The 144,179-nt window shown below is 38.1% G+C and overlaps 1 protein-coding gene, 1 long non-coding RNA gene and 1 pseudogene across 7 annotated transcripts; 2 read left to right on the top strand and 1 right to left on the bottom strand.

Annotated features, from left to right (window-relative positions):
• Positions 1-12,658: 12,658 nt before the first annotated feature.
• On the top strand, positions 12,659-13,143 carry LOC137766718 (calmodulin-1-like; annotated as a pseudogene).
• Positions 13,144-82,446: 69,303 nt separating this feature from the next.
• LOC137766719 (uncharacterized) lies at positions 82,447-97,472 on the bottom strand. The gene is made up of 3 exons (XR_011074361.1): positions 97,405-97,472; positions 92,255-92,286; positions 82,447-82,681 (listed from the first exon to the last, which is right to left on the bottom strand). It is a non-coding gene; the product is annotated as an uncharacterized lncRNA (long non-coding RNA).
• A 215-nt stretch (positions 97,473-97,687) lies between these two features.
• On the top strand, positions 97,688-140,080 carry NPHP3 (nephrocystin 3). Of its 6 annotated transcripts, none has more exons than XM_068545919.1 (28): positions 97,688-98,117; positions 100,221-100,346; positions 100,923-101,073; positions 102,838-102,990; positions 104,388-104,521; positions 105,927-106,087; positions 108,117-108,273; positions 110,837-110,911; positions 112,232-112,405; positions 114,349-114,452; positions 115,430-115,544; positions 115,800-115,943; positions 116,426-116,523; positions 117,586-117,688; positions 118,117-118,199; positions 119,615-119,753; positions 121,824-121,988; positions 128,600-128,694; positions 129,275-129,397; positions 130,788-130,977; positions 131,130-131,371; positions 132,377-132,452; positions 133,666-133,793; positions 134,678-134,918; positions 137,738-137,863; positions 138,447-138,562; positions 139,146-139,322; positions 139,727-140,080. In XM_068545919.1, the coding sequence occupies exons 1-28, from the start codon at positions 97,725-97,727 to the stop codon at positions 139,770-139,772; spliced, it is 4,035 nt and encodes a 1,344-aa protein (XP_068402020.1). In that variant the 5' UTR covers positions 97,688-97,724; the 3' UTR covers positions 139,773-140,080. The 6 variants fall into 6 exon arrangements, with proteins under 6 accessions (XP_068402020.1, XP_068402019.1, XP_068402022.1 ...); XM_068545918.1 differs by having other exon boundaries at positions 139,724-140,080; XM_068545921.1 differs by lacking the exon at positions 110,837-110,911 and having other exon boundaries at positions 139,724-140,080.
• Positions 140,081-144,179: the final 4,099 nt, after the last annotated feature.

Here is a 144,179-nt window from a genome sequence, read left to right as displayed (position 1 = left end):
ATTGCTACTCCAGCTTTCTATTGATTTCCATTTGCATGGAATATCTTTTTCCATCCCCTCACTTTCAGTCTGTATGTGTCTCTAGGTCTGAAGTGGGTCTCTTGTAGACAGCATATATATGGGTCTTGTTTTTGTATCCATTCAGCCAGCCTGTGTCTTTTGGTGGGAGCATTTAATCCATTTACATACAAGGTAATTATCGATATGTATGTTCCTATTCCCATTTTCTTAAATGTTTTGGGTTTGTTATTGTAGGTGTTTTCCTTCTCTCGTGTTTCTTGCCTAGAGAAGTTCCTTTAGCATTTGTTGTAAAGCTGGTTTGGTGGTGCTGAACTCTCTCAGCTTTTGCTTGTCTCTAAAGGTTTTAATTTCTCCATCACATCTGAATGAGATCCTTGCTGGGTAGAGTAATCTTGGTTGTAGGTTTTTCTCCTTCATCACTTTAAGTATATCCTGCCACTCCCTTCTGGCTTTCAGAGTTTCTGCTGAAAGTTCAACTGTTAATCTTATGGGGATTCCCTTGTGTGTTATTTGTTGTTTTTCCCTTGCTGCCTTTAATATGTTTTCCTTATATTTAATTTTTGACAGTTTGATTAATATGTGTCTTGGCGTGTTTCTCCTTGGGTTTATCCTGTATAGGACTCTCTGTGCTTCCAGGACTTGATTAACTATTTCCTTTCCCATATTAGGGAAGTTTTCAACTATAATCTCTTCAAATATTTTCTCAGTCCCTTTCTTTTTCTCTTCTTCTTCTGGGACCCCTATAATTCGAATGTTGGTGCGTTTAATGTTGTCCCAGAGGTCTCTGAGACTGTCCTCAGTTCCTTTCATTCTTTTTTCTTTATCCTGCTCTGCAGTAGTTATTTCCACCATTTTATCTTCCAGGTCACTTATCCTTTCTTCTGCCTCAGTTATTCTGCTATTGATCCCATCCAGAGTATTTTTAATTTCATTTATTGTGTTTTTCATCATTGCTTGGTTCCTCTTTAGTTCTTCTACGTCCTTGTTAAATGTTTCTTGCATTTTGTCTATTCTGTTTCCAAGATTTTGGATCATCCTTACTATCATTATTCTGAATTCTTTTTCATGTAGACTGCCTATTTCCTCTTCATTTGTTATGTCTGGTGGGTTTTGACACTGATCCTTCATCTGCTGTGTGTTTTTCTGTCATCTCATTTTGCTTATCTTACTGTGTTTGGGGTCTCCTTTTCACAGGCTGCAGGTTCGTAGTTCCCGTTGTTATTGGTATCTGTCCCCAGTGGCTAAGGTTGGTTCAGTGGGCTGTGTAGGCTTCCTGGTGGAGGGAACTAGTGCCTGAGTTCTGGTGGATGAGGCTGGATCTTGTCTTTCTGGTGGGCAGGTCCACGTCTGGTGGTGTGTTTTGGGGTGTCTGTGGCCTTATTATGATTTTTGGCAGCCTCTCTGCTAATGGATGGGGCTGTGTTCCTGTCTTGCTAGTTGTTTTGCATAGGGTGTTCAGCACTGTAGCTTGCTGGTCATTGAGTGAAGCTGGGTCTTGATGTTGAGATGGAGATCTCTGAGAGATTTTTACCGTTTGGTATTACGTGGAGCTGGGAGGTCTCTTGTGGACCAGTGTCCTGAAGTTGGCTCTCCCACCTCAGAGGTACGGCCCTGATGCCTGGCTGGAGCACCAAGAGCCTTTCGTCCACACGGCTCAGAGTAAAAGGGAGAAAATATAGAAAGAAAGAAAGAGGCTATAATATAGTGAAGTAAAATAAAGCTATTATAAAGCAAAGCTATACAGACAAAATCTCACCCAGAAGCATATACATATACACTCACAAAAAAAGGAAAACGGGAAAAATTAATATATCCTGCTCCGAAAGTCCACCTCCTGAATTTGGGATGATTCGTTGTCTATTCAGGTATTCAACAGATGCAGGCACATCAAGTTGTTTGTGGAGTTTTAATCCACTGCTTCTGAGGCTGCTGGGAGAGATTTCCCCTTCTCTTCTCTGTTCGCACAGCTCCTGGGGATCAGCTTTGGATTTGGACCCGCCTCTGCGTGTAGGTCGCCTGAGGGTGTCTGTTCCCCGCCCAGACAGGACGGGGTTAAAGGAGCAGCTGCTTCGGGGGCTCTGGCTCACCCAGGCCGCGGGGAGGGAGGGGTACAGAGGAGGCGGGGCAAGCCTGCAGCGTCAGAGGCCGGTGTGACGTTGCACCAGCCTGAGGTGCGCAGTGCGTTCTCCCGGGGAAGTTGTCCCTGGATCACAGGACCCTGGCAGTGGCGGGCTGCACAGGCTCCCGGGAGGGGGGGTGTGGAGAGTGACCTGTGCTCGCACACAGGATTTTTGGAGGCAGCAGCAGCAGCCCCAGCGTCTCACGCCCGTCTCTGGGGTCCGCACTGATAGCCGCGGTTCGCGCCAGTCTCTGGAGTTCGTTTAGGCGGCGCTCTGAATCCCCTCTCCTTGCGCGCCATGAAACAAAGAGGCAAGAAAAAGTCTCTTGCCTCTTCGGCAGCTGCAGACATTTTCCCGGTCTCTCCCCCAGCCAGCTGTGGTGTGCTAACCCCTTCAGGCTGTGTTCACGCCGCCAACCCCTGTCCTCTCCCTGCGATCCGACCAAAGTCCGAGCCTCAGCTACCAGCCCCGCCCGCCCCGGCAGGTGAGCAGACAAGCCTCTCAGGCTGGTGAGTGCTGCTCGGCACCAAGCCTCCATGCGGGAGTCTCTCCGCTTTGCCCTCTGCACCCCTGTGGCTCCGTTCTCCTCCGTGGCTCCGAAGCTTCCCCCTCTGCCACCCGCAGTCTCCGCCCACGAAGGGGCTTCCTAGTGCGTGGAAATCTTTCCTCCTTCACAGCTCCCTCCCACTGGTGCAGGTGCCGTCCCTATTCTTTTGTCTCTGTTATTTCTTTTTTCTTTCGCCCTACCCAAGTACAGGGGGAGTTTCTTGCCTTTTGGGAGGTCTGACGTTTTCTGCCAGCGTTCAGTGGGTGTTCTGTAGGAGCAGTTCCACGTGTAGATGTATTTCTACTGTATCTGTGGGAAGCAAGGTGATCTCCGCGTCTTACTCTTCCGCCATCTTACATATCTCCAATATTGTTTTTTAACAGTGTGGAGCAAGAAAAAAAATACAAGTGCTAACATTTTTTTTTTCACTCAACTCTTCCCCTTGAATAATTAGAAAGTAAAATAGTAACTTCTTAGGAATAAATTGAAACTATTAATAATTTAGGATTAAGTAGAAATGATAGAAGCTGTGAAGAAACATCTTTTTCAGCCATGTTGAATTTAGGACTAGGAAATCACAGTTTTTTGAGAAGTCTAACTGGATACAGTATACCAAGAGAAATTTACTGCCTTAACCCCAAGAAAAATAGTCGTGCATATAATATGTACCGTTGCTTATGTGCCCAACACGAAGATAAGATATTCAAGTACATTTCAGCCTGGCAGCCCATTCTGCTAGGTCATGCTCCATGATGAAATGTCATTGCCATTTCCCTGGATTAGAAAAAAGCCTTCTGTATGGAGACTTCCCTAATATTCTTCTGTGATTTGCCATTACAATCACTCTCCATGTCATGCTTCTTTTTGCTATTTTCTTTGAAGTTTTAGCCAGGCAGTTTGCAGCTAGTGCATATTCCTTAGAGCAGTAAACACGCTTCAAACAAATAGGTAGCATCAAGGAATTTTGGAGGTTTATAAAGGGGACCTTACAGATGATGATCTTACAGAGAGGCAGAGAGAGTGCAAGGCTTAAGAGCAAGGGCTATAGAGTTTGGCAAACTCTGAGTTCAAATCCTGCTCTACCATTTGAACTCTGAGTTCAAATCCTGCTCTACCATTTAACTAGGAAGGATTTCTAGAGCAGTTTCTTCAACCATTTAAGGTCTCAGTTTTCTCACATGTAAGAGGAGAAAATCTCTTGTGAAAATTAAATGGGACAATATGTAGAAAGTACTCAGCCCCTTGCTTGAGCCTAGTGTGAGTAACTATTGTAAGTATAATTGGGATAGTATCTTAAACCATATAAATGTGCATTTCTCCTTTGTATTTCCATATGAAGCATCTCCTTAGCCAGTATAAAGCATTAATCTGGAGAAGGGGATGGCCAGGGAGTATGGAGTAGAAAGGGAAGGAAAAGACAATTAGGAGATTTACTGCAGAAACATAAAGAAAATAGTTAATATTCAGATTCTAGCAGGCAACAAAAATGTTTTTGAGCACACACTGAGAGAGAGAGAGAGAGAAGAAAACTGAGGTGCTGAGCATTTTATCTGAGAGACTGAGTGTTGACCTAAAGGGGCCACATGGTAGGTTTCTTGCCAAACTGATTGCTGCCATGCCTCTCTTTGTATCCAAGCCCTTTGCACCATGACTTTGCATGCCTCCATCAGGTGAATGGTCCAGCAGACTAAACAACAAGTGCAAAGACACTGAGGCAAGAAGGAGCTTGACAGTATTCAAGAAACACAGAGAAGTCCGGTGTGGTTGGAGTGCAGGGAGAGGGACTGGGGAATGATAGAAAGTGAAGTCAGAGAGAGGACAACACCAGATCATACATAGCCTTTGAGACTAGAAATCTCTGGCAACAGTAGAAGGAAAAGCCCAAACCACTGTGGCCTGCTTATACATGAGTACAGAAAGACCTATGGTTAAAATAGCAAAATGCTTTCATTCCAGTTGGTAAATAGCCACTGTGCTGATCCCCCCTAAAAGTCCCCACAGCTCTGGCCAGCCAGGCCTCTCCTTGAGGGCCACAAACCTTCCAGGATCCTGTAATTTAAGAATTCAGGGTAACTAGAAGCCTCTAACCCTGATCTAGTGCCATGACTACAGATGCATAACATTATCCCCAGGCAAAAGGAAGAGCATTTCTTTATATACATCTTTATGAAGTTCAAAATAAACATGTATTCATTCAATTAGTAAATATTTATTAAGTACCAACTATAGGCCAGGAGGTATTAGAGGTGTCGGGGATGAGTGAGAGTAAACAGGCCAGTTTCTGCCTTCACAAAGCTTAGAGTTTGGACTTTAGGCAAATTATTGCCTACAGGGAGCAATTTTTAGGCAGTGGTTCTCAACCTAAACTACACAGCAGAATCACCAGAGGGTTTTTAAAAGTACTGATACCTAGGTCCCACCCCAAGAGGGTCTGATTTAATTCCTCTGAGTAGTGGCCAGGGCATTGGAAATTTCTAAAAGTCCGCCAGCTGATTCAATGTGCTACCAGGGCTGAGAACTTCTCTCCTAGAGATATGAGCCAACGTGGATGACAGAGTGGAACTGTGACATTTTAGTAAAATTTATGGTCGCAGACATAGACAGTTAAGTCTTCACTGCATTTTAACGCATAAAGATAAATCAAGATGGAAACATGATTCTTTCAAAGGTGTTTTTCAGAAAGTTCTGGAGGCCGTCTTTGCAGAATGGTGTTCTGACTAATGCTGCCTGGCAGTCTGACCCAATGTTAGGCAGGTCAACTCCACGTATTCTGCCAATACTCAGCAAAACTCTCGGCTTTGTGAAATAGAATTCCTGAGGAGAAGGACCTCTAAATGTGAACACTCCTACCCTTCCCTTCCCCCACCCATAACCTGTCTGCACGTCCCAACCAAAGCCAGCAGTCAGCCTGAGGAATGGGTGAACGCCCAGGACTCCATGCCACAGGTAAGGAATCCAGCCCTCGGGGTCAACAACCAAAACTTGAAGTTGCTTTGCACACGGATTTATTACCTCTCCAAACCACTTTCCAGTTGCTTCCTTCAGCTGTCCATCAAGTGACAAATGTTTAGGATGAAACAGAATCAGAAACTCCTTGAAAATATTTGACCCAAAGGAGAGTCAAGAGGAGCTATGGAAAGGGAAACATGCACCAAATGGTGGGCTGCAGCATAAAGATTTTTCTAGATTCATTGGGTCACAGAGAAGCATCAAAGCACATTCTAGGACAATGAATGTGCTCAGGGCTAGCTCTTGATTATTCCGTCCTAATGAAGGGGTACAATGATGTGAGTTTTCTGAAACAGCAGCTGATTTTAATGAGCGGTTTGGTTTTGACTCTGGAAATAACTACTAGGTAAATAAAAACGTACCCAGCATGTCTGACCATTTTTCAGCTGGGCAGCTTGGAATGTGGCCAAGAATGTAGAAAGAAAATGGCTAGCATTTCAAACTTCATCTGAGAAAACCCACAAAACAGAAACATCTTAGTGGAAACAGCAGAGCTCTGAATTATGATTTAGAAGGCAAGAATTCTTGTCTCTGGTCTATCGTGACCAGGTGTGTGACATGGGTAAGTAACTTCTCTTCTCTCTGTGCCTCAATTTCCTCACTTTTAAAATGAGGGGACTAGACTTAAGTGATCTCCAGTAGGACAGATGGGTAAAATGGAATTTAATATCTGAGAGAGAGAGAGAAAAAATACTGATATGTGGAGAATGAAAACCACTGTCAGGGAGTAACCAAATTTGTATTTGGAGCCCAAGACACTCCTAGGGGATGAGGGCAGGAGGGGATCAAGATGCTTACACTTTTTCTCAAAAATTAAAACTAGTCAGGGTGAACTGGGGATTGCCCTGAGCTATTCCTAGAGTCAGAGAAGGGCCACGACTCTAGGTAAACTCACCACCAAGGAGAAAAGATAGGACCACCAGCCCAGCTTCTGCACCGACTTAGGAGTTCAAAAGTGTAGAGCACACTGGGACCAGACCCAACCCAGGATCAGGGAGCAGGTTTGAGTCCTGGGGAAGTGGCCATGTGAGTGAGGAGCTATAATGATGGGAGTCCAAGCCAAGTTTGCCTGAAGCCCACCACTGGCTGAACTTACTCCTGAGGGCTGGGACCTTCTCTTTGGCTGCTTAAAGAAGAGCAGTGGCCCAAGCAAGCTACACTAGTGGCTTCTCCTAGAGCCACCAACCTCTGTGGAACGGCAGAGTCCCCAGTCTCAGTTGGGACTCCAGAAGTTGAAACAGAAATGACCAGGACAGCCCTGGCCTATTAGAGGAAGGGGCTCTCAGCAAAGGTCGCTGTGTTTCCTGTTCACTGGGCATGCGAGAGCTCCCACATTCAACTTTGGGCCCCCACCTGAGTGGTGCCTTATTTGCATCCCAAACTATGAATTGGGGCACTCCAGTTACAGAACTATAAGATCCCTTACAGCTCTAATATGATGTGGTTTTAGTGTACCCACACTAAAGTCACAAAGACTGACTTTATTTCAGAGTTTAGCATATAACTATACCCTTAAGCTTGTAGACATTGGGACTCTTGTCTAAAAAAAGGGAGAAACGGGTAAATTAGGGATCCATCTGTGACCATTACATAGTCTAAAATAAACACAAAAGGCGTATCACTGCTAACGATCCATGAATTCACTCCATATGCATGCATTAGAGATCATTAAAGTGAAAGCTGGGAATGCAAAAGATAATTATATAGTTTGAATATCTAAAAATTTTTCCTCATAGAGGGCAGATTTGTATGTATGTGTAAAATATAAGTGTATTACCCCCAAATGGAAACTGAAACACATGCTTGCTTTAGTGGAAGGTGATCATTATATTAATTTCCTGTTTCAAATGGCCTTAGACAATAACCATCAGCTTTGTAAACATGCGGACCTCTTGATCCAGCAATTTCACATGTAGAAATTTAACCTGATGAAATTTTTCACCAGTATACAAAAACAAATATATATGAATGTTCATTGTCACAACATTGTTAACAAAGAAAAAACTGAAAAGAATTGAAATATTCATTAATAAGGGATTAGTTAGATAAATTAGCAGGCATCCATATGCCAGGATACTCTGAAATTATTAAAAATAGTCAAATGTACTTTTATAGCAGAGAAATAATTTTATGTCAACTGAGGGAGCTGACATTTACAGTTTGTATGTTTACCCCACATCCATTCCCTGCTTCAAATCAAATTTACACTGAGGCTGAGGCCTTCCTTGTGTCAGGGAAGTTTGGTTACAAAGAGTGCTGATCACAAAAAGATAATTCCTCACACAGGTCAGAATGGCCATCATCAAAAATTCTACAAACAGGAAATGCTGGGGAGGGTGTGGAGAAAGGGAACCCTCCTGCACTGTTGGTGGGAATGTAAATTGGTGCAGCCACTATGGAGAACAGTATGAAGGTTCTTTAAAAAACTAAAAATAAAGCTACCATATGACCAAGCAATCCCACTCCTGGGCATATATCCAAAAAGATAGATGCACCCCAATGTTCACTGAAGCACTATCTACAATAGCCAAGACATGGAAACAACCTAAATGTCCATCGAAAATGAATAGATAAAAAAGATGTAGTATATTTATACAATGGAATATTACTCTGCCATAAAAAAGAATGAAATAATGCCATTTTCAGCAACATGAATGGACATAGAGATTATCATACTAAGTGAAGTAAGCCAGACAGAGAAAGACAAATATCATATGGTATCACTTACATGTGGAATCTAAGAAAAAAAAAAAAGATACAAATGAACTTATATACAAAACAGAAATAGACTCACAGACATAACAAACTTATGGTTACTAAAGGGGAAAGGGGGGGAGGGAAAAATTAGGAGTTTGGGATTAACATAAGCACACTGTTATACATAAAATAGATAAGCAACAAGGACCTACTGTATAGCACAGGGAACTATACTCAATATTTTGTAATAACCTATAAGGGAAAAGAATATATATATATTTATATATACATATATGAATTTGAATCACTTTGCTGTCCACCTGAAACTAACATTGTAAAGCAACTGTACTTCAATAAAAAAAAAAAACCACAAAAAGATAATTCTTAGTGCTTAGCACCAATGACAAGAGACCAGAGAAAGGTATTCTCACCATCCCACTGGCACTTTTGAGAATGAAAGGGAGTGCTATTAATAATGACATGGAAATAACCTGGACTGTTCTGAGGAAACAGGGACACACTACCTGAACCTTTCTCTGAAGGTTAATTCATTTTCTTAGAAACCAAAGACAAATGTCATCTTTTAGTAGATAAGGCCCTTGCTCTCATGGAGACTTAGGTGAGGGGAGATGGCAAATAATAAAGAAAACAAAATAATGAACAAGATAATCAGAGACTAATAAAGCTTTGAAGAAAAAAATTTGAATAGGTGAAGTGATGCAGAGTGGGGAGGTAGAGTGGTCAGGAAGACCTGCTTAAGAAGAAAATATGTGGTGGGAGACCTTAATGTCCAGACAGGGTTGGTTATGCCAAGATGTGTGTGGAGCACTCCTGATGGATGACCAATGACCAATGATGCCTGAGGTCTCTGATGTGTTGAAGGAATGCACCCCATGAAAGCAGAATTTGTTGGAGGGTTAATCAAGGGGATGACATGATCTGTATCACGGTCTAGGGGAAGGAATGAAAAAGAAGGAAACAGAGCCAAAGACACCCTGATGGAGGGGGATGGATGATGTGTCTGGGGAGAAAATTAGTAAAGGCAGGAAAAGGGGGGTGGGAGCATGAGAAAGAACCATCCTGGCACCTGCTCCAGACTAGAGGTGGTATAGCTGGTGCTGACACTGGACAGTGCCAGGACTGGCTCGCCTGAGGGGCTAAGGAGTTTTTCAAAAACTCCAGGGAGATCAGAGGGGGATAGCAAGAAAACCTCAAATTGGAGACGTGTAGCCTAGCCAAGAAAAGGCTAGTGCAGAGTTTACTCTTAATCTACAAACAGCAAATGCTGGAAAGGGTGTGGAGAAAAGCGAACCCTCCTGCACTGTTGGTGGGAATGTAAATTATACAGCCACTATGGAGAACAGTATGGAGGTTCCTTAAAAAACTAAAAATAGAACTACCATATGATCCAGCAATTCCACTACTGGGCATATACCCAGAGAAAACCATAATTCAAAAAGACACATGCACCCCAATATTCATGCAGCACTATTTACAATAGACAGGACATGGAAGCAACCAAAATGTCCATCGACAGATCAATGGATAAAAAAGATGTGGCACATATATACAATGCAATATTACTCAGCCAGAAAAAGGAACAAAACTGGATCATTTGTAGAGACATAGATGGACCTAGAGACAGTCATACAAAGTGAAGTAAGTCAGAAAGAGAAAAACAAATACCGTATATTAACACATATATGTGGAATCTAGAAAAATGGTACAGATGAGCCAGTTTGCAAGGCAGAAATAGAGACACAGATGTAGAGAACAAATGTATGGACACCAAGGGGGAAAGTAGAGGGGGTGGTGTTGGTGGTGGTGGGATGAATTGGGAGATTGGGATTGACATATATACACTAATATGTATAAAATGGATAACTAACAAGAACCTGCTATATAAAAAAAGGAAGAAAAAAGAAGAAAAGGAAGAGGGAGGGCTAAATTAGGAGTATGGGATTAACAGACACAAACTACTATACATAAAATAGATGAGCAACAAGGATTTACTGTATAACACAAGAAAAAATATTTGATATCTTCTAATATGCAATAATGGAAAATAATGTTATATATATATATATATATATATATATATATGACTGAATCACTTTGCTGTACACCTGAAACTACACAATATTATATGTCAACTATATTTCAACTAAAAACATCTGTAACAAAGGATATATTAAAAAATTTTAAAACTCACACAACTGTACACCAAAAAGAGAGAATCATACCAAATGTAAATTTAAAATTAAATTTTAAAAAGCTTTGGGGAAGAACCATTTCTCACTAGGAATTCTGGTCTGAAGCATCAGTGCAAGGCCTCTGCCCACAGCAACCTATAAGCAAATGAAACTAGACAGAGCACAAAGGAAAACAAAAGGTACTACAGACCCGCCTCTTTGCCCTGGAAGTGCTTGCGGCAGGTTTCTCCAGGCCTTCAGACTTGGGTCTTGGACTGGAACTACACCACCAGCTTTCCTGGACCTCCACTTGCAGAGGTATTTCTCGGCCTCCAAAATCAACTGTGTGGCTGAAGGGTCTTGTTGCTCCAGTCAGGTGTCAGGCCTGAGCCTCTGAGATGGGAGAGCCAAGATCAGGACGTTGGACCATCAGAGACCTCCTGGTCCCACATATCAGTTGGCAAGAGCTCTCCCAGAGATCTCTGTCTCAACGCTAAGACCCAGCTCCACTCAATGACCAGCAAGCTCCAGTGTTGGACACCCTATGCCAAACAACTAGCAAGACAGGAACACAACCCCACCCATTAGCAGAGAGGCTGCTTAAAATCATAATAAGTTCACAGAGACCCCAAATCACACCACCGGACATGGTCCTGCCCACCAGAAAGACAATATCAAGCCTCACCCACCAGAACACAGGCACCAGTCTCCTCCACCAGGAAGCCTAAACAACGCACTGAACCAACCTTACCCACTGGAGGCAGACACCAAAAACAACAGGAACAATGAACCTGTAGCCTGTGAAAAGGAGACCCCAAACACAGTAAGTTAAGCAAAATGAGAAGACAGAGAAATACACAGCAGATGAATGAGCAAAGTAAAAACCCACCAGATCAAACAAATGAAGAAGAAATAGGCAGTCTACCTGAAAAAGAATTCAGAGGAATGATAGTAAAAATGATCCAAAATATTGGAAATAGAATGGAGAAAATACAGGCAACGTTTAACAAGGACCTAGAAGAACTAAAGAGCAAACAAACGATGAACAACACAATAAATGAAATTAAAAATTCTCTAGAAGGAATCAATAGCAGAATAACTGAGGCAGAAGAACGGATAACTCACCTGGAAGATAAAATAGTGGAAATAACTACCGCAGAGCAGAATAAAGAAAAAAGAATGAAAAGAATTGAGGACAGTCTCAGAGACCTCTGGGACATTAAATGCACCAACATTTGAATTATAGGGGTCCCACAAGAAGAGAAAAAGAAAGGGACTGAGAAAATATCTGAAGAGATTATAGTTGAAAACTTCCCTAATATGGGAAAGGAAATAGTCAATCAAGTCCAGGAAGTGCAGAGAGTCCCATACAGGATAAATCCAAGGAGAAACACGCCAAGACACATATTAATCAAACTATCAAAAACTAAATATAAAGAAAACATATTAAAAGCAGCAAGGGAAAAACAACAAATAACACACAAGGGAATCCCCATAAGGTTAACAGCTGATCTTTCAGTAGAAACTCAGCAAGACAGAAGGGAGTGGCAGGACATGTTTAAAGTGATGAAAGCGAAAGACCTACAACCAAGATTACTCTACCCAGCAAGGATCTCATTCAGATTCAACAGAGAAATTAAAACCCTTATAGACAAGCAAAAAGTAAGATAATTCAGCACCACCAAACCAGCTTTACAACAAATGCTAAAGGAAATTCTCTAGGCAGGAAACACAAGAGAAGGAAAAGACCTACAATAACAAACCCAAAACAATTAAGAAAATGGTAATGGGACCTACATATTGATAATTACCTTAAACGTAAATGGATTAAATGCTCTAACCAAAAGACATAGACTTGCTGAATGGATATAAAAACAAGACCCGTATATATGCTGTGTACAAGAGACCCACTTCAGACCTAGGGACACATAACAGACTGAAAGTGAGGGGATGGAAAAAGATATTCCATGCAAATGGAAATCAAAAGAAAGCTGGAGTCCAAGTAGAGCGAGTGAGCTGAGTGTTTGTGTAGTCGTGTCCCGGAGACTGGTAGCCCTTGCAGCATGGCTGATTGAAGAGCAGATTGCAGAATTCAAAGAAGCTTTTTCACTATTTGACAAGGATGGTTATGGAACTATAGCAACAAAGGAATTGGGAACTGTAATGAGGTCTCATGGGTAGAATCTCACAGAAGCAGAGTTATAGGACATGCTTAATGAAGTGGATGCTGATGGTAATGGCACAATTGACTTCCCGGAATTTCTGACAATGATGGCAAGAAAAATGAAAGACACAGACAGTTAAGAAGAAATTAGGGAAGCATTCCGTGTGTCTGATAAGGATGGTAATGTCTATATTAGTGCAGCAGAGCTCTGCCATGTGATGACAAACCTTGGAGAGAAGTTAACAGATGAAGAGACTGATGAAATGATCAGGGAAGCAGATATTGATGGTGATGGTCAAGTAAACTATGAAGAGTTTGTACAAATGATGACAACAAAGTGAAGACATTGTACAGAGTGTGTTAAATTTCTTGTACAAAATTGTTTATTTGCCTTTTCTTTGTTTGTAACTTATCTGTAAAAGGTTTCACCCTACTTTCAAAAAATAAATATGCATGTATTAGGACTTCATTCCTCCATGTTTTCTTCTCTTATCTTACTGTCATTGTCCTGAAACCTTATTTTAGAAAAATTGATCAAGTACCATGCTGCATGTGGCTTACTCTGGATATATCTAAGCCCTTCTGCACTTCTAAACTTAGAAGGAGTTGGTCAAATGAGGGAACATGTGGGTTATGCTTTCTTTTTAAGTTGTTTTCTTTAGGAACTGTCAGCATGTGGTGTTTGAAGTGTGGAGTTGTAACTCTGTGTGGACTATGGACAGTCAATAATATATACTTAAAAGTGGCACTATTGAAAAATGGGTGTTTTATCCAGGTACTCATACACTATCTTTTTGTACTGCGGGTCCTGTACCAGAAACAATTTCTTTTATTGTTACTTGCTTGTTGTTTTAGCCACTTAAAGAAAATCTGCTTATGGCACAATTTGCCTCAAATCCACTCCAAGTTGTATATTTGTTTTCCAATAAAAAATTACAACTTACCTAACTAAAAAAAAAAAAGAAAAAAGAAAGAGAGCTGGAGTCACAATTCTCATATCAGACAAAATAGACTTTAAAATAAAGACTATAACAAGAGACAAAGAAGGACACTACATAATGATCAAGGAATCAATCCAAGAAGAAGATATAACAATTGCAAATATTTATGCACCCAACATAGGAGCACCTCAATACATAAGGCAAATACTAACAGCCATCAAAGGGGAAATCGACAATAACACAATCATACTAGGGGACTTTAACACCCCACTTTCACCAATGGAAAGATCATGCAAAATGAAAATAAATAAGGAAACACGAGCTTTAAATGACATATTAAACAAGATGGGCTTAATTGATATTTATAGGACATTCCATCCAAAACCAGCATATTACACTTTCTTCTTAAGTGCTTATGGAGCATTCTCCAGGATAGATCATATCAAGCCTTGTTAAATTTAAGAAAATTGAAATTGTATCAAGTATCTTTTCTGACCACAATACTATGAGACTAGATATTGATTACAGGGAAAAAACTATAAAAGATACAAACACATGCAGGCTAAATAATACACTACTAAATAACCAAGAGACCACTGAAGAAGTCAAAGAGGAAATCAAAAAATACCTAGAAACAAATGACAATGAAAACACGATGACCCAAAACCTATGGGATGCAACAAAAGCAGTTCAAAGAGGGAAGTTTATAGCAATACAATCCTACGTCAAGAAACATGAAAAATTTCAAATAAACCTTACACCTAAAGCAATTAGAGAAAGAAGCACAAAAAAACCCCAAAGTTAACAGAAGGAAAGAAATCATAAAGATCAGATCAGAAATAAATGACAAAGAAATAAATGACACAATACCAAAGATCAATAAAACTAAAAGCTGGTTCTTTGAGAAGATAAACAGTATTGACAAATCATTAGCCAGACTCATCAAGACAAAAAGGGAGAAGACTCAAATCAATAGATTAGAAATGAAAAAGGAGAAGTAACAACGGACACTGCAGAAATACAAAGGATCATGAGGATAAACTATATGCCAATAAAATGGACAACCTGGAAGAAACGGACAAATTCTTAGAAATGCACAACCTTCCGAGACTGAGCCAGGAAGAAATAGAAAATATAAACAGACCAATCACAAGCACTGAAATTGAAACTGTAATTAAAAATCTTGCAACAAACAAAAGCCCAGGACCAGATGGCTTCACAGGCGAATTCTATCAAACATTTAGAGAAAAGCTAACACTTATCCTTCTCAAACACTTCCAAAATATAGCAGAATGAGGAACAGTCCCAAACTCATTCTACGAGGCCACCATCACCCTGATATCAAAACCAGACACAGATGTCACAAAGAAAGAAAACTACAGGCCAATATCACTGATGAACATAGATGCAAAAATCCTCAACAAATACTAGCAAGCATGGGACGAAGTGAGACAGTGGCATGGACATATATACACTACCAAATGCAAAATAAGATAGCCATTGAGAAGCAGCCGCATAGCACAGGGAGATCAGCTTGGTGCTTTGTGTCCAACTAGAGGGGTGGGATAGGGAGGGTGTGAGGGAGACACAAGAGGGAGGAGATATGGGGATATATGTATACATATAGCTGAGTCACTTTGTTATACAGCAGAAACTAACACACCATTGTAAAGCAATTATACTCAAATAAAGATATTAAAAAAAATAATACTAGGAAACAGACTCCAACAGCACATTAAAAGTATCATACACCATGATCAAGTGGGGTTTATCCCAGAAATGCAAGGATTCTTCAATATATGCAAATCAATCAATGTGATAAACCATATTAAAAAACTGAAGGATAAAAACCATATGATCATCTCAATAGATGCAGAAAAAGCTTTTGACAAAATTCAACACACATTTATGATAAAAACCCTCCAGAATGTAGGCATAGAGGGAACTTTCCTCAACATAATAAAGGCCATATATGACAAACTCACAGCCAACATCGTCCTCAAAAGTGAAAAACTGAAACCATTTCCACTAAGATCAGGAACAAGACAAGGTTGCCCACTCTCACCACTATTATTCAAGATAGTTTTGGAAGTTTTAGCCACAGCAGTCAGAGAAGGAAAAGAAATAAAAGGAATCAAAATCAGAAAAGAAGTAAAGCTGTCACTGTTTGCAGATGACATGATACTATACATAGAGAATCCTAAAGATGCTACCAGAAAACTACTAGAGCTAATCAATGAATTTGGTAAAGTAGCAGGATACAAAATTAATGCACAGAAATCTCTTGCATTCCTATACACTAATGATGAAAAATCTGAAAGAGAAATTAAGGAAACACCTAGTTACCATTGCAACAAAATGAATAAAATACCTAGGAATAAAGCTACCTAAGGAGACAAAAGACCTGTAGGCAGAAAACTATAAGACACTGATGAAAGAAATTAAAGATGATACAAACAGATGGAGAGATATACCATGTTCTTGGATTGGAAGAATCAACATTGTGAAATGACTATACTACCCAAAGCAATCTACAGCTTCAGTGCATTCCCTATCAAACTAAGGCATTTTTCACAGAACTAGGACAAAACTTCACAATTTGTATGGAAACACAAAAGACCCCGAATAGCCAAAGCAATCTTGAGAAAGAAAAATGGAACTGGAGGAATCAGGCTCCCTGACTTCAGCCTCTACTACAAAGCTACAGTAATCGAGACAGTATGGTACTGGCACAAAAACAGAAATATAGATCAATGGGACAGGATAGAAAGCCCAGAGATAAACCCATGCATATGACCACATATTGTCACCTTGTCTTTGATAAAAGAGGCAAGACTACATAATGGAGAAAAGACAGCCTCTTCAATAAGTGGTGCTGGGAAAACTGGATACCTACATGTAAAAGAATGAAATTAGAACACTCCCTTACACCATGAACAAAAATAAACTCAAAATGGATTAAAGACCTAAATGTAAGGCCAGACACTATAAAACTCTTAGAGGAAAACATAGACAGAACACTCTATGACATAAATCACAGCAAGATCCTTTTTGACCCACCTCCTACAGAAATGGAATAAAACCCAAAAATTAACAAATGGGACCTAATGAAACTTAAAAGCTTTTGCACAGTAAAGGAAACCATAAACAAGACGAAAAGACAACCCTCAGAATGGGAGAAAATATTTGCAAATGAAGCAACTGACAAAGGATTAATCTCCAAAATATACAAGCAGCTCACGCAGCTCAATATCAAAAAAAACAAAAAACCCAATCCAAAAATGGGCAGAAGACCTAAACAGACATTTCTCCAAAGAAGATATACAGATTGCCAAGAAACACATGAAAGGATGCTCGACATCACTAATCATTATAGAAATGCAAATGAAAGCTACAATAAGGTATCACCTCACACCGGTCAGAATGGCCATCATCAAAAAATCTGCAAACAATAAATCCTGGAGAGGGTGTAGAGGAAAGGGAACCCTCTTGCACTGTTGGTGGGATGTAAATTGATACAGCCACTATGGAGAATAGTATGGTGGTTCCTTAAAAAACTAAAAATAGAACTACCATTTGACCCATCAATCCCCCTACTGGGCATATACTCTGAGAAAACCATAATTCAAAAAGAGTCATGTACCACAATGTTCATTGCAGCTGTATTTACAGTAGTCAAGACATGGAAGCAACCTAAGTGTCCATTGATAGATGAATGGATAAAGGCGTGGCTCATATATACAATGGAATACTACTCAGGCAGAAAAAGGAACGAAATTGCGTTATTTGTAGTGAGAGGTGGATGGACCGAGAATCTGTCACACACAGTGAAGTAAGTCTGAAAGAGAAAAACAAATACCGTATGCTAACACATATATATGGAATTAAAAAAAAAAAAGTTCTGAAGAACCTAGGGGCAGGACAGGAATAAAGATGCAGATGTAGAGAATGGACTTGAGAACATGGGGAGTGGGAAGGGCAAGCTGGGACGAAGTGAAAGAGTGGCACTGACATATACACTACCAAATGTAAAATAGATAGCTAGTGGGAAGCAGTCACATAGCACAGGGAGATCAGCTCAGTGCTTTGTGACCACCTAGAGGGGTGGGATAGGGAGGGTGGGAGGGAGATGCAAGAGGGAGGAGATATGGGGATATATGTGTATGTATAGCTGCTTCACTTTGTTGTACAGTAGAAACTAACACAACATTGTAAAGCAATTATACTCCAATAAAGATATTTTAAAAATAAAATAAAATAAAATAAATAAAAGACCATTCTCCTCCCCTAAAAAAAAAGGTACTACAAACAAAAGTGAGCTTTTTGAAAATAGGGCTTATATCACATATTTACATTTGGATTTCTCTGACTACTCTTCAAGATTTAAATAGTCGTGAAGATGGACTAGAAAAAGTCTTCCACTTCTGTATTTTTCTGCTACTTCCTTGTATTTCCTGCTATTATTTTTCAGGTAAATGATGACAAGTTATTAAGGTAATAAAGTTTCTTTACTATAAAAAAAGAAAACTTTGGAAGAAAAAAAACATTTACTTTTAATCATATTCATTACAATCACAATTTATCTCAGGCTTAGTCACTGGGAATTGAGCTGACTTGAAGCTCTAGGCAGAAGAGGTAATTTAGGTTGTTGGATTTTTCCTCTGTATGGAAATGCTCCACAGTGATGAATATTTTACAATTCGATCTTTTCTGGACTATGTGTCATGTTCCATTGGTCCATTTTGCCAATAACACACTGTCTTGATTTATAAAGACTTGATAAAAACTTAGTTTTAGAATAAGTCTTAAAGTCAGGCAGTGTGAGTTCTCCAACTTTGTTCTTTTTCAAAATTGTTTCACCTATTGTGCAATTTCATATTTTAAAATCTTATTTTAATATTTTGTGGAAACGTTTTTATATTTATTCAATATAGCTGCTTTGTTTACTTTTATCTGGAAAAAAAGGAAAATAAAAGAAAGGAGCGCTGTCAGTAAGGGATACTTTGGGCTGAAAGTGAATCTGTCATTTCTGTGCCTTAAACAAAGAGGGGGTTTATTTTTCCCCTTACATAAGAGAAGTCTGAAGATAGGTGTCTGCTAGCATTGGTTCAGTGGCTCAACAGTGTCAGGGCCAACGTCTCTGTGGTTCTCTTGACCTCTCCCTCATGGTCACAAGATGGCAGCTACACCTACTGCCATCTTGTCCATTCACGGTAGAAAAAAGTAACTTACGTCTCCCTGTCCAGAATTGTGTCAAATGCCTCCTTTGGCCTCAAGAGAGGTTGGGTATGGTATTTTTGTCTTTCAGCCTGTGAAATAGACATAGACCAGAAAGAAGGGGTTTGATATGAGAGTCACGATTACTAACCTGAGGTGTTGGCCACCAAAGATTGAGGAGAGGTTTTAAAAAAGCTTTTCATTGAATTCTGCACCCACGAAAAATATTAGCAAATAAAGCAGTGATTTAGAATCCAAATGAAGCCACCTCACTTTCTTTCTCAATGTTGCATGGGAACCACCTCAGAGCCTCCTGATCCTGCCTCTCATGAGCATTAACTCTCCCCCAGCACTCACAGAGGTCTTGAGAGTCGGAGACACCAGCTAGAAAAACAAACCTAGTCTATTGCTGAAGGACAAGAGTGACATTGTGACCAGACTACAGCATAGCTCTCTTTAATAAACTTTCAACGAAAGAATGTTGGAATTCAATGCATGTCCATGAATTGCCTGTTTCAGTCCCTGAATGGGGAAAACTTGGCATTTCTTCTTTTCTCTCATTCAGTAAATATCTATAGGGCTCCTATGTGCCAGGCACTGGGTGTTTTTTATTCTTCTTCCTTTTATTATTGTTCCCTGTCCTGTTTTCGTGGATTATTATTCTCTTCAAGTGTCTATGGGGATACGTGTAAAAGTATACGACAATATGTCAAACCTGCAGAGTGCAGAGCACCGTCAGGGCCGTCAGAGCACTGCTCACACCCCTGAGAAGGAAAGCCTGAGAAGGCGTGAAAGAATCAGGTTGCAAGAGAATACCTGTGAGGAATGGTGTTTCTTACAATACTCGTGTGCTTATTCACGCATTTATTTGTTCACTAAATACTTACTGAGTCCATTTGCTAGATTCTGGAGATATTCTGGTGAATATACAGATAAGGTCTCTATCTTCATTAAGCTTAAACTTGTCGTGGACAATATTTTTGAAATATGAACTAATGTTATTTCTCCCAATAGTTCACTTTTTCTTTCCCTGCTCCCAATCAAGTAGCTAGGCTATGCTCATTGCCTCAGGGGAGAGATGGAATAAGCAGAAAGCAGAGAAAAAAAGGAGACTTCCTATACTTTAGGAGAATAGAAATGACATTAAGCATAAACAGTATGTTAGCATGAACGGACCACACCCACACAGACAGCTCACTAGATGGCAAAGATTCATCTGAGCTGAAAGGGGGAAGAGAGATGGAGGGCAAGGGAATTGCCACAGAGGCCAGCGGGGAAAGGAAGGAGTGCTCCAGACCTGAAAGGGCTGTGGATGAGCACAAGCTGTATCTCAGCCCAGGGCCAGAGTGAGGAGAATTTGTAGGCACCAAGGAATCAGATGGCAACCAGGCTGCATTTACCCAACACATAGGGAGCACCCACCACCCACACTGGGTCTATACCAACTATCCTTTCCCCAGGCATCCAAACTCCGTGCCCGCCTCTTCTTCCTGGGCACACAGTTACGCTCTATTTCCCAGCCTCCCTTGCAAAAAGATGAAGTCATATCATGAAGCAGGGAGTTCTGGCCAATGGTCTGTGGGAAGAGGTGATATACACCATTTCCTATCTTGTCCATAAATACTTCCAATGCAATCCCCATGCTCCTTCTTTCCTGTTCTGCCAGGTATAAATGACAGGTTACAAGGCCATAGGAAATGGCAGAGCCAAAAGATGGAAGGAGCCTGGGTCCCCAAGTCCCTTCTTGGAAAAGTCCCTGGGTTTCTGGTCCCACTCTGACCAGAAACATCTGTGTTACGTGAACCGAAGTTAATTTCTCTTGTTAAGCCACTAAAATGTTGAAGTTCATTACAGAAATTTTAGCCTACTCTGACAAATATTCCAAGCAACACCCCCAGCTCAAGTAACACTTTCCTGTCCCTGGACTTAGTTCACTCCTTACCCAAGTTAGTCCATGAGGACAGGCACCTCACTGCAAAATACCAGGACACGGTAAGCACCCTCCCCCAAAAGAAGGTGGGCCCCTCACAATCTACCATGTGGTACGATGATGAGAAAGGGAAAGGTCCTGCTCTTTTACTTGTGAAGCTAAACAGAACCTGCTTAAGATTTTCCCTGAGCTAGGAGATTAAGCACACAAGCATCACAGTATAGAAGGGGAAAGAAATATGCAACAAGCAAGTGTAGAGTTATATGCTGAGCTCTATGGAAGAAAAATACAAATAATCTGGAGAGAATAATAGGTGAGGATATAACTTATGTTAGGGAGTGGGAATGAGTGAAGACTTCTCTGAAGAAGGAACAGTTGAACCAAAACCTAAAGGGGGAATCACAGCCAAGCAGGTTAAGAGCCAAGGGAATAGCATTCCAGGCAAAAGGAACAGAATGTGCAAAGGCCCTGAGAAAGGAAAGAGGTTGGCTTATGTGAGGATCTGAAATATGCCAGTATAGCTGTGACACAGAGAAGAGGAAAAGAGTATGATATGGGGATGGAGAAATAGGCAGAGGCAAATTCATACTGCCCCACGTAGACTTGGCTCTTGATTTTGCATTTTATTACAAGAGCCTGGGAAGGTGTTGAAAAATTTTAAGGAGGGATCATGTTCAGGGCTGCATTTTTAAAATATCAAACTGGCCAAGATGGAGACTGCTTGGGAGGGAAGCAAAAGAGGAAGGAAAGAGCCAATGTAGGAGGCTATTTCAGCAATCCAGGCAAGAGATTAATGGTGTGTTGAATTAGAGGGGTGGCAGCATGTATGTGGAGAGAATTGGATGAGTTTAAGATATGCTTGGGAAGCTGAATGGAGTGCAGCTCTTGCATTCAATATCTTTAAACTCTAGTGAGAGATGGGAGCAGGAATAAGTGGTACGAGACAGTTCTCACCTGGGCCCTCTAAGGGTTGAGAGGATGTGGAAAATGACAGTAACAGCAGCTTCTCCTGTCTGAACCACCATAATTTGAGCAGGGTGGTTTGGAGGAGGTTGAGGCTGCAGGGAGCGCTGGGCTTGGAATCAGAAGGTTGTAGCCCAGTTGGGTAGGTGACTGTGTGCTCACTCAGTTGTGCTGTGCTGTCGTGCCAGAGGGATAGAGCCCAATTAGGTAAGCAACTTAGAAACCTAACAAATAAGGCCTCTGCCCGGACATGATCTAAACACTATGGAGGAGGGTGGCACTCAAATAATTTCACCCTTTGCCCATTCTTGTTAGCTAATGATAATAATAATAAGAGGAAGAATAGCTAATATTATGGAGCTCTTTGTGCCAGGCCCTGTGCTAAGGAATGTGTTACATTCTCTCATTTCAGCTCACTAGAACTTTAGTAAGATAGCTATAATCATTACCACTGTTTACTAACACTAGTGCTTAGAGATTAGTACCTTGTCCAAGGCCATGTCTTTAGTAACTACAGTAGCATATATTCAAACACAGTTCTGTCTTGACTCCAGAGCCAGGCTTCTACCTGTATCATCTAACATGTTGAGAAGGATTCTGAAGATGCATTTGGGTTCAATGGGGCAAAGTCAGGTAGATGCAGTCTGGTCAGTCATGTATTTGCCACCTCTGTACCAGTACTGAATGCCTCCAAAATATATCAATCCTATTTAAATAAAAGTATAATAGATGCTAGGATTAAACCTCTCTCCCCTAGCTGTCTTACTATAAAGTGAGTGCCTTATAACCATGCTGCCTTATTCTAAAAGATAAATCGATATGGATTGCATCCAACTTAGAGTAACAAAAGAAAATTGTAATTATACTTTCTAACCTTATAGAATATCATATTCTAATATGTCTAATATGTCATTCTAATATGTCTAATGTCTGGTTATATTTTTCAGCCCAACTAACTAGAAAGAATATTATTTGAAGAATCCAATACACAGGGGCCTCTAGACACTTTAACACAACAATTCTAAAAACATTATGAAAGATTAAAAACCTGCTTTGAGATCCTCTTCTCTTTAGAGCTCAACTGGGGAGTCACATCAGGCTAGAAAATGGTTCTGGGGCAAAGCCAAGCTTTGAGCTGTCAGGGAAACGCTGCATTGAAACAGAACTGCATCATCTCTAGGAACTCAATGTTAACTGGTAAAAACCAACATTGTTGTTCCTGAATGCTCTCATGAGAAAAGAGCATTTTAAACTACTAATGTGGTTTTCTTCTCCTTACCCCCTTTCCTACCCCCAGGGGAGAAAATGTTTATTCTTCTAATATAATTTCTTTCTTCTTTATGCCACCAACTGCCTCGTGATAGTATTACACTTGACAGATCTCTTATTGAGAAGTTGCCAACAACCAAAAGATAATTAGCTTAGTTTTTCAGACATATAAAAATGCCAGAGAGCAGACCATGCACAATTAATTGTAAATAGTGTCTGACTGCTCATATCTCAATGAAATTTGCTGGGGTTGTAAACAATTTTGTATCTTAAAGAATGCTTTGTGCAATAGAATGTTTTGCTGAAAGGAGCTTGGTCCCTAACTTTTAGGGAATAGGATAGGGCAGGGAATCAGCAGACATTCATGAAATGTCTACTTAGTCGGGCACATTGCTAAACTCTGAGGATACACAGAAGAGAATTAACGGTGTAATAAAGAAGGGAGAGAAGATCTGTACAACACCTCTTAGAGTGAGCAAAAGAGATTAGTATAGATATTAGAGTAGTTCTCGAAGTTGTGATCCCCAGACAAATAGCATCAGCGAGGAGCTTGTTAGAAATGCAAATTCTCGGACCCTACATGAACCCTACCGTGAGGGTGGGCCTAGAAATCACCCTCCAGGTGATTTTAATGCACACTAATGTCTGGTAGCCACTGGTTTAGCAAAAGAGATGACAATAAAGTGTAATTGCTTAGATCTTGTATGGGTTACTAGTATCTAACCAATAAATAATGAACTTAGATGCTGGGGCCTTTCGGAGTGATGTAACTCAGCCCTTATGAGGCAGGTTTGAGGTTTCAGTCATGCCAACATCTAAGGCCATTGGGTGTCCCTCCAGCTTTGATTCTTGATACATTTCTGTATTAGTTTCCTATTGCTGATGTAATAGATTACTACAAATTTAGTGACATAAAACAACAAAATTTATTATCTTTCAGTTCTGGGGGTCAGAAGTCCAAATTCAGTCTCATTGGCCTGAAGTCAAGGTGTAGGCAAATCTGCTTCCTTCTGGAAACTGGGGGAAAATCCAGTTCCTTGTCTTTTCCAGCTTCAAGAGGCCACTTGCATTCCTTGCCTAATGGCCCTGCATCACCTTGACCACTGCTTCCCTCATCACATCTCCTCTGACTCTGTTCTTCCCACCGTCTTCTTTATAAGGACCCTTGTGATTATACTGGGCCACCCACATAATCCAGGATAGTCTCCCCATCTCAAGATGCTTACTTTAACCACATCTGCGACGACCCTTTGGCCACGTGGGTGGCATACTCACAGTTTCCTGGGATTAGGACATGGACATCTTTGAGGGGCATTATTCAGCCTCCCTCAACTTCCCCTTCAGTGTTGTTGGGAGAACAGGGAAGAGGGATGGGGCAGGAGGTATTGAGTTACAAAGTTTATAGGAGGATAGGATTAATAAGTTAGTTCATGTTAAATAAATAAATAAATAAAGTCTGTGGGTTCTGGAAAAAAAATAAGTTATTTCAGTTGTTAGGTTGTTTCACTGTGTTGGGTAGCCATTTCTCCAATAAAATCTCAGTCAAGCATGCGTGGCTTGGGGTACCCAAAAAAAGCAGAGTCAATATGGTCAGCAAGGCCCAGCCCTCCTGAGCAGGCCTGCTTATCCCTGTGTTCACCTGTCTACTGGACATCACTTGAGCAGACCCAGAACTAAACTCTTCATTCCTTGTCCCTATCCTGCCACCCCCACCCCAACCTGTTTTTCCTCCATGAGTCCCCAACCCAGAAATCTACACCATATCTTAGGTTCCTCTTTCTCTTTCACTCCCAAACACCCCACCACCACCACAGCCGCCCACATCAAATCAGCCACTGAGTTCTATCAATCCCACCTCCCAGATATCTCTCTTCATCTTCCACCACCCTAACCAGGCTTGTCTCAAGGGGCTCACCATTCCTTACCCTGAGTTTTTGCAAGGGCCTCCTAACTGGTTCCTCTGGCTCTGGTAGTGCCACCTTTATCACCACTACTGGGAGAGTATTTCCAAAACATAAATCTGTCACCCTTTTTCTATGCTGCTTAAAACTCCCTAATGTCATCTTAGAATAAAGACCAACCCCTTAACAAGGTGGTTAAGGCTCTTCAAGAGCACCCTTAACTTACCTGGTCAGCTTCATGTTAGCCATTCCCTCAACAAATTATTTACAGATCCCAGAATGTACCTTGATCCCTCACACCTCCTACCTTTTGGACAGACTCTTTTCTTTGCTGGAACATCCTCATTCAATTCTGTACCTGGCTGGAGTGATAAATCTTTAAGCCTTCCTCTAGGCATATTGCCCTGGCCTCTTACATCTAACTTAGCACCCACTACTCACCCTGGAAACAATTATTACCCTAAATTATAGTTAATGATTTAATTGTAATCATCTCTCAGACCATTAGACTGTGAGCTCCTTAAGTGTAAGGATTATTCCCAGGGCCCAGCACAGTGCAGGGCATAGTAATTGTTCAATACATTTCTTAGTTGAATTGAGATATTACACTGGGAAATGCTAGCTAAGAAAACAAAAAGGAGTGGGAGTTAGGAGGAGAGTTAGGGTAGAGTCCTAAGTGCCTAATAACTGGAGCAGATCAGAAAATTTTAGGGGACACCCATTGGGACATACACCCATGAGGACATAAAGAATAAAAAGAAAGGATTTTCAATAATGTCAGCTGTTCCTGAGGATCAAAGCCAGAGAATAGACAAGTAAGAAAGCCACCCATGCCATTCAAGACAGCAGCTTCAAGTGGAATATAGAAGGTACAGAAGAAGGTGAGGGAAGATGGTCCAGCTTACAGGGTGTCAAGCACTCTACTGTGCTTGAACTTTACTGTGCATCACAATCTGGGGAGACCTTATTCAAAATGCATATTCTGGTTCAATCAGTCTGGAGGTGGGGGTCCTCAGAATCTGCATTTTTAACAAGCGTTCTGACCAGTCACTTTGAGAAACACTTGAATATGTTGCAGTAAGATACTGACTATAAACTACATTCTAGAGAATGTTGAGATAAAAAAGGAAGAATGTGGGCAGTATATAATTTGAGGGTGTTAGGTAAAAATGTCAAGAGGTGTGTATCAGTAACAGCCAACCACTAGGAGATGTGTGTGCACAAACACACACACACAGGGATTTTTTATGGGGATTTGACCTTATGGAATTATGGGAGCTGGACAAGCAGTCTCTGTGAGGCTGTCTTTGCGTCTGGAGCTGGAGTATGAAGTCCACAGGGTAAATAGAAGGGAAGATGGATGGAAAGTGGAGGAGATCAAGAGCAGTCCAGAACCCACAAACATGAGCTGGAGCCCCACAAAGATGGACTGAGACCCATGTCGTTTCTCGCTGCCTCTGAGTGGGGTGGTGTGGTTCCAACTTCACAACTTCAGAAGTTGGAACCTTCCTAATGGAGCTAAATTCATACAGGCTAAATACCTAGGCCTGGCCTAGAAATGGGAGCACGGAAGGAGGGTCCAGGGGAAGGTAGGGCAGTTGCAGACCAGGCTGCTGCCTCACGGCAACCACGGCAACCGATAAGTGGCAACGTGTGCAAGCTACAAAATGGCTGCTACTTCACTTCCACCCACCCAATCTCCCACAAGAATCTCACTTTGGCCCAGATAACTAAAAATATACAGGGAGAAGAATTCTGGGAAATGCAGTTCAGCTTAGCCAAGTTAACACATTACAAACCCACCACAAGGGGGTGTGTGTGAAGAAAGGACAGGGATCACCAGATGGAAAGGCTGGGGAGTCAATTAAGAGGGATAACTGATGGAGCAATAGCCCAGCAAAATAAGGAGGGCAAGAGGTCTGGGCTTTGATGTTTGAAAGGAGGGACATCCTTCCTCTATCATAAATAGAAAGAAGCAGGGTAACAGGAAAAGGGAGGGCAGAGCTGGAGTGGGGAGGGAGTGGGGTATCTTGCACCAAAGCACACTTGTTAGAAGAAAAGGAAAGGAGGCAGACAACTTGAGACCCCATGTGGGGAGCACGGCCGTTCTCAAAGATAAAGAACAACTTGTGTCACTTTCATTCTGACGGTCCTCACATAAGAAAACTTTCAAGAGCAACCAACTCAAAGACAATCTGCAGTCTTCTGGTTGTGGATACAGGATGAACTGATGTTCTTCCAAAACCCAAACTGTGACATAATTTTGAAATATGGTTATTAAGCACATCACTATGAAGTTAAGGACGTTTACAGAGCTCACATCTTAGCATATGGTCTGCTTCTTCCTCGTTGAAGTTGTTGGCAGCATAGCTGCTCACAGCTTGGTGTGCTGTGCTAGCACCAGCATGAGAATTTAAGGAATGCCACGCCATGTCAGCCAGTCCAAGATTTCTGGCAGAGAGAGGCCCCAAGGGGAACTTCATGGGGAAGGCAGAGCTCTTCTTTAAAACTTAAACCTACAAGTTAAGGATGTACCCAAACACCAACAAAACTTCCCTAATCTGAGTCTATTGTGAATGAATGGCCTAATTCACCTTCAGCCAATTTATTCTTTGTCTTCACTTCTTCTTGGGGTAGTGATTTGTCTTAGTTGACTTTCTATGCAAAATGGAACAGTTCCTCTTTTTATTAACTTTAACTCTCTGGTTTCAGGCTTCAAAGAAGCCCCCCAGCTCTAATAGACAAGATTTGATGAACAAGACCCATTCAAACTCTCCTTACTTGATTTTATGAACTTTTGTCATGTCTCCTTGACCTTTTACTTTCTGGACTAGAAAATGTTTTGTTTTGTTTTCCCCTGAAAAGAATCCATTTGGAGAAAAGAATTAGACTTGAATATAGGTTATCTGGACTTCACTTGCAGTTTTCCTACTTGCTTGGGCAAATTAATCTCTGAATCAGTTTCTTCATCTTTAAATGGGGATATCAACAGATACCTCACATGTTAATTATAAGGATTAAATGAGAAAATACATGTATTAGGGCATAAGCTAAAAAGAATCTAAAATATAGAGGCTTAAGTAAGACAGAAATCTGTTTCTTATGTAGTATTCGGAATTAGTGGCTGGTAGTTGTCTCTACATTCTCAATATACAGCTCTCATTTGTGGATGGGTCATCTCCCAGCCAGCGGTGTGGAGGACAGAGATAGTGGTGGCAAAGAGCTTCCTTTTTAAGGTGTGACCCAGAGACCACACACATCACGGTTGTTTATACCTCACTGGCCAGAATGTAGTCATGTGGTCACATCTAACAGCTAGGGGGGCTGGGAAATGTAGTCTCTATCTGGATGGACATATGCCCAGTTAAAATTGTAGGGAAGTGGTTTGTTATTAAAAGGAAGGATAGAATGGATATTGGGGGATAATGAGCAATTTATATTAGCTACCCTGTCACTATTACATAGATTTCTATTATGGTTTAAAAAAACATGACCTTCTATTTCTCATTCCCCTTCCTACTGACAAAGAATCCTATATAGCCAGCAACTTGAAGGAATAGAAGATGAGTTTTTTTAAGGCAGAGAACCATGTCTTACTCGTCTCTACATCTTCAGAACCTAACACAGAATTTTTCTTAATAAATGTTTATCAAAGTGAACAATCATAATCATTCCTAGAGCCCTCATCTGGGTTAAACCCTTTTTGTAACATGTGGATTGTAGACTTTCCAGCTGTAATGAGCTGTATATATGCCATATATATAACACTATTGGCTTCACCTACCATATGATCCAGTAGTTTGCATAGTAAAGCACTTAATATGTTCTTGGTGTGTTGTATTTTTGAGGAGAAAAGAGTAAAATCTAAAAAAAAAACAAAAAAAAAACCTAGCTCCCAAAGCAAGGTCATGTTCTCTCAAGGTGACTATTTAAATCAAACATGAGGCCATTAACTTTAAAAATGTTTACTATTCATTTTCTTGGCAATCAGAGGAAACCTAACACAGGAACAGCCACTGGGAGCCATAATCTGGTGTACTTAGCTATGTGATAATATCCTGTAGACCCCCTTTCTTCATAACTAGTCCCAGAATGGAATTGTTTTGCCTGAGGTTGGGGAAACCAACTGTAAGTTTTCACAGAATCTCAAATCTTAGATTCTGCCAGTTATGTGTAGTTGCATAAGGTGAGTAGTCTGGGGAAAAACTGACTTAGCTACAAACAGGAAGGAAATATACCAGGAAAATAGAAAAGAATTTAACATTATTGGGCGTCTATCCCGTATCTGACATTGTGCTAGAACGTTATTTAATTTAGTTCAGATAACAAGTTTAAATGAGATAGGCTTTGTTACAGGAAATTTAAGGTTAAATAAGTTAAATAACTTATAAAAGATCACTGTTGCACATTGGGTTTCTAGGAAGCAGACACTGAGACAGAGATTTGTGTTCAGAAAATTTATAGAGCGTATCCTCATGATTAATACCTAGAGAAGAAGGGAAGGAAGCAGGGTTGGACAGAGGGAGGATGCAGTCTCAGTGAGGCCTCAGCTGATCCCATGGGGAGCCCTAGAGCTGTGATGGCCCTTAAGAGTTGTTCCAAGTTGGGGTGAGGGGGCCAGGATTTTATACTCCATGACAACAAGTTGGATGCAATCTATAGCACTTGCAGCAGCAGGAGAAAATAAATTCTTCAGTCCAGAATAGGGATCCGAGCAACACAACTCAAATTCCGCTATAGTTAAACAGCTTGGAAGTAAGTAACAAAGTCAGAATACAAACACAGCTCTGACACCAAAGCCCATACACTTTTCTACTGTGCTTGCTCCGGTAGGCAATCAGCTAGTTGGTTACTTATACATTCTACCATTTTAGAAAATGGTAAACAGGAAAATAATTTGCATCTGGTTCTGGAAATATGGACTTGGTGTCTTACATCATGAGATTTTCCCAAGTTTTATTTAAATAATTCAACCTTGGATCCACTGTTTTTTATGATTAACACCTTAACTAAGGTTATACACAAAAATTTCCTTACTTCTTAAACTAGATCCAACCAAAACAATAAGTATGCTAAAGACTTAAAACATACTCTATCTAGGCTGATTCGTTTGATAACTTCCAAATGCTTCATCTTAGAATTCTCTTAGAAATCGGGAATCATTGAGTAGCATAATTTGTGTCAGATGTGTGGCATTTGTTTCTAAATATACTTGATCACCTAAGGCCTAATGTTTAAGTTCAGATATTGGTTCAGAACTCCCAGGAGAAAAAGATGTACAAGGATTCAGAAAGACAATAAAATGCATATGCCTCTCACCTTGATGTGGAAGCCTGAAAAGTATAGCTAAAATTTATCAGCCATGTTCTTCAACTTGAAAGTTATCATGACTGAGCCAAAGTAAAACCCATGGTAGATAAAGCATTCATCCATTCAACAACATAGGTTCTCTATTTACAGAGAACCTATGGTATACAAGGATCAGTGTTAAGTACTCTAAGCACCCTGGCCATGACTTAGCTCTTTCAGAGAAAGCTGATCAGCTTTCCAGCTGCAACATAACAATATCTTCTTGCTGTCTTGTTTTAGAACAAACATTCTATGTAACAAGTGAAGCCAAATATCCTTGTCAAATGTTTTCATGTATATATAATTATATATAATGTTTCATATACATATTTTATATATGTAATTATATCTAATGTTTAGATGGTATAAAGTTCTGCAATTTGTGATTATGGAAATCAAAAGAACTGGCATGTTTGTTACAATCTCCCTTTCAAGCTAGCATAAGAAAAAGCAAGTCATGTATTTCAAAGTATACACTGAAAAAGGTTAAAATTAAGAACATCTGGAAAATTTTTCACTTGTATATGGCATTGTATTATAATTTGGTCCTGCCCTCCTCCACAGTATCCCTGCCCCAGACACTGAAATGTTTTCTTTCCTCTAGTACAGTGGTTCTCATAGTGAGGTCCCTGGACCTACAGGCATCAGCATCACCTGGGAACTTGTTAGAAATGCAAATTATTGGGTCCCTCCACACTCTCCTAAATCTGCAACTTGGGAGGTGGGGCTGAGCAATATGTGTGTTAATAAGCCCTCCAGGTGATTCTGGTACATGCTCATTTCAGAACCATGGTTTTAAGATTACACATTAAACTATGTTTTTCAATTTCCACTCAATAAATGTTTATTTGGAGTCATGTAATAAGTGCTATACATTATTCAACCTTTGTCACTGGCACTTGTGCATCATGTCTCATTATTTTAAATACATATTTACATAATACTGCATATTATGTATGTTGGACACAATTGTGTTTTCACAAGCTCTCCAGGCAATTCTGATGCATGCTCAAGTCTGAGAGGCACTGCTCTAACTCATTATCCTTTAGTCCTGCCCTAAACAGAAACCTGGCATGATCCACAGCAATAAATATAAACGGTGTACTCATCTTTAAAGAACAAGAGGCAAGCAAAGATCTAAGAATTCTTGGCAGCACAGAGCATAATTTTGCATTTCCAAGCAATGAAATGCATCAGCTAGAGTGGCAAATTCTGCATAAACATTTGGGTTTGAATCTCCATTCTTTAATCTCCTGTCTGTTGCTTCTCAGGAAATCATTTAATCTTTACAATAGTTTGTTTCCTTGGAGGGCTTTGCCTTGGGCATCTTTATGGTGCCCTCCAGCTCTTATGTTATGGGATTCGAAGCACCTCAATCAATATGTATATTATTATCATTTTTCAGAGATACCCATATTTTTCCATTTCATGTTGTTACTCAAAAGCATATCAAAACTCTTAGAACCCATAATAAGAATACAACCCAGTTAAAAAGTGAGCAAAGAATCTGAATAGATATTTCTCCAAAGAAGATACACAAATGGCCAATAAGCACATGAAAAGATGCTCGACATTATTAGCCATCAGGGAAATGCAACTCAAAACCACAATGAGATACCACTTCACACATGGCTGTTGGGAATGTAAAATGGTGTAGCAGCTTTGGAAAACAGTTTAGCAGGTTCTCAAAAGACTAACATAGACTTCCCATATGACCCAGCAATTCTACTCCTAGGTACATACCAAGAGAATTGAAAACATGTCTATGCAAAAAGTTGTATGCAAATGTTTATAGCAGCATTATTCAGAATAGCCAAAAAGTGGAAACAATACAAACATCCATTGATGAATGGATAAATAAAATGTGATGTATCTATACAATGGAATATCCTCCAACAATAAAAAGGAATGAAGTAAGGATACATGTTACAGTATGGATGAAACTCAAAAATATTATATTAATTAAAAGAAGACAGTCACAAAAGACTACATATTGTATGATTTCATGCATATGACATTCCAGAATAGGCAAAACCATAAAAATCCGTAGATACAGAAAGTAGAGTCGTGGCTACCTAGGGCTGGCAATGCTGAGGCGAAATGGGGGAGGGAGGTGACTGTTAATGAAAAAAAAAAGTTCTGAAATTGATTGTAGTGTTGGTTGCACAGCCCTGTGAATATACTGAAAACCATTGAATTGTACTCTTTAAATGGGCGAGCTGTATGGTAGGTGAATTATATCTCAATAAATCTGTTACCAAAAAATAAAAGAATATCAGAATATTCTCTCCTGCTCAATTTCTCCCCTTGTCATATCAAATGGCCATCAGTGAGACTAAACTAATATCTTTATGAGTATAATAGTCTGGAATGAAGTACCATCCTACTGTTATTTAAGTCACTATTTGAATACTCAAGCAATGTATTAGATGCAATGTAGATTGGTCAACTCATGATAATTCTATGTTACTTTTAGTCAAACCTAAACTCCTAACAAAAGGCATTTACAAAGATAAATGCTAGAAGCCATCTCTTTTATTATTATACTGTAAATGACCATTGCAAATTAATGGCATGCTTTGAACTGGGCATAAACAGGACATCTACAGAATGAGCAAACATTTCTCAACTCTTTCTTTAATCCTTGAATTCATTCAGTGTGAATTCTAAAAGTGGATGTGAGGGGGTTGCAAAAAGGAAACTTTATCTCTTCTGAAGCTCACTGCCTTTTTAAGTTACACACACACAAATGGTGCTTTGAAAACTTCAGCTAAATTATGCACATGAAAATAAACAACAATCTAGAAAGTAAATTCCTAAAAGACTACATTGATGAGGCTAATCACAATAACAAATTGGGCTTACAGAGCATGCTGAATGTCTGTGGCAATTATCCCTACCTGTTTTATTTGCTCAAGTTTCAGGTAGACCAAAAGACATTCCTTGTGAAAGTCTCCATGACTAATTCTTCCTTAATCAAATCAGGAATGCAAATTTCCTTTCCTAATAAGTAGCACAGAGCCAGAGGACATAATTTTCATGATCGAAAGGACTTTGGATACATGAGGACATTTCAGAAATCTGGGCCAAATGGTATTTTAAGACTTTAAGAGCTAATAAGAATCTGTGTTATGTTTAACTGCACATTACAGTGAAACAAAATCCTTAAGCTGTGAGAACATAAATAGTTGATTGCTGCTGGTTAATTATGGCCTAGCCTATCAGACTGACAAAAAATCACATCTTCAGAGACTACTGTTTGTATAATTGTTAACATTTGAGGGAATGAGGAGCTGCTTTAAAAAGCTGAAATTTATACAGATTCTATCCTTATGAAAATGTAAGCAGGCATACATTTTTGCATATAACTTCATGAACATACCCCAAGAGGGTTCCACGAAACCCCCTTTCATGAGTTTAAGAACCCACGAAAACTTGAAAAAAGAACCAGAGATAGCATAACACACCCATGGCTATAATAAAAAAAACGTTGGCAACACCAAATGTTAGCAAGGAAATGGAAAAACTGGAATTCTCACATACTTTGGGAAACCATTTGGCAGTTTCTTAAAAAGTTAAACATGCAACTACACTGTGATTCCACTCTTAAGTATTTACCCCAAAGAAATGAAAACATGTGTCTATACAAAGTCTTATATGAGACTGTCCTTAGTCCATTCTTGATAGCTAAAAACTAGAAACAACCCAATGGCCATTGACAGGAGCATGGATAAATAAATTATGTTATATTCATACAATGGAATCCTATACAGAAAAATATAAAAGAATGTGCTACTTATATCCACAACAATGTGGCTAAATTTCAAAAACATTATCCTGAATGAAAGAAGCCAAGCACAAGAAAGTATGAAGTTCTAGAACAGGCAAAACTAACACACTGCAATAGAAATCAGAACAATGGTTGTTTCTTAAGGGTGTGATGGACTAGAAGGGGGTACATAGGATCTTTATGGGTGTTGGAAATGTTCTATATCTTGATGGAAGTATGGGTTACATAGGTGTATGAATTTGTCAAAATTGATTGAACTGTATATTTAAGATCTATGTGTTTCAATTCATGGAAAGTATACTTTAATAAAATATTTTTTAGAAACAGAGATGAATCAGGGATCTGTAAGTATAAGTAAGAGAATTCAGACTTTTTTACTACATACTTAGGCCAGTATTACTAAAAGCACTGGAAGAGATAGTACTGGAGAAGCACTGGAGAGAGAGTATTGCTTCTTTAAGTTGATTGCTCTAGTAGAAATATGACTGTATTTTGTAGAGTTTATTTAGCATTTTCCTACATCTTTCATTTGATTCTCATGGCAGCTCCATGGGGGAGGTAGTATGATAACCCTCCCCATTGTGCAGATGATAAAACTGAGTTTCAGAGAGGTTGAGGGTTCTATCCAAGGTCACACAGTCCATTTGCAGCAGAGTTAGGGCCAGAACCCCTATTTTCTAAAGGAGGTTTAGTGCTCATTTTACCTCTACACTTTTAGAGAGAAGAAAGTTATGATAGCCAGAGAAATATCTGAGTTAGATTCTAGAATATGGATATTACTTAGTGAATTAAAAATCCAATGAATTTGACACACGTCATTAAGAGGTTCTAGCCCCTTGTTTTTAGGGTTTAATAATACTTAGTTCACTGAAAAAGCATGGCTGGACCATGCCAACAACTCTCTGGGTTAGTGTGAGTTTCTCTGTTACTCACTATCAACTTTCACTAATCATTTTAAGGATACATGCAATTAAGAGGCACAGGTGAAGCAGGGAGGAGTCCAGGATCTGGAGTGTGGTTCCCAGGTCCTCTCTTCCTGCATCAGACATGTACTCTTTAGCCCATGGCAAAGAGATGTGTGGGTCACCTTACACAATAGGGAGACTTTAGGTTATGAATCATCTCCATTTTTACCCAGATCATTATGACTTAAATGGAATCCTCCAGGGAGCCATGATTCATAACTCAAAGACTCTAAATTAGTCTTCCATAAGCAATCCTAATCCAGGGTCGGTTTTGCTAAAAGTGTTCCATAAATGGTATGTCTCTTGCTAGTCAGTCTCATTAGTTTATTTACCAGGAGGCCGATTATCAGCATATTCATAAAGAGATTACATTGGGTCACTTGCTTTCTTTACCTCCCAGGAGTGTCCTCCTGGTTACACAAGATAAAGGATGGTAGGTTAGCTGCTTAACTTCTTCCCCCAGGACTGAAATCCAAGTGATACACCACAGACCACAGTCCACTGCTGCCACCACTTACTTCTCGAAATCTCGTATCATAAGGAGGTTTTCATGAGGGGACTGGAGGGCACAGAGCTGGTGAGGCATATCTGAGCACAGCCATCCCAAGGACCAGGTAACTAGGCCATGACGCTGGCAGTGATTTAGAGGAGTGAGTGATGGGGGGACTAGTGCTATATAAATAAAAAAATTAAATGTTGGAGTCCACTTTTATTTTTTAACATCTTTATTGGAGTATAATTGCCTTACAATGGTGTGTTAGTTTCTGCTTTATAACAAAGTGAATCAGTTATACATACACATATGTTCCCATATCTCTTCCCTCTTACATCTCCCTCCCTCCCACCCTCCCTATCCCCTCCCCTCTAGGTGGTCACAAAGCACCGAGCTGACCTCCCTGTGCTATGCGGCTGCTTCCCACCACCTATCTATTTTACGTTTGGTAGTGTATATATGTCCATGCCACTCTCTCACTTTGTCACAGCTTACCCTTCCCCCTCCCTATATCCTCAAGTCCATTCTCTAGTAGGTCTGTGTCTTTATTCCCATCTTGCCCCTAGGTTCTTCATGACCATTTTTTTCCCTTAGATTCCATACATATGTGTTAGCATACGGTATTTGTTTTTCTCTTTCTGACATACTTCATTCTGTATGACAGACTGTAGGTCCATTTATCTCCCTACAAATAACTCAATTTCATTTCTTTTTATGGCTGAGTAATATTCCACTATATATATGTGCCACATCTTTATCTATTCATCTGCTGATGGACACGTAGGTTGCTTCCAAATCTTGGCTATTGTAAATAAAGCTGCAATGAACATTTTGGTACATAACTCTTTTTCAATTATGGTTTTCTCAGGTTATATGCCCAGTAGTGGGATTGCTGGGTCCTATGGTAGTTTTATTTTTAGTTTTCTAAGGAACCTCCATACTGTTCTCCATAGTGGCTGTATCAATTTACATTCCCACCAACAGTGCAAGAGGGTTCCCTTTTCTCCACACCCTCTCCAGCACTGTTTGTAGATTTTTTGATGATGTCCATTCTGCCCGGTGTGAGATGATATCTCATTGTAGTTTTGATTTGCATTTCTCTAATGATTAATGATGTTGAGCATTCTTTCATGTGTCTGTTGGCAATCTGTATATCTTCATTGGAGAAATGTCTTTTTAGGTCTCCTGCCCATTTTTGAATTGGGTTGTTTGTTTTTTTGATATTGAGCTGCATGAGCTGCTTGTAAATTTTGGAGATTAATCCTTTGTCACTTGTTTCATTAGCAAATATTTTCTCCCATTCTGAGGGTTGTCTTTTCGTCTTGTTTATGGTTTCCTTTGCTGTGCGAAAGCGCTGAAGTTTCATTAGGTCCCATTTGGTGATTTTTGTTTTTATTTCCATTTCTCTAGGAGCTGGGTCAAAAAGGATCTTGCGGGAGGAGGGGCAAGATGGCAGAAGAGTAAGACGCGGAGATCACCTTCCTTCCCACAGATACAGTAGAAATACATCTACACGTGGAACTGCTCCTACAGAACACCCACTGAACGCTGGCAGAAGACGTCAGACCTCCCAAAAGGCAAGAAAATCCCCACGTACTTGGGTAGGGCAAAAGAAAAAAGAAATAACAGAGACAAAAGAATAGGGACGGGACCTGCACCAGTGGGAGGGAGCTGTGAAGGAGGAAAGGTTTCCACGCACTAGGAAGTCCCTTCGTGGGCAGAGACTGCGGGTGGCAGAGGGGGGAAGCTTCGGAGCCATGGAGGAGAGCGCAGCCACAGAGGTGCGGAGGGCAAAGCGGAGAGATTCCCGCACAGAGGCTCGGCGCCGAGCAGCACTCACCAGCCCGAGAGGCTTGTCTGCTCAGCCACCAGGGCGGGCGGGGGCTGGCAGCTGAGGCTCGGGCTTCGGTGCGAGCCGGGAGGGAGTCCGGGGAAAAAGTCTGCAGCTGCCGAAGAGGCAAGAGACTTTTTCTTGCCTCTTTGTTTCACGGCGCGCAAGGAGAGGGGATTCAGAGCGCCGCCTAAACGAACTCCAGAGACGGGCGCGAGCTGCGGCTAACAACGCGGACCCCAGAGACAGGCGCGAGCCGCGGTTATCAGCGCGGACCCCAGAGACGGGCAGGAGATGCTAAGGCTGCTGCTGCTGCCACCAAGAAGCCTGTGTGCAAGCACAGGTAACTCTCCACACCGCCCGTCCCGGGAGCCTGTGCAGCCCGCCACGGCCAGGGTCCCGTGATCCGGGGACAACTTCCCCGGGAGAACGCACGGCGCGCCTCAGGCTGCTGCAACGTCACGCTGGCCTCTGCCGCTGCAGGCTCGCTCCGCATCCGTACCCCTCCCTCCCCCCGGCCTCAGTGAGCCAGAGCCCCCGAAGCAGCTGCTCCTTTAACCCGGTTCTGTCTGGGTGGGGAACACACGCCCTCAGGCGACCTACATGCAGAGGCGGGTCCAAATCCAAAGCTGAACACCGGGAGCTGTACGAACAAAGAAGAGAAAGGGAAATCTCTCCCAGCAGCCTCAGAAACAGCGGATTAAAGCTCCAAAAACAACTTGATGTGCCTGCATCTGTTGAATACCTGAATAGAAAACGAATCATCCCAAATTCAAGAGGTGGACTTTGGGAGCAGGATATATTAATTTTTCCCCTTTTCCTTTTTTTGTGAGTGTATATCTGTATGCTTCTGGGTGAGATTTTGTCTATATAGCTTTGCTTTCACCATTAGTCCTAGGGTTAGGTCCGTCCGTGTTTTTTGTTTGTTTGTTTTTACTTAAAAAATGTTTTTCCTAATAAATGTTTCCTTAATGATTTTTTCCTTATTTTCTATTTTTAGAAATTAAAAACAAATTTGTAATAAGTTTTTTAATATTTTTTATTTTGAAAAGTTAAAAAAAATTTTTTCTTAATAATTTTTTTTCTTAATAATTTTTATCGTATTTTTTACTATAAAAAATTAATAAATCTAGTTTTAAAAATTAAAAAAAATTTTTTTCTGAATACATTTATTCTTAATAATTTTTTTTCTTATTTTTTATTATAATAGCTTTATTTTATTTTATTTTATCCTCTTTCTTTCTTTCTTTCTATTTTTTTCTCCCCTTTATTCTGAGCCATGTGGATGAAAGGCTCTTGGTGCTCCAGCCAGGCATCAGGGCTGTGCCTCTGAGGTGGGAGAGCCAACTTCAGGACACTTGTCCACAAGAAACCTCCCAGCTCCACGTAATACCAAACAGGGAAAATCTCTCAGAGATCTCCATCTCAACATCAAGACCAAGCTTCACTCAACGACCAGCAAGCTACAGTGCTGGACACCCTATGCCAAACAACTAGCAAGACAGGAACACAGCCCCATCCATTAGTAGAGAGGCTGCCTAAAATCATAAAAAGGCCACAGACACCCCAAAACACACCACCAGACGTGGACGTGCCCACCAGAAAGACAATATCCAAACTCATCCACCAGAACACAGGCACTAGTCCCCTCCACCAGGAAGCCTACACAACCCACTGAACCAACCTTAGCCACTGGGGACAGATACCAAAAACAACGGGAACTACGAACCTGCAGCCTGTGAAAAGGAGACCCCAAACACAGTAAGATAAGCAAAATGAGAAGACAAAAAACCACACAGCAGGTGAAGGAGGAGGGTCAAAACACACCAGAACTAACAAATGAAGAGGAAATAGGCAGTCTACCTGAAAAAGAATTCAGAATAATGATAGTAAAGATGATCTAAAATCTTGGAAATAGAATGGAGAAAATACAAGAAACGCTTAACAAGGATCTAGAAGAACTAAATTGCAAACAAACAGTGACGAACAACACAATAAATGAAATTAAAAATTCTCTGGAAGGGATCAATAGCAGAATACTGAGGCAGAAGAACGGAAGAGTGACCTGGAAGATAAAATAGTGGAAATAACTACTGCAGAGCAGAATAAAGAAAAAAGAATGAAAAGAACTGAGGACAGTCTCAGAGACCTCTGGGACAACATTAAACACACCAACATTCGAATTATAGGGGTCCCAGAAGAAGAAGAGAAAAAGAAAGGGACTGAGAAAATATTTGAAGAGATTATAGTTGAAAACTTCCCTAATATGGGAAAGGAAATAGTTAGTCAAGTCCTGGAAGCACAGAGAGTCCCATACAGGATAAATCCAAGGAGAAACACGCCAAGACACGTATTAATCAAACTATCAAAAATTAAATATAAAGAAAACATATTAAAAGCAGCAAGGGAAAAACAACAAATAACACACAAGGGAATCCCCATAAGATTAACAGCAGATCTTTCAGCAGAAACTCTGCAAGTCAGAAGGGAGTAGCAGGATATACTTAAAGTGATGAAGGAGAAAAACCTACAACCAAGGTTACTCTACCCAGCAAGGATCTCATTCAGATTTGATGAAGAAATTAAAACCTTTACAGACAAGCAAAAGCTGAGAGAGTTCAGCACCACCAAACCAGCCTTACAACAAATGCTAAAGGAACTTCTCTAGGCAAGAAACACAAGAGAAGGAAAACACCTACAATAACAAACCCAAAATATTTAAGAAAATGGGAATAGGAACATACATATCGATAATTACCTTAAATGTAAATGGATTAAATGCTCCCACCAAAAGACACAGACTGGCTGACTGGATACAAAAGCAAGATCCATATATATGCTGTCTACAAGAGACCCACTTCAGACCTAGAGACACATACAGACTGAAAGTGAGGGAATGGAAAAAGATATTCCATGCAAATGGAAATCAAAAGAAAGCTGGAGTAGCAATTCTCATATCAGATAAAATAGACTTAAAAATAAAGACTGTTACAAGAGACAAAGAAGGACACTATATAATGATCAAGGGATCGATCCAAGAGGAAGGTATAACAATTGTAAATATTTATGCACCCAACATAGGAGCACCTCAATATATAAGGCAAATACTAACAGCCATAAAAGGGGAAAACGACAGTAACACAATCATAGTAGGGGTCTTTAACACCCCACTTTCACCAATGGACAGATCATCCAAAATGAAAATAAATAAGGAAACACAAGCTTTAAATGATACATTAAACAAGATGGACTTAATTGATATTTATAGGACATTCCACCCAAAAACAACAGAATACACATTTTTCTCAAGTGCTCATGGAACATTCTCCAGGATAGATCATATCTTGGGTCACAAATCAAGCCTTGGTAAATTTAAGAAAATTAAAATCGTATCAAGTATCTTTTCCGACCACAACGCTATGAGACTAGATATCAATTACAGGAAAAGATCTGTAAAAAATACAAACACATGGAGGCTACACAATACACTACTTAATAACGAAGTGATCACTGAAGCAAATCAAAGGGGAAATCAAAAAATACCTAGAAACAAATGACAATGGAGACACGACGACCCAAAACCTATGGGACGCAGCAAAAGCAGTGCTAAGAGGGAAGTTTATAGCAATACAAGCCTACATCAAGAAACAGGAAACATCTCGAATAAACAACGTAACCTTGCACCTGAAGCAATTAGAGAAAGAAGAACAAAAAAACCCCAAAGCCAGCAGAAGGAAAGAAATAATAAAGATTAGGTCAGAAATAAATGAAAAAGAAATGAAGGAAACAATAGCAAAAATCAATGAAACTAAAAGCTGGTTCTTTGAGAAGATAAAAAAATTGATAAACCATTAGCCAGACTCATCAAGAGAAAAAGGGAGAAGACTCAAATCAATAGAATTAGAAATGAAAAAGGAGAAGTAACCACTGACACTGCAGAAATACAAAAGATCATGAGAGATTACTACAAGCAACTCTATGCCAATAAAATGGACAACCTGGAAGAAATGGACAGATTCTTAGAAATGCAGAAACTGCCGAGACTGAACCAGGAAGAAACTGAAAATATGAACAGACCAATCACAAGCACTGAAATTGAAACTGTGATTAAAAACCTTCCAACAAACAAAAGCCCAGGACCAGTTGGCTTCACAGGCGAATTCTGTCAAACATTTAGAGAAGAGCTAACATCTATCCTTCTCAAACTCTTCCAAAATATTGCAGAGGGAGGAACACTCCCAAACTCATTCTACGAGGCCAACATTACCCTGATACCAAAGCCAAAAAAAATGTCACAGGAAAAGAAAACTACAGACCAGTAACACTGATGAACATAGATGCAAAAATCCTCAACAAAATACTAGCAAACAGAATCCAACAGCACATTAAAAGGATCATACACCATGATCAAGTGGGGTTTATCCCAGGAATGCAAGGATTCTTCAATATATGCAAATCGAACAATGTGATACACCATATTAACAAATTGAAGGAGAAAAACCATATGATCATCTCAATAGATGCAGAGAAAGCTTTCGACAAAATTCAACACCCATTTATGATAAAAGCCCTGCAGAAAGTAGGCATAGAGGGAACTTTCCTCAACATAATAAAGGCCATATATGACAAACCCACAGCCAACATTGTCCTCAGTGGTGAAAAACTGAAACCATTTCCACTAAGATCAGGAACAAGACAAGGTTGCCCACTCTCACCACTATTATTCAACATAGTTTTGGAAGTGTTAGCCACAGCAATCAGAGAAGACAAAGAAATAAAAGGAATCCAAATCGGAAAAGAAGAAGTAAAGCTGTCACTATTTGCAGATGACATGATATTATACATAGAGAATCCTAAAGCTGCTGCCAGAAAACTCCTAGAGCTAATCAATGAATTTGGTAAAGTAGCAGGATACAAAATTAATGCACAGAAATCTCTTGCATTTCTATACACTAATGACGAAAAATCGGAAAGTGAAATTAAGAAAACACTCCCGTTTACCATTGCAACAAAAAGAATAAAATATCTAGGAATAAACCTACCTAAGGAGACAAAAGACCTGTATGCAGAAAATTATAAGACACTGATGAAAGAAATTAAAGATGATACAAATAGATGGAGAGATATACCATGTTCCTGGATTGGAAGAATCAACATTGTGAAAATGACTCTACTACCCAAAGCAATCTACAGATTCAATGCAATCCCTATCAAACTACCACTGGCATTTTTCACAGAACTGGAACAAAAAATTTCACAATTTGTATGGAAACACAAAAGACCCCGAATAGCCAAAGCAATCTTGAGAACGAAAAATGGAGCTGGGGGAATCAGGCTCCCTGACTTCAGACTATATTACAAAGTTTCAGTAATCAAGACAGTTTGGTACTGGCACAAAAACAGAAATATAGATCAATGGAACAGGATAGAAAGCCCAGAGATAAACCCACACACATATGGTCACCTTATCTTTGATAAAGGAGGCAAGCATATACAGTGGAGAAAAGACAGCCTCTTCAATAAGTGGTGCTGGGAAAATTGGACAGGTACATGTAAAAGTATGAAATTAGAACACTCCCTGACACCATGCACAAAAATAAACTCAAAATGGATTAAAGACCTAACTAAGTGTAAGGGCAGACACTATCAAACTCTTAGAGGAAAACATAGGCAGAACACTCTATGACATACATCACAGCAAGACTCTATTTGACCCAGCTCCCAGAGAAATGGAAATAAGAACACAAATAAACAAATGGGACCCAATGAAACTTAAAAGCTTTTGCACAGCAAAGGAAACCATAAACAAGACCAAAAGACAACCCTCCGAATGGGAGAAATTATTTGCAAATGAAACAACTGACAAAGGATTAATCTCCAAGAGTTACAAGCAGCACATGCAGCTCAATAACAAGAAAACGAACAATCCAATCCAAAAATGGGCAGAAAGCCTAAATAGACATTTCTCCAAAGAAGATATACAGTTGGCCTACAGACACATGAAAGAATGCTCAACATCATTAATCATTAGAGAAATGCAAATCAAAACTACAATGAGGTATCATCTCACACAGGTCAGAATGGCCATCATCAAAAAATCTAGAAACAATAAATGCTGGAGAGGGTGTGGAGGAAAGTGAACCCTCTTGCACTGTTGGTGGGAATGTAAATTGATACAGTCACTATGGAGAACAGTATGGAGGTTCCTTAAAAAACTAAAAATAGAACTACCACACGACCCAGCAATCCCACTACTGGGCATATACCCTGAGAAAACCATAGGTCAAAAAGAGTCATGTACCAAAATGTTCATTGCAGCTCTATTTACAATAGCCAGGACATGGAAGCAACCTAAATGTCCATCAACAGATGAATGGATAAAGAAGATGTGGCACATATATACAATGGAATATTACTCAGCCATAAAAAGAAATGAAATGGAGGTATTTGTAATGCGGTGGATGGAGTTAGAGTCTGTCATACAGAGTGAAGTAAGTCAGAAAGAGAAAAACAAATACAGTATGCTAACACATATATACGGAATCTAAGGAAAAAAAAAAAGGCCATGAAGAACCTAGTGGCAAGACGGGAATAAAGACAAAGAACTACTAGAGAATGGACTTGAGGATATGGGGAGGGGGTGGGGTGAGATGTGACAGGGTGAGAGAGTGTCATGGACATATATACACTACCAAATGTAAAATAGATAGCTAGTTGGAAGCAGCCGCATAGCGCTGGGAGATCAGCTCGGTGCTTTGTGGCCACCTAGAGGGGTGGGATGGGGAGGGTGGGAGGGAGGGAGATGCAAGAGGGAAGAGAATTGGGAACATATTGTATATGTATAACTGATTCACTTTGTTATAAAGCAGAAGCTAACACACCATTGTAAGGCAATTATACTTCAATAAAGATGTTTAAAAAAAAATCCTCAACAAAATACTAGCAAACAGAATCGAACAGCACATTAAAAGGATTATACACCATGATCAAGTGGGGTTTATTCCAGGAATGCAAAGATTCTTCAGTATACGCAAATCAATCAACGTGATACATCATATTAACAAATTGAAGGAGAAAAACCATATGATCATCTCAATAGATGCAGAGAAAGCTTTCGACAAAATTCAACACCCATTTATGATAAAAGCTCTGCAGAAAGTAGGCATAGAGGGAACTTTCCTCAACATAATAAAGGCCATATATGACAAACCCACAGCCAACATTGTCCTCAATGGTGAAAAACTGAAACCATTTCTACTAAGATCAGGAACAAGACAAGGTTGCCCACTCTCACCACTATTATTCAACATAGTTTTGGAAATGTTAGCCACAGCAATCAGAGAAGAAAAAGAAACAAAAGGAATCCAAATCGGAAAAGAAGAAGTAAAGCTGTCACTGTTTGCAGATGACATGATACTATACATAGAGAATCCTAAAAGTGGCACCAGAAAACTCCTAGAGCTAATTCATTGGAATTTGGTAAAGTAGCAGGATACAAAATTAATGCACAGAAATCTCTTGCATTCCTATATACTAATGATGAAAAATGTGAAAGTGAAATTAAGAAAACACTCCCGTTTACCATTGCAACAAAAAGAATAAAATATCTAGGAATAAACCTACCTAAGGAGACAAAAGACCTGTATGCAGGAAATTATAGGACACTGATGAAAGAAATTAAAGATGATACAAATAGATGGAGAGATATACCATGTTCTTGGATTGGAAGAATCAACATTGTGAAAATGACTCTACTACCCAAAGCAATCTACAGATTCAATGCAATCCCTATCAAACTACCACTGGCATTTTTCACAGAACTAGAACAAAAAATTTCATAATTTGTATGGAGACACAAAAGACCCCGAATAGCCAAAGCAATCTTGAGAACGAAAAATGGAGCTGGAGGAATCAGGCTCCCTGACTTCAGACTATATTACAAAGCTACAGTAATCAAGACAGTTTGGTACTGGCACAAAAACAGAAATATAGATCAATGGAACAGGATAGAAAGCCCAGAGGTAAACCCACGCACATATGGTCACCTTATCTTTGATAAAGGAGGCAAGCATATACAGTGGAGAAAAGACAGCCTCTCCAATAAGTGGTGCTGGGAAAATTGGACAGGTACATGTAAAAGTATGAAATTAGAACACTCCCTGACACCATACACAAAAATAAACTCAAAATGGATTAAAGACCTAAGTGTAAAGCCAGACACTATCAAACTCTTAGAGGAAAACATAGGCAGAACACTCCATGACATAAATCACAGCAAGATCCTTTTTGACTCAGCTCCTAGAGAAATGGAAATAAAAACACAAATAAACAAATGGGACCAAATGAAACTTAAAAGCTTTTGCACAGCAAAGGAAACCATAAACAAGACCAAAAGACAACCCTCCGAATGAGAGAAAATATTTGCAAATGAAGCAACTGACAAAGGATTAATCTCCAAGAGTTACAAGCAGCTCATGCAGCTCAATAACAAAAAAACAAACAACCCAATCCAAAAATGGGCAGAAGACCTAAATAGACATTTCTCCAAAGAAGATATACAGATTGCCAACAGACACATGAAAGAATGCTCAACATCATTAATCATTATAGAAATGCAAATCAAAACTACAATGAGGTATCATCTCACACAGGTCAGAATGGCCATCATCAAAAAATCTACAAACAATAAATGCTGGAGAGGGTGTGGAGAAAAGGGAACCCTCTTGCACTGTTGGTGGGAATGTAAATTGATACAGCCACTATGGAGAACAGTATGGAGGTTCCTTAAAAAACTAAAAAGAGAACTACCATACGACCCAGCAATCCCACTACTGGGCATATACCCTGAGAAAACCATAGGTCAAAAAGAGTCATGTACCAAAATGTTCATTGCAGCTCTATTTACAATAGCCAGGACATGGAAGCAACCTAAATGTCCATCGACAGATGAATGGATAAAGAAGATGTGGCACATATATACAATGGAATATTACTCAGCCATAAAAAGAAATGAAATGGAGGTATTTGTAGTGAGATGGATGGAGTTAGAGTCTGTCATACAGAGTGAAGTAAGTCAGAAAGAGAAAAACATACAGTATGCTAACACATATATATGGAATCTAAGGGGAAAAAAATGTCATGAAGAACCTAGTGGCAAGATGGGAATAAAGACACGACATACTAAAGAATGGACTTGAGGATATGGGGAGGGGGAGGGGTGAGATGTGACAGGGTGAGAGAGTGTCATGGACATATATACACTACCAAATGTAAAATAGATAGCTAGTGGGAAGCAGCCGCATAGCACAGGGAGATCAGCTCGGTGCTTTGTGACCGCCTGGGGGGGTGGGATGGGGAGGGTGGGAGGGAGGGAGATGCGGGAGGGAGGAGATATGGGAACGTGTGTATATGTGTAGCTGATTCACTTTGTTATAAAGCAGAAACTAACACACCACTGTGAAGCAATTATCCTTCAATAAAGATGTTTAAAAAAAAAAAAGGATCTTGCTGTGATTTATGTCATAGAGTGTTCTGCCTATGTTTTCCTCTAAGAGTTTGATAGTGTCTGGCCTTACATTTAGGTCTTTAATCTATTTTGAGTTTATATTTTTGCATGGTGTCAGGGAGTGTTCTAATTTCATTCTTTTACATGTACCTGTCCAGTTTTCCCAGCACCACATATTGAAGAGGCTGTCTTTTCTCCACTGTATATGCTTGCCTCCTTTATCAAAGATAAGGTGACCATATGTGTGTGGGTTTATCTCTGGGCTTTCTATCCTGTTCCATTGATCTATATTTCTGTTTTTGTGCCAGTACCATACTGTCTTGATTACTGTAGCTTTGTAGTATAGTCTGAAGTCAGGGAGCCTGATTCCTACAGCTCCGTTTTTCTTTCTCAAGATTGCTTTGGCTATTCGGGGTCTTTTGTGTTTCCATACAAATTGTGAAATTTTTTGTTCCAGTTCTGTGAAAAATGCCAGTGGTAGTTTGATAGGGATTGCATTGAATCTGTAGATTGCTTGGGGTAGCAGAGTCATTTTCACAATGTTGATTCTTCCAATCCAAGAACATGGTATATCTCTCCATCTGTTTGTATCATCTTTAATTTCTTTCATCAATGTCTTATAATTTTCTGCATACAGGTCTTTTGTCTCCTTAGGTAGGTTTATTCCTAGATATTTTATTCTTTTTGTTGTAATGGTAAATGGGAGTGTTTTCTTAATTTCACTTTCAGATTTTTCATCATTAGTGTGTAGGAATGCTAGAGATTTCTGTGCATTAATTTTGTATCCTGCTACTTTACCAAATTCATTGATTAGCTCTAGTAGTTTTCCAATAGCATCTTTAGGATTCTCTATGTATAGGGTCTTGTCATCTGCAAACAGTGACAGCTGTACTTCTTCTTTTCTGATTCGGATTCCTTTTATTTCTTTTTCTTCTCTGATTGCTGTGGCTAAAGCTTCCAAAACTATGTTGAATAATAGTGGTGAGAGTGGGCAATCTTGTCTTGTTCCTGATCTTAGTGGAAATGCTTTCATTTTTTCACCATTGAGAACAATGTTGGCTCTGGGTTTGTCACATATGGACTTTATTATGTTGAGGTAAGTTCACTCTATGCCTACTTTCTGGAGGGTTTTTATCATAAATCGGTGTTGAATTTTGTTGAAAAATTTTTCTGCATCTATTGAGATGATCATATGGTTTTGATCCTTCAATCTGTTAATATGGTTTATCACATTGACTTGAGTATATTGAAGAATACTTGCATTCCTGAGACAAACCCCAGTTGATCAGGGTGTATGATCCTTTTAATGTGCTGTTGGATTCTGTTTGCTAGTATTTTGCTGAGGATTTTTGCATCTATGTTCATCAGTGTTACTGGTCTGTAGTTTTCTTTTCCTGTGACATTTTTGTTTGGCTTTGGTATCAGGGTAATGGTGGCCTCGTAGAATGAGTTTGGGAGTGTTCCTCCCTCTGCAATATTTTGCAAGAGTTTGAGAAGGATAGGATTTAGCTCTTCTCTAAATGTTTGATAGAATTCACCTGTGAAGCCATCTGGTCCTGGGCTTTTGTTTGTTGGAAGACTTTTAATCACAGTTTCAGTTTCAGTTCTTGTGATTGGTCTGTTTATATTTTTTATTTCTTCCTGGTTCAGTCTCAGAAGAGTGTGCTTTTCTAAAAATTTGTCCATTTCTTCCAGGTTGTCCATTTTACTGGTATATAGTTGCTTGTAGTAATCTCTGAAGATCCTCTGTATTTCTGAAGTGTCAGTTGTTACTTCTCCTTTTTCATTTCTAATTCTGTTGATTTCAGTCCTCTCTTTTTTTCTTGATGAGTCTGACTAATGGTTTATCAATATTGTTTATCTTCTCAAAGAAGCAGCTTTTAGTTTTATTGATCTTTGCTATTGTTTCCTTCATTTCTTTTTCATTTATTTCTGATCTGATCTTTATGATTATTTTCCTTCTGCTAACTTTGGGTTATTTTTGTTCTTTCTCTAATTGCTTTAGGTGTAAGGTTACGTTGTTTATTTGAGATTTTTCTTGTTTCTTAGGGTAGGATTGTATTGCTATAAATTTTCCTCTTAGAACTGCTTTTACTGCATCCCATAGGTTTTAGTTTGTCGTGTTTTCATTGTCCTTTGTTTCTAGGTATATTTTGACTTCCTCTTTGATTTCTTCAGTGATCTCTTGGATATTAAGTATTGTATTGTTTAGCCTCCATCTGTTCGTATTTTTTACAGTTTTTTCCTGTAATTGATATCTAGTCTCATAGCATTGTGGTTGGAAAAGATACTTGATACAATTTTAATTTTCTTAAGTTTACCAAGGCTTGATTTGTGACGTAAGATATGAGCTATCCTGGAGAATGTTCCAGGAGCACTTGTGAAGAAAGGGTGTTCTGTTTTTTTTGGATGGTATGTCCTATAAATATCAATTAAGTCCATCTTGGCTAATATGTCATTTAAAGCTCGTGTTTCCTTACTTATTTTCATTTTGTATGATCTGTCCATTGGTGAAAGTGGGGTATTAAAGTCCCCTACTATAATTGTGTTACTGTCAATTTCCCCTTTTATGGCTGTTAGCATTTGCCTTATGTATTAAGGTGCTCCTATGTTGGGTGCATAAATATTTACAATTGTTATATCATCTTCTTGGATTGATCCTTTGATCATTATGTAGTGTTCTTCTTTGTCTCTTGTAATAGTCTTTATTTTAAAGTCTATTTTGTCTCATATGAGAATTGCTACTCCAGCTTTCTTTTGATTTCCATTTTCATGGAATATCTTTTTCCATCCCCTCACTTTCAGTCTGTATGTGTCCCTAGGTGTGAAGTGAGTCTCTTGTAGACAGCATATATATGGGTCTTGTTTTTATATCCATTCAGCCAGTCTATGTCTTTTGCTTGGAGCATTTAATCCATTTACATTTAAGGTAATTATCGATATGTATGTTCCTGTTACCATTATCTTAATTGTTTTGGGTTTGTTATTGTAGGCCTTTTCCTTGTCTTGTGTTTCCTGTGTAGAGAAGTTCCTTTAGCATTTGTTGTAAAGCTGGTTTGGTGGTGCTGAATTCTCTTAGCTTTTGCTTGTCTGTAAAGGTTTTAATTTCTCCTTCAAACCTGAATGAGATCCTTGCTGGTTAGAGTGATCTTGGTTGTAGGTTTTTCCCTTTCATCACTTTAAATATGTCCTGCCACTCCCTTCTGTCTTGCTGAGTTTCTGCTGGAAGATCAGCTGTTAACCTTATGGGGATTCCCTTGTATGTTATTTGTTGCTTTTTCCTTGCTGCTTTTAATACTTTTTATTTGTATTTAATTTTTGATAGTTTGATTAATATGTGTTTTGGCATGTTTCTCCTTGGATTTATCCTGTATGGGACTCTCTGAGCTTCCTGGACTTGATTGACTATTTTCTTTCCTATATCAGGGACGTTTTCAACTATAATCTCTTCAAATATTTTCTCAGTCAATTTTGTTTTTCTCTTCTTCTTCTGGGACCCTTATAATTCAAATGTTGGTGCATTTAATGTTGCCCCAGAGGTCTCTGAGACTGTCCTCAATTCTTTTCATTCTTTTTTCTTTATTCTGCTCTGCGGTAGTTATTTCCACTATTTTATCTTCCAGGTGAGTTATCCGTTCTTCTGCCTCAGGTATTCTGCTTCTGATTCCTTCCAGAGAATTTTAAATTTCATTTATTGTGTTGTTCATCATGGTTTGTTTGCTCTTTAGTTCTTCTAGGTCCTTGTTAAATGTTTCTTGTATTTTCTCCATTCTATTTCCAAGATTTTGGGTCATCTTTACTATCATTACTGTGAATTCTTTTTCAGGTAGACTGCCTATTTCCTCTTCATTTGTGTGGTGTGGTGGGTTTTTACCTTGCTCCTTCATCTGCTGTGTGTTTCTGTCTTCTCATTTTGTTTAACTTACTGTGTTTGTGGTCTCCTTTTCACAGGCTACAGGTTCATTGTTCCTGTTGTTTTTGGTGTCTGCCTCCAGTGGGTAAGGTTGGTTCAGTGGGTTGTGTAGGCTTCCTGGTGGAGGGGACCAGTGCCTGTGTTCTGGTGTATGAGGCTGGATCTTGTCTTTCTGGTGGGCAGGACCGAGTCCGGTGGTGTGTTTTGGGGTGTCTGTGAACTTATTATGATTTTAGGCAGCCTATCTGATAATGGGTGGGTTTGTGTTCCTGTCTTGCTAGTTGTTTGGCATAGGGTGTCCAGCACTGGAGCTTGCTGGTCATTGAGTGGAGCTTGGTCTCAGCGTTGAGACAGAGATCTCTGGGAGAGCTTTTGCCATTTGATATTACATGTGGCTGGGAGGTCTCTAGTGGACCAATGTCCTGAACTTGGCTGTCCCACCTCAGAGGCTCAGGCGTGACACTTGGCCGGGGCACCAAGACCCTGTCAGTGACACAGCTCAGAAAGAAAGGGAGAGAAAAAGGAAAGGAAAGGAAAGGAAGAAAGAAAGAAAAAGTTATAAAATATAAAATAAAAAAATTATTATTAAAAGTAAAATAATTAAAAAGTACTGGACTGAATGTCAATATTATGACATAGTATGAGTGTGTTTCATGTTTGGTAATTGCAATCATTGTTGCTTTTGCTGTGGTCATCCATTTACAATGGTTGGTGTCAGTTTATTTAGCTCTTGTAAAAATAAAATACAGTGTGTGTTTGTGAAAAAAAAAAAAGCATATAACTTGTTCTCCTTCCTGTGTTACATGCAAAGTCTAAAATAGAATAGTGTCCGGCTTATACAAATATCCACTTTTAAAGCATTATATGTTAGCCCATTATAAATGGGATAAATGTTCTAACAGCTAATATTTTATATGTATTGCCTTCTGAGAGAAATATATTTTGTATGTTGGAAATAATACATTAGTCCAAAATTTATGTTTTAATCAAACTAAATTATGTATGTGACATATATGTGCTATATATACTATGCCCAGTGTAAATAAAATTTTGAACGTTAAAAAAAAATTAAAAAGTAATTTACAAAAGAAAGTAAGGAAGAAGAGAGCAACCAAACCAAAAAAAAACAATCTACCAATGATAACAAGCGCTAAAAACTATACTAAAAAAAAAAACAAACAAAAAACAGACAGAACCCTAGGACAAATGGTAAAAGCAAAGCTATACAGACAAACTCACACAAAGAAGCATACACATACACATTCACAAAAAGAGAAAAAGGAAAAATATTTATACATTTAAAAAAAGTAAGAGAGCAACCAAATCAATAAACTAATCTACCAATGATAATAAGCTCTAAATATTAAACTAAATAAACATAAAACCAGAAACAAATTAGATGCAGAAAGCAAACCCCAAGTCTACAGTTGTTCCCAAAGTCCACTGCCTCAATTTTGGGATGATTTGTTGTCCATTCAGTTATTCCACAGATGTAGGGTACATCAAGTTAACTGTGGAGATTTAATCCACTGCTCCTGAGGCTGCTGGGAAAAATTTCCCTTTCTCTTCTTTGTTCGCACAGCTTCTGGGGTTCAGCTTTGGATTTGGCCCCACCTCTGCATGTAGGTCGCCTGAGGGCATCTGTTCCCTGCCCAGACAGGATGGAGTTAAATGAGCGGCTGATTAGGGGGTTCTGGCTCACTCAGGCTGGGGGAAGGGAAGGGTACGGAATGTGGGGTGAGCCTGCAGTGGCAGAGGCCAGCGTGACATTGCAACAGCCTGAGGTGCACCGTGTGTTCTCCCAGGGAAGTTGTCCCTGGATCACGGGACCCTGGCAGTGGCGGGCTGCATAGGTTCCCAGGAGGGGAGGTGTGGATAGTGACCTGTGCTTGCACACAGGCTTCTTGGTGGCTGCTGCAGCAGCAACCTTAGCATCTCAATCCCGTCTCTGGGGTCCGTGCTGATAGCCACGGCCCTTGCCCACCTCTGGAGCTTGTTTAGGCAGCACTCTGAATCCCCTCTCCTCGCACACGCCAAAACAATGGTCTCTTGCCTCTTCGGCAGCTCCAGACTTTTTCCTGGACTCCCTCCTGGCTAGCTGTGGCGCACTAGCCCTCTTCAGGCTGTGTTCATGCAGCCAACCTGTCCTCTCCCTGGGATCTGACCTCCGAAGCCCGAGCCTCAGCTCCCAGCCCCCACCCGTCCTGGCAGGTGAGCAGACAAGCCACTCAGGCTGGTGAGTGCTGGTCGGCACCGATCCTCTGTGCGGGAATCTCTCTGCTTTGCCCTCTGCTCCCCTGTTGCTGCGCTCTCCTCCATGGTCTGAAGCTTCCCCCACCACCACCCCCCATCTCTGCCAGTGAAGGGGCTTCCTAGTGTGTGGAAACTTTTCCTCCTTCACAGCTCCTCCCCAGAGGTGCAGGTCCCATCCCTATTCTTTTGTCTCTGTTTTTTTCTTTTTTCTTTTGCCCTACACAGGTATGTGGGGAGTTTCTTGCCTTTTGGGAAGTCTGAGGTCTTCTGTCAGCCTTCAGTAGGTATTCCGTAGGAGTTGTTCCACATGTAGATGTATTTTTGATGTATTTGTGGGGAGGAAGGTGAACTCCACGTCTTACTCCTCTGCCACCTTGAAGGTCCCCAGAGGCTCTTTAAATAAAAGATGATGCTGTTGAAAAGTGGGCATCCATGAAGTGGAGTGGAAAGTAGCACATTTAGATCTTTATCATACCACTTTCCTCTTGAGTCTGTCCTTTGAATCACAGACAACTTCTCAGCCAATCCACATTAACTCTGATCTTCATGAATGGGATGCAATACTTGATAGCCAAGTTCTTTTGGGGAGGAGGCAACACTACCAGCAAAAAGTTCTGCCCCTGTGAAGTGTGACCTGACCCAACTGGAAGAATGCTGCTACCAATAAAACATGCCCAGTCAACGTAACCTGGAGTCCACTTATTGAAGACTCACTACCACAAACTTATAAGGGAATATTACCTTCATTTTACTGATGTGGAGCTGAGGCTCAGAGAGGTTAAATAACTTGCCCAAGTTCACAAAACAAGTGAGAGGAAAAGCCAAGATTTAAATACAAAATTGCTCGAGGCCCAATCTCAACTTCACTGTCCCCCAACCCCTATATTCACCATGGTTTATAAGGCTGGAGCTTGGACTCTGCAAACCAACGTTGCAGTTTTTCCAGCTGCTCACTTTGAGGCAACGCCAGTTGGGGGCACTAGAGGGAGACTGCAAAGTTGGTGGAGGGAGAAGGGATGTGCTTTCTCCTGTTTGCTTCCTGTTACTCTGTCACCCCAGAAATGCCTCCTCACCCCAACATTAGCAGATTCTTCCTGTGGCAATAGCTGAATCTAGTTTGTAGTTTCTTTGACATGTAAAACTAGCCTCAGGAACACCTGTGCCAGCCAGCCTGGGCCACCTCCTCAGAGGTCTGGGTCCCAGCCCCCAGGACCATCCTCTGAGTTTCCAAGTTTTAATAATTCTAACCTCTTCCACCTGTTTCCCCCAAACCTGGGGGGAGGGTGGCTGCATCCTGCAATTACTGTCTCTGATACCTCAGTGTTTTCTTTTTTACTTTTTCAATTATGTAGCTAACAATTCTTTAAATTTCACTCCCCACTCATGTCCTCCATTTGCCTCCATAAGGCAAAGTGAGTGGGACTGTCCCTTCCCCTTACTCAGATCCTACCAGACTAGCTTTCATTTTATTTGGAGTGTGGGGTCCTAGGAAGGAAACTGAAGTTTATTTAGTAGTGTCTGCTGGAACTTTTTGGTCACTGAGTATTCTTAATTTGATATATATTACCTTTCATAAACTCTATTGAAATATAATTTATGGAAAATAAACTGTATTCTTTCAAAGGATACAATCTGACGCATTTTGACATATATATACACATGCGAAACCACTGACACAATCAAAATTCACCCCCAGCCAAGGTTTCCTCATGCCCTTTTTCAGTCCCTCCCTCTACCCGGGACCCCAGACAACCAACCACTGATCTGCTTTCTGTAGCTATAAATTAGCTTGCATTTTCTAGGATTTTATATAAATGGAATCATACTAGTATGCAGGCTTTTGTGTCTGGCTTCTTTCACTCAACGTAATGATTTTGAGATTCATTCATGTTGCTGCATTTATCATTCAGTTCCTTTTATTGCTAAGTAATAATCTATTGCACAGATGTACCATAGTTTGTTTATCTATTCAAGTGTTGATTCACATGTGGGTAATTTCCAGTTTGGGGTTACTATGACTAAAGCCGCTATGGATATTTATGTATAAATCTCTGTATGGTAAATACCTATGCACAAAGATATGTTATTTTTAAATTGAGGTGTAACATACATAAAGTGCACAAATCATAAATATGCAGACTGACAATTTCTTATATTCATGTGCACCAGTGTAACACCACCCAGATTGAGTTAGCACATTTTCAGCATACAGAATGTCCCTCTGTGTCCTTCCCAGTCATCAGACTCCTGCAGAGGTCATCACTATTCTGACTTCTGTCTCCATTGATTGCTTTTTCTTGTTTTGGGACATCATATAAATGGAATTATAGAATATGTATGCACCCTTTGTGTCTGGCTTCTCTTGCTCAGCATGTCTGTGAGATTTAGTCATGATGTTAAGCATAATTGGAGTTTATTCTTTTCTTTGAAGTGTTGTGTTACATTGTATGAATATACACTTATTTATTCCCTTGTTGATGGATATAGGGTTGTTCCCAGTTTTATTTCACTTATGAATATAGCTACTATGAACATCCTTGTACACACCCTTGGTGAACACATAATCTCATTTTTCTTGGCCCAGGAATGGAATTGTTGGATAATGGGGTAGGTTTATGTTTAGCTTTCCAAAGTGTTTTTATCAGTTTACACACCTACCACCAATGTATGACAATTTCAATTACTCCATATCCTCATCAATACTTGGCATTGAAATCTTTTTAATTTTAGTCATTCTAGTAGATGTGTCATGCAATCTCATTGTGACTCTAATTTATATTTCCCTGATGAAAAATTATGTTGGGAACTTTTTCATGTACATATCAGTCATTTGGATATACTCTTTTGTGAAGTGTCTATTCAAGGCTTTTGTCCATTGTAATTGGGCTATTTATCTTTTTATTATTGATTTATAGGAGTTCTTTACATATTCTGAATATAAAGCCTTTGTTAGATTCATGTACAACAAATACATATATCTTAGTCTGTGGCTTACATTTTCATTCTCTTCAGTGTATTTTGATGAACAGAACTTATTTTAAAAGTTTAATGTATCAACTTTTATGAAAAGTGTTATTTGTGTCCTCTTTACAAAATCTTTGCCTATCCTAAGGTCACTTACTATCCATTTAAGATCATTTAGCTACATAAAATTTCAGGGTTTCAAGGGCCAGGGCTCACATACTGTGTGATAAATCTTGGGTCCTACACCCTAGTAGACAGCCCTGACATCATACATGAGGGGTGAGTGGGAGCAAGAAGAGCAGTTTGGGGCAAGAAGATGGAAACAGATCTCAGGAGAGATGGAAAGGTTATGAAGGGAGATGCGGAGATGCGGAAAGACAAGATGGAGAGAAGCAGAGAGAGGAAAAGAGAAAGAGGGTGATGAGGGAAGGTATGTCTTCCCAGCCTGAGCAAAGTGTGCCTCTGTCTCAGGAATCCCAGCACTCTGGCAAAGCAGGGACCCACCAAGTGGGCAGGACTAGAGTCAGGGAAACAGAAACAAGATCAGAAGTTCATTCCCCAGACCTCCCAACCCTCCCTTCTCTCTCTGTGCTCAGGCTAATAAGCACTTACCCTTGAAAAACACTTTTTAAAACATCGGCTGATTTTGTTATAAGAAATCTTCATTTCCCAAGGATGTGCTGAGATATCATTACATTAAGGTGTATCTGAAGCCACATCTAGGTTTCAACCAATATCCAGAAATTAACCCTGACAAAATGTGTAGTAATTATAAATGTGGACTTTGAAGTCATATAAACCTAGGTGCCTTTACTTACCCACTCCTGTCCTTGGGCAATTTCATAAACTTCCGTGAGTCTCAGTTTTCTCATCTATTAAATAAGCATTTATTTATTTATTCATTAGCAAATATTTATTGAGTACCTATTATGTGCTAGAGACTATTACTGTCCCATAAAAATTATTTACTCCCATGAAGCTTGCCTTCTAAGGGGAAGCAGACAATAAACACGATGAAACAGTATAATGTATCGTACGTTATACAGCGATAAGTAGGGAACAACTGGAAGAATGGAGTTGCTGTTACCTAGGATGGGGAAGGCTGCAGGAGGTGCCAGATGAGGGGAAATATCAGGGCCTCACCTTTGGGTACATTATGTTTTAGATGCCTAAGGAGATGTCAAGACAGTTGGATATACAAGTTCAGGGAAGAAGTGCAGATTAGAGATAGAGGTTTGGAAGTCACTAATGAATAAGTAGTATTCAGAGCCATAAAACTGGAGAAGATCATCCAAGGAGTGATTGTAAAGAAAGAATATGAAAATGTTGCTCCACTCACAGGGTTGGTGGTGGTGGTAATGTGTGTGTGTGTGTGTGTGTGTGTATGAGGTTTAGTTGGATTAATACTAAGAGCTTTATTTATTGTGTGCTTAATATGTACCAGATGCTGTGCCAAGAGTTTTATATCCCTTAACTCATTTAATTTTCTAGGAAGTAAGTGATATTATTTTCTCCATTTTAACGATGATGTTACTGAGAAAGTTTATATTTGCCCAAAGTCATGGAATTAGTAAGTGATAAAATAGGGATTTGAACCCAGAACGCATGTTCTTAATCCATATACTTCATCTCACATAATCTAATATAAAAAGCTAATACCCACTGGTCATTCTAATACGTTATAATCACTTAATTAAACGCCCCCTCCACTATATATCAGTTTGTGCCTTGGATGATAACTTGTCTGACTATGGTTTGAGATCCTCAGTTTCAAATGGGCATATTAATAATAATAATGACTCTTCTGCCCAACTAATAGAGCCACTGTGAGGGCCAAATGAGGTAATGTCTAAAGAATTGTATCTCCATACTTGTTACAGAACATCATCACTATCACTGCAAAATAAGCCTGAGTTTTGTAAATATGATAAGAACGGATCAAATTAGTTCTGTTCATAAAATATACACTCCAGGTGCACAGAAGCATTACACTTTAGACAAATGCTATTCTTTGCATGATGTGTTTGACCTTGACTCGGGACTTCAGCAACTGGCAGCTCATAAACTGGAACATACACTGAAATATGTGCAGAAATAAAAACAGAAAATTTCCACAAGGGCAAGAATTTTTTTAAATCAATGTTTTGAATTGTTTTTTTCAGTTACACTATTGGAATGTCTCAACATTAAATTATCTTTTTAAGTTTCTGGACTAATGTAAAAGCATTTTAGTTGGGTAAGAATTATTTGCTTCCCTATTTCTTGATTTTAATGTTAGGAAATATTTCCATACGTAATACACATTCCCATAGCTAGAAGGAATTTGACCTAGGACCTCAAATGCCCGCTTCATGCTTTTTAAGAAGCTAAAAAACAGGTAGACAAAGTATGGAATTTGAAGTCAGAAGACGAGTGTTAAGTTCTTTTTTTAAAATTTATTTATTTTTTGGCTACTTTGGGTCTTCGTTGCTGTGCACGGGCTTTCTCTAGCTGTGGTGAGTGGGGGCTACTCTTCGTTGCAGTGCGTGGACTTCTCATTGCAGTGGCTTCTCTTATTGCGGAGCATGGGCTCTAGGTGCGCGGGCTCAGTAGTTGCGGCTCACAGGCTCTAGAGAGCAGGCTCAGTAGTTGTGGTGCACGGGCTTAGTTCCTCCGCAGCATGTGGGATTTTCCCGGACCAGGGACCGAACCCATGTCCCCTGCATTGGCAGGCAGATTCTTAACCACTGCCCCACCAGGGAAGTCCCGAGCACTAAGTTCTAATATGTTAGCTAAACCTTTACACGACAAGTTTAAAATATTTTTTTCTTCTCTTCACAGTGCCTGCTCACAGATATGGCAGGATGTTAAGACTTGAGCAGGAGATCTCCTTGATCTTGGGTTATTTCACTGACCACCAATAAGCAGAGTTTTGTTAGGAACTTTTCACTCAAAACAATATAAGATGGAAAATACAGAACTACAATTGACGAAACATCCATGTCCCCCCAGTTATATGCTTATCGCTGTACCCCATACACTAAGGAGATAAAAAGAATAAAAGTTGTGGTCCTTGCTCTCTAACAGCCACAATCTGTGATCAAAACCACACATAGATGAAAAATAATTTTAAAGATTTATAAGCCATATTTGAACAAAAATAAACAATATGAGAATGACCATGATTCTTAGTGTATGGAGGAAACTCAAAATGAGGAAAAAGTATTATAAAATCATCAGGAAAGAGTTCATGGAGGTTGATTGGAGATAGCTATATCCATCTGCACCATTTTATTTCCTACCAGACAATTTATTAGTTTCTGCAGCCACAGGCCTTCGGTGATTTTGATTGACATTTCATTGCTCTGTGACTTGGTTTCTTCATTTATCAAACAGAAAATCAAGCTCCTCGATTCTGATAGAAATCTGAGGGTGACAGTTGGAGAACACTGAGAAATACCTCATTTTATTATTGCAGATATATTTGAGATAAAATGCAGATAAATTAAATTATATGTCATAGACACTTATAACTATGATAATTAAGAGATAGCCCAGTGAGTCAACTTACCTCTGCAGCCTAAACTTAAGACAGGTAAAAATAAAGATCTTATGACAAGGTAGATACACAAAGAATTGTGAATGAAGCTTACAAGTTTTTAAACATTTCAATAAGCATTTTTAATGTACCAGGAGTGGGATGTTGAGAAATAAAGCAGTAAAGTGCTTCTAGCAAGGAAATAAGGGCTTTTTTTTTTTTTGAGAATTAAGTTTTTTTTAAAAATCGGGTCAAAATTAATTTATTGATGCCAGAAGCATCTGAACCATTTATTTTTCCTGTGTTAATTGGACAGCAGAGATTTCCCTGGTGAATTCCTTAGTGAAAGGTGTAGAAGAAATTCTTCCGGGGAGAGGAGAAGATGGCGAAGAGTAAGACGTGGAGATCACCTTCCTCCCCACAGATAAATCAGAAATACATCTACACATGGAACTGCTCCTATAGAACACCCACTGAACGCTGACAGAAGACGTCAGACATCCCAAAAGGCAAGAAACTTCCCACGTACATGGGTAGGGCAAAAGAAAAAAGAAATAACAGAGACAAAAGAACAGGGATGGGACCTGCACCAGTGGGGGGGAGCTGTGAAGGAGGAAAGGTTTCCACACATTAGGAAGCCCCTTCGCGGGCGGAGACTGCGGGTGGCGGAGGGGGTAGCTTCGGAGCCACAGAGGAGAGCGCAGCCACACGGGTGCGGAGGGCAAAGCGGAGAGATTCCCGCACAGAGGATCGGTGCTGAGCAGCACTCACCAGCGCGAGAGGCTTGTCTGCTCACCCGCTGGGGCGGGCGGAGCCTGGGAGCTGAGGCTCAGGCTTCGGTCGGATTGCAGGGAGAGGACTGGGGTTGGCGGCGTGAACACAGCCTGAAGGGGTTAGCGCACCACAGCTAGCCAGGAGGGAGTCCGGGAAAAAGGTCTGGAGCTGCCAAATAGGCAAGAGGCTTTTTCTTGCCTCTTTGTTTCCTGGTGCGTGAGGAGAGGGGATTCAGAGCGCTGCCTAAACGAGCCCCCGAGACGGGCGCGAGGCACAGCTATCAGTGCGGACCCCAAAGACAGGCAAGAGACGCTAAGGCTGTTGCTGCCACCACCAAAACGCCTGTGTGTGAGCACAGGTCACTATCCACACCCTCCCTCCTGGGAGGCTGTGCAGCCCGCCACTGCCAGGGTCCCGTGATCCAGGGACAACTTCCCTGGGAGAATGCACAGCACGCCTCAGCCTGCTGCAACGTCACACTGGCCTCTCCTGCTGCAGGCTCGCCCCGCATCCATACCCTTCCCTCCCCCCAGCCTGAGTGAGCCAGAGCCCCCGAGTCAGCTGCTCCTTTAACCCTGTCCTGTCTGAGTGAAGAACAAACGCCCTCAGGTGACCTACACGCAGAGGCGGGTCCAAATCCAAAGCTGAAACCCGGGAGTTGTGCAAAGAAGAGAAAAGGAAATTTCTCCCAGAAACCTCAGAAGGAGCGGATTAAAGCTCCACAAACAACTTGATGTACCTACATCTGTGGAATAACTGAATAGACAACGACTCATCCCAGATTGAGGAGGTGGACTTAGGGAGCAAGATATATTATTTTTTCCCTTTTTCCTCTTTTTGTGAGAGTGTATGTGTATCCTTCTGGGTGAGATTTTGTCTGTATAGCTTTGCTTTCACCATTTGTCCTACAGTTCTGTCCGTCCGTTTTTTTTGTGTTTTTTCTGTTTTTACTTAAAAATTTTTATTCTTAATAATTACTTTTTATTTTTTATTTTAATAACGTTATTTTATTTTATCATACTTTATTTTATCCTCTTTCTTTCCTTCTTTCTATTTTTTGTCCCTTTTATTCTGAGCCATGTGGATGAAAGGCTCTCGGTGCTAGAGACAGGCATCAGGGCTGTGCCTCTGAGGTGGGAGAGTCAACTTCAGGACACTGGTCCACAAGAGACCTCCCAGCTCCACGTAATACCAAACGGGGAAAAACTCCCAGAGATCTCCATCTCAACATCAAGACCCAGCTTCACTCAACGACCAGCAAGCTACAGTGCTGGACACCCTACGCCAAACAACTAGCAAGACAGGAGCACAGCCCCATCCATTAGCAGAGAGGTTGCCTAAAATCATTATAAGGCCACAGACACCCCAAAACACACCACCAGATGTGGACCTGCCCAACAGAAAGACAAGGTCCAGCCTCATCCACCAGAACACAGGCACTAGTCCCCTCCACCAGGAAGCCTACACAACCCACTGAACCAACCTTAGCCACTGGGGACAGACACCAAAAACAACAGGAACTATGAACCTGCAGCCTGCGAAAAGGAGACCCCAAACACAGTAAGACAAGCAAAATGAGAAGACAGAAAAACACACAGCAGATGAAGGAGCAAGGTAAAAACACAGCAGACCTAACAAATGAAGAGGAAATAGGCAGTCTACCTGAAAAAGAATTCAGAATAATGATAGTAAAGATGATCCAAAATCTTGGAAATAGAATAGACAAAATGCAAGAAACATTTAACAAGGACCTAGAAGAACTAAAGAGGAACCAAGCAATGATGAAAAACACAATAAATGAAATTAAAAATAATCTAGAAGGGATCAATAGTGGAATAACTGAGGCACAAGAATGGATAAGTGACCTGGAAGATAAAATAGTGGAAATAACTACTGCAGAGCAGAATAAAGGAAACAAAATGAAAAGAACTGAGGACAGTCACATAGACCTCTGGGACAACATTAAATGCACCAACATTCGAATTATAAGGGTCCCAGAAGAAGAAGAAAAAAAGAAAGGGACTGAGAAAATATTTGAAGAGATTATAGTTGAAAACTTCCCTAATATGGGAAAGGAAATAGTTAATCAATTCCTGAGCACAGAGAGTCCCATACAGGATAAATCCAAGGAAAAACACGCCAAGACACATATTAATCAAACTATCAAACATTAAATATAAAGAAAACATATTAAAAGCAGCAAGGGAAAAACAACAAATAACACACAAAGGAATCCCCATAAGGTTAACAGATGATCTTTCAGCAGAAACTCTGGAAGCCAGAAGGGAGTGGCAGGACATATTTAAAGTGATGAAGGAGAAAAACCTACAACCAAGATTACTCTACCCAGCAAGGATCTCATTCAGATTTGATGGAGAAATTAAAATTTTACAGACAAGGAAAAGCTGAGAGAGTTCAGCGCCACCAAACCAGCTTTACAACAAATGCTAAAGGAACTACTCTAGGCAACAAACACAAGAGAAGGAAAACACGTACAATAAAAAACCCAAAACATTTAAGAAAATGGGAATAGGAACATACATATCGATAATTACCTTAAATGTAAACGGATTAAATGCTCCCACCAGAAGACACAGACTGGCTGAACAGATACAAAAACAAGACCCGTATATATGCTGTCTACAAGAGACCCACTTCAGACCTAGGGGCACTTACAAACTGAAAGTGAGGGGATGGAAGAAGATATTCCATGCAAATGGAAATCAAAAGAAAGCTGGAGTAGCAATTCTCATATCAGACAAAATAGAGTTAAAAATAAAGACTATTACAAGAGACAAAGAAGGACACTACATAATGATCAAGGGATCGATCCAAGAAGAAGATATAACAATTGTAAATATTTATGCACCCAACATAGGAGCACCTCAATACATAAGGCAAATACTAACAGCCATAAAAGGGGAAATCGACAGCAACACAATCATAGTAGGAGACTTTAACACCCCACTTTCACCAATGGACAGATCATCCAAAATGAAAATAAATAAGGAAACACAAGCTTTAAATGATACATTAAACAAGATGGACTTAATTGATATTTATAGGACATTCCACCCAAAAACAACAGAATACACATTTTTCTCAAGTGCTCATGGAACATTCTCCAGGATAGATCATATCTTGGGTCACAAATCAAGCCTTGGTAAATTTAAGAAAATTGAAATCGTATCAAGTATCTTTTCCGACCACAACGCTATGAGACTAGATATCAATTACAGGAAAAGATCTGTAAAAAATACAAACACATGGAGGCTACACAATACACTACTTAATAACGAAGTGATCACTGAAGAAATCAAAGGGAAAATCAAAAAATACCTAGAAACAAATGACAATGGAGACACGACGACCCAAAACCTATGGGATGCAGCAAAAGCAGTTCTAAGAGGGAAGTTTATAGCAATACAAGCCTACCTCAAGGAACAGGAAACATCTCAAATAAACAACCTAACCTTGCACCTAAAGCAACTAGAGAAAGAAAAATTTAAAAAACCCCAAAGTTAGCAGAAGGAAAGAAATCATAAAGAACAGACCAGAAATAAATGAAAAAGAAATGAAGGAAACAATAGCAAAGATCAATAAAACTAAAAGCTGGTTCTTTGAGAAGATAAACAAAATTGATAAACCATTAGCCAGACTCATCAAGAAAAAAAGGGAGAAGACTGAAATCAACAGAATTAGAAATGAAAAAGGAGAAGTAACAACTGACACTGCAGAAATACAGAGGATCTTGAGAGATTACTACAAGGAACTCTATGCCAATAAAATGGACAACCTGGAAGAACTGGACAAATTCTTAGAAATGCACAACCTTCCGGGACTGAACCAGGAAGAAATAGAAAATATGAACAGACCAATCACAAGCACTAAAATTGAAACTGTGATTAAAAATCTTCCAACAAAAGCCCAGGACCAGATGGCTTCACAGGCGAATTCTATCAAACATTTAGAGAAGAGCTAACACCTATCTTTCTCAAACTCTTCCAAAACATTGCAGAAGGAACAACACTCCCCAACTCATTCTATGAGGCCACCATCACCCTGATACCAAAACCAGAAAAAGATGTCACAAAGAAAGAAAACTACAGGCCAATATCACTGATGAACATAGATGCAAAAATCCTCAACAAAATACTAGCAAACAGAATCCAACAGCACATTAAAAGGATCATACACCATGATCAAGTGGGGTTTATTCCAGGAATGCAAGGATTCTTCAATATACGCAAATCAATCAACGTGATACACCATATTAACAAATTGAAGGAGAAAAACCATATGATCATCTCAATAGATGCAGAGAAAGCTATCGACAAAATTCAACACCCATTTATGATAAAGGCCCTGCAGAAAGTAGGCATAGAGGGCCTCAACATAATAAAGGCCATATATGACAAACCCACAGCCAACATTGTCCTCAATGGTGAAAAACTGAAACCATTTCCACTAAGATCAGGAACAAGACAAGGTTGCCCACTCTCACCACTATTATTCAACATAGTTTTGGAAGTTTTAGTCACAGCAATCAGAGAAGAAAAAGAAACAAAAGTAATCAAAATTGGAAAAGAAGAAGTAAAGCTGTCACTGTTTGCAGATGACATGATAGTATACATAGAGAATCCTAAACATGCTACCAGAAAACTACTAGAGCTAATCAATGAATTTGGTAAAGTAGCAGGATACAAAATTAATGCACAGAAATCTCTTGCATTCCTATACACTAATGATGAAAAATCTGAAAGTGAAATTAAGATAACACTCCCGTTTACCACTGCAAGAAAAAGAATAAAATATCTAGGAATAAACCTACCTAAGGAGACAAAAGACCTGTATGCAGATAATTATAAGACACTGATGAAAGAAATTAAAGATGATACAAATGGATGGAGAGGTATACCATGTTCTTGGATTGGAAGAATCAACATTGTGAAAATGACTCTACTACCCAAAGCAATCTACAGATTCAATGCAATCCCTATCAAACTACCACTGGCATTTTTCACAGACCTAGAACAAAAGATTTCACAATTTGCATGGAGACACAAAAGACCCCGAATAGCCAAAGCAATCTTGAGAAAGAAAAATGGAGCTGGAGGAATCAGGCTCCCTGACTTCAGACTATACTATAAAGCTACAGTAATCAAGACAGTATGGTACTGGCACAAAAACAGAAATATAGATCAATGGAACAGAATAGAAAGCCCAGAGATAAACCCATGCACATATGGTTACCTTATCTTTGAGAAAGGAGGCAAGCATATACAGTGGAGAAAAGATAGCCTATTCAATAAGTGGTGCTGGGAAAACTAGACAGCTACATGTAAAAGTATGAAATTAGAACACTCCCTAACACCATACACAAAAATAAACTCAAAATGGATTAAAGACCTAAATGTAATGGCAGACACTATCAAACTCTTAGAGGAAAACATAGGCAGAACACTCTATGACATAAATCACAGCAAGATCCTTTTTGACCCAGCTCCTAGAGAAATGGAAATAAAAACAAAAATAAACAAATGGGACCTAATGAAACTTAAAAGCTTTTGCACAGCAAAGGAAACTGTAAACAAGACCAAAAGACAACCCTCAGAATGGGAGAAAATATTTGCAAATGAAGCAACTGACAGAGGATTAATCTCCAAAATTTACAAGCAGCTCATGCAGCTCAATAACAAAAAAACGAACAACCCAATCCAAAAATGGGCAGAAGACCTAAAAAGACATTTCTCCAAAGAAGATATACAGATTGCCAACAAACACATGAAAGAATGCTCAACATCACTAATCATTCGAGATATGCAAATCAAAACTACAATGAGATATCATCTCACACCTGTCAGAATGGCCATCATCGAAAAACCTGGAAACAATAAATGCTGTAGAGGGTGTGGAGAAAATGGAACACTCTTGCACTGTTGGTGGGAATGTAAATTGATACAGCCACTATGGAGAACAGTATGGAGGTTTCTTAAAAAACTAAAAATAGAACTACCATACGACCCAGCAATCCCACTACTGGGCATATACCCTGAGAAAACCATAATTCAAAAGGAGTCATGTACCAAAATGTTCATTGCAGCTCTATTTACAATAGCCAGGACATGGAAGCAACCTAAGTGTCCATCATCGGATGAATGGATAAAGAAGAAGTGGCACATATATACAATGGAATATTACTCAGACATAAAAAGAAATGAAATTGAGTTACTTGTAGTGAGGTGGATGGAGTTAGAGTCTGTCATACAGAGTGAAGTAAGTCAGAAAGAGAAAAACAAATACAGTATGCTAACCCATATATATGGAATCTAAGGGAAAAAAAAAAAAGGTCATGAAGGGCCCAGTGGCAAGACGGGAATAAAGACACAGACCTACTAGAGAATGGACTTGGGGATATGGGGAGGCGGAAGGGTAAGCTGTGACAGGGGGAGAGAGTGGCATGGACATATGTACACTACCAAGCGTAGGGTAGAGAGCTGGTGGGAAGCGACCACATGGCACAGGGATATCAGCTCTGTGCCTTGTTCCCACCTAGAGAGGTGGGATGGAGAGGGTGGGAGGGAGGGAGATGCAGGAGGGAAGAGATATGTGAACATGTGTATATGTATAGCTGATTTACTTTGTTATAGAGCAGAAAGTAACACACCATTGTGAAGCAATTATACCCCAATAAAGATGTTAAAAAAAAAAAGGAAATTCTTCCATCTAATTCAACCTGTGAGAAATGCCCCAGTAAATATTTGTCAAATAAATAAATCAGTAAGTGAATGAATTAATCAGTCATTAAAAATAGACATTTATTTGCTGAAAATGATCCTGCTCTTTTGAAGGAATGATCTGTACTTAATACTGTTTTTGTCAAGTATTTTTCTGTTCTAAAATTAAAGTCACAGGGAGTGTGGCCAAGATGGCAGAGCAGGAAGACCCTGAGTTCACCTCCTCCCACAAGCACACCAAAAATATAACTACTTAAAGAGCAAATATCTATGAGAATGACCTGACGACTAGCAGAAAAGGTTTTCCACAGTTAAAGGTATAAAGAAGGAACAACCATAAGATTGGTTGGAGAAGTGAAGATGCAGGAGAGTCAAAACACACACTCCCAGGTAGGCAACTCACAAACAGGATAATCACAATTCCAGGGGTTTTCCCAAAGGAGTGAGGGGTCCAAGCCCCACATCTGGCTCCCCAACTCGGGGGTCCTGCATGGGGAAGAAGAGTCCCTTGAATGGCTGGCTTTGAAGGCCAGTGGGGCTTGTATACATGAGAGCCACAGGGTGTAGAAAACAGAGACTCCACTTAGAAAGGGTGCATGCAAAATCTCACATGCTCCAAGACCCATGGCAGAGGCAATGATTTGAAAGGAGCCTGGGGCAGACCCACCTGCTGATCTTGGAGAGCCTCCTGGAGAAGCAGGAGGCAATGAGAACTCCCCCTGGGGACACAGGTGCTGGCAGCAGACATTTTGGGTATCTTGTCTACCATGAAGACACTGGTACTGACAAGCACCATTTGGAGTACTCTTGCTAGCCTAATAGTTCCTGGGGGCTTACCTGCCCACCAGCAGGCCAGCACCAGTCCTGGGACACCCCAGGCTGAGTAGACAGCTGCACAGGGACCTGGCTCCACACACCAGCAGATGGCAGCCACTGCACAAGGCAGGGCCTGGCAGCCAATTAGGCCAAGTCAGTCCCACCTATCAGTTCACCCACAGTAGTCGGCCCCACTACAACAGAAGGGCCCACACCCACACACCTCACAAAGGAAGCACCCCTAGAGCATATAGCTTTGGTGACCAAAGGGGAGTGTGCTGCTGGGCCCCATAGGATGTATCCTACATAAGTTCATTTCTCCAAGATCAAGGAAATGACCTACCTAATACATAGAAATAGGCACAGAGAATTAAGCACAACGAGGACAGAGAGGAACAAGTTCCAAATGAAGGAACAAGACAAAACCTCAGAAGAAGAACTAAGTGAAGTGGTGATAAGCAATATCTGATAAAGAGTTCAAGGTAATGATCATAAAGATGTACAACAAACTAAGAAGAATGGATGAACACAGTGAGAAGTTTAACAAAGAGTTTGAAAATATAAAGAAGAACCAAGCGAAACTAAAGGATACATAACTGAAATTTAAAATACACTAGAATGAATTAACAGTAGTTTAGATAATACAGAGGAATGGATCAGCAGACTACAAGACAGAGAAATGGAAATCACTCAAGCTGAACAGAAAAAAAAAGAAAAAATAATTTTTAAAAATGAGAAGAGTTTAAGAGACCTCTTGGACCGCATGAAGCACACTAACATTGCATTATAAGGATCCCAAAAGGAGAAGGAAAGGCAGAAACCTTATTTGAAGAGAAAATTGATGAAAACTTCCCTAGTGTGGGAAAGGAAACAGACATGCAGGTCCAGGAAACAGAGTCCCAAACAAGATGAACCCAGATAGGTCCACAACAAGATATATTGTAATTAAAGTGGCAAAAATTAGAAATAAAGAGAGAATTTTAAAAGCAGCAAGAGAAAAGCAACTAGTTACATACAAGTGAACTCCCCCCATAGGACTATCAACTAAGTATTCAGCAGAAACTTTGCAGGCCAGAAGGGGATGGCACAATATTTTCAAAGTGATGAAGAGGAAAACCTACAACCAAGAATACCCTACCTGGCAAATTTTATATACATGTAATTTATATATATGTATATAACATATATGTAGTGTGTGTGTGTGTGTGTGTGTGTGTGTGTGTGTGTGTGTGTGTGTATACATACAGGCTGTTATATATGAAACTCATGGTAACCACAAACCAAAAATCTATAATACATACACACAAAAAATAGAGACAGGAATCCAAACATAACACTGAAGATAGGCATGAAATCACAAGAAAAGAGAGCAAAAGAAGAAGAAAGGAACAGAAAGAACTAAAAAACAACCAGAAAACAAAATGGCATTAAGTATATACCTGGCAATAGTTCCTTTAAATGTAATTGGACTAAATATTTCAATCAAAAGACAAACAGTGGAGGAATGAATACAAAAGCAAGACCTATATATATGCTGCCTACAAGAGACTCACTTCAGATCTAAAGACACAGAGACTGAAAGTGAGAGGATAGAAAAATATATTCCATGCAAATGAAAAGAAAGCTAGGGTATCAAACTTATATGAGACAAAATAGCCTTTAAAACAAAGACTGTAATGAGACAAAGAAGGACATTACAAAATGTAAAGGGATCAATCCAAGAAGGAGATATGACAATTGTAAATATATATGCACCAACATAGGAGCACCTAAATACAAAATGCAAATGTTAACAGAAATAAAGGGAGAAATTGACAGTAACACAATAATAGTAGGGGGATTTAACACCCCACTTACATCAATGGATAGATCATCCAGACAGAAAATCAATAAGGAAACAGTGGCCTTAAATGACACATTAGACCAGATGAACTTAATAGATATATACAAAGGCAAAATACACATTCTTTTCAGGTGCACATGGAACATTCTGCAGGATAGATTACATGCTAGTCCACAAAACAGGTCTCAATAAATTTAAGAAGACTGAAATCATATCAAGCATCTTTTCCAATCACAATGGTATGAGACTAGAAATCAACTGCAAGGAAAAAAACTGCAAAAAACACAAACGCATGGAGGCTAAACAATGTGCTACTAAACAACCAATGGGTCACTGAAGAAATAAAAAAATACCTAGAGACAAATGAAAATGGAAATGCAGCAATCCAAAATCTATGGGACGCAGCAAAAGCAGTTCTAAGAGAAAAGTTCACAGCAATTCAAACCTACCTCAGGAAATAAGAAAAAATCTCAAATAAATGATCTAATCTTACACCTAAAGGAAGTAGAAAAAGAAGAACAAACAAAACCCAAAGTTAGTAGAAGGAAAGAGATCATAAAGATCAGAGCAGAAATAAATGAAATAGAGACCAAAAAGAAAAAGAAAAGAAAAGATCAATGAAACTAAGATCTGGTTCTTTGAAAAGAAAAATAAAATTGATAAAACTTTATCCAAACTCATCAAGAAAAAAAAAAGGGCCCAAATAAACAAACATAGAAATGAAAGAGAAGTTACAACCAACATCACAGAAATACAAAGGATCACAAGAGATTACTACAAACAGTTATATGCCAATAAAATGGACTACCTAGAAGAAATGGATAAATTCCTAGCAATGTACAATGTCCCAAGACTGAATCAGGAAGAAATAGAAAATCTGAACAAACTGATTACTCGTAAAGAAATTGAATCAATAATTTTAAAAAATCTCCCAACAAACAAAAGTCCAGGACCAGACAGCTTCACAGGTGAATTAAACCAAACATTTAAGGAAGAGTTAATGACTATACTTTTCAAACTATTCCAAAAAATTGAAGAGGAAGGAATGTTTCCAAACTCATTCTATAAGGCCAACATTCACCCTGATAACAAAACCAGACAAAAACACCACAAAAAAAGAACATTACAGGCCAATATCCCTGATGAACATGGATGTAAAAATCTTCAACAAAATATTAGCAAAAAGGATCAAACACCATAATCAAGTGGGATTTATCCCAGGGATGCAAGGATTGTTCAATATCTGCAAATCAATCAATGTGATAAAGCACATTAACAAACTGAAGAACAAAGATCATATGATCATCTCAATAGATGCAGAAAAAGCTCTTGACAAAATTGCACATCCAATCATGATAAAAGCTCAATAAAGTGAGGATAAAGGGAACATACCTCAACATAATAAAGGCCATATATGACAAGTCTACAGCCAACATCATATTCAGTGGTGAAAAGTTGAAAGCGATCCCTCTAAAATAAGGAACAAGACAAAGATGCCCACTCATGCCACTTTTATTTAACCTAGTATTGGAAATTCTAGCCACAGCAATCAGACAAGAAAAAGAAAATTTAAAAATCCAAACATGGGGACTTCCCTGGTGGAGCAGTGGTTAAGAATCTGCTTGCCAATGCAGGGGACACGGGTTTGAGCCCTGGTCCGGGAAGATCCCACATGCCATGGAGCAATTAAGCCCATGAGCCACAACTACTGAGCCTGCGCTCTAGAGCCCACATGCCACAACTACTGAAGCCCGTGTGCCTAGAGCCCATGCTCTGCAATAAGAAAAGCCACTGCAATGAGAGGCTTGTGCACCGCAATGAAGAGCAGCCCCCACTCGCTGCAACTAGAGAAAGCCTGCGCCCAGCAACAAAGACCCAACACAGCCAAAAAAAAAAAAAAAAAAATCCGAATTGTAAAAGAAGTAAAACTGTCACTGTTTGCAGATGACATAATACTATATATAGAAAATCCTAAATACACCACCAAAAACCTATTAGAACTAATATTATCAAAAAGATAACAAATAACAAGTGTTGGTCAGGATGTGGAAAAAGAGAACTGTCATGCACTGTTGGTGGAGATGTAAATTGGTGCAGCCTCTATGGAGAATAGCATGGAGATTCCTCCAAAATTAAAAATAGAACTACCATATGATCCAGCAATGACTCTTCTGGGTATTTTTCTTAAAAAAAAAAAAAAGCCTAATTCAAAAAGATATATGCACCCTATGTTCATTGCAGCATTATTCACAATAGCCAAGATATGGAAGCAACCAAAGTATTCATCAATAGATGAGTGGACAAAGAAGATGTGTTATATGTATACAATTGAATATTACTCAGCCATAAAAAAGAACGAAATCTTGCCATTTGTGAAAACATGAGTGGATCTAGAGGGTATTATGCTAAGTGAAATAAGTCAGCCAGAGAAAGATAAATTCTGTATAATTTCACTTATATGTGGAATCTAAAAAAACAAAACAAATGAACAATCATAACATACAGCAACAGAGTCATAGATACAGAGAACAAACTGGTGGTTGCTGGTGAGGGGAATGAGTGAAATAGGTGAGGGAGATTAAGAGTTACAAACTTAGAGTTGTAAAATAAGCCACAGGGATGAAATATACAGCATGCAAAATATAGTCAATAATATTGTAATAACTTTGTAACGTGACAGATTTTGTATGGTAACTAGATTTATCATGGTGATCATTTTGTAATGTATAAAATTATGGATCACTATGTTGTACACCTAAAACTAATATAATATTTTTACGTCAGTTATACTTTTAAAAATAATTAATTAATAAAAATAAAATTGAAGTTACAGGATTCTAGAAATTCACTTTGAGGTAGTTACCTGAGGGACAAGTCCTCAAACAGAACTTAGGGTTATAAGCAAGCTCAAAACCTGTCAATATTCTCAGATCTGCCCATAAGCTGAGAACTTCCTGACATGAAACAGAAATTTACCATGAAGTTTACTAAGTAGCTCTAGCTGAAGAAGAATGAAACAAGAAGTCTGTGCTGGCGGCAGCTGAGAAGCAACAGAAAACTGTAAGGGCCCTTGGAATAGGGGGTTACCATTAAAGTCCTCTCAAACAATTAGGCTTACACCCATACATAAGTAGATAAATAGAACAGACCTAGACACATGCTGGTGAATACGGCTCAGACAGGTTGGATACGTTGGAAAGAAATGGACCAGAGGTGAGGATAGGACTTCCAGAAGTCATCTCTCCCTGTAGTAGCTCAAGGAAGAGTAAGGGAGATGATACCCCACCAGTGGGCTAAAGCTCAGGGCAGCTCCATGTGGGGAGGAATAGAGAGTCCTGTTGTAACAAAGGGGCCAGTGGAGCTTCAAGGAGGAATTTAGTGCAGCCCAGTGCCAGGAAATGCAACTCCAGGATCTAAATCCAAGGTAAGTTCCTACTAAAAGTTTGTTAAAGATATTAAGATGTTCCCCAAGAGGCCAGATGCAGTGGTAGCCCAGAGTGGGGGAAGCCCTGGATGGACTCCAATACTCAAAATCTTACTTGACAGCTCCTCTCAGGGCCCTCAAATGACCTTCAAACTCAACATATCAGAAACAAAAAACTTGTTACCTGAAAGCTAGGTCTCAGCCCTGCTGCCCCTTTCCTCACCCTCCATATCCAATTCTTTTTGTCTGACCATTTCTCTCCGTCTCCATCACGATGCTAGTTCAAGCCACTCCCTTTGTTTGTGTGGATTCAGAAGTAGCCTCCTAAAGAAAATCTCCTGAACCACTTTTGTCTCCTATAGTAATCTGTTCTCACCCGCTACCAGAGAGGGCATCTTTTCAAAATGCAGATCTAGTCATGTCATACTGTTGGTCAAAACGCTTTAAAGGCTTCTCACTGCTTTGAAGATAGAGGAGAAACTCCTTATGACAGTCTACAAAGCCCGGAATGCTCTGGCTTCTACCCACCTCTCTATAGCCTTTCTAGCTCCACACTGCCCTCAGCCATCTGTTCTGGCCATTTTGTCCTTCTTTAAGCCCTCTGCACTCACTAGATTCTGTCTAGCCAAAGTGCCTCTCATCTAGGAATTCTACCTTATCCTTTCAGACTTTAGCTCAAACAGCTTCTCTCCAGGAAAGTTTCTTGACCTCCCTGGCCAGGTTAACTCTCTCTTTTCTGGGTGACTCATACTGGGAATTGCTCTACAGTTGCAATTTAACATTGATTCACACAATTTGTTTTTATTACTATTTCTCTGTAGATTCTCTAAGCTCCATGAGTGCAAGGTGAGGGTCTGTTTATTTCTCACCACTAGACCTCAAGCTCTCAGAAAACAGCAAACAGGCCAAGCATTGTTGAAAAACAAAAATGAATGAATGGCACAGAAATGTAAGCCAGAAAGAGCCAGGGACCACCTGAGTGCCTTTCTTCCTGTTTCTGATCTCCCTTATATGTGACCAGTAATGGTTTTAAAACATAGTTTGTCACAAAATGCTCCCCTAGTCCAGGAACTCCTTGGTGAATGTCCTAAGACCTGACTGATGCAGAGTGAGATCCCTGGTTATAACTCCATCAAGGGACAAGGCTTTGGGCACTGTCAAGCCAGCATCTATAAGTCTTGTTGATGAAATTAGGATTTTTCTTCTTGCAATGTAAGTGTAATTTTAATGGCTGGTCATCTTTGAGATGTATAGAGTATAAAAATTGTGAAACCTAGGACAATGGGAAAATATTCTCATAATAGTGTTTAACATGTTATGCTAGAAATGAAAGAGAAAAGTTATTTTTGAAGACCTTATTAATGAGATAATCTAGAAGAATCATTGCTAGAAAAAGAATTTTTAATCAAATGTAACATCTACATGTATTTTCTGTTAGAGAAGAAACTCTCTTTCAAAGGCTTCCATATTAACAACTCATAAAAGATAGAACAAGTGAGGAATCATACCTTCTGGTTGTTTAATTCACTTCTATTCATATGTTTCAGACCAAGACTCTCTACTTCTTCCATCAAAGTTCTCATATTTAGTATATTATTTTCAAATAATCCACAGTAAATATCCATAATATGCTTCCTAGTATGACTTTAGTCATTTAAGAACTTTAGTTCTAAAGTCCACGTGTTTGTTTGTTGAATGAAAAGTCTGCTCTTAAGTGTTTTTAGAAATTCCAAAAGGCTCTGTTTTGAAGCACCAAGCCTACTGAAAAATAAACATGCTTTTACAGGCAAAACACACATACTCATGCACATGTGCACATAGATATACATAACATAAAAGTTTTAGAATATCATCAGTAATACTAACATAACTCATTTACTGAGTGCTTACTATGTGCCAGCACTGGGTTGAACAATTTATAGATATTATCTCCTCCCACCCACTACAACTTTGTGAAGCAGACTATATTTCTCTTCCCATTTTATCATTTTAAAAATTCTGATAAAATACTAAGGCTATACTAAGAGTTAAACAAATTGCTTAAAGTTATATCCGTTAAGGGTAATAACCTTGGTTAAATAAAACAGTCTGAAATGGAACAATTAATACATAAACAAACTAAATTGTTGATTGTTAATCAATTTTTGGCAGGGTTGCTGAGGGTCTGGCTTTCCCATACACACATCAGCATAACCTAAAATACCAAGGACTGAAAGAAGGCAATTACTACAGAACAAACAAGATGCTGATTAATATATCATCCTTTCCATCCCAAATAAAAATTTCATTTATCTCACTCACATAATTCAAAAGCTAAAAAAATAACCATGTAGAAAATACCAATTAATAGTTTGCGGTGAATAAATGTTGACTTTGTCTCTGATTAATGCTCTGGAAATAATTAGAATTGATTCCAATAAAGTAGTCTTTCCTGGTTGCTAAATTTCAAGGAGTGAAAATCAAAAGTTCAACATAAATAGACAAAATCTTCAGGAAATCGGGTGAGAGTCACCATTCTGAATGATTATTGTCATCCTGTGTTTCTCACAGGAGTTTTAGTTAAAATCTTAAACAGTCTCATGCTTGAAAATTTTGTCATTCCTGATTTAACAAGAAGCCCCATGCAGGGGCAAAATTTGCAAAGTAATTACCATGGAGTGGTCACATTATTTCAATATTTGTCAGGGACCATCTTTATCCCTGTAGAACATATGTGTCCTCATTCTACTCTACTGCTCTGTGCCCCCAAGACCCTCGATGCTGTTCTTGATGCAGTCAACATCATTCTTTTCTTTAAGCATTATAAAGCATATTCCTAAAAAATAATTCTGTGGAATCTACTCTACTGAACTGAGACACATGTCAAGTTAATGTCAAAGCTACATTGGCAATGCACTAGAATGTTAGAATAGAGTTCATTTCTTCACTCTAATCATTATTTAAGCAATCATAGCTCTGATTTTATAATTCTCTTTTGGGAGTTGTGATACATATTTCAAAAATCCCCTGAGAATTGGAATATTTCTCTCTTGACCTAGAAAAGGGAAACTATAATAGGTTTCCTGTTGAATTAACTCCCAAAAAAGAACTGTTTGGTAAATTTATTTAACAACATCTCTCTTTCCATTTGCATTAAGAAAAATGTTCTTATTTCCATTTCTCTGGGAGCTGGGTCAAATATGGAGGTTCCTGAAAAAACTACATAGAACTACCATACGACCCAGCAATCCCAATACTGGGCATATACCCTGAGAAAACCATAGGTCAAAAAGAGTCATGTACCAAAATGTTCATTGCAGCTCTATTTACAATAGCCAGGACATGGAAGCAACCTAAATGTCCATCGACAGATGAATGGATAAAGAAGATGTGGCACATATATACAATGGAATATTACTCAGCCATAAAAAGAAATGAAATGGAGGTATTTGTAATGAGGTGGATGGAGTTAGAGTCTGTCATACAGAGTGAAGTAAGTCAGAAAGAGAAAAACAAATACAGTATGCTAACACATATATACGGAATCTAAGGAAAAAAAAAAAAAAAGGCCATGAAGAACCTAGTGGCAAGACGGGAATAAAGACACAGACCTACTAGAGAATGGACTTGAGGATATGGGGAGGGGGTGGGGTGAGATGTGACAGGGTAAGAGAGTGTCATGGACATATATACACTACCAAATGTAAAATAGATAACTAGTGGGAAGCAGCCGCATAGCACAGGGAGATCAGCTCGGTGCTTTGTGACCACCTAGAGGGGTGGGATGGGGAGGGTGGGAGGGAGGGAGATGCAAGAGGGAAGAGAAATGGGAACATATTGTATATGTATAACTGATTCACTTTGTTATAAAGCAGAATTTAACACACCATTGTAAGGCAATTATACTTCAATAAAGATGTTTAAAAAAAAAATAAATAAATAAAAGAGGAAAAAAGAAAAAAAAAAAAGAAAGAAAAATGTGACAAAATGAAAACACCCAGTATTACCTTTGCCTAGTGTGCTACAAAAGGAACTCATTCTTAGCATTCAGTCATTGAGGGAGCTCTGGACCAGGTGTCAGGAATTGAATTCTAGATGCTGAGCACTCCGCCACTCACCTTTTCGACCTGCTAAGGGACTCATAGGTACTCTCCATCCAGAACCAAGCTTATTCATCTCTGAAATGGGCTCACAGTAAAAGGCCTACACCAACTCATTTATATCAGCTGCACAAAGAGTCACTGGTCCAAGTGTTCAAAAAACAAAAAATAGACACTTGATTCAATAAAATGTAAACCATAACTGCCAGTATTGGCACTGTAGTTTATTCTATGAGAATCTAATTAGAATACTTTAATGTTCTGTAGGAAAGTACAACGGGGGAAAATGGGCAATTTTGCTAAGCTAGCCTCACCGAGTTAAATCTATTGACGGTACTTTAATAATCCTGTATTTAATATCTTATTTCCTAATTAATTTTCAGAAAGATTCTCAAAAAACTTCAGACTTCCTTATTTTCCAATATGTCTATATGGATACTTATGTGTGGAAGAAAGATGTTTTCAGGGAAAGTAACTAAATTAATAGCATTTAGTTAGGTCCTTTTTTACTGATAACTAGTAGAACTATATTTTGTCCAAACAACAGTCCATCTACCTTAAAATAAATTTAGATAATAACAAGCTTTCTACACAGCCAACAGAAAGGAGCTTACTCCACAAAGGTCAGTGGATTGGTTCCATTTGTCATGCTCTGCAGTGGTTAACAAGAGTGTAGATAGGATGTTTATCATTGTTAACACTAGAATTTTTTATTTCATCATTTCAACCACTTACTTAGTTTGCCATAACAAAGCACTAGCTTAATATGCAGCAGTGAGCTTTCCTTCTGATTTAAAAGCTGTATGAATCTCTGACAGTTCTGAGCAATGCTTTTTATGGCTTTGTTTGCCTTTTTCTAAAATGAAATGACAATTCATTTTCCATAAATAAGCTGAACAGTCTTTGCAGCAGATATTTTTCCTTTGAAGTAAATTCAAAAGAGATTTTCAGATGTGTATATATATATTTTTCTTAAGTTGCAAATGGAAAACACCTCCAAAAGTTTTGCCTTATGACATCTGGTAGAAAGCCTTGTAAAGCTGGATACACTCTACAGGCAAATGACAAACCCTCTGAAAGTCATAATTTACAATTCTTTTTGAACACATAATTTTCCACATGTTAAGATTTGGTGGTTTCTTTCCTGTTATATTAGAAACACAATAATAAAGCCATTGCTTTAGAACAAGAAAGCCTGTTGGCTCTTGGGCTAACAGATTTTATAAAAAGTACAAATTTTGAAGTGTCCTATTTTTCATTTGGAGGTAGCTGTGCTTTTTAAAATTTACTTACTTACTTCCTATACTCAATGTAGAGCTATGGAAAATCTCCAGAGTAGAAGGCAAGAACTTCAGGTTCTGGTCTGGGCCTAGCATTAGTTTTTAAGAAACACTAGTTTTTGAGAAAAATAGTGAAACTCTTTGGGTCTCAGTTCTCACAACTATAAAACTAGGCAAGATAGTCTTCAAATCTTCCAGGTCTACAACTCTGTGAGTTTATGATTTCATAATCCAAAGGAGGGAATTTGATATAAGTAAGATGGCTTGAGTCCATAAGGAATATTTGTGAATTCTAGTATTAACTACCAAGGGGAGTAGCTGCCCATGTAAGGTTTTAGAAAGCACAGCTGTGTCTGATAGTAAAGGGAGTGTTTAGAATGCATCCTCTCCATTAATTAAGGCTTTTCTTTCTTCCTCAATTTTCCTAGGGTATTGTATACATTGGCAATTGAATCTGCTTTCAATGATATGTCTTTTCTCTTAAGGAGCTGTTTTTATTAAATATAATAAATTTATTTTTATCATAAATATAAAATGATACATGTATTTTATTACATTCTTATCTCCTACAAATGTATAAAAAAGAAAGTGGATCTCTAGACAGCACACAATATGTAAGTTAAAATAGCTTATAGGCATAATATTTTGCATTTAATTATTCTATACTATCATCTAGGAGTTACATAAATTTTTAGCATTTATCCATAGGTATGTGGATTATCTGTATTTTATACATAGGGAAACAGGCAGAGGATAAAGATGGGACCTACTCCTGAATACATAGTAATCTCTGAGCAGGTCAAAGATGAAAGTCCTTACTTTCCCATCCCAGTGGAAGCTATTATGCTTAGCTCACCATTACTACCTTTCCCCTGCCTCTGGAATTTTATAATTCATATATTTCTAAATATCTTTATAGCACTGACAAAAAATTGACTAGAACCACTAACAACATCAAAAATCATAAGCAAAAACTGGCAATAATATGAGTATAAAATGAAACGAGACTAATACCTTTAATATATAAATTCGTGGAACAAACAGGAAATAAAGGTAGGATCCTTATTGATAAATCATGGACATGTGAGCATATTATATGATCTGGCTATTCAAAAATGAGGAAAACAAGTTTAATAAATCTAATTTAAAAGTACAAACTCATTAATAATAAAAGAAATACAAATTGACACTATAAGAAATATCTTCTTTAACATGCCAAAGGAAAAAATATTTACAGAGGGCTAATACTCATTGAGAGGATATGATGAGATCACTATTCTCATATGCTGCCAGAGGGAATTTAAGCTGTCACATTTACTGGAAAGTAATTTGGGGATGTAATGTGTATTAAGTGTCTTAAAGATGTTCCATATTTTGGGCCCAGTGATTCCCCTTCTAGGAATGCACCCAAAAGAAATAATCTAAAATGCACATATATATGCAAAAAACCCACCATTTTCACTGCAAATATTATTTATAACAGAAAACAACCTAAATGTCCCAAGATAAATAGTTAAATAAATTATGGCACATCCATAGCATAGAAAGTTATACAGTCCCTAATAATATTCATGAAGTATTTTCAGTGACATGTGAAAAGGTTGATGAAATAGAGGGGGAACAAATTACAAAGCTATATACATAGTGTATCTCAAGTATGTTAATATTTAAGGTAGATCATAGACCTAAACATAAAAATAAAACCATAAAGCCCTTCAAAGAAAAAATATGAGGATATTTTCATAAACTGAGAGTGGGCAAAGATTTCTTACAATGTAGAAAGTGATAACCATAGAAGAAAAATTTGATAAATTAGATTTCATCAAAATTTAAAACTTGTGCTCATCAAAGGACAACATCAAGAAAAAGAATAGGCAAACCACATACTTACAGAAAATATCCACAAATCATGTCTGACAAAGGACTTATATCCGGAACATATAATGAATCACTATAACAACAACAACAATGACAGCATAATAATAATAATAAATTATTTAAAAATAAGCATACTCACAGCAGACACTTCACAAAGGAAAATATACAAATGGCCAATAAGCACATAAAAAAAGTGTTCCACATCATTCATCATTACGGAAATACAAGCTAAAATCCCACTACACATCCACTAGAATGGCTAAAATACCAAAGACTAAAAATACCAAATGTTGGCAAGGATGCAGAGCAACCAGACTCTTACACATACCTAGCTGGAATGTAAAATTGATACAACCACTTTAGGAAAAGGTTTGGTGGTTTCTTATGAAATTAAACATACACATATCCTTTGACCCAGCAATTCTACTCCTAAGCATTTATCTGAGAGAAATCAAAACTTATGTCCACAAAAAGGCTTGTACAAGAATGTAAATAGAAGCTCTAGTCACAATAGCCAAAAACTGAAGTCAACTCAAGTGTCCATCACTATGGGAACAGATAAATTGTGATGTGTTCATGCAACGGAATCCTACTGAACAATGAAAAGGAATTAACTACTTTTCATACAACAACATCGATGAGTCTCACAGATATAATACTGAGCAAAAGAAAGACAAAGACAACATACTGAGTCATTTCACGTATAGAAATTTCTTAAACAGGCAAAACAAATATAAGGTGTTACCATGTGATACTGCAATCCCAATCCTGGGCGTATATTCAGAGAAAACTCTAATTTGAAAAGATACATGCACCCTAATGTTCATTACAGCACTATTTACAATAGCCAAGACATGGAAGCAAGTAAACTTCCACTAACAGATGAACGGATAAAGAAGGTGTGGTATATATACACAATGGAACATTAATCAGCCATAGAAAAGAGTGAAATAATGCCCTTTGCAGCAACATGGATGGACCTACATATTATCATATTGCGTGAAGTAAGACAGAAAGACAAATATATGATATCACTTATATGTGGAATCTTAAAAACTGATATAAATGAACTTACTTATAAAACAAATAGACTCACAGACATAGAAAACAAACTTATGGTTACCAAAGGGGAGAGCGGGAGCTGGGGGGAGAGATAAATTAGGAGTTTGGGATTAACATATACACACTACTATATATAAAATAGATAAACTACAAGGACCTACTATATAGCATAGGGAACTATATTCAATATCTTACAATGATCTATAATGGAAAAGAATCTGGAAAAGAATATTTTATATATATATAATCACTTTGCTGTACACCTGAAACTAACACAACATTGCAAATTAACTATACTTCAATTTAAAAAAAACAAATGTAAGTTAAAGTAAAAAATGTTGTCTCAAGAATGAGAAGAAGAGCAAATAGGGACAGTCTGGAAAGAGACATGAGGGAATTTTCTGGGTAGGTTAAAATGTTCTCTATCATGGTAAGATATGCGTATTGGTCTGATAGGACTGCCATAAGAAAACACCACAGACTGGGAGGCTTAAACAACAGAAATTTATTTCTCACAATTCTAGGGACCGACAATTCAAGATCAAGGTGCTGGCAGATTTAGTTTCATTCTGAAGCCTCTTCCCTTGGCTTGTAGGTGGCCATTATCTTGCTGTGTGCTCACGTGATCCTCTCTGGGTGCAGAGAGAGATCTCTGGTGTCTCTTCCTCTTCTTATAAGGACAGCAGTCCTATCAGATTAAGGACCCATCCTAATGACCTCACTTAACCTCATTATATGCCCTATCTCCAAATACAGGCACAATGGGGGTTAGGGCCTAAAATTATGAACTTTAGGGGGACATAATTCAGTCCATAACAGAACAGTTACATGAGTAGATCCACATGCCAACATTGCACAGTTATGATTTGTCTTTTCAATGTTCATAAATTCTACCTCAAAAATATTATAAATTGAGGGCTGGAGAGTGGATAAAGGAATAGATGAAACAATAATTACATGAAATAATAATTAGAATGTTGAACAATTTTGAACTTTGTTTATATGTATTCAGTATTCAGTATTCTATCTACTTTGTGTAAATCATTCTATTTACTTTGTATATGTTTTACAGTTTTTATAATAAAAAGTCTAATAAATAAAGGAAAATGACGTGTCAATGGAAGATACTTTGTAGAGATGACAACTCTGTGTGACATTCTCCTGAGTTGAGCTCCATCTTAGGTATATTTGTATTGTGTTTCTTGGGCAGGTCATCTTCTGGGCTTGATTCACTCATCTAGAGAATGCACACATAATATAGACTTATTGAGTGTTCATTAGGTGCAAGACACTAGGCACTATGGTGGGCTTACCTGACATTATCACCAAGGTCCTATTCAGCATTTAAATTCTAAAGTCCTATTCAGCATTTAAATTCTATCACCATTTTATGTCATCAATGCAGATCACCCTCTCTTTTGCTACATATAATTCTCATGACTTTTAAACTTTATATCTTGTGTTTATTTTTCCTTCCTGTAGAGATAAGATTCAATAGGCCAGTGCAGCAGTTATCTTCCAGCAGATTTGTTGTCTACTGAAATCTTTTGGTCTAGTGAGATTTCTGGAAGATACATTCAAGGAAATAGATGACACCCACAGCCAATATAATACTCAATGGTGAAAAGCTCAAAGACTTCCCACTAAAATCTGGAACAAGACAAGGATGCCCACTCTCACCACTTCTATTCAACATAGTACTGGAGTCCTAGCCACAGCAATCAGACAAGACAAAGAAATAAAAGGTGTCCAAATTGGAAGGGAAGAGGTAAATCTGTCATTATGTGCATATGACCTGATACTCTATATAGAAAATCCTAAAGACTCTACACAAAAACTACTAGAACTGATAAACGAATTCAGCAAAGTAGCAGGATACAAGATTAACATACAGAAATTGGTTGCATTTCTTTACACTAACAATGAAATATCACAAAATGAATGTAAAAAAAATCCTTTTTTTAAAATCCTATACCATTTATCATATTTTTAATTAATTTTTATTGGAGTAGAGTTGATTTACAATGTTGTGTTAGTTTCTGCTGTACAGCAAAGTGAATCAGTTATATATATACATATATCCACTCTTTTTAAGAATCTATTCCCATATAGAGTATTGAGTAGAGTTCCCTGTTCTATACAGTAAAACAATCCCTTTAAAAATCATATCCAGAAAAAAAAAATATGTAGGAATAAACCTGACCAAGGAGGTGAAAGATTTATATGCTGAGAACTATAAAACATTAATTAAGGAAACTGAAGGTGATCCAAAGAAATGCAAAGATACCTCATGCTCTTGGATTGGAAGAATTAATATTGTTAAAATGGCCATATTACCCAAAGCAATCTACAGATTGAATGCAATCCCTATCAAATTACCCAGGACATTTTTCACAGAACTAGAACAAATAATTCTAAAATTTATATGGAACCATAAAGACCCAGAATTGTCAAAGCAATCCTGAGGAAAAACAACAAAGCAGGAGGCATAACCCTCCCAGATTCAGACAATACTACAAAGCTACAGTAATCAAAACAGCATGGTATTGGCACAAAAGCAGACATATGGATCAATGGAACAGAATAGAGAGTGCTTAAATAAACCCACACACCTACTGTCAATTAATCTTTGACAAAGGAGGCAAGAATATACAATGGAGAAAAATTCTCTTTAGCAAATGGTATTGGGAAAGTTGGAAAATGCATGTAAATCAGTGAAACTAGAACACATCCTCATGCCATACACAAAAATAAACTCGAAATGGCTTAAAGGGTTAAATATAAGACAGGACACCATAAAACTCCTAGAAGAGAACATAGGCAAAATATTCTCTGACATAAATTGTAGCAATACTTTCTTAGGTCAGTCTTCCAAGGCAATAGAAATAAAAGCAATAATAAACAAATGGGACCTAATCAAACTTAGAAGCTTTTCTACAGTTAAAGGAAACCATAAACAAAATGAAATGACAAATTACAGACTGGGAGAAAACATTTGCAAATGATGAGACCAACAAGGGCTTAATTCCCAAAATATACAAACAGCTCATACAACTCAATAACAAAAAACAACCAACCCAATCAATAAATGGGCAGAAGACTTAGACATTTCTCCATAGAGTCATAGACGTAGAGAATGGACATGTGGACACAGAGGGGGAAGGGGAGGGTGGGACGAATTGGGAGATTTGGTTTGACATAGATACACTACCATCTGTAAAATGGATGGCTAGTGGGAACCTGCTGTATAGCACAGGGAGTTCAGCTCAGTGCTCTGTGACAACCTAGTTGGGTGGGATGCGGGGGTGGGAGGGAGGTCCAAGAGGGAGGGGATATAGGTATACATATAGCTGATTCATTTCATTGTACAGCAGAAACTAACACAACATTGTAGAGCAATTATACTCCAATAAAAAAAAAAAAAGAAGACATACAGATGGCCAAGAGGCACTTGAAAAGATGCTCAAAATTGCGAATTATTATAGAAATGTAAATCAAAACTACAATGAGGTGCCACCTCACACTAGTCAGAATGGCCATCACCAAAAAGTCTATAGGACTTCCCTGGTGGCACAGTGGTTAAGAATCCGCCTGCCAATGCAGGGGGCACGGGTTCAAGCCCTGGTCTGGGAAGATCCCACATGCCACGGAGTAACTAAGCGTGTGCGCCACAACTACTGAGCCTGCACTCTAGAGCCCACGAGCCACAACTACTGAGCCCGTGTGCCACAACTACTGAAGCCCGTGTACCTACAGCCCGTGCTCCACAACAAGAGAAGCCACGACAATGAGAAGTCCGCTCACTGCAACGAAGAGTAGTCCCCGCTCGCTGCAACTAGAGAAAGCCTGCACGCAGCAACGAAGACCCAACACAGCCAAAAATAAATAAAATAAACAAATTAAAAAAAAAAGTCTATAAATAACAAATGCTGGATTGGGTGTGGAGAAAAGGGAACCCTCCTACACTGTTGGTGGGATGTAAGTTGGTGCAGCCACTATGGAAAACAGTATGGAGGTTCCTAAAAAAAAAACAAATAAAAATAGAGTTACCATATGATCCAGCAATCCCACTCTTGGGCATATATCCAGACAAAACTATAATTCAAAGAGATACATGCATCCCTATGTTCATTGCAGCCCTGTTTACAATAGCCAAGACATGGAAACAACCTAAATGTCCACCGACAGATGAATGGAAAAAGAAGATGTGGTACATATACACAATGGAATGTTACTCAGCTATAAAAGAGAGTGAAATAATGCCATTTGCAACAACATGGATGGAACTAGAGATTATCATACTAAGTGAAGTAAGTCAGAAAGAGAAAGACAAACACCATATGATATCACTTATATGTGGAATCTAAAATATGACACAAAAGAACTTATCTATGAAACAGAAACAGACTCACAGACCTAGAGAACAGACTTGTGTTGCCATGGGGGAGGGGAGGTGGGGAAGGGATGGATTGGGAGTTAGGGGTTAGCAGATGCAAACTATTATATATAGAATGGATAAACAACAAGGTCCTATCATATAGCACAGGGAACTATATTCAATATCCTGTGATAAACCATAATGGAAAAGAATATAGAAAAGAATGTATGTGTATGTGTGTGTGTGTGTATAACTGAATCACTCTGCTGTACAGCAGAAATTAACACAACACTGTAAATCAATTATACTTCAATTAAAAATATATTAAAAATAAAAATTAAAAAATAGTAGAATAACCAAAAAAAGAAAATAGATGACAATATGGAGAATTTTATGAAAGAACTGAACTCTTTTCAAGGAATTAAACTAAAATTCTAGTATAAATAAGCAAATATAGCTAAATGAATAAATATGAGAATTAAATAGATGATTCCAAAGGCAGATTAAAGTCAGTATAAGTGAGGATTAGTGAAACTGAAGATAGTTAGTATAAAACATCCAGACTGAAGTATGAGAATAAAATAATAGAAAATGTAGAAAACAGATAAGAGACATATAATGTAAAGTGAAAAAGTCAAACACACATTTAATCAAAGAACCAGAATAGGAAGAGAGAGATTTGGGCAAAAACATTATTTGAGTCAAAGAGATTGGCTAGGATTTGTAAAAATTATCAACCTAAGATATCAAGCCTTCAGCTCAAGAAACTAAAAACCCAACCAGGATGCAAAAATCATAGTCAAACTGCTGAAAATGAAAGATAAAGAGCAGATCAAAAAGCAGGCATGGAAGGCAGGGGTAGGGGGGGACACTATCTTCAAGGTCTCAGTAATAAGACTTATAGCTGAATGTGGAACATAGTAATGAAAGCTAGAAATCAATGGAATGACACATTTAAAATTTTAAAAAGCTGCCAGTCTAGAATTCTATATTCAGCAAAAACATCCTTCAAAAAAGAAAGTGAAATAAAGATGTTTTAACACAAACAGAAACGGAGAGTGTTTGTCACCAGCAGACTTTTCCTAAAAGAAGATTACTAAGGGAATTTTCAAGTGACCCCAGATGGAAGCAGGAGAATGCAGCAAGGAATGAAAAGCAACAGAAAGGGTAAAAAGGGCATAAATATGAATAAGCATCAACTATATAAAAAGAATTGTGTCTTATAGGATTTTAAATATATATATGAATAAAATGCATGACAACAAAAGCACAAAAGTTAAGGAGAGTATATAGAGTTTAAGTTTTTAAATTCTTCCATTATATGAGAAATGCTAAAAGTTCTAATTCATAATAAACTCTAATAAACCACGGATACATGTTGAAATGTTTATAGCAACCATGAAAAGATTAATACATAAATGTATAACTAGCAAGCAAATATGGAGAGATGGAATAATATTTTTAAATACTTGAATCTAAATGAAGGTAAGATATAATTTTTTTCCTTTTAAATGGAAGTAGAACTCCAGAATCTGTTGGATCTAAGTCTTTGATTTATTTTGAGGAAAAAAGTTTTTAAAAGAAGAGGAAAAAATAAAAAATTAAGTCATGAGTATTGACAATAAATATTGTCAATTTATATGTGGCTTCTGTAAGTATTGCATTTAAGTCCACGAAGTTACTAACGAAAAATTACCCAGGACCGGAACTTCGCCACAGAGTTCAATCATATACAGAAATTACTTCTAAGGAAAGAAAAGTAATTTCAAAAACATAGGTAGTTCTGGGAAAGCCAATTTACTCTAAGAAGTTGAAACATTCAAGATAATTTAATGTGGAGGAAAGAGAGACAAAAATTACTTTTTAGGAGATGATGAGATGCCTGATATTTTATTTCTTAAGGTAAAGAAGGATATAATTTACTCAAAGGATGTTTGTTCATAATCCAAGGAAATAGTATTTGATAGATGTGGTTTTATCCTCTGCGACCTCACTGCAGCAATGTTCTGTGAAACCATATTAGAATTAAGAATTTTTATTCTTTTAGTAACTGGGTAAATCTCCCAATGTAGAGTTCAAAGAGGATATTTTTACATGAATATATTATCTTTATAGCAAAATCTTTTAAAAGAATTAATTATATGTGTGTATGTACACACACATGCACACACAGAGGCATGAGTGGAAGTAACTGACATCCACAGTTATCCTATAAACTGAAATTTCAAGATAACTTAAATTTCTTGATGAAGGGCCACCAACATCTTTTTTAAGGAAATATATTAACTACTTACATATTACATATTACCTACTTTTTAAAAAATGGAAATTAAAAAAGTATTACATACTTTCCAATATACTTAAAACAACTAAAAACATAAAATACATACTTTTATTGAAAATTAAGGTATAATTATTATTGGCATAGATTATTATACTATCTTACAATGTTCAAAGGGACAACAGGAATGCTAAACTCCTTTTTTAAAAATTCTACACTACCCACTTTAAAAAAAAATTCTCCTAATTTTTACAGTTTCCCTGCTTCCTCCTTGACTTCAGGCCACAGCTGCTGTTTTCACTACTGCAGTGTTCCTGCCCTGTAATCCACTGTAAATTTGGGAGCCAATATCTAACATAATAGTGCATAGGACCTTCATGGCAACCTCAGATCCTCTCCGGTGAATTAGGTGAATGTTGGCCACAGAAAGTGCAAGGACTTTTACAGACATCACTTTTCTCCTTTTCCATTTGTGGCTTTTGGGTGGAATTTCCCATCGGTGAGGTTTCCCTATAAGTGAACTACAAGGAAGTGACAGCCATATGTTCATTGACTTTTATTAATGATGCATATAATGTCAGACCTACTTCCATCTGAACATCAACCTTTTAACTTATTCAGGAAATTGGTTCTATTTAGTTCCCATATGCAAGTGGGTAGGGTTGGGTGGGAGGTGAGGGAACAAGGAGCTACCATCGACTGAGAAGGGATCATGCGAGATAAAGCTCAGTCACCCTGTGATATCAAATATAATTCTTACAGCCGGTCTATGATGCACCTATTGACAACTCCATTTTACTATTAAGGAAAAAAAAAAAGACTTGCAGAAAAAAGGCAAAGGTAAAGTGACTTGTCAAAAGTCACATTGCTAGAAAATAGCAGAGCTGGGATTAAAACCCTGGTGTGTTTCAGTGCCTCCTTTTTTTCCCTTCCACTACACCAAAGCTTTGGAAAATCTCAGGGATTAACTGGAAAGGACGAATGCTGGAGAATGTTCTATGGTGAAAACATAGCTCCAACGTTCTGAGCAATATTGTTGTGGCTCTAAAACTGCACAGAGATGAAAAAGATGGCATCAAAATCTAAAATCCTCTAAAGAAAAAGTGAACAATACTTTTTAATTTTTTAAGCATAAATTTCCTTTATTAAAATATAGTAGACATTCAGAAAAATGCAAAAATCATAAGTTTAAATCTCAGTTAATTTTTATAAAGTGAACAACTCATGTTACTACCTCCCAGATCAAAGAATAGAACGTATGGCACCCTAGAAGGCCCCAGGCTCTCTCTCATACACAAAGAAACTACTACTCTGACCTCTATCATCATAAATTATTTTTGTCTGCTTTGGAACATGCTATGAATGACATCATGAAACATGAATTCTTTTGTGTCTGCTTATTTCACTCTACATTTGTGAAATGTAATTATGTTGTTGCCTGTTGAAGTAATTTATTCATTTTCATTATTGTGTAGTATTCCTCTGTGATTATACCACCACATATTCATCCACTTTACTGTTGATGAGAACCTGGGTAGTTATGATACTACTTTTCAAATTCTGGTACATGTCTTTTGGCAAACATATGTATGCATCTCTGCAAGGTTTGTGCCTAGGACCAGACTTTAAGAGATACTAGGCGACAATTTTCCAAAGTGCTCGTGTCAATTTACATTCCCTCAGAGTAGAAAAGTTCCAGTTGCTCCAAATCCTTGTCCTTGCAGACACTTAAAATTGTCTGTCTTTTTCATTTTATTTTAGTTATTTGGATGGGTATGTAGTGGAGTCACATTTTTTCCCAGTTTTATTGAGATATGATTGAAAATAGCATTGCGTATTTAAGGTATACAAAGTGACAATTTGATATATATATATTGTGAAGTGATTACCACAATATGGTTAGTTTACACATCCATCAGTTCATATGTTACCATTCTTTTGTGTGTGTGGTGAGAACATTTAAGATCTACTCTCTTAGCAAACTTCAAGTATACAATATTTTAACTACAGTCATCATGCAATACATTAGATCCCCAGAACTTATTCATCTTATAACTGATATTTTGACTGATATCTCTCCATTTTCCCTACCTCCCCCACCTCTGGTAATCACTATTCAACCCTCTGCTTCTACGAATTCAACTTTTTTAGATTCCACATACAAGTGAAATCTAAAAGTGTCTTTCTGTGTCTGGCTTATTTCACTTAGCATAATGCCTTCCAGGTTCATACACATTATTGCAAATGGCAAAATTTCCTTCTTTCTTAGGGCTGAAACACATACTCCATTGTGTATGTGTACCACAGTTTCTTTATGCATTCATCCATCAATGGACATTTAAGTTGTTCCCATGTCGTGGCTATTGTGAATAATGCTGCAGTGAATATAGGGTGCATGTATCTTTTTGAGATAGTGATTTAATTTCCTTTGGATATATACCCAGAAGTGGGATTGCTGGATCATATAATTGTTCCATTTTTAATTTTTTGAGGAAGCTCCAGAGTGTTTTCTATAATGGCTGTATTGATTTACAGTCCCACCAACAGTGGGGCATAATTGTTCCCTTTTCTTCATATTTTCACCAACAACTATCTTTTGTCTTTTTGATAATAGCAATTCTCATAGGTGTGAGGTGGTATCTCATTCAGGTTTTGATTTGCATTTCCCTAATGATTAGTGATGTTGAACACCTTTTCGTGTACCTGTTGGTCATTTGTATGTCTTCTTCAGAAAAATGTCTATTCAGGTCCTTTGCCCATTTTTTAATTGGATTATTTAATTTTTTGCCATTGAGTTGTATGAGTTCTTTATATATTTTGGATATTAACCCTTTATCAGATATATGGTTTAAAAATATTTTCTCCCATTCCACAGTTCACCTTTCATTTTGTTGATTGTTTTTTGCTTGTTGTTGCTATACAGAAGCATTTTAACTTGATGTGATCCACTCATTTATTTTTGCTTCTGCTGCCAAGACCAATGTCAAGGAGCTTTTCCTCTATGTTTTCTTTGAGTCTTCTTTCCTTTTTTCTTAGCCCAACTCCAGTTTTATCAGTTATGTTTATCTTTTCAAAAAAACAACTCAGTTTTGTTGATCTTTTCTATTGTTTTCCTATTCTCTGTTTCATTTACTTCTATGCTACTCTTTATCATTTCCTTCTGTAGGTGTCCTCTTCATAGTGTTTAACAGGCCACAAACATGAACAGGAGTGATATCTAAGATTTCATAACCTGAGGATCGATGTATTCCTAGAAAATCCGAGTTAATATGCTAAAAGCATGGTTCCAGAGAATACAAAATACAATGGTATTTGAGTTGTTTTTATTCTGCACTAAGCATAAATAGTATTCTGTGTGCTGAGCTGAAACAATACCACCTGATCTAACATTGTTTCTTGAGAAAATATGGTTCAAATACTAAATACTATCCATATATTTCTTATGAAGAAATATAGTTCTTTCTTGCAACAACAGATCTCAGCTGACTTCCCAGTGTCTGACTTAAGTCAGAAAAGGCATATCCTTTCTCAATTTTATACAGTAGTGAAGAAGACTACATTTTTTCTCTGTAGGAGCTGGTTAAATCTGGCTCCTTGACTGCTTCCTGCCATGTGGGTCATAAGTGTGGGTAAGAAGTGATGTCACTAATGACAGTCTTAAGTGGACATTGGGTACCAGATTTGGGATGTGTGGTTCCATAAAAGAAATTAAGGTTACATTTAACTGTACAGCTGAATGTGAGTAGGGATGGGAGGAGTGGGGAGAACAGTCCTGAACTTCAGAAACAAAGGGACATGCCTCAGCAAGCAAGCAAGAAATGGCTTCTTGCATCTCAGAGGCTGCTTCTGCCCCAGAAAAATAGACCTATTTTATTTGTTAAACAAATGTCCAAAATGTGCAGTACGCTTTAGAACCACAAGTAAATATCTTTGATAGCATATTCTTAACAAGACCCACTGCAGCTCTTTTCAAAGCATGGCCTTCTATATACCCATACATTTCCTTAGTCCAAGGCAAAACGGCCCAGGACAACCCTATCTTTAGAGAACATACTTCATGAGGAATGGATACTCCATATTTAAAATATTCTTATCCAACTTCCCTTCCACTGCAACTGTGTGTGTTGCCTTTGTTTCACCCTTGTACTCACCTAGGCATTAAACCCCTCGCCTTCACCAATTTCTGCAAAAAAAAAAAAAAAAAAAAAAAATCAAAAAATCAAAAATCCAATCACAGCAAGTTTTTTGTGAGAGTGGAAGTTTATCGAAGATTTGGGACATTTTGGGGAAGTACTATACAACATTCCACCATCTCTCTACATTCTTCCTTCCCCTTTTTCCATGTCTTCAATCTCTTCCCCTTCCCAGTTCAAAGTAATTCAGTATGACCCTCTATCAGTCAGGACAGGCTGGGATGTGCTGTGGTACAAAACAACCCCCAAACCAGTCACTTAATACAAACATTTATATGGGAATGAGACCTTCATTGATGTGCTTTGAAAGTACCCACAGAGATAATCTGAGCCTAAGCTCTACGTTTATATCTTTTGCACCATGGATAGTTACTCGGATATTGAAAATATTACAATATGCCGAGGAGGACCTTATAGTTCCCTAAAAGGGGAACTTTATTTTGGCCTAATGATTGCTAAATAAGAATTTACTTCAGAATGTGGGGACTTTAAAAAATTCAGATGCCTGGGTCCCATCCACAGATATTTTGATTCAGTAGATTTGATGTGTGGTCCAGGACTCAATTTTTAACAAGCTCCCCAAGTACTTCTGAAAATTATCCAGGTTTGAAAACTACCCCTCTAGTACAGGGGTCAGCAAACTACAGCCCTCAAGCTAAAGCAAACCCTGCCATCTGTTTTTGTAAATAAAGTTTAATAGGAATGCAGACATGCCCATTCATTTATGTATTGTGTATGGCTGTTTTGTGCTATAATGGCAGAGTTGAGTAACTGAGACAGAGACCATATGGCCCACAAAATGTAAAATATTTACTATCTGGTCCTTTATAGAAAAAGTTTGCAAACCCTTACTCTTGTCTATTTCATGACTAATTTCCAGAGTCATGTGATTACTTGTGATGGGAACTAAGTAAGGCAATGCAGATGATCACTACTGAAAACAATAATACCTGGACTGAATTCTTTACAATCTTTATCTTCATATGAGAAAAATGATTGTTTTTTATATACAAATTACCAGCCAAATTTTTTCCTGAGTTATACTGTCCCCTAATGGTAGAAATGTTAAATCACAGATGCTTAATCAGATTAGATGTTCCCCATTGTTAATCAATTCCTGAAATCAGTCACTATAGACTTTGTAGCAAGGGACTTTAGGAATCAGTTCAGGTGGTAGAACTGAGTAGGACTAAACGGGCTCAGAGAAGGTTGGCAATTTTAATGAGAATTAGAATCCCTTCCCTCTGCAAAATTCCTTGCTCTTCAAAGTCTATTACTCTTTGCATATCCAATTAGATAGTCATTTATCCCAAGGTGATACATTTCTTGGGGACATTTCGGCCATTTGTAATGCCATGCACATCTCCAAAATTGAAGCACAATACTATCAATATGGTCAAAATCACATGTGCACTCACTATGATGAACTATGATGAAAGGAAAGAAAGCTTAAACAGGAATCTGGACGCATATACATATATGCCAAGATGGTTACCAAGAGGGATTGCACACATGTTGGCAAAATGAGTCAGCAGAGGATGAAACCATTGGTTTTCCCCTTGACTAATGATTAAAATCCTCTGAGTCGCTTTTAAAACATGATGATGGCCAAATCCTGCCCCCCGTCAGAATCACTTGGGACATCTGTTAAGGTGATGCTGGACATTTGTAAGGTGGACCACACTTTGCGTAGGAATGAATTAGATCATCCCTAGCCACTAGCCACAATTTTCATGCAAACTCAGTGGTTCTGAGATCTTAAAGTATGTAAGTATCACTTGGAAGCTAACTAAACATGCAAATTTGCAAGCTCCAGTCTCACAAATTAAAACTCAGTGGATCTCAATTTCTAACAAATGTTCCAAGAGATTTGAGAGTCACAGTCTGAGACCAAACATACACTAACCTACACAAATGATATTTATTCTACAAATTACATTTTTTTAAAAGGCAGCAGCATTGTTTATTAATTTTACAAGCTACCTGACCAAATGTGGGGAAATTTTTCTCATGTTCCAGGTGTGAGAAGAAATTACCATCAAATTCATTGGCTTAAACTAACAATTTTATTACATTTCATGATTTTGTGGGTCAAGATTTGGGCAGAGGTCGGCTGGATGATTCTTCTGTTCTCCTTGTGGTACTGATTCAAGTCACTTAGTGGTACCCAAGGAGCAAATAGTTTGGCCTGAAGAGTCCAAGATGGCTTCACTTCACATGCCTTGGCTGGAAGGCTGGGCCAACTGGGACTGTTGCCTGGAATGCCTACACACACAACATCTCCAGTCTGGCAGCCTTGGCTGGAGTAGTAGGTCTCCTTACATGGCAGCTCAAGGCTCCCAGAGAGAGTGTTCCAAGACACAGAAAGTGGAACAGAGTCATTTCTGCCATAGTCTACTGGTCAAAGCAGTTCCAGAGCTCAACCAGATTCAAGAGGAGGAGTCATAAACAGACTGGAGTCATGGGTGTGTGACCCTTTGAAAAACCTCAAGTGCAGCTGCATAGGAACCTGAACTCAAAAGGACTCCATGCTTGGTTTATTGCTGTCTTGAAATTCTTTATAATTTTTGAACAAAGGGCACTACATTTTCATTTTGCACTGGGTTCCACAAATTATGTAGCCTGTCCTCATCATAAACCTCACCTTTCAATGGATAGAGTATTAAAAAATTTGTAGCCATCTTTAACAGGTCATAAGCTGCCTGCCAGAGACTTCATGCCTCACCATAGTTCTGTATTCAAAATTATCCTTTCAAAATGAAGACTGATGTTTGTGGGTTAAATTCAGCACAAAGAAGGGAAACAAATTATGAGGTTGGAAACAAACAAATTCTGTGATAAGTTTAGGATTAAGAAATATGTTGGAAACCAACAACACTGAGTATCTGCTAGCACCCTGTAACTGGTCACCTCTGGGTTCACTCACTCAGTTATGTCACTTAGGCATTAACCAACAGTTATCCAAGGTCAGTATGTGTGCTGAATTTATACATATTGTCCTTGATGAGAAAGACAGCCAGTAATCACTATATAGAAAGGAGTCTCCATGGTCTCAGCAAACCTGGATTTGTTTTGGGGGGCATCTGCAAAACTATGTGAAGGTTATTAGGGAAGGCAGTGACAACTCTTATGCTTTTTGAGAACCCCAGCCACATCTGACATCTTTTTGGGTCATCAGTCATTTGCACTACATTATGTTCTCAGCAGGAGTTCAATACGATTGCTGGTGATGAATCTAAGCAACAAATGGCATCATAACAATAACAACTACCAAAAACCAAGATGAATAGAATGGGGACACAATTAATGGAGAACAAGGTCAGGAAAAGTTAAGTACAGTATTTTGCACAAAGGCAAAGATTATTAAATTGAAAATATTGATATGATAAACCCTTGAAAGGTATGATTATTCAGGGAAAGTTTCTTAGAGAAAGAAGCTAGACTTTGAAAGAAATGAGGGTTGGCAGAGTACTGAAAGGAAACAGAAACTACGTTGGTATAAGGACAAGAAGAAAATCAGCCCGACTAGGGTGGAAGAACGCGGGTAGAGGGATGTTACTGGATAAATCAGAGGTGAGGAAAGGAGAGTCATTGCTCCAGGGCACTGGTTCTAGGCTGCAGAATCTGAATTTACTCCATAAACTATGGGAAGTTATTGTTTGCTATTGGTTTGGAGGGAATGAGTGATGGCTTTTTATTTTAGTATGCAAGCATAATAGTGGAAGTCTCCAGCTGATGCACATTCCAAAGGAGGTACAAGACTAAGATGCAGAATTTTTCAAAGGAGGTGGTCAGAAACCTAGTGAATGATTTCCTGAACCACTGATCCACATTGAGGGTACAAGTATTAGAAGCTGGAGATCAGAAAGGACTTTAAAAGGGAGGAGTTCTTGAGATACTTGATGGTGGGAATGTTTCCCCTTATCTCAGGAGACTATTTGAAGAAGTTAATATGTATCTCTTGGAGTTTGAAGAACACAGTGGCCTGGTATCTGATTCCCTCCTGAAGAAAATTTAAAGGGTAAAAGAAAGGATGACTAGCTACTTTGATGGAGGGAGTGAGAATTGGCCTGCATTCCCAGAGTTCTTTGAGGTGAAAATGTGTTTCCTGTTGTGGTAGATGTTGTGATGCCTAAAAGACTTGTTCCTCCAGCCACTGGAAGTGATGCCAGCAGACAGTCCTCAACTGTCAGTCTCCCAGGGGATTGCTTTGGCTGAAGAAAGCTGATGACTGGCTGGTATGGGGGTACAAAGTCCCAGCCCCCCACCGCAATTTAGAACAACTCTGCAGAGCTATCCCAGGATCAGAACTCCCTGTAGATTGGCTAAGACCTCTGTTGAGGCTGCAGCAAAGCTCAGCTTCTCCCACTGACCAGTTTTGCTTCTTTCCCTTCCTTTCTACAGGTGTTGATCCCAAGGACACTCCCAAACACACATCTTGCATGGTTATCTCCATTTCAGAATCTGTTTCCCAGGAAACCTGACCTGTAACACCTGTAGATCAGATGTGGACCCCACCAGCAAGTGAACTAGCATGGATTATCTTGGGTCTGTCCAAGTGGGACCCTGTAGGGAGGAATAAACATCAGCAGACAGGATCCTTAAAGTATCACTGAATTCCTTACAGCTGGGGAAGCAGTGAGCACCAGCTGGAATATAGCTGCACCAGCCCAGGTCAAGAAAACCGAAGATTAAAGATTTCCAGTTATGAGGGGGAGGGAGTCTTTGAAGAACTTACAAAACTATCTCTGAGAAGGGCCAGTTTTAACCTTTTGCCAAGTCCAAAGAGCACAAACATCCAGTTCACAGCAGTGTCAATTAAATAAAGTCTTTCCCTCCCCTCTCCTGTCCTCCTTCCCAGGGCTCCAAACCTGGAGAGGTTCGAAACGCGACGGAGGGGCAAGAACACAAGATAGCGTAAGAGAGAAGATGCCAACCCCACGCTTTTCTTGACTTAAAATTAAAACTGTTTTCCCATCTCTCTCCATTTTTCATGATATCCCTCAAATTCTGTCATGGTCTATCCTTTCCTTTACTTGGTGAGATGCCCCATATTCCTCTAAAGTGCTGTCTGCAGTGTCCCTTGTTGCAAAAAGTCGAAACCTCACCTTGTCCGTAGGCCCTGACGTAGCGCAGTGGTGGACCTGCGCGACCGCCACGCTGCTCGCTCCGCCCCGCGCGCTCCGCTGTCATTCCCAGCCCAGCCCTGCTGCCCCGCCCCATCCATTCAGCTCCTCTGGCCCCGCCTAGCCACCCTGCCCCGCCCCGTACTACCCGGCTGCCCCGCCCCGTCCTTCTCGTCCGCCCACTGGCCCTCCCCTTCTCGATGCTCTCGCCCCGCCCCTTCCTGCTGCCCCGCCCCAAATCACTCGTTTGGTCCCGCCCCCTGCTGGTAGCCTGGTGGCAAGGAGCGGCGGCCGCCAGCGCCATGGGGACTGCCTCGTCGCTCGTGAGCCCCGCCGGCGGGGAGGTGATCGAGGACACGTACGGGGCGGGCGGCGGCGAGGCCTGCGAGATCCCGGTGGAGGTGAAGCCCAAGGCTCGCCTGCTGCGCAGCTCGTTCCGCCGGGGCGCGGGGGCGGCGGCGGGGGCCGGGCCGGGTTCGCTGCCCCGCGGGGCGGGCGGCGGCGGGCTGCTGGGGGCCAGCTTCAAGTCCACTGGCTCGTCGGTGCCCGAGCTGGAGTACGCGGCGGCCGAGTACGAGCGGCTGAAGAAGGAGTACGAGATCTTCCGGGTCAGCAAGAACCAGGAGTTGTTATCCATGGGCCGCCGCGAGGCCAAGCTGGACACGGAGAACAAGCGGCTGCGGGCAGAGCTGCAGGTAACGCCGGGCCCGGGCGCTCACCGGGGACGGCCGCGACACCCGGGAAACAGAGCCCCGGGGCCGCCTGCCCACCGCCCCGCAGCCTCTTGGCCGCACTGCCAGCTGGACCCTGGACGCCTGACTGCTCTGCATTTTAATTTGAGGGGACACACTGTCTTGGGGTCTAAACTGATTCCTTAACTAACCGCTCCCCCCTTTTCTATTTCTGGTCCATTCATTCAGATGCCTTGAAGCAGTTAGCCTGGAAGTGTCCTGAAGCAGCAAATGCTAATCTCCAGAGAAGTAGGTCCACACGGAGCACACATATACACAAAAGATTTTGGTGACATCTGTTGAGGCAACTCATCAAACCCTTCCTAGGAGTTTTTAACCACGCCTCGCCCTCCCACCCCCCACTCCCCTACCCCCCACCTCCCTACCCCCCCACAGATTTACATAACTCGGAGGTGGGGCTTCTGTCTCGGTTTCTTTTTAATTTTTTTAAAATTTATTTTTATTCTTTTTTAAAATATATTTTTAAATTTATTTATTCTTGGTTTTTTTTGGCTGCGTTGGGCCTTCCTTGCTGCAGGCGGGCTTTCTCTAGTTGAGGCAAGGGTGGGGGCTACTCTTCATCACCGTGCGCGGGCTTCTCACTGCTGTGGCTTCTTACTGCTGTGGCTGCTCTTGTTGTGAAGCACGGGCTCTAGGCACACGGGCTTCAGTTGTTGTGGCGCACGGGCTTAGTTGTTCCGCAGCAGGTGGGATCTTCCTGGACCAGGGCTTGAACCCATGTCCCCTGCATTGGCAAGTGGATTCTTAACCACTGCGCACCAGGAAGCCCCTGTTTTCGTTTCTTTGTGAAGTTCCATGGCTGTTGGATTTCAGTGACCTTGAAGTGAATTTTTCTGGCAGCCCCTGATTTTCACCACCTTAACTGCTGTGGTTGAAAACGTTCCCTAGGTATAGTCAAATTTCCTTAATCCATTTGATTAAATTACTCAAAAAACAATTATTACATGCCCTCCCTGTAAAAGATCTATTTTAACTGATTATTAGGAAAGCTATTTTTTTGTGAGCAAAGTCGTGAGACTTTGTGTCATCAGTTTGGGGCCCCTCTGAGGGTTGTAGTTTGTTTACTCTATTTTTCTTCACTATGGAAGAGACTTCTGGACAGCCCAAGTGTTCCTGAGCTCATTACAGTAGGAATAGAATAAATACCTCAGACCTGATTTTTCTAGAAGGAAGAAGCCTTCTTCCTTCTAGACTAGTCCTTCTAGTCAATCCCTCTCCACCCCCACCCCACCCCCATTAGCTGTTGTATAATTAATACTGTCATCTGGGAAGACATAAGCAGTTTTATCTGTTGTCTTACAGATTTTCTACTGGGCAGTCTTAATGCACTTGCATATATGAAATGGACTTATGCATTTCAGATATCTGATTGCATGCATCCAAGCCATTGTCTTGGATTCACTGCATATTGCAAAACACTGAGGTGGAGGTAGAAAAGAAAGCCAGACCAACCAAGGTAGAGTGCACTAAGTGTTGACAAATGTCACAGTCCCAGGTTATTCCTGTTACCAATCCTGATTCCTTATGTAACCCTTTTGATTCCTTTCTCACATATCTAGACATTTTTTAGAAACCTTCTGTATTTATTTAATCCATTCAGTCAGACATTTACTGGAAGCCTGCCGTGTATCAGGCACTGCAAGTGCTTGGGGCTAGCAAGAGGAGTAAGACATGGAGCCAAGGAGTGCACAGTCTCACAGAAGTAATTATCCTTCAGGTTAAGCCTTACAAGTTGTACTTTTTGTTCTCTTAAAGATGGGAAAGCTGAGGTGTAGTGAAGATTAAGAACTAGTGCAGTATTTCAAAGAAAAAGCATAAATTTCCATTGAAAGCTTAATGTCGAATATCTTCATTTATAATTCAAGCATATTTGCGTTTTTTTTTTCCATTATGTGTTTGAATAGAATGGCAATATGCCATTCTTGATAACTGGTGAAAAAGTAAGTAGATTTTTAAAATTCTAAGATATTTAATATGTATATAAGATAATGTAAAATTTGGGAGGCATGCTATTTTTGTTAGAAATAACAAGGTAAATTATTCCAGGCACTTCAGAAAACTTACCAGAAGATACTTCGGGAAAAGGAAAGTGCTTTAGAAGCAAAATATCAAGCAATGGAGAGAGCAGCTACTTTTGAACATGACAGAGATAAAGTTAAGAGGCAATTTAAGGTAAATTTCATACATCTTTATCCCCAAAGTGATATGGAATAAAAGCAGTATATTTTAAAAGTTCATATAATACTGCGATGAATAACCAGAAGTAAATGATGTAGGAACCATGAAAGTTATAAGAACTAAACTAAAGCGCTTTTTACATTTTTGAGTTGGACGAGGTAAACTTAAGGTAGTTTCAAAGAAAAGGTATAAAAGTGAACATTTTAATAGGAATTTGGGGGGGGGGGCGGGAAGGAAAGTGTTTCTATTAGGGGAAAGCATTTAGAATGTTTGGGGATGTTTTCTATGGGTGAGCATTACTGGCATTAAATGGGAGGGGGACAAATTTGCTAAACATCAGGTAGCACACGAGGCAGCTCCACACTACAGACACACATCCTGCTGGAATTCCAGTGGGTTCCAGTTACAAAACAGTGATGTAGAGGTACTCAGATTATTCATTCTACAAAAGGGGAGATCAAGGACCAAATGAATATTGATTTTATGAAAGAAAGAATTTTCCCTTAAAAGTTTATGATACAATTTTTGATTATGGAAAAGGGTTTCAAAATTAAAATCCTTCTTTTAAAGATTTTTAGGGAGACCAAGGAAAATGAAATTCAGGATTTATTGAGGGCCAAGCGAGAGTTGGAGAGTAAACTTCAGAGGCTACACGTTCAGGGGATCCATGTATTTGATCCTGGAGAGTCTGATTCAGATGACAACTGTACAGATGTTACTGGTAAATTTATTTCCTATTTATAATATTTTGAGATTTCAATATAGGTATAATGATTGTAGAGCCAACTTTGAATCCTTTTACTTATAAGTAATTGCTGTAACAAATGTGCACTTTCTCTTTCTCAGTTGTTATGACAGCTCTTTTCTATGAAGTCCATGATGCAGAGGCTGAGGTTCCTTCTGTCTCATTGCTCTACCAACCTTAACCCATAGCTTTTCTCTCTCTGGTCTAAGATAGCCCCTCTAAGTCCCAACATCACATCTACAATTTAGCCAGGGGGAGGGAGGGAATACCTTACTTTCCTTGAAAGCACAATCTGAAAGATATACAGATAACTCCTACTCAAATCCCATTGGCCAGAGCTCTACCTAGGAGGATGGGAAAGTGTAATCATTAGGGGGAGAGCCATGTGTCTACATAAAGTTTGGGGTTGTGTCACTAAAGGAAGAAGGGGAGAATGGATGTTGGAGGACAGTTAGTAGTCTCTGTCACATTATTTTTCCACATAATTGATATATTCTTTACAACTATCAGAATATCTGCATAATATTTCATTGAGTGATTTCCAATGCAGTTTTGTGAAATACTTTTAGAGTTTTTGTTTTACAATTAAACATAGAAAGTGTTTTTTCTAGAAATAAAGAAAAACTGGAATCATAGAATGAAAGGGTCCACTGTGTTCCAAGGAAATAATAATGAAGTGTGATCGATTTTGAGAAATATTCTATTTTAAATGTGGTGGAAAAATGCAGTCACTCTCCCATTTATTAAAAAAACTATAATTATATTCTTACAAACTGATGTATTTTGGAGTGAATATGGCAACTGATAATTCCCTCTTAATTTTCATTTTAGTACCATTGGAATTTGACTAGCATCCTGGGACTTTTATTACTAACTTTTGAGAAAAAAAGTGAAGTGATTCTTAATGGCATTAGTCCTAGTGATTATTTCAGTATTGACATATGTTAAAATGTACAGGGTTTCAAAACTATTATATTCTAATTCTCTTAGCAAGTTAATAAAAAGGAGTTAATATTTCCTCATGGGTCTTTCTTCCTATTTCGATATAAACATGAAGAAGGAATGCTTGAGGGAATGTCACTCATTATTTGTCACCCACAAATAATAATCTCAGTTTTGCCAGAGATTTAGCCCAAATACCAGTTTACTTATGTTTAGTCAAGGATGCCATGAATTATTATTTATTAAAAAAAATCAACGTGTTCATAAGTACCTATTGATTCAGAAATTAATTTTTTTGCTCTGGGAGGTTAAAGAAAATGTGCTCTTTACATCCTTAGCTTACATACTAATGAATTACCAATATTAATTACTGGTGTGCCAGTAATAGTCTTCCTTTGAAATTCTTTCCTTCACATTTTACACTGATACCTAAATCATATAGTTAGGAATGTTTTTTAGAATTTTTTTGTTGGGGGGTGTTTTTAACTCCTCTCTGTTATTATAATTCTTTTGGTTATTGTATTCCTAATTTCTTTTCATCTTTCTCTTTTTAATCCCCTTTTTAAGTTTGAGATGATAACCAGAATTATGTTAACCACCACCTTAGAACTTGCCAGAAGTTGGTGGCAAAGTACTTTCAAAATCATTGTTTTGATTTCAAAATCAAAGTTTGAATATCTGTTGTATTTATAATATTGTAGTATTTTTTGCATTAGAAATCCATTGAATATATATGATAAGTTTTTGAAATTTCAGTATAATTTGGTTTTCATTAGATGAAATCTCTTGCTTTTACAGCTGCTGGACCCCAGTGCGAGTACTGGACTGGTGGAGCCTTGGGAAGTGAGCCCTCCATAGGGAGTATGATTCAGCTTCAGCAGTCTTTCCGGGGCCCTGAGTTTGCCCATAGTTCTATAGATATAGAAGGACCCTTTGCTAACGTCAACAGAGGTAACACACACCATTTGCCAATTACCTTGGTTAATGGTAGTGACTGTTTGTGTACTATAATCTTGTGCTGGGAAAACTGCCACCAGCAGAGCATGAGACTTGTGTTCTGGGTGTCTTCCACTGTCAAACCATCATGTACTGGTGCTTGTCACTGACCAGGAGTGATGAAGTTACATAATTCACATCAGGATCAGATGGTGCCTCCCAGCCAGACTGGCCAATAGGTTCTAATAACTGAATTTCTGGTCTGAGTTCTCGGATATTTTAGTTGAGCGGTGAGAGCCTAATGTAGATTAACTGAAAAACAGTAGTGTTTAGTCTTTCCCTCTGCATCTTTGATGGTGTTGAAGGTTAGAGAAGCTGTGGAGTAGAGTACAAAACTTCAGTTATATAATATAGTATTCTTATTCATTATCTTTTATATAATTTGGTATCCAAAACAGCTCTTAAGATCTGTTCAGAATTTCAATACCACCTCAGATCTGAAATGTTATAAGTAGCTCCACTCTTTTCTTAAAACTTTGAAATATAGGGACTTCCCTGGTGGCACAGTGGTTGGGAGTCCACCTGCCAATGCAGGGGACACGGGTTTAAGCCCTGGTCAGGGAGGATCCCACCTGCCGTGGAGCAACTAAAGCCATGGCTGCTGAGCCTGTGCTCTAGAGCCCGCGAGCCACAGCTACTGAGCCCACGTGCTACAACTACTGAGGCCCACGCGCCTGGAGCCCGTGCTCCATGACAGAGACAGGCCACTGCAGTGAGAAGCCCGCGCACCACAACAAGGAGTGGCCCCTGCTCGCTGCAACTAGAGAGAGCCTTGCGTAGTGGCGAAGACACAATGCAGCCAAAGATAAATAAATGAATAAATAAATTTAAAAAAAACAAACAGAAAAACCTGAAATTATTTATCTATTAGCAAAATGAAGATTATTTTTTTAATTATGCATTTTGAAGTAGTCAAATATGTCTTAAAATATTCATTCTCACTAACTATCTTTTGGTTATTTTTTGTTTTGTACCATTCTTGAACTTTCATTTTGACTCAATGTATTTCAAGAATAATAAGTAGATAAAACTATAGGCCAGCCTGGGAATGTAGGCTCTCCTCAAGTAGCAAACTAATTGAACAGCCCATGTTGCCTAGTTCCCTGACATTTGATTGGAGCCACGGGTACCCCAGCAAAGACCACTGGTGGCATTGATTGCTTTAATCCCCAGGATAGAATTTGAGGTTAGAGAACTGATTGCCTTCTAATATCTTATTCTAGAAGCTTTGTCGGTATTACAAGTGAGATCAGATGATGCCTGTTGTTTTCTTTCAGACTTTTGGGGAATCATCTTGTCAAATGTTTTCTAGTAATCTTTTTTCAGTAACTTATGAGAAATTTTATTTTCAGATGACTGGGATATTGCTGTAGCTAGTTTATTACAAGTTACCCCCTTGTTTTCACATTCTCTGTGGAGTAACACTGTCAGATGTTACCTCATTTATACAGATGAAACCCAGCCCGAAATTGATCTTTTCCTTAAGGTGAGGACATTTATAAATTCTGTATTCACTGATTTAAAATAAAGTTAATATTGTGTCCTGGTTATGATACTATTGATTGCCTGAACCAAGTAGTTTACTACCTACTAGATTATGTCTTAAAGAGTTGGAAGCATCTTGGGCTTTTCTTAAGAAAACGTCTTACTCAGTATTATCAGTATATTCAAATTAAGACCTTGGAACTTTATGCTTTTGAATGCTTCATTACACGTTCTCCACAGTGTTTATGGCCCTTACTGATGGTGCCTGCTATAGTTAATACCTGCCAGCTCTATTCTTGAATCTGTTTCAGATTATGGCAAAATTTAATCCTTGTCATGGTTTTAAATTTTTCAAGGCAGCCATTGGGGTTAATCTAAGGCAGGGGTCACCAAACTACAGCCTGTGGGCCAAATCTGGCCTGCAGTCTGTCTGTGTATGACCTAGAGCTAAGAATGGTTTTTACAGTTTTAAACGGTTGAAAAAAATCAAAAGAAGAATAATATTTTGACATGAAAATTATATGAAATTCAAATTTTGGTGTCTATAAATAAAGTTATATTGGAACACAGCCACGTGCAATGTATTGTCTCAGGTTGCTTCTCACTAATGGCAGAATAAATTATGATGGAGACTAAATGGACCACAAAAACCTCTGCCAAAACAGCCAAGTTCTTAAGCTGTTATTAATTTGCCATCTTGCCCTTTACAGAAAAGTTTACCAACTACTGTTCTAACTGAATTTTAAATAAATATGCATGTCACATGCTATACCTGCTATATTAACATCATCCAGATTGTTGATTAATAAGTTCATTTAGCTTTCCTTTTTGATAATAATCAATTTTGGTAAAAAGACAAAGTATTTTGAAAACCAAAGCTTCTACTCAGTATAGGCTGTTCCCAAACACAGGTTGAGGGAATTACTAATTTATTGCGTAATAATAATCATCATTACTAAGTACCTTAATTTGTTATAGACCAACATATTTTTATATCTGTTTGCTTTAGTGTTCTAATATATCACGGCGGACACTTTTTACTATATAAATCTATGGATTTACATTTTTCACCCTATAACAATAAACAGAAGTCATTTGTAATAATAAAAATAAATAACTACCAAAGCAAAATAGCCTAATACTTTACTCCTGTTGTTTTAAGTTTATTATGAGATAAATCATTTTCTGAGCTAGGAAACAGGAAAGTTGCTAAGCTATTACTATTTTTATTTTATAGAGAAACTTGCCTTTTCTCTTAAAGGTTTTCTTTAAGATGTGATCATATATTTTTTAAAGTTTTAAATCAGAGAATATCCAACATAACCTTTTTGATTTTAAGTAGTATAAAGCTGACTAGATCTTTAGTTAAATAAGCTGTGCTTTCTTATGTTTTAATTTGTTTTTAGGACTATTCACCTAAACTTAAAAGAATGTGTGAGACAATGGGATACTTTTTCCATACTGTGTATTTTCCAATTGATATTGAAAATCAGTACCTCACTGTAAGAAAATGGGAAATTGAGAAGAGTTCATTAGTTATCTTATTCATTCATTTAACCTTACCAAGGTAAGATGAAAATTTTATAATTTATTATAGAAGTTAAACTCATAAATAGAATTGAGATTACCAGATGAACTTGAAAGATAAGTTCTAATTGCACTCTTATAATAAAAAACAATCCATGAAATTCAATAAATTCTATGATTTTAATACGTGAATAAAATAAAAAATTAAAAGTTTCACACTGTTAAGCTTGTTTAATTGGTTATAAGATTAACATCATTCACGTAAAGATCATTTTAATCAGGGGTCAGCAACCTATGGCCCTCAAGTCAAATCCCGTCAGCCACCTGTTTTTATAAATAAAGTTTTATTGGAGCACAGGTATGTTCATTCATTTATGTATTGTCTACAGCTGCTTTCACACTACAACAGCAGAGCTGAGTATTTCAGCAGAGACTGTATGGCCCGCAAAGCCCAAAATGTTTACTAGCTGACCCTTTACAGAAGAAGGTGGTGACCCCTGATTTCAATAATCAGCATTAACCTTCATTATTTTCTTTCTTCAGATACAGATTGAGAGGCACTTGAACACTTCCATAGGTGTTAAATCATATTTTTAATTCTCTGAGGAGCTAACTACTTAAATCCAGTAAAGTGAGCAGTTTTCTTATAATGTGAAATATAATCACACCAATGAATCTAGTCTGCAAATGAAGCTTTTTTTTTTTTACCAGTTAGATATATAGATAGAAGACAAAATAAGATAGATAGGAGGTTAAATGAGAAGTTAATTTTTCATTCTATATTTTCTGTCTCATTGGATTTAATCCTTCCAGAGCATTTTTCTCTTTTTATTGAGGACCAACTCTGACTTTAACTGTGTTTGGAAGTGTTTGGAGCCCTAAACTTTATGAGAGTCCCTGCAGTATAACCTATCATTGATCCTTAAGACTCTACCCAGAGGCCAGGTGGCCAGGGAGCTACGTGGTCAAGGAACCTTTTCCCAAAATAAGTTTAAGGATTCCTTCAACTTGATTTCCTTTAGTTGGAGTCCTTTACTTCCCCTTCCCTCTTTTATTTTCCTGTTTTGTTTTTATATTAAGAATATATCCTGTTTTATTCTTTAATATCTAGGTAGTATTTTATCTTAGGTGATAGTATATGTCATTTGTTGTTTTTCTCTTGTTAATTCTTTAATCGTTAAAACCATGTTGTTTTTTCTTTCTGTTTTCTTCTTTTTGCTTTTTTTTTCTGTTTCGTATTGGGGCAGGTATTTTAGTTTTTTATGCAAATTCTGAATCATATAATGGCTTTCCCCTGTATACACACACTAATTTGCCTTTCTAGACAAACTTTCATTTAATGCTTTTTAGAAAGGGGAATTGTTTAGTTTTCCTTGTGATGTAGAAAACACTAGTAGGTTATTTGAAGATTTTTCTGGAATTTAAATAGGAATAGTACAAACTGTAGTTAGGGTACATTGAGCATAGTTAGAATTTTTTTTTAACCTTTACCACAGTCAAGATTTTAATAGCTATCTAACCTTCCCCATCTGCCTCTGGATCTTTCTTACAGTGTATCTGGGGTATAAGGGTTCAGATCATTTATTGAATGAGTAAAGACTAAAGGACTAGAGAAGAGAAAAATCTTGAAACCTTGAGGCTGATGATATTTGTGTTTTAACTTGAAATTATATAATTGTGAATAGAATTAGGTTTTCCATTTATTTGCAAAGTCTCATGAGTATGGACCATTATTTTGAGCAGTGTTTAACAGTGTTTTTGAGAAGTTTTTTTTAAATTAGATTTTAAAAAATTAAAATTATGTATGCTTTAAAATTTAATTTATTGTACAGTTGATTGTACCTACTCTCATTGTCTGCTAGTGAATATATTATACTTTAATATTGACACTTAACTAGAATAGAGCTATAAAAACATCCATTTTTGGAAAGTTTCACTTATTCTGCAGCGGGGCCTTTTCTGGCCACTTGTCATTGTAGTAAATCCCCCTTCTTGGCACTTAGGTTAATTGACTAACTGTGTGCTGCCACAGTGCAGTGTAGCACAAGAAATACTGATTTCCAATCTAGCCTGTTATTGGAAGACTGTGAAGAAGCTTTTCTGAAAAACCCTGAAGGCAAACCACGATTACTTTATCATCGTTTGGAAGATGGGAAAGTCAGTTCTGACTCTGTCCAGCACCTGATTGATCAAGTTTCTAACCTGAACAAGACCAACAAAGCCAAGGTAAAATTCATAGGTTGTTTTTAAGAACATGCTTGGCAGAGAGAGGTGCTGGCGTGTTTGGGGAGAGGAAGGAAGCCAGCGGGGCTGGAGCAGAGCGAGTGAGGGGATATGAGTAGGAGCGGTCACGGGGGCCGATGCTGAAGAACCTTGTTTTTTTACTTAGAGTGAGGTGGGGAGCCATTGAAGGATTTAACCAAAGAGGAAGAAATGCTATTCTGACAAGACTTTCCTGGGCTGCTGTGTTGAGAACTGACTGTGGTTTGGAGGGAAGGTAGTGGGGTAGGGCAGAGGTGGAGAGCTGTTGCCGTCATCCAAGTGAGAGATGCTGGTGGCTTAGACCAGGGTGGTGGTAGAGGATGTGATAAAAAGCAGTAGGATTCTGGATAAATTTTGACAGAGCCAATAGATTTCCTAACAGATTAGTTGTGGACTATGAGAGAAAGAGAGGCATCAACAGCAATATGTGCCTAAAAAGTGTATTATCTGTAAGTGGATAAATCAGAATCTTTACTGTGCTTTTTTCCCAAGCACAGAGTCCTTCTATCTATTGTTGACCAAGGATTAGTGTAAGGAGGAGCCTTTTCATAGTAACCTTTCCTGAAAGCATTGGGAAAAGCCAAAAACTGATGACTAGTAGAAGGATTTGATCATCCCTATATGCGTGGTGGGATATATTTTAGAATAGAGATTACAGGCTTTGCATTACTGCATGCTGAGATAACTTGGTAAATGTTTATAGTTAGTGTTAAGAATACAATCAAAAACAACTCTAGGATTTTGACGAAGTTTCTGTTTCTCTATGCCTCGCCAGAAAATAAGATCAAATATGAATACAAGCATTTTTCTTGAGGCCAGCATAACATAGTGAAGAGTCTAAGACAAGAGTACATTTTTATTACAGTTAATCTCCAGAGCCATTTCATTCTTTGTTTGAATTATTTTAGTACCAGCCTAGTTCACTAGGTGCCACGACGAAAGATATTAATCTTTATCTTTTTTCTATTTTTTCTATAAATATTGCTTTTAAAAATTAGTATACTAGAGGACGAATTTTTTTATATAGGAGTCAAATAAGATCTCTCTACTATGATTATAAATTTAAATGTAGGATAAACTTCTTTGCTTTATTGGCATAAAGATGGATTTTGAAGGTTATGTGTATTGAATGGTACAGAAATACATAAGATGAAATTAAAGTAGCTGTTTAACTCATGTGTGTGTGTCAATGTGTAGGCATGCATACGTGTGTGTACACATGTGTACGTGTGTATATGTGTATGTGTGTTTACAAAAAAAAAAATGACCTTTATTCAGGACATCAAGAGAAGGGACACTCAGCAGAGTGATTAAAACAATAAAGGCCGGTGTTGGTTTTCCCAGCTTTGGAATGCTCATACCCAAAAAGGTGAATTGATTAGCAAGGTATCCACAAGTTCTTACCTGAAGCAGAAATGTGAGAATTCAGCCATTGGAATTTTCCTGAAAAAAGACCATTCCTTTCACCCTGGGCCAAGCCCCCCAGCCAAGCAGGGGAGGAACTGAGAGTGACAGTTGGGGGGCGGGGGGTGCCTTGTCCTCTGTACCGGCTCCCCAACCTGTCCCCCAAGTGAAGGTCGTGGAGCTGCCCTCAGCCTTGGCACATGGCCCCTCCCCCCACCACTCCTCTGGATCATTCCATAAGTAACCCACAGATTTGCTGAGCACCTACTGTGTGCCAGGCCCCAGCCCACAGGGGAAGGCAGAGGGGGCCCCATTGTCTCCCACGAATGAAAGGTTAGTTCCGTCTGACCACTACAGCCTGGGACCCCAACCCTTCCATGTTTCCTCAGGTTACCCTGGTTACCCTTCTGAAACAAACAGGCAGAAAGCAAGCACTATTCAGGGAGGGCTTTTATATGAACCTACGTGTTCAGGTTATAGGACAAGAAGAAAAAAACAAAAACTGTTTCCCCCAAGGCTGTGAGCTGAAAAGAATCAAGCCAAATTTAGGAATATTTTCCACACTCTCTGCTCCACATGATAAAATTTACTTCTGTTTGCATCCAAGTGCTGGCAGGGACAGAGGCTCCATGGCCTCACTACACACCATGGGGGCGCAGACGCTGCTACCAAGGCCCCAGCACACACCATCCCACCTATCTGGTTCCTTAACAGGTTCCTGCTGTCACATGTCAAAATGTGCAGGTGTGTGCATCATCCAGGCCAAAGTGGACTTTCAGTGGTGACACCAGGTCCTGGACAGAGTTTTGGTATCACCAACTCCAGTCACTTTCTCAGATGGACACATAAGCAAAAAAGAAAGCATACTTTTTGTTTTATTTGCAACATTGTTCACACTAAATCCCTTGTGTGACCTTAGATGAGTTTTTTAACTTGCCTCAGTTTCCTCTTCTATGAAATGGAGAGAATAACAGTGTCTCCCTCATAGGGTTGTGAGGGTAAATGAGCTAATATACACAAAGTACTTAGAACAGTTCCTAACATATAAGCACTCTAAAAGTGTTTACCGCCCCCTCCTCCTCCTGTTACTTTCTTGTTGTTAAACTTCTTTTTTTCCCCCCAGATCATTGATCACTCAGGAGATCCTGCAGAAGGAGTCTATAAAACCTATATTTATGTAGAAAAGATTATTAAACAGGTAAATGTGCATTCCCTGTAAGATTTCTTCTCAAATATCTTAAGAGTGATTTCAATAAAATTGGGTTTTCCAGAGAAAATCACTTGTTTGGTTGTTTTTGAAAACAATACCAGGGTAAAGTGCCCTCGTTTCTGGCAAGAGTCCATCTGGTGGTATTATTGTGTTATTCCCAGTACCATGTATCTGTATCTCTCAGTTGTCTCACAAACGATTTGATGTTTTAATATCCGTTAAGTATAAAATGGATTACAAAAGTGGTAGGTAAAAAGGAAGTATATGAGGGATAATGTTCATCCTATTCAACAGAGAGTCTCCTTAGATTCTGTGTGCACCTTGAGTTTTTGTATATTAGAAAAATCTGTCTTGAATTTTTCCACCACATTATCCCCCTAGCAATAGAGAGGGGTGAAAACACACCTCTAGGTGTCTGAGATCATGGATCACAGAGGTGTCTCAAACTGAAAGTTTCTATGATGTCTCAGTATTATCTTGAAACTTTATGTGAATTATATATTCTGCTTGATGTTTACCTGTCTTTTTTTAATATTAAAAATCATTTAAAATTATGTATCAGCAAAAATTCTAATAATGATAAGAAAAAGAAAAAGAATTCCCTATCTTCAAGTAAAATGGGCACCAGATGTTTAGCTTGCGTTTACCCTTACCTGCTGGCCCCTCCCTCAGGGTACCGGGGACCCTATTTGAGAAGTAAGGGACTAAATTACTTTTTAAAATTAACTTGTGTTACAAGTATGCAGATTTGTTATCAGAGAAAAAGAGTGAGCCCCAAAATAAGATGAATTGAACAGAGTAAATGGCAGTAAGTGAAAATGGACATATTGACCAACTTTACCATTTGTACGACAACATATTTTCAGTGATTAATATAAAGACTAGACATCATAGCAGAGATATTTGATATCAAGAAACCCCATCTTAGTAATTAAATGCTTGTAAAAATGTAAAGCAGCATATTTCTTAGGCATTAGCATGGTCTTTAAAATTGTTCGCCAGCCAGATATAGCCAAAGATATTGTGTAACATCTTTCAGAAACCAGATTCCCTCTAACTTTATTTTTAATGAATGAGAGTGGTGTTTGTTTTTATTATTTTAATATTTCTTTACTTCTTTTCTTTATTTTTAAACTATTGCTTATTTTTATAGTTATAAATTGATCCCTGGAGGTACCATACAAAGGCCATAGGTTTGGGCTTGCCCTCCGAGGTAGGTGAGGGCCATCTTAGGCCTGTGTGCTGACAATACTGTACAAGGTCTTCATTTCCTTTGTTTGCTTTTGTGTGCTTGCTCTTGGTGTTCAGGACATCCTGGGCTTTGAAAATACAGACCTGGAAACTAAGGATTTGGGCAGTGAAGATTCTATTCCAGAAGAAGATGATTTTGGTGATGTTCTGTGGGACATACATGATGAACAAGAGCAAATGGAAGCTTTTCAGCAGGCTTCAAATTCAGCCCATGAGTTGGGATTCGAGAAAGTAAGCATTTGGAGTATTGTTCCAACAAAGATCAGTTGCTGCTTAAAGCCTGTGTCATAATTGTGGTTTCATCTAATTATAGTCAAGGTTAAGGATTGTGCTAGTATCTGCCCTCATGGCTTAATTATCCATGTTGAGACATGTGCTTAGGTTTGTATCATATGAAAGATGTGTGAGATTCAAATATACTTATGAATATCAAACATGTTTAGTTACAGATTAGGATTTATCAACTACATGTTTATTGTGCTACCATCTGCAATTCACCAGACCAAGTTTAGGATACCTAGGAAACTTGATGAAAATAGTAAGGCTCTCTATTGTTCCAATTCTTGGAGGAATCAAAATATCAAACATTCAGAAAACAAAGCAGAGTAGTTAATGCAGTAGGCAGGTCAGTCCTTCAGCATCCTTAAATATCTAAGCAAAGAAACAAAACTAGAAGTGCACAAAGAATCTGTGTTCAAGTTCAAAAATACTTAATAATATTTAAAAATTAATATAAGAACTAATATCTTAAAGAATATTACAGTAGCTGTCACTAACAGCTGTATTTTTATAGGATTTTTAATGACTTTCATAATTTAGACTCTCAGTGTTTATGTCCTGGTTCCACCATTTCCTCACTATGGATTTTGATCAAGTTACTTAGCTCTAAACTTTGACTTTCTTGTCTGTAAAATGAGGGTAACTAATAACACCTGTCTTACACGGTTGTTTGGGGGACTAAATCAGGTCATGCACATAAAGCACTTGGCACGGTACCTGGCATATGGTAAATGTTAAATTGTTGTCATTTTATAAGAGAGGCATTGCTATCACTATTTTATTATATAAATGAAGAACCTAAGGTCCAGATTATAGTTTGCCTAAGAGCATACAGGGTGTAGATTGTAGATGTGAGATTTTAACCTAGGTCTTCTGGCTCCAAATCCTATGCTTTCTTCTATGGCAAGGGGTCTTAATGTGGGAAACATGGGTCTATAAATGGGCTTTAGTTGGGACCATGAACTAAATTGTTAGGATTTACAAGGTCATAAATCAATTAAGCCCTTTTCTTCTTGAGAAGTATCATTTCTATGAGAAATATTTGAGTTCCTGGGGAATATGATATGACAAACAGAAAAATTGATTGAAAAACTATACCAAGTAATTATTTATTGTAGTTGCTGGAAATTTCTGCTACCCTAAAGCTCGCATAAACTACTTATTTATTACACATTCTTTTGATTCCTCATCAGCTATCATTTAGACCACTGGTACACTTAATAAACATCCTAACCCCCAAGATGACTTTGGAAACTCCTTTATAACGACTGAGATATTTCAGTTTTCTGAGTGTGTCCTTTTCAGCTCTGAACGAGGTTTTCCTATCTGGGGAAAGCCTAGGAAATAGGAGTTCTTGGACTTTGCATGGAACACATGCAGTTTCAGAAAGATCTCAGGTGTCCTAGCTTGGTTCTCAGTAGCATGTTGGGAGACTCCAAGACCCCAGACAAGACCCCCTCTTGTTTCTCTGGAAACTGAGATGGTCTCCAGGACAGGTGTTCTTCTGACCAGGAGATGTAGGATGCCTGCTGGTGCCCTCAAGGCCATCTGTGGTACTTTCCATGGTTCAGGAACTTAAGGTAATGCAGTAGTCTCCCTGCAGCGTTTTGCAGGACATCTGAATGGTGCAAAGCCCCATGGTGATCTGAAAGGTTGCCCCTCATCCATTAATACTCTGGTAGGAGAAATTGGGGCCCATTCTTAGTTTACTACTTTGGACATATTTAACTGGCCATAAAAATAAGCAATTATGAAGGTGCTATTGATTAAAAGTAGATTTCATTTTTTCATGCAGCTTTTCTCCACTGATTTCAGAGGATAATCAGAAATTGACTCTATTTAGTATTCTAAGAGGCATGTTCTTCTTCACAATTTAAATTCATTTTTATTTCTAGTATTACCAGCGCCTTAATGATCTAGTGGCGGCAGCAGCACCAATTCCACCCCTTCTTGTATCTGGAGGACCAGGCTCTGGAAAGTCCCTTCTTTTATCAAAGTGGTATGATTCAGTGCAATTAAATTGTTATCGTTGTCATCATTTGAATTACTGAACTCGTTCAACAAAATGAATTATTGAATGTCTACCTTGCTGCAGGGCCTGTACTGAACATTAAAAAAGCAAAAGGAGTAATATAACAGACTCATGCCCTGAGATAGATACAATTTGAAAGTTAGAGAGAAGATACAGAATGAGAAAGGAATAGGAAATGTGAGCATTTGTGATTGTGTACATAAATTATGTAGGTCAGAGCTAAGGGAGTGGTCACTGTGGCATGGAGTTAGGTGAATTATAGAGGGCATGTGCCTTTATTTTCAATTACTGGCTTTGTCTTAAAAGTTTCATTGGGATTTTAAATATTTGAAACAAGACAAAGACTGACTATTTAGAGTAGAATAAATCATAAAGAATATCAAAATAAAGGATAATCTTTACTGCGAATGCAAACTAGTTCTTCAAATTATGGACTAAGGTTCATATAAGCTAATAAACTCTTAGTTTTATTTTAGTTCATCATATTATTGAAAAACAAGTGGTAAGACCATTTTCTTTCACGCATAGTTATTATTTACATTGAGGAGTTAGTGTATGTTGTTTCCTTTTTATTGCCCTTTTATTCAGAGTTATGTTTGGAAATACTATTTTTATACTTAACAAAGAAACTTCCTTTTTCCTTTAATAACATACTTGTAATTAAAGGTTAATGCTCATTTTACTAATACTTTAACCTCACATGTATAGTGTTTTGGTTTACGTTAGTAACACCAATTTGTAATTAAAATGAAGCTATAATTTTTAATGGTTTATTTAAAAGAATCTAAAAGTGGTGTAAAAATGGAAGTTTCCCATATTAATTCAAAATTGACTGACCATGTAATTACTAACAGGTAGCATTTGATGCTTAGTGCATTGTGAATTCTTTTTTTGTTGACCGTAAAGGAGCTTCATCAGTCTTATAAAAGGTCTTTTTCTTTCAGGATCCAGTTACAACAGAAGAATTCCCCTAACACACTAATTCTTTCTCATTTTGTGGGGAGGCCCATGTCAACCAGCTCAGAGTCTTCCTTGATTATTAAACGACTGACTCTAAAGGTAGAAAAATATACCGTCTTTTGGAGTTATCAGAATTTTTATTTAGATTCAGAAGTTGTCAGGCCTGAGTACCTGATGATAAACCAATTTGCAGTATTACACATTTGTTTTGGTTTTGCATAAGGTTAAAAATTGTACTCAATGCAGTTGGGTCCTTTTGGTGACAATTTTGGCTTAAAATGCAGAGACAGAAATACTTCTCACCAGTTGTGATACAGTGTAGCTACTTTATTTGCATGTGTTCTCACCTTGTAGTTGATGCAACATTCTTGGTCAGTATCTGCTCTGACACTGGATCCTGCTAAGCTTCTGGAAGAATTTCCACATTGGCTGGAAAAACTCTCTGCCCGTCATCAAGGTAGCATCATCATCATTATTGATTCTATAGATCAAATTCAGGTATGTTTTCACTTTGTAACCTATTGATATACTCAGAAAGAGACAAAAATATTAGTAGTGACTATAGCAGACATTTAAATCATATGTTTGTGAGAAGAAAATGTTGATGTTGTTTCTTTTATTTCTGCTTAATTTCTAGAGAGGAAGCATGTGGATAAAAATTATATATATATATGCCAGTAGATGCTAGTATCTTATTGGGAAGGACCAACTGTATTTTCACAATTAGCAAATATTGTTCATTTTGACATGGTTTTAGGGCCTTGACATTTCCTTACATGCCCAGAATTCAGATCAGTGATAGTAGTGTTTTGCCACTTGTTCTTCTAATATTCTGAGATAAATCATCCAAAAAATAAGATTTTATCCTTAATAATAATGAGAAATTTAATGAGAGTTTCATTTTACTTGGGGAGCTGTTATTGGGTTGCTTTTGAAATATTTTGAATTAATAGATGGAATTTTGTTTTTATATTTTTAAGCAAGTTGAAAAACACATGAAATGGCTGATAGATCCACTGCCAGTGAATGTAAGAGTAATTGTTTCTGTGAATGTGGAAACATGCCCTCCAGCATGGAGGTAAGTGCTAAATTTAATTCTTTCAGATTACATGAAATTTTTAAAGTATAAACAAAGAAAGGTTTTTGATATGTGTATTTCTCATATTTTTCATATGATGTCAGTGAGAATGGGGAGAAGTGGACAAATTCAAGAAAAGGATGCAATCTATAGGATTTGGTGGGAGGTTAGATCAGAGATGTGAGGAGGAAAGCTAGGATAGCTCCCAGGCTTCTGGCTTGAGAAATTAAGTAAACTGTGGTTCCATGAACTGAGATGGGAAACACAAAGGATGGGCAGGTTTGTGGAGCAAAGGTCATGACTTTTGTCTTTGGACATGGTTTGTTTGAGTTGCCGATTGTAGCTCCAATTGGTGATGTCTAGTAGGCAGTTAAATTTATGGGTGAGGAAAATGGGGAAGGCCGGGCTAGGAAAAATAGACCAGAGACCTGTGGTCCTGAAATGCAAGCTCACCTTAACAGTCCTCAAAAAGGGATGCAGTGGCTGAGTTCTGTAAGGCAGTGTTTCTTGACCTATTTTTGCCTCCCCACCCTAGGAGCCCTTTAGTGATTTTCTTCCTAATCACCTGCCAAGAAATGTTAATACTGTACATACATCATATATCGATTCATGAATATAAACAGATATGTGTGTATATTTGTGCTTTATGCATAAAGAGAGTAAGATTTCCCCTCCCCAACAAACAATTTTCACCACCCCATTGAGAATGGATGTTGTAGGGTGTAAATTCTAATTGGATTACAAGTAATCTGTGGACGAAGACTGTCTGATACTATTCCTCACAGGCACTAATACCTATGTTGTTTTACTGATGGTATAGAACATAGAACTGGAAATGTTATACACTTCGTGTATAAGCTATTTATAACAGTGTTTGTTGTGATTAATTGCTAAAAAATGAAATAATATTACTTAATATGATTAACAGATTAATTTTTTTATTTTATGAAGGCAGTATAAAAATTTAATTCTTGTAATAGACTTTGACTTGTCTTGTGGGTAGATTACAGCTTTGTTGTATTATTAAAAGAGAATTTCATTTTTCTTTTCTTTAAATAAAAGGTTGTGGCCTACACTTCATCTTGACCCTTTAAATCCGAAAGATGCAAAATCTATTATAATCGCAGAATGCCACTCTGTAGACATTAAATTGAGTAAAGAGCAGGTAAGTATTTTTAATTTTGCTGCTTTCTTTTACTCTCTATAGCTTTCCTTCTAAAAACACCTTATATGAGACTTAAAATTCAATATACGTACTCTATATGGTTCTAAGGAAAATTGGAACTTAGTAATAATTACCTTCTTAAATGCATTTACTCTTAAACTAATAACAGATATAGAAGAAGCAATAAAAAAGACTTTGGTCTTAAGGTTTACTTTACTATATTATATTAAGCAGTATTTTAAAAGCAAAAAAGCATTTGCATGTTGACGGCATCTGTGGTCCAGTACCACACGGCAGTGATGCCGCTGATGAGGTGGCAGGAACCGTGTTATTTCTGCAGGGATATTTGTTGATGGCTTGGTTGTAAAGACCGCTTAATTCCAGGGTGGTTTTGTATTTCTGTTTTGTTTTTTGGTAAACTGGTGCAGGAGAAGAAGCTAGAACGACACTGTCGTTCTGCTACAACCTGCAATGCCCTTTATGTCACTCTTTTCGGCAAAATGATTGCGTGGTAAGTGGTGGTTATTTTATGTCATCTTCAGCATGTTTATGTTTGCTGCAGAACGCTTCTTCACCGTGTGAAACTGAAAACTGATCATTATGACAATCTCTTGGGCCACTAAGATTCTGTTTATTCTAACAGTGATACTAACAACCGTGAGAATGTGACTTATGACTGAAGATTGCTGATAGTCCTTGAATATCAGACCTTGTTGGATATATCTGTCTGGTTTTCATCACAATAACTTTCTCCTGACTGGAGGTTGCAAAAGAAGGCCATCTTTGGTCTCAATTTGGGGCCCACCCAGGAGTGCTCATTGTCGCCTCCTTGAGGCCCCTAGCTCTGAGAAAGTGAGGAGACAACTGAGGCATAAAAATGTTATTTCAGGTGTCTTTCACTATCAGTAGGTAGGTATGTAGGTAGGAATTTTTCATTGTCTCTGTTCCCACGTCCTGATAAACCTTTCATCTTACAATAGGTCTTCTATTTTAGAAATCCATTCATAATTTGCCTTTAGATAAGCAGTAGAGAGTTTTACTACTTTTACTTCTTCATCAGTACAGCCTCACCTAGTTTGTCTGTTCACAACCAGAGGTAAAAAAGATCAACACTTGTTTTGGTATTCATCACAGTAGGTTGTAATCCTAGCACAACTCATATTCTAGACACTAAATCTAGTACTCTTGTCTCTTAATTCCACATTCTCACCTGAAGCACCAAATTTGAAACAAAAAAAATCTTCTGAAACTTTGAATTGTCCATGATATTTTCGCTGTCCCCAGAGTTGTGGCGGTACATCTGTGAACATCAGTGGCTTGCATAAGTACAGTTCAAGAGTCATGCATTTCATAATAGTTATTGAAATTATCTCTTTTAAGAGGGACTGTGGAACCATTTTTTTGTTTTTCCCTATTCTTTGCATATCTTTATATTTAAAAAAGAAACTACTGGTAAATATTGTGTAATATTTTAAAATAAACCCCATTTACTGATTTTCTTTAGCCTGATGTTTTCCAAATTCTGGTTCTATTTTTTTTAATTTAATTTGCATGGCTAACTAATAATACTTATTTATAATTATTTTCCTGCTTCCTGTATGTAGGCGGCAGGCCTCTAGGTGATAAGAACCATTGTCTCACTCATTTTTATGTTCCATAATGTATAGTAATTACTTGACACATAGTTAAGTCCCAGCATATGTTTATTGAATTGAATTAAATGGTAATACACTAAAATAACTGTGATGACTCTAGCAACCCCATAAAACTAATGTTTTCCTGTGTCATGTTTTATTGAATTCCTGTTGTTATCAGTTAAACAGTACAAAACATAGAGGTAAAATAGAGCATTGTTTTTATTTACCCCAAATTTTTCACAGATGTTGGCAGACTGTAAGAAATTAAATCTGTTCTCAATTCCAACAGTGCTGGGAGAGCAGGCAATTTAGATAAAATCCTTCTTCAGTGTTTCCAGTGTCAAGATACTGTTTCATTATATAGACTTGTTCTTCGATCTATCCAGGAGTCCATGACAAATGATACGGATAAAGAACTAATGAAACAGGTAAAGTGTAATAAACTAATAAAGGGAAGATTATTTTGCCTTGTTTGTATTTGTGTGTGAATTGAAGTAAACAGTAAATCCTTGTAATGCTAAATATGTTTCGAGCATATACTATACCCACTACCATAGTGTGCTGTGGCCAGAAGTGATATCTCAGGGAATTTGCATTTTCCTGATTATCATGGAGATTTTTTATCTTTTCATGCTTCTTGGTTATTCTTGTTTCCTCTTAGGTGAATTGCTTGTTCAAGTCCTTTACTCAATTTTTAACGGAGTTGACTTTTTCTTGTTGATCTGTTAGGAGTTTTTAAATGTTCTACATATTGAATACAAATCCTTTGTTATAGAGTTTGCAAATCAGTGTCTTTTTCCTGTTCTTGTCTTTTAACTTTATGGTGTCATTATACAAAGTTTTATTTTAATGAAGTCAGATTTATCAACAGTTTCTTTCATGGCTTATGCCTGTTGTATCTTATTTTTTTTAATCCTTTGCTATCATAAAAGTATTCTTATATTTTTTTCCCTTCAAAATATTTTATAATTTTGTTCTTCATGTGTGAGTCCTTAACTCATATGATATATTTTTATTTATTGTGTGAGGAAGGAATCTACTTCTTTTTTTTTTTTTTTTTTGGCTATACGACTTGCAGGATCTTAATTCCCCGACCAGGGATTGAACCTGGGCCACGGCAGGGAATTCCCAGGAACCTACTTCTCAATCTTTTAAAATACAGCTAGTTAATTGTTCATTTTATTTAATACATCTTTTCTACTGATTTGGAATGCCATCTGTCAAGTATCAAGCTCACATATAATCATGAGTCTGTTTCTAGGCTCTTCTGTTTCAATTTACTATTCCTTGTCAATACCACTGTCTTAACTATTAGAACTTTAAAGTAAGCTTTGATATTTGGTTAGGCAAACCCCCTCTTAATATTTTCCACAGTTGTCTTGGCTCATTTCCCACATATATTTTTAGAATTGGCTCAGCAAGTGCCATGGAAACTCAATATGCAATTTTAATTGTAGTTGCATTGGATTTAGAGGCTAAGTTGGGGGAAATTATCGTTTAAGTCTTCTTCATGGAAAGCTAAATAGCTCTCCATTTATTTAGTCATCTTCTTGAATGATGATTTTCAATAACATTTTATCTTTTTCCCCATAAAAGTCTTAAACATCTTTTGTTAAAATTTGTTTCTAAGGACAAAATTTGTTTCTGTAGTTAAAATAGCATTTTACAATTGTTTGTTGCTGGTTATTCAATTTAATTTTTGGAAATTTACTAGCAACCTTGCGGAACTCTTATAGTTTTAACCTGGATCCATTTTTATGTCGATTTCTCAGGTTGGGGGTTCCCCTGGGTTTGACTTTTCATTCTGCCCCTAAGCCCACAGTCTTCTGTCTGTTGGCTGTTTCCCTCAGGCACTCCGTCACTAGGGACAGCCTTTGAAAGGTCCCTGTGTTGGCAAGCATTCTATCATAGTTCCAGCTCCTTGCTTCACAGAGCTTAAAGGCTCCCCTTCCATCCTGACTGTGGGTGTGGAAACCCAAGCTAAATTACGGGACTGCTGCTTATCCTCTCTCCCCACTTCACCCAGGGACAGCAGCTCCAGTACTTAGCCCTCTAATTTTCAGTTTCCTATTTATTTGGGATACTTGGGGGATTTCCCTTTCTTTTCTGCAGGTTCAGCTGTACTTTTGGAAATTTTTGTTACGTGTTATCTGACATTAACAGGCATTTGTAGTAGGAGAACTGTTTTCTTCCACCATCTTCCCAGAATCAGAACTTTGTCATTAGTTTTAATAATACATTTCCTGCAGTTTTAATTTTCACTAAACTTTTTCTATATGTGTGTTATCTTTGGTGTGCTAGACTTTATATGTACACTATCTTATTAGTGCCTTTTGGAAAGTGTGTTTTATTTTAAGAAATCTGTTTCTTGTTTTATTAAATCACTTGAATGATAAATTCAAATAAGTTAAAGTTTAAAAGAATTGTGGAAATTTTAATGGCTGTTAGTTACTAATAGAGGTGCTTTATAATCATTGTTAATTCGTTTTTCTACCTAGATTCTCTGCCTTGTAAATGTTAGTCACAATGGTGTGAGTGAATCAGAATTGATGGAACTCTATCCTGAGCTGTCCTGGGCTGTCTTGACCTCCCTTATTCACAGTTTACACAAAATGTGTTTGTTGACTTATGGTTGTGGTTTGCTCAAGTTTCAACATCTACAGGTAAATGTTATCTTAATAAGGTTTTTTTCACTTATTGAAATGTCCACATATCATCGCATATGTATTATGCTGTATAATACCACATCATTTCAAATATTTCAATTACAAGACAAAATTGAAATCTCAAATTTGGCATTACAAAAATGTTTTCCAGTGATTTTAGGTTAGACACAAAATTTGGCTAATATTATTCTTATGAAGTAAGTACCTTTGTGAAATGGCTATTACTTTAAAAGGTAGTTTTTTCAATTTTATGTTTCATTGAATTGCTGGTATATTATATATGTTTTAAGAACTTTGGCTCTGTAAGTCACTCTGCCTCAATTCACAGCCCAGCTCTTCACAGCTTAATGTAACCTTGGGCAAGTTCTCTGAGCCTTGGGCAGATGTTTGCAGCTTACCTCAGGGGTTGTAAAGATAATTAATTGAGGTGGTGAATAATTAATTGATCCTGATGAGGTCCTAGGCATGATGTCTAGCACATAGTAAATAATGACTAATATAACTTTTTTTTTCCGTATACTAGTTTGCATCTGCTAATACCAAACTCCCGATCCTTCCCTCCCCCACCCCCCTTCCCCTTGGAAACCACAAATCTGTTTTCTATGTCTGTGAATCTGTTTCTGTTTCACAGAAATGTTCATTTTTGTCATATTTTAGATTCCACATACAGTATTTGTCTTTCTCTTTCTGACTTACTTCACTTAGTATGATAATCACTAGGCCCATCCATGCTGCAAATGGCATTATTTCATTCTTTTTCATGAATGTCCATCTGTCAATGGACATTTAGATTTTTTCCATGTCTTGGCTATTGTAAATAGTGCTATTGTGAACATAGGGGTGCATATATCTTTTTGAATTATAGTTTTGTCTAGAAATATGCCTAGGAGTGAGATTGCTGGATCATATGATAATTCTATTTTTAGTTTTTTAAGGAGCCTCCATACTGTTTTCCATAGTAGCTGCACCAACTTACATTCTCACCAATAGTGTAGGAGGGTTCCCTTTTCTCCACACCCTCTCCAGCATTTGTTATTTGTAGACTTTTTAATGACAGCCATCTGACTCGTGTGAAGTGGTACCTCATTGTAGTTTTGATTTGCATTTCTCTAATAATTAATGATGATGAGCTAATTTCATGTGCCTATTGGCTATCTGTATGTCTTCTTTGGAGAAATATCTATTTAGGTCTTCCACCCATTTTTTGATTCAGTTTTTTGTTTTTTTGTTATTGAGTTGTATGAGCTGTTTGTATATTTTGGAAATTAAGCCCTTGTTGGTCGCATCATTAGCAAATATTTTCTCCCAGTCTATAGGTTGTCTTTTTGGTTTTTTTATGGTTTTCTTTGCTGTACAGAAGCTTGTAAGTTTGATTAGGTCCTGTTTGTTTATTTTTGCTTTTATTTCTATTGCCTTGGGAGACTGACCTAAGAAAACATTGGTACGATTTGTGTCAAAGAAGGTCTTGCCTATGTTCTCTTCCAGGAGTTTTATGGTGTCATGTCTTTTATATTTAAATCTTTAAGCCATTTTGAGTTTATTTTTGTGTATGGTGTGAGGGTGTGTTCTAACTTCACTGACTTACATGTGGCTGTCCAACTTTTACAACACCACTTGCTGAAGAGACTGTCTTTTCCCCATTGTATGTTCTTGCCTCCTTTGTTGAAGATTAATTGACAGTGGGTGTCTGGATTTGCTTCTGGGCTCTCTATTCTGTTCCAATGATCCATATGTCTGTTTTTGTGCCAATACCATGCTTTTGATTGCTATAGCTTCGTAGTATTGTCTGATGTCTGGGAGGGTTTGTTCTTTTTCCTAAGGATTGCTTTGGCAATTCTGGGTCTTTTATGGTTCCATATACATTTTAGGATTACTTGTTCTAGTTCTTTGAAAAATGTCATGGGTAAGTTGATAAGGATCACATTAAATCTGTAGATTGCTTTCGGTAGTATGGCCATTTTGACAATATTAATTCTTCCAATCCAAGAGCATGAGATATCTTTCCATTTCTTTGAATCATCTTCAGTTTCCTTTATTAATGTTTTGTAGTTCTCAGCATAAAAGTCTTTCACCTCCTGTGTCAGGTTTATTCCTCTGTATTTTATTTTTTTGGATGTGATTTTAAAAAGGATTGTTTTGGTTTTTTTTTTTTTTTTTACATTCCCTTTCTGATGTTTCATTATTAGTGTAAAGAAATGCAATGGATTTCTGTATGTTAATCTTGTATCCTGCTACCTTACTGAATTTGTTCATCAGTTCTAGTAGTTTTTGTTTGGAGTCTTTAAGGTTTTCTATATGTAGTATCATGTCATCTGCATATAATGACAATTTTAACTCTTCCCTACCAATTTGAATACCTTTTACTTTTTTTCTTGTCTGACTTCTGTGGCTAGGACTTCCAATACTATGTTGAAGAGAAGTGGTGAGAGTGGTCATCCTTGTCTTCTTCCAGATTTTAGCAGGAAAGCTTTTACCTTTTCACCATTGAGTATTATATTGGCTGTTGGTTTGTCATAAATAGCTTTTATTATGTTGACATATGTTCCCTCTATACCCACTTTGGTAAGAGTTTTAATCATGATTGGATATTGAATTTTCTCAAATGCTTTTTCTGCATCTATTGAGATGATCATGTGATGTTTGTCTTTTCTTTTGTTGATGTGGTGTATCATATTGATTGATTTGCGTATGGTGAACCATCCCTGTGACGCTGGGATGAATCCAACTTGATTGTGGTATATGATCTTTTTTATGTGTTGTTGGATTCAGTTTGTTAATACTTTGTTGAGAATTTTTGCATCTATATTCATCAAAGATATCTACCTGTAATTTTCTTTTTTGGTAGTATCTTTGTCTGGTTTTCATATCAGGGTGATGGTGGCTTCACAGAGTGTCTTTGGGGGTGCTCCTTCCTCTTCAATCTTTTAGAAGAGTTTGAGAAGGATAGGTATAAGTTCTTCCTTGTACTTTCAGTAGAATTCCCCTGTGAAGCCATCTGGCCCTGGACTTTTGTTTGTAGGGAGTTTTTAAATTACAGATTCTATTTCACTTCTAGTTATCAGTCTGTTCAAGTTACCTATTTCTTCTTGATTCAGTTTTAGTGGGTTGTATGTTTCTAGAAAGTTGTCCATTTCTTCTAGGTTGTTGAATTTGTTGGCATGTAACACACAGCCTACTCAGGGATGCTGCCATATAAAAATAGCCCTCCAAGACCACAGTAGATAATTGTTTCTCCTAAACTCATAGAGCAAGAGAAATATAAGTAAAATGAATCAGAGGAACCACTCCCAATTAAAAGATCAAGAGAATTCCTCTGAAAGAACAAACAATGAAACAGACCTCTTCAGTCTAATAGACACTGAGTTCAAAAAAGAGATAATGAAAATACTGAAGGAATTAAGAAGGACTATTGATAGAAATACAGATTACTGTAAAAAGGAACTAGAAACTATAAGGAAGAGCCAAGAAAAATTAGAAAATTCACTTGCTGAAATGAAAACTGAGCTAAAGACAATGAATAGCAGAATGAATAATGCAGAAGAATGAATAAGTGATCTGGAAGATAGAATAATGGAAATTACCCTATCAGAACAGTAGACAGAAAGCCAAGTGAAAAAAAAAAAATGAAAGCAATATAAGAGACCTATGGGATAATATAAAGCATGCCAATCTATGCATAATAGGGATCCCAGAAGGAGAAGAAAGAGAAAAGGGGATTGAAAATGTATTTGAAGAAATTATGGCTGAAAACTTCCCAAACCTAAAGAAGGAAACAGATATCCAGGTTCAGGAAGCACAGAGGGTCCCAAACAAGATAAACCCAAACAGACCTACACCGAGACATATTATAATAAAAATGGCAAAAGTTAAACATAAAGAGAGGATTCTAAAGGTAGCAAGAGAAAAACAAAGAGTTGATTACAAGGGAACCCCCATAAGGCTATCAGCTGATTTCTCTACAGGAGTGTTGCAGGCCAGAAGGGAGTGACAAGATATATTCAAAGTTCTGAAAGGGAAAAACCTGCAACCTAGGAAATTCTACCCACCAAGATTATCATTTAGAATAGAAGGAGAGATAAAGAATTTTTCAGACAAGCAAAAACTAAACCTATACTAAAGGAAATATTGAAGGATCTTATCTAAATAGAAAAGAAGTAAGAATCTAGGGAAGAGAAAACCACAATTGGAAAATAAATCACTTAAATAAGCCAGTACACAGATTAAAAAAAAAAAATTTCTGTGAAAGTGATGATTCACAGAATCACACATGAACCACAATGAACAGCATGTCCACAAAGGACAAACATGAAGATGTAAAAGAGGACATCAAAATCATAAAATGTGGGAGAAGAGCATAAGAAAATGTAGATTTTTTTTCTAGAATGTGTTTGAGCCTATGTAACTACCAGTCTAAGGCAAGTAGGTATAGGAAGGGGTTAACATACTTGAAAAACAGGGTAACCATAAATCAAAAACATACAATAGATTCACAGAAACCAAAAAGAAGAGAACATAAGCATAATACAAAAGAAAATCATCAAACCATGAAAGGAAAAACAAAAAGAAAAAGAAAGGGACAAAGAAGAGATATAAAATCAATGGGAAAACAAGGTTTAAAATGGCAATAAATACATATCTATCAATAATTACCTCAGCTGTCAATGGACTAGATGCTCCAGTCAAAAGACACAGTGGCAGATTGGAGAAAAAAACAAGAGCTGACAATATGCTGCCTACAAGAGACCCACTTTAGAGCAAAGGACACACATAGATTGGAAGTGAGGGGATGGAAAAAGATATTTCATGCAAATGGAAATGACAAGAAAGTGGGGATTGCAATACTCATATCAGACAAAATAGACTTTAAAACAAAGGCTATAAAGAAAGATAAAGAAGGACACTATATAATGATATAAGGATCAATACAAGGAGAGGGTATGACACTCATCAACATATATGCACCCAATATAGGAGCACCCAAATACATAAAATAAATACTAACAGACATAAAGGGAGAAATTGATGGGAATACAATAATGGTAGGAGATTTTAACACCCTACTCACATCAATGGACAGATCTTTGAGACAGAAAATCAATAAGGCAACAGAGATCCTAAATGATTCAATAGAACAGTTAGACTTAGTTGATATTTTCAAGACATTGCATCCCAAATAAAGCAGAATACACATTCTTTTCAAGTGCACATGGAACATTCTCTAGGATTGACCACATACTAGGGCACAAAACAAGTCTCAACAAATTTAAAAGTATAGAAGTTATTTCAAGCATCTTTTCTGACCACAATGGCATGAAATTAGAAATCAACCACAGAAAAAGAAACTAGAAAAAAAAACAATTACATGGAGACTAAGCAACATACTACAGAAAAACCAGTGGGTCAATAATGAAATCAAAGAAGAAATTTAAAAATACCTTGAGGCAAATGACAAAACACAACCATACAAAATTTATGGGATGCAGCAAAAGCAGTTCTTAGAGGGAAGTTCATAGAGATAAGAAAAATCTCAAATAAACAACCTAACCCACCATCTAAAAGAATGAGAAATAGAACAAACAAACCTAAAGTCAGCAGAAGGAAGGAGATAATAAAGATCAGAGAGGAAATAAATAGAGATTTTTAAAACAATAGAAAAAATCAATAATACCAAGAACTGCTTCTTTGAAAGAGTAAACAAAATTGACAAACCTCGGGACTTCCCTGGTGGCGCAGTGGTTAAGAATCCGCCTGCCAATGCAGGGGACACAGGTTCAAGCCCTGGTCCGGGGAGATCCCACGTGCCGCAGAACAACTAAACCCCTGTGCCACAGTGACTGAGCCTGCACTCTAGAGCCCGTGAGCCACAACTACTGAGCCCATGTGCCACAACTACTGAAGCCTGTGCACCTAGAACCCGTGCTCTGCAACAAGAGAAGCCACCGCAATGAGAAGCCCATGCACCGCAACGAAGAGTAGCCCCCACTCACCACAACTAGAGAAAGCCTGCGTGGAGCAACGAACACCCAATGCAGCCAAAAATAAAAATTAATTAATTAATTAATTTAAAAAATTGGCAAACCTCTGGCCAGAGTCACCAAGAAGAAAAGAGAGAAGACCCAAATAAACAAAACAAGAAATGAAAGAGGAGAAATCACAACACATACCACAGAAATACCAATATAATTCTTATCATCTGCAATGCCATGGTTGATTTATACATGTAAACAAATGTAAATTAAGTCTTTCATTTGAGTATGCTGTGTTATATATGCAGGTGTGGAATGTTTGTAATTTCACAGGCTTATCTTTCTCCTTTATTGTATATCACTTAAATATAATTTGCTCTTTTTAGTACTTTTGCAAAACACATTTCAGATTTTTAATGTATTCACTAAACGTTTGAATTGAATTATATTTTGAGTTCTTACAGGAATTCTCATGTCAGTTTATCACATAAATATATACCAAATATTAAAGTATTCTAATGCTCTTTCTATTATACAACTATAAAATTGAAATAATTGTAAATTTCTTTTTACAAATTCATTGTTAGATTGTACAGTGACTTACAGAAAATAGACTGTAATGTTTTTTCTTTTTCTCCATAGGCTTGGGAAACAGTGAGGCTAGAGTACATGGAAGGTCCCACCATTATTTCTTCATATAGGCAAAAGCTAACCAACTATTTCACCATGCAGCTAAGGTATTGTAAATGTCCATGTTGTTTTTCTGTAGCTTCTGCAACACGCTCTACCTCTGTGTCCTTATTTCTCTTTCTTGCGTAACTTAATGTATAAAAATTTCCTTATGATTTTAAAAGGTTAAGCCCTCTCCTATTCTGTTAATGCCAAAAGAACAAAAGATGATTATGTAAGTCAGTCTTTTAATATTATGCTGAAGATTTAAACTTAAGTGATATCAATGCAGGATCATTTTATTATTTTTATTTTATTCTAGTTAAATGGTTTAAGTAGTTTAAAAATATGTGTGTGTCTGTTTATATCTGTGTGTGTATATTTGTGTCTATTGATTTTTTTTTTAATAGTTCAATTTTAGGAAAATAAACTTTAGAGTTTGGTCAGTGGTCCTGAATATCACTTTATTTTCATAGTTAGATTGGTCAAGTTTCTGACTTTGACCTAGTTTTCTCAGCATTAGATTATACTCAGAGTCAGGGATATATCTCAAATGTCTCTTTCCTCCTTTAGCATTTGTCTGTAGCCTTTTGAAGTGATCTCATTGTAGCAATGTATTATTGAATGTTGTCCCTTCTCTTCTAATAGTCAGGACCGAGTGACTTGGAGGAGTGCAGATGAACTGCCTTGGCTATTCCAGCAGCAGGGAAGTAAACAGAAGCTGCACGATTGCCTTCTTAACCTCTTTGTGTCTCAAAACCTCTATAAAAGGTAAGAAACTTATTTGTAGGACATCTTTTCCCAGAAAAACAGATTTAAACAGTTGTTCAGTGTAACAAAGAAAAATGGCATTCTTCATTTAAAAATTAGTCCAGTTTCAGTGGTAACTGAAGTATAAAACGGTGTGGGAGAAATTTTAATACAATTTGCAAATTGCCACAACATCTACTTTTTCCAAGAGGTAAACAAGAAAGATAGAGTATTGCAGTTTTCATAAAATCAGACCTGGAACGCTCTTGAGATAGCTTTGTATCTTAATCTTTCACTGAAGCAGGTTTAAATCCAGACCACCCAGAGAGGCGGTTCATGATGTCTGCCTCTCAGGGTATTCAAATATTTCATAGTATAGCCTTCAAAACAGACTCGGCTCTACAGAGGATCTGGCTGGTGTCAGAATTTAAAGAAAGGATTACCCTTTTTCATAAATGTCTTTTTTTTTTAAAGTTTTTATTTTGTCTTTTTGTCTTTGCCCTATGGCATGTGGGATCTTATTTCCCCGACCAGGGATTGAACCCATGACCCCTGCGGTGGAAGCACCGAGTCTTAACCACTGGACCACCAGGGAAGTCCTTCATAAATGTCTTATTGTCTCTTCTGGTGTGTTTGAATTTGCCTCTGGCAGAACCACCTTTTTATGAGACAACCTTCTGACCTCTAAGCCCTACGACGGGGTTTTTCTGTCTCACCTGGAAATTTACTCACTTCTCATAATTTAGATGCATAATTTGTTTTGCTTCTTAGTGAACTCTCTCAAATTTCTTTGTTACACCTTATAGATTATTTCTGATCTCCATCCCAGTTTTTCATGATTTTATTTGAAATCAGATTCATCCTTTAGTTTACCAGCTCTCCCATCCTACTTAATACCATCAACAGATGAATAAGCTTACTTTTATCATTCAATTCCTTGATGAAAATACAAAGCAGATATTCTGACAGTTTGCCTGTGTTTCATTAGTTTCTTCTGTTCTGATTTCTATCATTTAAAATAATTTTTGGGTGAACTCAGCAGTTGACTGCATATCATGAAATGTCTAAACAGGATTATGATAGGTTTCCATTGGTGAGTAACCATAATGATATTAATGGTAGCAGCCAACACTATGGAGTACTTGCTACAGGCCATAATCTCCTTACAGTAACACCTGAAGCAGGTGGTGTCGGTGTGCCCCTTCTGCAGATGAGGATGATGAGGTGTAAGAGAGCACACAGCTAGACTGCTGTGGACTCAGATGGCAGTCCCAGTCTACACCCTTACTTCACTACACTGGACTAGCCTACTAATAAACTATCAATAGCTTGATATGAATTGTGGCATCTTCACTCAATAGTGGGGTTTAAAGTTTCTTTTTCATTAAATTACTGTTATTTGTTGCAACAGAGGACACTTTGCTGAGTTGCTGAGTTACTGGCAGTTTGTTGGTAAAGACAAAAGCGCGATGGCAGCAGAATACTTTGATTCATTGAAGCAGTATGAGAAAAACTGTGAAGGCGAGGAGAGCATGATTTGCTTAGCTGACCTTTATGAAACCCTGGGGCGATTTCTCAAGGATCTAGGCCTTCTCAGCCAGGTAACTTCAGCAGGTAGTTAGAGACTGTGTGGGTTTTCATGTTTACTCTTCTCTCCTTCCTAGGAGTTAATGCAGCTTTTATTTGTTGTGCTAATCAGATCTTACAGCATTTCACTCACTTTAATTGGCCTTTAACCTTTTTCTTCCCCCAGGCTGTGGTGCCTTTGCAGAGGTCTCTAGAAATTCGAGAAACAGCTTTAGATCCAGATCACCCACAAGTAGCTCAGTCCCTCCACCAACTAGCGAGTGTGTACGTGCAGTGGAAGAAGTTTGGCAATGCTGAACAGCTATATAAACAGGCATTGGAAATCTCAGAAAATGCCTATGGTGCGGACCATCCACATATTGCTCGCGAACTTGAAGCACTTGCAACTTTGTACCAGAAACAAAATAAGTAAGATTTCAATTGGTAATTCTCTGGTTTTATGACAGGGAGTTACAGTTCTTAATGTACTTGTGTGGGAGGCTTTGTTTTGTGGCTGTGTATTTTTCCTTGTCCCATATTTTCCTTATCCTATATTCTTTTGAATCCACCATGTTCAAATATTATTCTTGGTCTGGGGGGTGAACAAAAAAGTAGAACTACAAGATTCATCTCTATTTCAAGATGTGCAAAGGATAGAGCATGGACTTTGGAGTCATATAGTTGGGTTTGAAACCGGGCTTCTTCGCTAACTCTGTAATATTGAGTGTACTACTAATACAGGGGGCAGCAAACTGTCGCCCACATGCCAAGTCCAGAAGGTCCCCTGTTTGGGACGTAGAGTTGTAGTGTAATACAGCCACATTTTTTTCATTTACATATTGTCTGTGGTTGCTTCCATGCTTCAACAGCAGTTTTGTAGTTGCAACAGTGACCACGGGACCCACAAAGCCTAAAATGTTTACTATCTAGCCCTTTACAGAAGAAGTTTGCTGATCCCTAGTATAATAAGCCCTCTGAATGATATCTCTTCCTCTATCTGAAATCATTTGTTTTGCTCAATCATAAGTGATACATATTGGAATTTTTTCTTTTAACTTCTAGAAGTATTTCACACAGATTTTGTGTGATTTTCACATTTCTATTTGACAAAAAATTAACCTGTGTGGAAGCTGATATAGCAAACTAAAGTTTTGGATTTTCATTTAGTTAGATCACCCTTTAGAGATTCAAAATGAGTTTAATCAGTTAAAACCAGTTAAATGTCAGCTACTTGGAGGACTAGATTTGTTTTGTTAGATTTTGTTTTATGAAAGTTTTTGTTAAAGATTTTTAATTCCATATGACTATCACTTCTAGAAATAATGCTTTATTTAATTAGCCAAAAACACTTTACACTGTTGGTTTCATTTCACTGAAGTATGACACTTTGGACATATGTTTCTTTCGTTTGACTTTTTTTTTTTTTTTTTTAAGATATGAACAAGCTGAACATTTTAGAAAAAAATCTTTTAAAATTCGTCAGAAAGCTACAAGGAGAAAAGGCAACTTGGTAATGAGAGATTTCTTTTGTGTTGTGTTTTGAACGAAAAGGAAAAGAACATCTCTGAATATCATAATGTAGATGCATAAACCTCACATATTTAAGAACTTTAGATTTTAAAGTGACTTCTACGGAAGTACTGATTAACATTTTCTTATTTATAATACATGTTTAAATATTAGTATCACTGAGAAGTACAAATTAGTAGACTTTTAAAAAGTGGAACTATGTATTGTGGTAATCGTTTTACACTACAAACATATCATGTTTTACACTTTAAACTTACACAATGTTATACGTCAATTATATCTCAATAAATCTGGGGAATTTTTTTTTTTATTTTTAAAAAGTAGAACTATTCAGTTCATTTAAAGGTTAGATTTTAGAAGATGGACTTAAAAGTTGTTTCAATTCTTTAAAGGGTTGGAAAACAGAATAAAAGAAATTTAGTAAACATTTTATGTTAGATTCAAATGCCAAGAAATTATTACCCTTGAGTGCAAAAAATTTTTCATTTTTCTAAGCTGCTAATAAAATCTAAATATAGCATATTTGTTTGTTTTAACTTAAAATGCTATGTGCAATTTTTTAAATTGAAATATATTTGACATCTAACATTGTATAAATTTAAGATGTACAACATGTTTATCAGATGCATTTATGTATTATAATATGATTATTACCATAGCGTTATCTAACACCTCTATCACATCACATAATTATCATTTCTTTTTTGTGGTGGGAATAATTAAGCTCTAGTCTCTTAGCAAGTTTGATGATTTTAATACAGTATTTTTGCTTATATTCGCTATGCTGTACATTTGAGCTCCAGGACTTACTTGTCTTCTAGTTGCAAGTGCTATGTGCAATTTTAAGTACCTGATATTTAAATGTTTAGTAATAGGGTTAATAAGTATATGCATATTAATTCTGTTTCCTAATATTTTTGAAGCACTTTGGGATTCAGTTCATTTTGCTAAAATAATCTCATAATTATTTTCACAAAATAGTTTTTTAATGAATTTAAGAATGTGACGCTACATGGAAGTATATATGTTTTCATAAATCATTAGATTAATTCAGTATGATACTTAAAGTAATTGTAATCTACTTTAAAGGGAAAAAAAGGAGAAAGGGTTTTTTCAGAACCCTAGTATATTGCTTCAGAATCAAAGATTGCACTTACTTGGTGATTGTTGTGAATTTCTTGTGTTTGCTCCAGTATGGATTTGCCCTTTTACGTAGACGGGCCCTACAGTTAGAAGAGCTCACATTAGGTAAGGATACACCTGACAATGCTCGGACCCTCAATGAACTGGGTGTGCTCTACTATCTTCAGAACAACCTGGAGTGAGTACCATGGTGTTAATAATGAAAACAGGTATCCATTTTGTCTCTTAGATACAAAGCTCTTTTACATTTCTATCAAGCTAAGCTAGAAAAAATTGATAGAAACCATGCCAAATTTCATGTATGATATGTTATGAACATGGCCACACTTAACAAGGACCATGACATTTTCTCTACTGTTTCCTTTCACATTGTTTCTTTAGTAACTAAAAAGTTATTCTCTAGCTTCCCTAGTATGTTTTATACGTTTATGAAAAGTGAGTTTGTGTAGATATTGTACATAAGATCTCACATAAGAACAAACTTGGGACTAAAGAATGTAGGTGGCTGCTAGTTTTATTCTTCAGTTTATTTGAGCATAAAGACTCACAAAGGCATTAATATTTATGAGAAAGAGGTGTTTTTGGACTTCTTTGTATGTCAGACAAATATAACAAATTTGACACTTTGGATACCAGAAAAACACAACAAATATTTAGCCCACTTCACAAAGGGTTCTTTTATTAAAAATTATTTAGTACTACAAAGGGAGAAAGAAAGAATACCAAAATGTTTTGAGTTTGGCCTAGTAATTTTTAAGATATAAAAAATTTGTTTTGGAAACTATTTATGGGTTTGTCTTTTAGAAGTGAAGTGGAGGATTGAGACAATCGTCCAGATACTTTAGTCTTTCACACTATCAGGAAAGCATTTTTAGTTTTTGGAAAAGGGCAGGAAGAGATGAGGGGGTGGGAAAGAGGGGGAGAGGATTTTGAGCTGAATCCTTCATTTTAACTATCTTGGATTTAAGAATAAAAGTGCTTCAGTTCTCCCCCTAACTATGGCTAGGGATTCTCACTTCTAGAGAATAAATTGTTTAAACCATTTGTGCCTTTTGTTCATAGAACAGCTGACCAGTTTCTGAAGCGTTCCTTGGAGATGAGAGAGCGAGTTCTAGGACCAGATCACCCTGACTGTGCCCAGTCTTTGAATAATCTAGCGGCTCTATGCAATGAAAAGAAACAGTATGATAAAGCAGAAGAACTTTATGAAAGAGCCTTAGACATTCGGAGACGAGCATTAGCTCCTGATCACCCTTCTTTGGCTTATACAGTGAAGCATCTTGCAGTCTTGTATAAGAAAATGGTAAGTAATCCTTGGCATGCCTACATGTGTTTTATAATATACCAATTAAGCCATAATTGCTATTAGCAAAATAATTTATCTTCTGATGGATAGATTATTTCTATGAGCTTTTAAATCATAGTGATTTAGTTTTTCAACAAGTAACTGAGTAGAACATTTAAAAATATTATTTCATCAAAGATGACACAAACAGATGGAGAGATATACCATGTACTTGGATGGGAAGAATCAATATTGTGAAAATGACTATACTACCCAAAGCAATCTACAGATTCAGTGCAATCCCTGTTAAATTACCAATGGCATTTTCACAGAATTAGAACAAAAATTTTACAATTTGTATGGAGACACAAAGGACCCCGAATAACCAAAGCAATCTTGAGAAAGAAAACTGGAGCTGGAGAAATCAGGCTCCCTGACTTCAGACTATACTACAAAGCTACAGTAATCAGGACAGTATGATACTGGCACAAAAACAGAAATATAGATCAATGGAACAGGATAGAAAGCCCAGAGATAAACCCACACACCTATGGTCACCTAATCTATGACAAAGGAGGCAAGAATATACAATGGAGAAAAGACAGCCTCTTCAGTAAGTGGTGCTGGGAAAACTGGACAGCTACCTGTAAAAGAATGAAGTTAGAACACTCCCTTACACCATACACAAAAATAAACTCAAAATGGGTTAAAGACCTAAATGTAAGGCCGGACACTATAAAACTCTTAGAGGAAAACATAGAACATTCTTTGACATAAATTGCAGCAAGATCTTTTATGATCCACCTCCTAGATTAATGAAAATAAAAACAAAAATAAACAAATGGGACCTGATTAAACTTAAAAGCTTTTGCACAGCAAAGGAAACCATAACAAAACAAAAAGACAACCCTCAGAATGGGAGAAAATATTTGCAAACAAAGCAAATGACAAGGGATTAATCTCCAAAATATACAGATAGCTCATGCAGCTCAATATCAAAAAAACAAACAACCCAATCAAAAAATGGACAGAAGACCTAAGTAGACATTTCTCCAAAGAAGACATACAGATGGTCAACAAACACATGAAAAGATGCTCAACATCACTAATTATTAGAGAAATGCATATCAAAACTACAATGAGGCATCACCTCACACAGGTCAGAATGGCCATCATCAAAAAGTCTACAAACAACAAATGCTGGAGAGGGTGTGGAGAAAAGGGAACCCTCTTGCACTGTTGGTGGGAATGTAAATTGGTACAGCCACTATGGAGAACAGTATGGAGGTTCCTTAAAAAACTAAAAATACAACTACCATATGACCCAGCAATCCCACTCCTGGGCATATATCCAGAGCAAACAATAATTCGAAAGGAGGCATGCACCCCAATGTTCATTGCAGCACTATTTACAATAGCCAGGACACGGAAGCAACCTAAATGCCCATCGACAGAGGAATGGGTAAAGAAGATGTGGTACATATATATAATGGAATATTACTCAGCCACAAAAAGGAATGAAATAGTGCCATTTGTAGAGATGTGGATGGACCTAGAGATTGTCATACAGAGTGAAGTAAGTTGGAAAGAGAAAAACAAATATCGTATAATACAGCTTTTATGTGGAATCTAGAAAAATGGTACAGATGAACTTACTGGCAAAGCAGAAATAGAGGCACAGATGTAGAGAATAAACTTACAGTTACCAAGGGGGGAAGGGGAGGGTGGGACAAATTGGGAGATTGGGATTGACATATATACACTACTATGTATAAAATAGGTAACTAATGAGAACCTACTGTTTAGCACAGGGAACCCTACTCAGTGATCTGTGGTGACCTAAATGGGAAGGAAGTCTAAAAAAGAGGGGATATATGTATATGTATAACTGATTCACTTTGCTGTACAGCAGAAACTAACACAACATTGTAAAGCAACTATACTCCAATAAAAATTAATTTAAAAAAATAAAAATATTATTTCAGACTTAACTGGTTTCGTTTTTAAAAATACATTCTAAATACAAATGCATTTGTCAGCACTCTAATTGGAACTTATTCTTCTATTACATTTCAGAAGTTCTAAAATTCAACCAGGATTAGGTTTGCTGTGTTAAGCTACCAGAAACATAACGAATCACCCAATTGTTAGGGCTGAAGGAGGAGTCTGTTGTAGCTGGTTAAATGACCATTTTAATTTCATTCTTTCTTTTCTTTGCTTGCAATTAAATGTAACCTTTCTTTACCATAGGGTTCTAGCCTGAGTGATATTTGGAGTGTTTATAGCTGCTCTCAAAAAAAAAAAAAGGAGAAGAAAGAGAAGCAGAGAAGTCTGCTTTCATTTAGCACAGTTACAGAGTTAGACTGTATTTAGACTTTGTTTGTAGGACCCTTGCTGGTCCTCCTGGTGCTGAAGTTGATGTTTTAGTATGAAGGATCCATACTTGCTATTTCTGCCTAACTTTCAAGTAAAAGAGAAATAATTAGAATAATCTGGAAAGGATTTGGTGGAAAACAAGTTTTTATTTTGATGCTATCTCTAAATTATGTATAGTAGCAAACATACTTTTTACTTCATCAGAAATAGTAATAATGGGTGATACTAAAGGACTTTCTGAGTTATCAAAGAAAATGTTTTCATATTCAATGTAGCTGTACTTACATGTTCTATTAGATGTCAGTTATCTATAAACTTAACCATTAAACTGGGAGGAAATGCTTCTGAACTTTTTTCCTCAAAATTACTTTTTAATATAAAATTGTATTTATGGAACAAGCTCTGATCAGAAAGTATTTATTGCTTTAATATTTTTGTTAGATTTCACTTTTGTTTTTTAGGGGAAACTTGACAAAGCTGTACCTTTGTATGAGCTGGCTGTTGAAATCCGGCAGAAATCCTTTGGCCCAAAGCACCCTAGTGTAGCTACTGCCTTGGTGAACTTAGCTGTTCTTTATAGCCAAATGGTAAGTTCCCACACTGTAATTCTTTATAAGTGAATGGTTTTAACGTATGAAATATAGGTAAACATGTATTAGATATGGCACAGTAAAAATAATTAAAGGACATTTAAGGTTATCTACTAATGCTCCCTTTAATACTTGAGAAATTATTGAAGTTATATTTGTAAGATAGTCCCTTCCTCTTAGTGTAAAACACTGAGTGTTTAGTTCATTGCATAGGCTTAGTTTTTTTAAATTCTGGAGACTCCCTACATCTCTATATCTAATATTGTTCTTAAGCTCTATCATTTGCCTGTGATGAGTGAAAAACAGGTATGGTACCCTGTGGGCAAAAACAGGTTTGTGCTTATATAATTGGATTAATGTCATTGGTTACCAAGCTGAGTCTAAAACTGAAGTTTCTGACTTTTTATTATACTGCTTCTCCCATTATTATTCCTAAATTAATCTGTTTATCCACATCTTGTAGGAGGATATTAACTTTTTAAAAGTGCTTACCCAAGTAGGTCAGCTTAGTCTAGAATACCTTAATAGTAATTTCAGAAACGCAGTGTGTTCAAGTGAGCATTGTTTCTTTTTTAATAAGAAAAAACACATTGAGGCCTTGCCGTTATATGAAAGAGCATTAAAGATTTATGAGGACAGCCTGGGTCGGATGCATCCTCGAGTTGGAGAAACATTAAAAAATTTAGCTGTGCTTAGGTAAGAATTTTTCACTTCCCTCATGCAGCCAAAATCCCTTTTAAAACATCTTTGACTCATCATAGAGCACAAAATATTTATTGCTGATATGCTTTTTCTTGTAGTGGGAGGGGTTGTTTTGGGTTGATCTATATACTTCAAGAGATACTGAAGTAATATCCAGAGTGGAATGAAGGTGACATGATCTATTTTGTAGAGGAGTGTGTCATGGCAAATAGTGAAGGACGGTTTACATTTGCATCTAACTGGTTCTAGGGTAATCTGGGCAATTTGCTGTCCTCAAAGCTGATTTACCATTAAGTACATGTTGATTTTTGCATTGTGTTTATCTCAGGATGCTAACTTCCCTTAGCAGTTTCACTGCATCCATTACAACATCGTCTTAATGGTGCCCCTATGAGACACTTAACAGCACAAGACAGAAAGGAGAAGAGTTTGGGTATTCTGTTTTATTGGCCTGCCTGAATGAATGCACTGGAAAAAATGAGCAATTATTCACAACTTGTTTTTCTGTATCCTATAAGGTCATCTAGAATTGTTAAAATGTTATATTCTCATTTTGAGAATTTTTTTTGTCTCAAAGCTATGAAGAAGGGGATTTCGAAAAAGCTGCTGAACTATACAGAAGGGCAATGGAAATAAAAGAAGCAGAAACGTCTCTTTTGGGTGGAAAAGCTCCCTCCCGACATTCATCAAGTGGAGATACGGTTAGCTTAAAAACAACCCATTCTCCTAATGTTTTCCTTCATCAAGGACAAAGGTAATAGCAGCAACTGCAATTCATTGCAAATGCAACTTAGGATAAAATAATTAAGAAACATTTGGAACATTAGAATTTAAAACTTATAAAAATAGTTTTTAAGAAAACTTATTTTTGTGTGATTTAACTGATATTTGTATGAAATTGTATTGGACTACATTGAAGTTTGAGTCATGATTGTTTTTAGTTGTTTAAAAGAATTAATTTTCCTATTGTGTGGGAACCAAGGATGTAGACACATTAGAATCCTAAGATGACGTGAAGAGTTGATCATGGAGAGTAGACTGGTCTCTGTTCTACAAGAGCTGGCAAAGCAGCTAAGACAAGGGGTTCAAGAATTCCGTGATTCTTCTCCTCTCTCAAGTTACTTTAGCCTCATCTTTCCTCATCTTGCTTTTCAGCAGCAGTCTGGCCCAGTTCTCTACCTCAAAGAAAAGTTTCAAGGAGTAAAGGGATAATGTTGACGGAAAGTATGAATTGTCTTCTGTAAAACGAACTAGTAATAGGAATCTCTGACTGCTACATTTTTTTTATTCTACCTTTTCATTCAGCAGATTGGGCCAAGCCCTCTGCTTTCCGTGCTCTCTACACTGTATATTGTTTTTACTGTGTAGAATGTACCTGCACAATCTGAAGTCATTAATGCAGTAACAGGTCAAGCTCTTTGGCATTCTTTGACCTTTCCCAAAATATGGACATGACCTTCTTTCTTAAATGGCTTAAATCTATCTCTTCATTTATCTTGGACTCAACTTAGTTGGCCATTTTATACTGAAAATTAAATATTTTTATAGATTTTATAAATATTGCCAATTTGGGGTAATGTTTTATACCATTTATGTATTTATAGATAAATAAAATCTTCAATATTAATACTTGTAAGATTCCAACATGTATTAATTGTAAAGGTGAAAGATGTAATAACCATATTTTACTGTTTTAGAATAAAAGTGGAATTTCAAGTTCTCTTTTTCCCACTCCAGTTTATATTGGGGTGGCCAAAAGTTTCGTTTGTTTTTTTCCGTAAGATGGATCTAATAACACTTAGTTGTCTTTAACTTCATTCGAAACAATGTTGTTAGATTGTATGTGACAGCTATCATATCATCTGTGTGCATTTTAAAAAAGATTTATCAAAATTGGTGAATTTTTGTGTAGCCATTTTAATATTGAAGATGGAAGAAAAAAAGCAACATTTTCAGCATATTATGCTTTATTATTTCAAGAAAGGTAAAAACGCAACCAAAACGCAAAAAAGGATTTGTGCAGTGTATGGAGAAGGTGCTGTGACTGTTTGAATGTGTCAAAGTGATTTGCGAAGTTTCATGCTGGAGATTTCTCGGTGGACTATGCTCCATGGTTGGGTGGACTATGCTCCACGGTCGGGTAGACCAGTTGAAGTTGATAAGGATCAAATCGAGACATTAACTGAGAACAATCAATCACATTATACCACGCGGGAGATAGCTGACATACTCAAAATACCCAAATCACTGAAAATCATTTGCACCAGCTTGGTTATGTTAATTGCTTTGATGTTTAGGTTCCACATAAGTTAAGTGAAAAAAACCTTCTTAACATATTTTCGCATGTGATTCTCTACCTAAACGTAATGAAAACGTTCCATTTTTAAAACAAATTGTGACAGGCGATGAAAAGTGGATACTGTACAATAATGTGGAATGGAAGAGATTGTGGGGCAAGTGAAATGAACCACCACCAACCGCACCAAAGGCCAATCTTCATCCAAAGAAGGTGATGTTGTGTACATGGTGAGATTGGAAGGGAGTTCTCTATTATGAGCTCCTTCCAGAAAACCAAACAATTAATTCCAACAAGTACTGCTCCCAATTAGACCAACTGAAAGCAGCACTTCATCAAAAGCGTCCAGAATTAGTCAACAGAAAACACATTATCTTCCATCAGAATAACACAAGACTGCATGTTTCTTTGATGACCAGGCAAAAACTGTTATAGCTTGGCTGGGAAGTTCTGATTCATCCACCGTATTCGCCAGACATTGCACCTTCGGATTTCCATTTATTTCAGTCTTTACAAAATTCTCGTAATGGAAAAAATTTCAATTCCCTGGAAGACTGTAGAAGGCACCTGGAACAGTTCTTTCCTCAAAAAGATAAAAAGTTTTGGGAAGATGGAATTATGAAGTTGCCTGAAAAATGGCAGAAGGTAGTGAAACAAAAGGGTGAATATGTTGTTCAATAAAGTTCTTGGTGAAAATGAATAATGTGTCTTTTTTTATAATATAATAATACAAGAGGATTATATTTATATAATTAAGAAAAATGTTGAACATTACAAAAAATACTAGAATGTTGTCAATATTCACTGAGTAGTTTGCTCAACTTGAGCTTCAGTGACTCCGTAGGATTTTGGTTAATGTTCTCTAAGGCTTGGCTACTCAAGGTGGTCTGTGAACCAGGATCATCAGTGCCACCTGGGAGCTTATTAATTCAGACAGCCTCTCCCCAGATTCATATGCACATATGTTTGAGAAACAGTGGTCTAATTCTAAGGCACTAGAGTGGTGACTTAAAAGAAATGAGGTAGGATCTTACAAAATGAGCATCATTCTTCCCCCTTCTGGGAGAAATTCAAGAGGGAAAAAAGAAGATAAATATAACCATAACACATCTTTCTGGTTATGGCCAGCTGTGAAAGGCACAAAGTAATTGAATTTACAAATATACCAGCTGTGAAAAGAACAAAGTAACTGAATTCAAATATACCAGACATTGATTTTAGAATTAATCTTTTAGAGTTTAAAATTTGGTTATTTAGTGGTATAAGAAATTTAACACACTATAAGTAATATATTAAATTTAAATGCCTTAAACTTTAGGAAATAATCTGAGATTAATATTTTAGAAAAACCCTGAAAAAGGAAAAACTAGCAAAAGAATAATACGCATTTTTTTCTTTGTTCCTATAAAATCTGGACTTGAAAAATATACAGAAAGTGAAAACTTATATTATTCTAAGTGACTTTATGGTAAGTTTGTTGGGGGATGATGACTACTTCAAAAGGTTTAAGTTTAAATATAATTTTTAAGACTATATTTTTAAAAAAAGGACTATATTTTGATCTTACTAATTATACTATCAACTCAAATGTTTTCATGTAGAATGCCTAGTTAAAAAGATAAAAATAGCTGAGACAGTCATTTCTTTGTATTTGAGGTACTCAAATAGGATAATTATGTGCGCATTAATATACACCTTTCACAATGAAAAATGTAGCTTTCAGACAATTATAAATCGGAATTGGTAGGCTCCAAACTATGGTAGTTATAATTAATTTTCATTCATTAATACTTTACAGAAAGAAAAATATTAAAAAAAATGTGATGGGGGTGGTCAAAGCTTCATTAATATTGTTAAATGTGTATTGCCTTTTAATAGGTATTCAGGGAGTAATTTTACATAAAGAAACCCATACTACATTATTTTTTTTTTTACTATTTACATAAAACATTTGAGTAGTACCACAAATTAACTTCCCACTAACAATTAAAAAGGGATTAAAGTTGTCACTCCCTCTTGTGAGAGCACCAGAATCACAACTGTCTGCTGGACAATCATTGACAGGAAGACCCTGGACTTCACCAAGGAGGATACCCCACGTCCAAGGACAGAGGAGAAGCCACAGTGAGACGGTAGGAGGGGCGCAATCAGAGTAAAATCTAATCCCATAACTGCTGGGTGGGTGACTCACAGACTGGCGAACACTTATACCACAGAAGTCCACCCACTGGAGTGAAGGTTCTGAGCCCAACGTCAGGCTTCCCAACCTGGGGGTCCGGCAACGGGAGGAGGAATTCCTAGAGAATCAGACTTTGAAGCCTAGTGGGAATTGATTGCAGGACTTTGACAGGACTGGGGGAAACGGAGACCCCACTCTTGGAGGGCACACACAAAGTAGTGTGCGCATCGGGATCCAGGGGAAGGAGCAGTGACCCCGGGGGAGACTGAACCAGACCTACCTGCTGGTGTTGGAGGGTCTCCTGCAGAGGCGGGGGGTGGCTCTGTTTCACTGTGGGGACAAGGATTCTGGCAGCGGAGGTTCTGGGAAGTGCTCCTTGGCGTGAGCCCTCCCAGAGTCTGCCATTAACCCCACCAAAGAGCCCAGGTAGGCTCCAGTGTTGGGTTGCCTCAGGCCAAACAACCAACAGGGAGGGAACCCAGCCCCACCCATCAAAAGTCAAGTGGATTAAAGTTTTACTGAGCTCTGACCGCCACAGCAACAGTCAGCTCTACCCACCACCAGAGCCTCCCATCAAGCCTCTTAGATAGCCTCAACCACCAGAGGGCAGACAGCAGAAGCAAGAAAAACTACAATCCTGCAGCCTGTGGACCAAAAACCACAGTTACAGAAAGATAGACAAGATGAAAAGGCAGAGGGCTATGTACCAGATGAAGGAACAAGAAAAAACCCCAGAAAAACAATTAAATGAAGTGGAGATAGGCAACCTTCCAGAAAAAGAATTCAGAATAATGATAGTGAAGATGATCCAGGACCTCGGAATAAGAATGGAGGCAAAGATTGAGAAGATGCAAGAAATGATTAACAAAGACCTAGAAGAATTAAAGAACAAACAAACAGAGATGACCAATACAATAACTGAAATGAAAACTACACTAGAAGGAATCAATAGCAGAATAACTGAGGCAGAAGAACGGATAAGTGACCTGGAAGACAGAATGGTGGAATTCACTGCTGCAGAACAGAATAAAGAAAAAAGAATGAAAAGAAATGAAGACAGCTTAAGAGACCTCTGGGACAACATTAAACGAAACAACATTCGCATTATAGGGGTCCCAGAAGGTGAAGAGAGAGAG

Source organism: Eschrichtius robustus, chromosome 6 (assembly GCF_028021215.1).
Source record: "Eschrichtius robustus isolate mEscRob2 chromosome 6, mEscRob2.pri, whole genome shotgun sequence".
NCBI classification, from domain to species: Eukaryota; Metazoa; Chordata; class Mammalia; order Artiodactyla; family Eschrichtiidae; genus Eschrichtius; species Eschrichtius robustus.
This window is presented reverse-complemented; position numbering and strand designations above follow the sequence as displayed.

Coding starts and splice junctions, on each gene's coding strand:
- NPHP3 (XM_068545918.1), top strand. CDS start 97,725: ATGGGGACTGCCTCGTCGCTCGTGAGCCCCGCCGGCGGGGAGGTGATC. Junction 116,524..117,585: donor ACATGCCCTCCAGCATGGAG/GTAAGTGCTAAA, acceptor TTTAAATAAAAG/GTTGTGGCCTACACTTCATC. Junction 130,978..131,129: donor ATCTAGGCCTTCTCAGCCAG/GTAACTTCAGCA, acceptor TTCTTCCCCCAG/GCTGTGGTGCCTTTGCAGAG.